The following is a 139,025-nucleotide window of genomic DNA, read 5'->3' as shown; positions in this document are numbered from 1 at the left end:
CCTGCCCAAAATGCTGTGGGCCAGGGGCTAGGGACCCCACTGCTGGTGGCGGCCATAGAGGTCTTGGGGTCAGTGACACACTCCTGTTAGCCAGTTTGAGGGATGGCTGTGGGTAGTTGGCAACTTGGCTGGATCAGGCCCTCGCTGATCGCTGCTCGGAGATGCTGGAGCCTGGTGAGGAGCCCGGCCGGGGGGCAGAGCCACTGCTACTGCACCTGGGTGGCACGGGGACCACCAGGCGATGCTGAGAGCTGGGTGCTTTTGGGGGACACGCTCTCGTCTTTCCCAACGAGAAGGTCTGGGCATGCCCCGTGCCGATGGTCAGCTGGGTCCAGGGGGACCTACTGCACCTCTTGCATGTCTCCCCTGCAAAGCCAGCGTTTGAGGGGTGTCAGGCAAAACCGCAGGTCCCCACCTCCTCCCTCGGGACGTCCCCTGCGAGTAGAGCAGGGTCCCGCCTTAGAGCCTCGTCATCCTCGACACGTGTGCTGTCCTTTCCCTGTCCTGGAGGGGACCAGGGCGGGTGCCAGCTTCCTTCCCTCAGGGCTGGCTACAGGAGGATGATGGTGCATGGCCTTCGGGAGAGGGCAGCGCTGGCAGGCTTTGCGCTGGAGGTGCTCTCGTGGACAACTAGTCCGGATCGCTGGAAGCAGTCAAAGAGTCAAATTGCTGAAAGTCCTGACGTGATAGAACATACAAGACCTGGACCAGCTGTCACACCAGCGCAGAAGCGCCAGTGATTTCCTCTTTGCATAAACCAGTTGGGCTGCCCTGTGGGAGCGCTGGGGAACTCATCCTGCCCCCTCAACTTCAGTGCTTTTGCACATAAGACACGTTTTCTTGCCCTTTTTGCCCACCCGCGTGGCAGGAATGCCAGCGGGGCCGGGGAGGGGGCACCGATCCTTCTGGCTGATGGATCACCCAGCAGCCAGATGAGACCCAGACAAACCAGGCTGACACGCTCCTCCCCAGCACCACCACCTGGATCCTGGCTTTCCCGGTCCCCCCGCCAGCGCCGGCTGTCGTCGCTCGCCAGCTCCAAAGGCCCTCCAGACACATTGATTTATTCGGCCAGAGGAGAAAGGTTAATGGCTGGCGCTACGGAAAGCAGTCGGTGAGCTGTGTGGAGTCAAGGACTGTGCTTTGCAGTTCTACAAGGGCTGGAACAGGCTGGAAAACTCTCTCCTCATTGCTGCAGAAGGTAAGAACATGCCCTGCAAAGGCTCTGCAGGTCTGCCCGTGCCCCTGAAACACAAGGTCCCTGGCAGCAGCTCCAGCATCCCCACTGTGGAGCCATACGTGCTCTGCCTCGCGCCCTGCCGAGCCCTCAGACCACACACGCTAGATGAGAAATGTGGGCTGCCAATATCTGCAAGCAGCAATCGCACCCCGGTACGCGTACGGTGACGCCTCAGCCCGTCACGCCACACATCGCTGCGCTCCAGCAGGATTTGGGGATCAAGCCTAGGCTGGGGATGCGCGTGCCCCACCAAGACCCGATGCCCTGGAAGGGACATTTTCTGGCAAAAGCTGCCTGCAGGCATCCTTAAAGATGCCACTCAGAACGTCAGACCTTGCGCCCACGCCGGGCGCTGGAGCAGAGCCAGGGCCTGCGAGGACAACAGCCAGATGCAGCAGAGGCACTGGCAGGACACCCGTCCGTCCAACAGATGTGGGACAGCCTGTCCCGGGGGAGAACGGGGACCAATTCCTAACAGCCAGGTGCTGGTTTATCCTCCAAAGGGAGAATTTCCTTCAAAAAGCCACGTTAACGTCAGTCCTCGCGATCCACGTACACCTCTCCTCTCTCTCAGCCGCAGAAGGTGGATATTCTCTGACCGCGTGAGCTCTTTGCAGCTGTAATTGCCGGGATAAATATGAGCTGCTCCTTTCTATTAAGGAAAGATTTTAGGACCAAAATTAGCATTATCGCCTCTTATCAAATGCTGATAACGACGTTTCCCAGGTCAGCTTTATTCCATGACGAGACCCTGAGCAGCAGGCGAGCAGCTCCCTGCTGTCACATTTGCAGGCCGGGCCCTGCAGCCCCGGAGCCGTGCAAAGGAACTGAAATTAGCTGGAAAATGACTCTCAAACCAGCCTTGCTAAATTGCCATGAAAATTTAACAAGCCGAGCGCAAAGCCTGTTTGCCCATTTGCTTTTCCCATCATGGCAGAGAGAATGGAAATCAAGCGATATTGTAACAAGCCGGTGGCAATTGATGGGACGAAGCGCTGGGCCGTGCTGGTGCCACCAAAGGGCGGCCCCGGTCGCTCTGCCCGTATGGTCCGAGGGTCACCGCGTGTCGGCGGTTTGTGAGCGGCCGTCAGCGGAACACAAACAAGACTGCAAAATATCCTGCCCCTTTGCGCTGCTACGGGCAGAACCTGACCCTCTTTCAAATATATGGACTTCTGGGCGGCAGCTCCACCTTTAGAGATGGTAAGTGGAAACCCGGGCCTCCATTTTTCTCCCATGCTGAGGGGGCCGACGGGCACGGCTGGCGGGGAGGTCCCGGGCCCTGCTGCCTCGGCATCATCCGCCCACACGCTGAGGGTGTCTTGTGCCGTGACTGGTGAAGGGCTCGCGGCTCCCCAGCCTACCTCAGCGCGCCGACCCCGTTCCCACCACCTCTGCCCCTGGAGAAGGAGACTTGTGGACTTTTGATTTACAGCCCCATGGGGACGGTAGCTCTTTTCCTGATGGCAAACCACCAGGTCGCTGCAGCCGCCCCCCTCCCCCCCAACGTCCTCCACTGCATCTGTAGCCCTCCATCAGACCGAGCTCCTACATCCGAACCCTCCCTGGATCCTCTCCCGTACCAGGCAGCTGTGGCGAGCTGCCCGCAGCCCGTACGGAGGCATCTGCAAAGTGGGCACCGGTTCCACCTGGCATGGAGAGAAGTTCACCAGATACCAACCAGCTCTTGGTTTTTCTTTAACCAAGAGGTTAAAGAAAATGTTGAAGGGCTCCCTGTTTGCCAGGAGGAAAACTCCCGAGAGTTAACCATTAACCGGTACCCGACAGAGAAGGAAAGAAACACTCCGTGAGGCTGGAAGCTATTTGCTTCTGTGTCCACTTGGTGCTGGGGAGATAATAAATCTTTTTTAGCCTGGGCGGACTGCAAGATTACAAGGGAGAGAGGTAGAGCTCTGCAAGGTTGAACACCCAAATGACCCTCAGGAGAAGAGAGAAGGAGGTGGGGAGGGTGGGCAGCCATGTGTCCCCACCCCAACTCTGCCTTCCAGTCCAAGGGACCTCAGGAGACATGCACCTGGGGACAGAACTGTGTCTTGGTCATGGGGACTTTCACAACAGGGGCCCTCATGTCCATGGAGAGGTAGCCCACAGGGTGGGATTCCCTGGCTCTCTGTCCTCCAGGTGGGGGAGCTGAAGAACGTCAGCCAGCAGGATGGAGGCAGAAGAGCTGCTGCAGCAGGTCCCAGGCCCAGTTCAATCACAGAATCACAGAATCTCCTAGATTGGAAAAGACCTGTAAGATCATCTAGTCCAATCCTTAACTTCACACTGACCAGCCCACCACTAAACCATGGCCCTGAGCATTACGTCTACACAACCCTTAAATACCTCCAGGGATGGGCACTCCACCACTGCCCTGGGTAACGCGTTCCAGTGCCTGATGACCCTCTCAGTAAAGAAAGTCTTCCTAATATCCCGTCTAAACTTCCCCTGGCGCAACTTGAAGCCATTTCCCCTTGTTCTATCCCCTGTTACTGCACAGAACAGGTTGACTCCCACCTCTCTGCAACCTCCTTATACATAGTTATAGAGAGCGAGAAGGTCTCCCCTCAGCCTCCTTTTCTCCAGGCTGAACACCCCCAGTTCCCTCAGCTGTTCCTCAGAAGACATGTGCTCCAGACCCCTCACCGCCTTCATTGCCCTTCTGTGGACATGCTCCAGCGCCTCAATGTCCTTCTTGTGGTGAGGGGCCAAACCAGAACACAGTATTCAAGATGCGGCCTCACCAGTGCCCAGTACAGGGGTAAAATCACCTCCCTGGTCCTACTGGCTACACTAGTCCTGATGCAGGCCAGGATGCCGGTGGCCTTCTTGGCCACCTGGGCACTTGCTGGCTCATGTTCAGCCGGCCATCAATCACCACCCCCAGGTCCCTCTGTGCTGAGCAGCTTAAATGGCTCCTGCACGATGTGGTCCGGTCCCTGGTGGACGTTCACATGTGCTGATGTGCATGAAGTGAATTCAGGTGTGTGTGAGTGGGCGTTCGGGGGTACCGGCGCAGGTGTCGCAGTGGGGACAGCTCCGCCAAAGCCCTTGTGCTGAACGGCCGTAGAGAAATAGCCGCTACGATGGGTGACTGAAGGGCAGAGGGTGGCTCTGGGGGCTCACGTGGCTTGGTGACGTGCTCCTCCGGAAACACACACCCCATCTGCTTCAGCCTGGGCAAGGCAACGGCTGTGAAAACCAGGAGACACTCAGATGCCTTGCATAGACCACAGCGTCGTGCTCACAGGGCCTTGAGAAAATGCCGAAAAGAGCCAGTTTGCCCCAAAACACTGCCCGCAGCACCAGATGAGCGGGAATATGTGGTCCTTGGGAAGGAACGGACTTTGCCAGACCCCAGTGGCTAACCCGGGGGTCCATGTAGAGCTGGGGAGGCGCCTGCACTGAGAGGGCTTCAGAGGGGCCGGGGCTGAGCCCAGCACCCTCCCCAGCCGTGCAGCGGGTACCCGGGCTCGCAGCGCCCTGCTGAGCCCAGACCTTCGCTCCTAGCAAACCTACTGCCCGCAAGAACGACCGTCTGATGGCTAACCCCCGGCCAGCGGATCTTACAGCCATCCACCCTCCTCCAGATGATCCTTCCCGCCACGCTTCTCTCTTGCCTCTGCCGTTGCGGTGGGGTGATTTGGCGGGGGAGCTCCCAGGCTGGCCACAAGGACCGACGGGCAGAGATGGCGCAGCCCCGTGTGCCTCGTGCCCTCAGAAAAGCAGCCTGCAGACCCAGCAGACGCCTGGGAACGGGTGGCTGCGGAGCGCCTTTTTCCTCCTCTGGGGATGCCAACCGGGAGCGCTCAGCCCGTCTCCGGACGAGACTCACGGTCGTTCCCTCTCCGCACGCCGACGGGAGCACTGCCCGCGCTGTAATCCGTGCTTAGCTCAGCTCGCCGGGCAGAGAGGAGGGCGCGGGAGCGCGCTGCCACGAATGCAGAGTGGGCTCTCTGGTGACAGCCAGCAGCGTCCACGTGACGCTGATGAATGTGGGGCTGGGACAGGATGCAGCACCCTGGCTCAGCTCCTGCCCTGGATGGAGTCAGGAAAACGATTCAAATGGAAATGTCCTGCTGCTGAATTAAAAAGCTGCTGTGAGAAGGAGTGAGAATAAAGAGGGAGAGACTAAAAAGGAGGAGGAGTGCAGCTGGAGGGATGGGGAAGATGGCGAGCAGGAGGGGTACAGGAGAAGGAAGACGAAGAAGGAGATGCAAAACAGAGGCACAGAGAGAGGGGAGAGGAAAGGACGGCGTATCAAAATGGGGAGAGCTGGAGGTACAGTTACAGAGCTGGTTTTCCTATTCAGCAGCACAGGTCACCAAAACAGCTTCCAGCCTCTGCCGCTGGGCAAAAGACCTCCTCCTCCTCCTCCTCCCATGGCGAGGGGGCAGGAAAGACCCCCCGCCGGCCGCCCTCTCCCCTGCTCCTGCAGCCCCCGGTGCTGGGTGCGCGGAGGCGGCTCTGCCCAGCCTTGATTTATGGGGGAAGTCTCCCCAGGGCGCCTGGCGCAGCGGGGTCCCTCCGGGGTGCCTTGCAGCCCCGAAGGACAGGAGGGACTGCAAGGAGCTGCTCCTCTGCCTGCTGTTTCGGGGCAGCTACATCCCAGCCAGCCTTTGATACATTGCGATGCGGCCCGGGAAAAATCTCTTCGCAGCCCTAATGCCTACCCTCAATCTCTCTAGATGCAAATTAAGCCAATCACCGCACAAAATATCCCTGATAGACCTGAGAATAAATCATCACTAATCTCTTCCTAGTGATTTTTAGCGGTTTGGAAGGCGGTTCTCACATCCCTGCTCAGGCTTCTCCCTGCCAGACCTAGAGAGGTTCAGTTTGCTTTTCCTCTTCTTGCAGCTCATGTTTTTCTAACTCCTAACCAATCTTGTAGGCACCTCCTCTGGACTTTCTCCCGTTTGCTGCCGCCGCCTCCTCCTCCTCACGATGACCAGCCCAAACCTCTGCCTGAAGCTCCCCCCAGGCCGAGCAGAGCAGTGCCGTGGCCGTCCCTGCCTTGCCAGGGCCACCTCGCTGGCGGTGCCCGGCCGGCGCGTGCCTGGCTCACGGCGGCAGGAGGCTGCCAAGCCTGGTCAGCGGTCACCCGCCGAACCTCCTCCCGCAGCAGTACGCAGTACGCCTCTCCAGACGGAGAGTTTCCGCATGGCGTTTGTGCGTCGCAGGTTGCCCGCTTCGTATTTGTCTTTACTGAACTGCCTTTTATCACTTTTGAGTAATTCCCAAGGGATTGAGTTTTATTTTAAATTCTGATCGTGTCCATCAAAACAGTTTGCTATCTGTTATTATTTCAGCGTTTTATAAGCATAACCACTCTTTCATCAACCTGGTGGCTAATGAAAACATTGAACAGTACCTGACCAAGGACAGACCTCACAGGACCTCTCTTAACATCTCTTCCCAGTCTGACAGCATCTGAGCAGTCCCCGCTCCAGTGTTTTTTAACCAGTTGGACATGCGATGTTTCAATTGCACTCCATCACTTAGGTTTCCTGGAGAGCGTGTCCCGTGGGACAGTGCCAAAACCCCATGAAAGTCAAGACACACCGTATCTACGGCTTCTCATTATCAGCTCGGCTACTACATCAGTGATGGAAATTAGATTGGTTCGACATGTTGTATTATTGGCCAATCCTTGTTGTCTGTTCCTTATCACATATTATCCTGGAGATGCTTAACATGTGAGCGTGTGGTAATTTCATTCTGTATTTCAGAATATTTTCATTCAATCAGATAATTTCATTCAGGCATCAAAGTTAGTCTGATTCGTGATTTATCCCTTTGTGATGCTACGTGCTATGTTTTGTCCTGCTCCAGTCTGCAAGGACCTCACCCATGATCTATATCTTTTCTGAGATAATTGCTAATGGGGTCAGAGATTGCTGTGGCTAGTTCCTTACGTACTCCAGGGTAAATTTTATCAGACCTTGTCAATTTGAATATTCCCATGCTATCTTCTTCAACGCCGTTACTCTGTTCTTGTTCATAGCCTCTTGTTGCTGATAGTAATCTGGTCACAGTTAACTCTTCTGTAAATACTTAAAGCATAAAAGATTTAGCCATCTCACATATAATCTGGCCTTTGCTTATCTGTCCCATTGAGTTAAACTAGACTTTCCCGGACATACAGATTTGTTTTCTAGGCTTATATATCTAGGCAGAACTCATTTTCTGCCTTAGTCTGCTTGATTTTGTCACTCCTTATTTGTGTTTTCCTCTATATTCATCTTTATACGCACATCCATGAAGTATTATAATTATAATAAGGGTTATTAAACATTGGAACAGGTTGCCCAGGGAGGTGGTGGATTCGCCATCCCTGGAGGCGTTTAAAAAAAGGGTAGATGTGGTACTTGGGGACACAGTTTAGAAGTGGTTTTGTCAGGGTAGGGTAATGGTTGGACACGATGATCTTAAAGGTCCCTTCCAACCTCAGCGATTCTATGATTCTATAGCAATGCTGCACTATTCCCTTTTCCCAAGTTCCGCCTTCTGTAGTGACGTACGCAGCCTGTGTCGTCCCACCAAGTCCCTGAGATGTTCAGCTCCCAGGGGATGTCCCCAGCTCTCCCGTTTTGTCCCCCTTGCTGCTGGCATTTGTGTCTGCCCAGCTCAGACCTCAGGAGTCTGCCCACACCGTGCTGCCTCCTCCGGCCCTGTGCAGGCTCCGCTGCCCCTTCCCACCCTGCCTGGAAGCTTTTGTCCAGCTTTCTTGTTTCTCTCCTTTGGCTTTTGTCATTAGTCCTTTCAAAAATGAAATAAATCTCTCCTCACTGGACATCGGGCTTCGTGGATGCTCTTTTATTCTTCATCAAGCAGAGTCCACCTCTGGCCAGCCGTGCTGTGAAGGGAACCCAGCCCTCCTTTCTGTGCCCCTTGCACAAACGGATGCGTTTACCCCTTGCTGGGATGTGCCTTGAGCTCAGAGCACCGCCAGACACTAAACCTTCTGGAGTAGCGCATACACTGGAGCAGGGGAGGGAGGGCAGCCGGGAGCGAGCAGCCACGTTATCCTTCCTGCACAAAACTTCCTATACTCAGTTTATCCAGATTTCAGAAAGGAAAATCTCAGATTTTTTCATTAAGTGGAGTAAGGAACAAAACAAAAGTGTCGATTCTGGAAAAAGAAAGCAGGCATGTTTGGGTTTGGTTGTTTTTTTGATGTTTTTTTTTTTTTTTTGATTTGTAGTCAGCAAGTATCACCAAGCCGGAAAGAACTGTCGTAGCCTGATGAGCAGATCCAAAACATTTAATACGGGTCAGTTCAATGGGACGCTTCTGCTTCTCTCTGGTGCTGTGTTGCCTCACTGGTGCTGGGGTTCAGAAGCCAGGCACCCTCAGCTCACCCCTGAAGTCATCTTCTGGACTGCCTCTCCAGGCTCCTCTGGACGGCGCAGAGGGGATGCGCCAGGGGTGCCAGGCAGAGAGCTTCGCTGTGCCCGGGAGGAATGTGGCAACAACTGCCGTGGCAGAGCGGAGAGATGAGTACCCCGGCTCTGCAGGCAGCTCACCAGCCCGGGTGGGTAACACCAAGGTCGGGGATGCCAGAAAGCAGCAGTGCAAATCCTCCCTGGGGAGATGAGCAGGTTGCTCCCGCAGGCCATGCCAGCTGTCGTCAGGGCTTTGCTCAGCCTCAGGGATCGTTATCCCTTTGGATTTGTGCATGGAGCACACGTTGCTCCTGTTGCTGGCAGGACAGGTTTGAAGTGATGTTGTAAGAGTGCTGTGAACTTTAGCTGACAGAGAGGAAGGTAAAGACCCCATCGTACTCCCTGGGTGCCCCAGGACCCCCAGGCTGCTGGTGTTGTTGGGAGACCCACCATGGTGCGGGTATGGGTGGCTGGTCAGTGGCTCAGACTGGTGGGCAGTGCTTTGCCAGCAGGAGGAGGAGGGAACACTGTGGTGAGCCCCTGGCGCAGGTTGCCCAGAGGAGCTGTGGCTGCCCCATCCCTGGAGGTGTTCAAGGCCAGGTTGGACGGGGCTTGGAGCAACCTGGGCTGGGGGGAGGTGTCCCTGCCCAGGGCAGGGGGGGTGGAACTGGATGATCTTCAATGTTCCTTCCAACCTAAACCATTCTATGATTATTGTTCATGGATCTGATCCTGGAGCCCCCGTATCCAATGTGCTGCCCTCAGCCTTCTTGGGTCGCTGGGCAGGACTAGGGAAAGAGGCGGTGTCAGGGAGCGAGTTTACCTTCCTCCAGACCATCCAGGGCTCAGGCAAGTCCTCCCCTTGGCACCGGGATGGGACTTCTCAGTATGGCCCTTCATTTCTCCAAGGCACCAGCAGGAGCTTGTACGGATAAGCAGGCAGGGAAGGCAGAGAGCAGGTAGCATCAAGTGGTGATGTTCTCCAGATGCAGTCGGCAGATCCAGAAACCCTGCCCCTGGCTTACAGCACTCGTCTCTGCCCCGTTCGAAGATACAAGGAGGGCTCATTGAGCCTGAGTCAGTGTCTGGCACCATCCCGGCTCGCCCGACGGAGTGAGAGGCACATCTTTTCCCTGGCTGCATCTCAGGCAGTGCTGGGAATGGGTTCATGCTGTGGCCAAGGTGGGTGACGGGACCACAGGCTGCATTGGTGGCTCTGGGCTGCTGGTGGCCCTGGGAGCTGGTGCAGTGCTATGGGGCGGGTGAGTGGAGGAGACCCTGAGCTGCTCTGTCGCGAGGAGGGTCCAGCTGGCCCCAGGGCTTGAGACTGGGTCACACAGAAAGCAGGGAGCTGAGGAACGGGCTCCGTGCCTGTCTTTTGGAGGGCTGGCGATGTGGGTGGGAGCTCCGGGGCTGTCAGAGTTAGCGCCTGCTCTTTTGCAGGTGGCGATGCCGTTTTGTTTTTTTGACATGATTGCACCGGCATAACAACACTGAAGAGGCTTTTTCTGACAGTGCTTCCTGCTTGTGCTTAAGGCTCTCCACCCCCTCATTGCAGATGGGTTTAGGCTGCACGGAGCTGAGCATATCGCTTGGGAGGAATCCCTGAAAGCGCTGCGCTCTGCCTGCCAGCCCCAACCCTGCAACGCCCCGTCCCTGCAGCGACTGCCCTTGCTGGCCCACGTGGTCTCCGTGATGCCAGCATGAGGGTTTCTACAGGTCCTGTCATCCTTGAGACCCAGAGGAATGACTATATTATTACTCCAACTCATTCAGCTCCCGGTCCTTCCGTCTCTTCTTGCTGCTCCCCGGCAGCACTGCACAGCCCATGTCCCGGTGGTGCCTGGCACTGCCACATCCACATGCTGAGGTGGCTTCGGGTCCTGCTTCACGTGCCTGGCTGTGCTGGAATAACCCAGCACAGAGGAGCTTCTCCAGTGGTTGCCTGTGCCGTCGAGGCACCCTGATGCACCCCAATGCACGTGAGCTCCAGCAACAGGGCGGGGGGGCAGGGGGAAGGCGTTTGGGAGGCCGCAGAGCAGCCTTGCTCTCCCCGTCTGTTTATCAGGCAGACGAGCAAAGGCTGCTCTGCTCGTGGCACCGGCCCAGCAACGCAGCACCGAGAGCTGATCTCCCACGGCCAAACCTTCTGGCACCTGGGCGCAGCGGGGGATGCTGCCCAAATGGAGTGGGATGCATCTCCTGCTGCCCAGTAAATGAATGGGGGGTGGGGATGGGGGGATATGGGGCAGCAGCAAACCCATTCCCACCCTATCACTCATCAGCTGGGCTCCTGCGGGCTGCAAAACGCGGGTCTCGTCCCTCGCTGCTCTCTGGAGGGCTTTGCCGTGTACCATGGATGGCCGATAGCTGTGGAGGCACTGACGGAGGGGGAGCGGGAAGATCTCCCCTGGGGAGCGGGGCCGGGCAGCGGTCCCATCAGGCCCTCGGGAAGGCTGTGCCAGGCGAGTGGTGCCAGAAAGCTGCTCCCTGGTCCAGCCTGGGCTGCACATCCTCAGGTCTTGGCTCTCGAGTTTTGGGAACACTCAAGGCTGGGTGTGCACCTGAGCTGTGCAGCTCCAGCCTGCTTCCCGGCCGAGTGAGTCAGGAGAGGAAGCAATTAGCTCTGCGGTTGGATGTCTGATGAGTCATTCCTTCTGCAGGCTCCTCTCCAGATCCACTGCAGGCAGCTGTGACACCCAGGGCGCAGGGACAGGCGTCAGGGCAGCTGAGACATCCGGAGGGAGGTGGCAATGCAGGCATGGCCAGGGTGGCAGACGTCAGGAGACATGTCAGACCTCCCCGGCTCACCCCTATGCCATCACCCCTCATCCTTCGCCTCCTCACTTTGCCGTCGGCTCCCGGGATGTGGAGGCTGTGTCCCCACACCGACACCGCAGCCCCCTCCCAGCCCGGAGAGCTGCCGTGGGTGGATGTGGCTGCCTGGTCAGGTTGGTGATACATCACCTGCTCCACACCACATCTGGCTCAGCAGGATCTGGAACGGCAGATATGCCACAGCAGAGCCTTGCTGGGGAGCTGTGCCAGCTACTGCGCCAAGAAGTGTCATGAAAACGGGTAAAAACGGCAGAATCTGGCCAAAAGTCTGTCTGCGGCAAAGCTCAAGTGTTCAGCTTGGGTCAAACTTTCTAAAAGGTCACGGCCAAGGGCTCAGTGCCTATAAGAGAGACCAGATTTTTCAGAATGCGCCGCTGCCACCAGGCTGAGACTGCAAAGCCGGTGGCAGCTTACAGCCCCGCAAAGCCCAGCCCGGGGGCCAGCGCCTCTGCCTGCCCGACGGGTCGCTAACCTCCAGGATAATGCTGCCCGGGTACCTTTCAAATAGCAATGCTTCCCCACTTGGCAAAAAAAAAAAAAAAAAAAAAAAAAAAAATCCACGGTAACCAGATTCTGCACGTATCGAAATGCAGTTCGTGAGGAAATGTCAAGAGCATCTGGTGGAGTAAAGCAGTAAATAGTGGGGATTCCATTTAGCGCACAACAAATGACAAAACACCACTGAACTTTTAAGGCTAGGAAAAAAAAACAAAATAAAAACAAACAGAAAGCTATTCCTAGATTGACATGAAATCTCTAAATGGGATGCAGAGTCGGAATTCAGGTTACGTGAGTGCTGGCAAGTCCCTGTTTTCTCCGGTGATGTAGGATTCTGCTTATAGGAACCTGAATCTGCTTTTCTCGTGAGTCCTGTACCCACGCGCTGCTCTCCTTCCTGGCTTCCTCCCAAGTTTACCGGGTTCCTCTTGATTTCTGCTGATTCCTCTCCCACTGCTGCCTCCAGTCGTCACCGGAGCTCCCGGGGTTGATAGAGAAATAACGAATGTGGCATTTGCTTGTGATTTCTGTGGGTTTAATGTTTAAGCGTTTGTTCTTACGTAGTGTCTCTTAGTTCGGGTTGTACTTAGCAGTCGTGGTGATAAGATAAAAAATTCTTTATGTGGGAATTTTCTGGCTTTAGAGAAACCCAAACACTGTCATGACAGACAAGCTGAGAGGAGTGCCGGGTGGCTTGGCTGGGGGCCTCCATGCTCAGTTCCTATTCTGCCTTCCTTCTTTACCATTCTCCAGCATCTCTCTCCTCATTGCCTGTTCTCTTGCTCCTCGTTCTCCTGCTCACCCCTTTCCTCTCTGGTTTTCCGGTTTTCCTGCTTTGGCCTCAGCTGAGAGCTGAGGGCAGAGAAAAAAAGGTAAATATTGGCCTTGTTCTTGAATCAAAGGGTGTTTTTCTAAAACCCTGAGAGCAAACAAAGGTGATTTCCTTAGAAATCTGGATCCTCGCTCCTTGCTCCTTGCTTGGTGGCCACAGCCACCGAGGTCCATCGTGGGCTCCTGCTCCCACCGCTGCAGTGCCTGGGAATCTCGGCGGCAGGGGCCCAGCTCCGCTCCCGCGGGCACCGCGAGGCTGAGGTCCCGCAGCCACCGGCCCTTTCTGGACCGCAGTGACTGGGAACTGCAGGTATTCAGAAACACCATCATGCCGAGGGCCCGCTGCTTCTCCCTCTGCGTGTCCCATTCCCTCCCCCTGGTCCCTTGCCAGGCCCAGGCACTTCTCTCCACGCTTCCTTCTGTGGAAGGAAGAACCACCTCCTCCTTCTCACTGTCTCTTCTTACCCCGGCCCCTGCCGCGGTACGAGTGGAGCCTGCGTTCAGGAAATTAAAGCTTTCCTGAGTCACACAGGTCATGGTATGTGAGGGTAGAGACGTGCAGGAGCCTTTTATGAAGTCCAGGAAAAGCTGGGCTAAATACCTACCGGATCTGAGGAGTGAGGCAGGTTCTGCAAGGTGCGATTGCTCTGGCATGCTCAAGAACCTGTTTGAGATACCCTGACCGGTAAGAACGAGCAAGAAAAGTATTGGGGTGGTGACAGATGAGGAACATGCAAAACCATCTTGCCTTGACATCCCTCATCAGATTTCATGGGAAATACAGTTCTTTCTCCTTTCGGGTTGGACCTCACTCTGCTGTGCCTTGGTGGACCCTCCACCCTCAGCACCAGGCTGAGACGGGAAGAAGATGGAAATTAAGGCAGTGAGACATCTCCATGGGGCTAAGAAAAGCCACAGCTCATGTAGAAACACCAGAGCTCTGCCACCACGATGCTCTGTTACTCATCGGTGCTGAGGGCAGGTGGGGGATGGACGAGGGAAAAGGGGCCGTCAGGAGCCCCAGGCGGTGTCCCACAGCCCCTTCACCGTGCAACGGGGGCTGCAGGCTGTGAGCACCCCCAGTTTCACCAGTGGTTGGGTGGTGCCCAGTTTGGGTCACCAGCCCCATGTGCAGAGTAGGTGCCACCCAGGCAGTGCGAAGCACCTCGTTAGTACTCATTAAGCTGTATCCACCTCCTGTGAGCTGGGGAGACGTTGCTAGCGGGCAGGGAGAGAGGTGAGGGAGTGCCGGTGGTCACACAGTGAGTCAGTCAGGCAGCCCGCGGGCTGCAGGGAGGGTGGCACATCATTGAAGGACTCTGATCTGTGGTCCCTGGTGTGCTGCAGCAGCACGGCGCTGGTAGACGAAATCACCCTGAACATGCCCATGTCCCTGGAGGATGCTCATTAATAGAGACAAGGTGGCCGTAGTCCCTCAGTTTGGCAGCTGGTGGAACCTTGTCATGAGGGTAGCCCACCGTGCAGCCCCTGGAGCCCAAGCTGGTCTCACCACGGCTCACCCTCTCCCTGCCTTGAGTCTGGTTCCAGTTTTCTCCTTCACAGCCCGTGGCAGAAGGAGATTCTGGTTCTATCTACAGGGCTGAATTCCTCACCCTAAGCCGTCAGCTCAATGCAAGAAACTTCCCACGGCCTGGAGTGTCCCGTGCCCCTGGCTAACGGCAAGGACGGAGATGGGCCACGGCCCCACTGATCACCCTGCTCTCTCCATCTGCCCCTCACGAGAGCTTGTGAGAACCTGCGGGGAAGAGCAGCCTGTCACTGTTATTCCTCGCGTGCGGCCCAGCAGATCCTACAAGTCAGAGCAGTGTGTGGTCACAAGATCACAACTGGGATGTCACAACTGGGATCTGGCAGAGGGATCCGGGAGAGGAATCTCAGGATCACCTCACACGTCAGCAGCACAGGCAGGGACAGATCCTGGCTCCTGAGCTCTAGACCGACCGTCTAGACCGTGCCTCGTGTAGTCCATACGCCTGCTGCTCTGCAGAGCATTTCAACGGTGTCACTTAGTCCGTGACCCTTATAGTGTCCTGGTTTGAGTGACACAGGACAATTTTCTCTTCTAATGCCTGGGAAAACCACACTTTTAGAAGACTCTAGTGTCTGAATTTGTGAAAATATGTACTTTCTAGCCAGCTGTGGTGTGTGGGTTTCAAGGTCTCAGTGTTTTCGAGCTCGTCAGGTGTGGGGATGAGGAGGAGCGAGACGCGGGCCCTTGACCCACACTGTCAACAGGATTATTTCATACCATGAATGGCACATTCACTATAAACTAGAAAGTTTGCTGCAGAGTTCTCTCTCTCCCTTGATGGCTGCCACCCTGAGAACTTCGTGCCCTGGTGCCGGAGTCCTGAGCCCTTCCCTTCCTCCTGAAGCCGCAGCGCTCGCCGTGTCCCACATTTGCTGTCCACTGCTGGGGGTGCACAGCTTCCTTCTGAGATAACTGATTGAGTATAATCTTTGCATATTCTGTATTGGTATCAGGATCAATATTGGTTCTTTAGTGCTATTAACATTAATTATCTCCTCTCACTCCATTAAATCTGTTTGTACTTCAGCTCCCGGGTTCCCTTGTTTTTTCCCGATTCCCTTTCCCAGGTGGGGAGTGGTCATCGGATGATGGAATGATTGTCTAAATGACAATAAATTGTTATCATTGTTACAATCCTCAAACCATAACACATAGCTACTACATCACATTTATAATTTTAGGAACGTGGCTGCTCCCTTCCAACCCGTCCCAAAGCCCAGGTGAGAAGCCGCAGCTCAGCCAGTCGCTCGGAGCAACAGGGGTGGGCGCTGCTCCCCGCTTTGCCGTGGTTGGTAAGTTTATAAATGCCCGCAGGGCTGCAGAGTCCTTGGCAGAGAAATACGTGCGCATTTCCCAGAGCCCGTGTTCTTACAGCACGCCGGCGGGGTTCATTCGGCAGCTCCCGCGTCCCAGATGCAATGGGGGTAACCTGCCTGGGAGCCCTTCTGAACTCCACCCCGCAGCCCGAAAGGTACCGCGGGGTGATTTCTTCTCCCCTTCCGCTGCTGGCCAGGGGTTTGCCAGCCCGCCCTGCCCAGAAGTACGCCAACCCATCCTGCCCGTAGGGCTGCATTTCTGCCCACGCCGTAGGGAAACATGTGCCGAGGAGCCCGGGGCTCCTGCGTACCGGACCGTCCTTTTTTTTTTTTTGCAAATCCAGGAGCCTGCCCTGATCCTTCCCAGCCATCACTCGTGACCACAGCGTGCGCCACAATTAGCGCGAGGGAAGAGAGAGCGGCGCAGATGGCGTGAGGAAAACAGCGAAACACACAATCTGGCCGCGGAAAGCTGCTACGAAGCAGAACCCCTGGGAGATCCGAGCAGAGCGGGAAGCGCGGGTCCCTGCCCCAGTCGCGTCTGGGTGGACAAGAGAGGAACAGTCTCTGGTGAGGAGCAGCTGCCCCCAAACCACATTTATTACATTCGCTCTTGGGTCCCCAGCCACCAGGAAGAGTCTGGCTGCGGGAAGATCGTTGTATTATAGCCAAGAGTATTAATGCTGTAGCATCTACTGATTGTAAAACCGAGGCTGTAACGGGGTCTGCGTGGGGCTGGCAGCCACCGACCCGGGGGGTGGCTTAGCCAAACCGCTCCCCCAGTCTGCACATCGGTCTCTCCACCAGTAAAACGAAACAGGAGACATAACTCTGCCTTCCTTTTAAAACACCGACGGAAAAACACCTTGCCTGAGCTGTGTCAACGTTGCACGTTCACGGGCCGTATCCTGAGGGGAAAAAACATACGGCCCTTTCTCTTCCCGGGGCAGTTACCCAGAGGCGGTCTGTTTGCGGCCGGGGAAGGGCAGCCTGGGCGATGGTCACCTCCCCAGCTGGGACACGGGAAGCAGAGCGGCACAACACCCGCTGCCTAAAGCTGCATCCTGCCGAGGGAAGGCAAAATCTGGCAGGAAAATACAGGCGTTACAGGAGCAGACACGGCATTTGGAATACGGCCGTATTTGAGCAGCTCCCAAAACTGTCAGAAAACATGGGAGGAGTTAAATAGAAGACATGAATGAGAGTCCAGAGAAAGAGAGAAAACAGAGGGAGATGCGAGAGAAACTGAGCGCCAGACGTCGGCTGTCAGAGTTGATTCCTTTGCAGTGTGAAACGCAATTGCGTGCCCAAACGGAGAGTGTCAGAAAGGCAGCGAGGTCCAGCGCTGGAGCTGGGGAGCACCAGGCTGAAGGTGTCCTGTTGTTCCCTTGGCACTTCGCCACATTTTTAGTGAGACTCATCATTAACTTATTTTTTTCCATGAATCCCTGCCTCCTTCCATGGATGAGGAGGTCTCCCCTGGTGTCTTCTCCCCTAGAAGAAACCAAGGCGAGGGAGTTGCCCTTTGTGTGAGGGAGCAGCAGGAACGCATGGAGCTCTGCCCTGAGATGGATAACGAGCCAGCATCTGGGTTGGAAGGCAAACTGATGTGGGTGACGTAGTTGTAGGTGTCTGCTACGGACCGCCTGATCAGGAAGCAGAAGATGAGGCCTTCTTCAGGCAACTGGAAGAAGCCTGGTGTTTGCAAGCCATGGTCCTCATGGGAGACATAACCCCTGTGATATCTGCTGGAGGGACAGTGCAGCAGGGCATGAGCAATCTAAGGAGGTTTCTGGAGTGCTCTGGCAACAACTTCCTAACGCCAGTGATCGAGGAGCCAAGGAAGAAAAACACTCTGATGGATCTGATACCAATAAACAAGCAAGCGCTGGTCAGGGATGTGAAGGATGAGGGCAACCTCGGCTGCAGAGAGCACAGCGTGGTGGAGTTCAGAGTCCTGGGAGAAGAGAGCAAAGCAAAAAGCAGGATCCCAAACCTGCGCTCAGGAAAGCAGACTTTGACCTCTTGAGGGATCTGCTTGGAAGACTCCCACAGGATGCAGTCCTGGAGAGAAAAGCTGTCCAGGAAACATGATTCATTTTCAAGGATCAGTTCCTCCAGTCCCCTCTGACAAGCAGGGAATCAGCAAAGGCAACAAGGCGCTTGAACAAAACCCAGGCATAAAGAAGAAATGTCTAAGAGGGGAGGACAATGAAGGAGGAATGCAAAGACACTGTCCAGGTGTGCTGGGATGGGGTCAGGAAAGCCAAAGTCCACCAAGAGTTGAGTGTGGAAAGGGACACGAAGGGCAACAAGAAATGTTTCTACAGGTACATCAGCATAAATGGAGGTGATAAAGGGACTGGAGAGTCTCTCCTATGAGGAAAAGTGGAGAGAGGTGGGGCTGTTCAGCCTGGGTAAGAAAAGGCTCGTGAGGGACCTTATTAATGTATACAAATAACTGAAGTTGGGTGCAAAGAGTCTTCCCAGTGGTGCCCAGTGCCAGGACAAAAGGCCACAGACGCAAACTGAAATACAGAAAACCCTACTTGAACATAAGAAAAATCTGTTTTACTGTGAGGGCGGTTGAACGCAGGAGTAGGTTGCCCAGCGAAGGCTGTAGAGTCTCCACCACTGGAGCTACTCAAAGCCCAACCGGACATGGCCCTGACCAACCTGCTGCCCTTGACCCTGCTTTGAGCAGGGGCTTGAATGAGACACCTCCAGCATTGCCTCCCAACCTTGGCAATTCTGCGGATCTTTGTCGAGCCAAGTAATTTGTTTAACATCACCAGATGCGTAAAGAAAGGGCTGTCGGATCCCCTGCAATGTGGGAAAAGACCGTACCCCTCTGGTGGTGTTTTCAGCTGCAGACTCCGTTCCTTCAGCTCTGCCGATACGCGGCTGCCGTATGCGGGATCCCACCTTCAGCCTCCCCTGGAGAGACGCACGCGCGTCCTGCGACCAGCGCAGCCCACAGCTCAGCCGCGTTGTGAACACGTCGCAGAAGACCGTGCCTTTCCAGCAGGGCTACTCCTGCCGCAGAGGAGCCTCCCTGCGACACGCCGCTCCGCCTGCTTCTCCGCGCACGGGCAAGCGACGGCAGCGTTTCTAAAAGCTTATCGCAAGGTTTTAGGCTGCCGTCAGCTGAGCAACTCTGGAAGCGTTTTCTTTTTCTCTTCCTGCTCCAGGGATTGGATTGAAAACACCCCCAAAACACCCCAGTAAGGTTCATGGGGCGTGGAGGGGGCTCAGCTCAGCTATGTCGTTACATTAAAACAGCAAAAGCGTTGAAGCACATCAGGAGTGCAGCCGGGTGCGCGGAAGGGAGCGGGTTTTGTTGGCGGAAAAGGAGGTGGGCTGAGAAATCGGGACAAGGCGGGAAGGGGGCTCAGGCGCCTCCCTGCGTGGTGAAGAGCGGGGGCTGCCAGGCTGGAGCAGCTCAGCCCCGGGCAACGGCTCCGCGCTTCGGGGAGCAACCCCCAGCCCTCGGCGGGGAGGAGGGCCGACCCACGCTCTGGCTGGCACAGCAACGACAGGGTGGATGGAAGGGACAGAAAACCAACAGCCAAGCCTGCTCAGATGTGCCAGGCCTCCGGGCAGGGAGAAGAGGAAATGTATAGGTAATTAAGGCTTATAAAAGAACATCCAAAAAGCCAGATCCGTCTTAAGTGAGGGCAAAGGGGGTTAACTGCAGTCATTAACTGGAATACTGATGAGAGAACCGGGGAACTTTGGCCTGTTTTGATCTCACTTCTGCTAATACAGGAGTTTTAATCATTCCGTTTAAATGAGATCTGCTTACCCATCACCCCTGAGCACAACGGCAACGTACACCACCAACGGGGCAGCGCTCCAGCAATCTGCTTTAGGCACAGGGAAACTGAGGCACAGCAAGAGGCCGCACACGCTTTGCAATAGTGCTGGTCCAAACACGGGTCGTTCTCCATCCCCTGCGAACGCGCCTGTCTGCGAGGTGGTGGTGCTCAGGGGTTCGGTGGAAGCAGCTCCCTTACGCTTGATTTCTTCCTCCCTCACTGAGGTATTGGCCAGATAATGAAGAGGATGGCATGGTGACTGGAGCAGCCCAGTGACTGCCAGCAGTACCAACTCCGTCGGGGAAGGAGGGCAGGGGGTGCCCATCTCCTCCCACCTCTTTGGGATGGTTAAGACGATCCTTCTCTGCAGAGCCCTGCACCCTGCCACAGTCCCTCCTGCGCAGACGAGGGCCACCACGCTGTAGCTTCTCCCAGCCTAGGATTGAACGAGGGGGAATGGCTTCAAACTGGAAGAGGGGAGATTTAGATTAGACATTAGGAAGAAATTTCACTCTGAGGGGGGTGAGCCCCTGGCGCAGGTTGCCCAGAGAAGCTGTGGGTGCCTCAACCCTGGAGGTGTTCAAGGCCAGGTTGGACGGGGCTTGGAGCAACCTGGGCTGGTGGGAGGTGTCCCTGCCCAGGGCAGGGGGGTGGAACTGGATGGTCTTCAAGGTCCCTTCCAACCCAAACCATTGTATGATTCTATGACTGGGGAGATCCCACACTCTTATTGCCCTGAGCACAATGATTTGGAGACACAAATAAGGCCACTATTCAGCTGTGACACCAGATAGCGAGGAACCAGAACATACATTCATGTTTTTAACATCCTTGCAGAGTTTACTGGGCTGTTGTTCTTCCAGCCGCCTCTCTCCAGAGCAGCGCTGCATGGCTTTGGGGTTGCGCAGCCCCGAGCCTGCACACGTGTCCTGGTTTAACCCCAGCCAGCAACTAGGACCCTGCGGCCACTCTCTCACTCCCCCCGTGGTGGGACGGGGGAGAGAATCAGAAGGGTAAAAGTGAGAAAACTCCTGGGTTGAGATAAAGACAGTTTAATAGGTAGAGCAAAAGCCGCACACACCAGCAAAGCAAAACAAGCAATTCATTCACCACTTCCCATGGGCAGACGGGTGTTCAGCCGTCCCCAGGACAGCAGGGCTCCGTCACGCGTCATGGTGACTTGAGAAGACAAACGCCATCGCTCTGAACATCCCCCTTTCCTTTTTCTTGCCCAGCTTTATATACTGAGCGTGACGTCACATGGCATGGAATATCCCTGTGGTCGGTTGGGGTCAGCTGTCCCGGCTGTGTCCCCTCCCAACTCCTTGTGCCCTCCCAGTCTGCTCGCTGGTGGGGCGGTGTGAGGAGCAGAATGGCCTTGAGACCTCAGCAACAACCAAAACCAGTAGTGTTTTACCAATACTATTTTCATCCCAAATCCACAACATAGCACTACACCAGCTGCTGGTAAGAAAGTGAACTCCATCCCAACTGAAACCATGACAACATGGCAGGGCCTTAACCCCAATTTCAGGCCACCTCCTTGCACCCAGGTGCCCTCACTTGGGTTGGCGCTCAGGTCTCCTCAGCTGGGGAAGAATATTTCTCCAGGTGAGGAAATATTTGCGGCAGCACCCAGGGTCAGCAACCTCCCCCGTGCCATCCCAGACACAGTCCATGTGGAGCTCCCACAGCAGCCTGGGGATTGTGGTGTTGTAGGCCCAGGTGACATTTCGGAAGTTACGGCACCTCCCAGTCCCGGGTGGCTTTCAGTGACATCCTGAGCAAAGTCCTGCGGGCCAGTCCCAGCCAGGGGCACCCCAGCAGCTACCCCCCCATCGGGGCCAGCTGAGCTAAAGGTGAGACTGGTCTCCCAGCACCCCCAGGAGAGCACGTTTCTGTTCACCTGAGCTCAGGCTGAGCCTTCAGCCAGTACTGGCAAACCCACCCACTTGTACAGCCGGATGAGACTGCTGGCAGTGCTTCCAGCTTTCAAGGGTTCCCAAGTCAGGGTCCAGGACCCTCAGAAACAGGAGTTAGTTTGAACTGAGCAGTTTGGGGACTTTTTTACTCCTCATTTCTAAGCCTGCAGTTTTCAATCACCTTGAAAGTTCAAGACCACAAGTGCTGGAGTGGCTTTTTCTAAGGAAAAACTCTCAAGGTGAAGCGGTGTTCTCCATTTCAGCAACACAATCCCGGGGAAAAACAACAGACATCATCAGCTGCAAATGTGGCTCTTGCTTGCCTGGAGTTTCATCTGCGTTCGCAACCAAAGCCACTTCACCCAGCCCCAGTTTTGAGAAGTGATGCGGTGAAAACCCACTTCTCCTGTGCAAGGCCACCAGGAGCTGAGCTGGTGCCACCAAGAGAGGACAGCCGATCAAAGTAGCCAAGCAGGTCAAGTTGGAAGACTAACTCGTTTTGACAGTACCCCATCAATCTAAATAACGGATCACAGTTTGCTTGCTAATTGCCTCCATTAAGGATGATTGTGAACCACTCAGCCAGTTGAAGTGTAGGTTTTGATGTGGAAGACGAGCGTGCCTTGTGCGCAGAAACAGCTCCAATGTCAAAATCAACAACCAACAGCCTGGAATTGATGGATTTTGCATCCTCGGGGCTCTCAAGCTCAGAAGGAAACAGGTACCTCTCTCCACATTGAAGGGAACCCCCCATATGAGAGGTGGACAATTCAGGGCGCACTAAGACATCCCAAGGGCTGTCCATGCTGTAGGGTGAGGCCGGTGGTCCCACGCTGGGGACGGGGACCCTGCAGGGCGCGGGGTGGCAATGCTCCATGAAGGGGCCATGGCAGCTCTGCAAAGCGCACCGCTTACGCTCTGGTTTGAGAGATGTGCTCAGTGCTGTGTGCTGCGAACGCCGTCTGCCTTCTGCTCTAAGCAGGGTGTTGAAGAGGAAGGAAGGACTGAATCGGTTTTCCCTTTTTTGGTTGAATTCTATCCTAAATCAGAAACTGAGTAAAACACTAGAAGACCGGGATGTTCATTTTGCAGTGAAATGGGCTCAATTTTGCAACGTTGAAGGCAGTGCACAAAACCACAGTGAACACAACTGCTCGTTGAGAGGTGGTGTTCATTAAAGGGAACATTAAAGTGTTCATTGAAGTGTTTGAAAGTATTAATTGCTCTTAAAAGCTCAGTGTTGTTCTCACTCCCTCTGCTTTCCCTGGCAATAGGGTTGCCATTCACAGTCGTGTTTGTGCTAATCCTCTAGTAACTGGTCCCAGTAATGCTCATAGCTCAAGAGGAGACCGAAGGCTGGATGCAGGTTTTCCCCATCAACTAATCTGGGATGCCCACAGCTTCCTCTGGAGCACCCAATGATGGCCAATGCCAGCATCGTGTTACTGGGCTCTCCAGAGCCGGAAAACAAATTTGTGCTTAGACATTGGGGAGCTTCGTTAGTGCCCTTCCTCACAGCAAACCCCGCGGCAGTCTGGCCCCCGTGGGGCAGGGAGCCTGGGGAGCCGTGCCCAGTGCTGCTGGCTACGCAGTGCAGGCAGCTGCCTCCTCCTCCTCCCCTGCCTCCACTGGTGCCAGCACCCCCTCAGCTCCCTGGGGAGACGGGGGTTTGTCTGCGTGTCAGCCTGAGACTGACGGATGCGGGCACAGAGGGGCTGGCGTTCCCATTTAGAGTCATAGAATCATAGAATGGTTTGGGTGGAAAGGGACCTTTAAAGGCCACCTGGTCCAACCCCCGGCCATGGGCAGGGACATCTTCACCAGATCAGGTTGCTCAGAGCCCCGTCCAACCCGACCTGGAATGTTTCCAGGGATGAGGCATTCACCACCTTTCTGGGCAACCTGGGCCAGGGGCTCACCACCCTCACAGTACAGAATTTCTTCCTAATGTCTAACCTAAATCTCCCCTTTTCCAGTTTAAAACTGTTCCCCCTCATCCTATGGTTCCCCTCCCTGATCGAGTCCCTCCCCAGCTCTCCTGGAGCCCCTTTAGGCACTGGAAGGGGCTCTAAGGTCTCCCCGGAGCCTTCTCTTCTCCAGGCTGAACCCCCCCACCTCTCCCAGCCTGTCCTCCCCGCAGAGGGGCTCCAGCCCTCCCAGCATCTCCGGGGCCTTCTGCTGTTGGGACCCCCGGAGCTGGAGGCAGCACTGGGGGGGTCGTCTCCCCAGAGCGCAGCAGAGGGGCAGAATCCCCCCCCCTCGCCCTGCTGGCCACGCTGCTGGGGATGCAGCCCGGGGTGCCGGGGGCTTTCTGGGCTGCCGGCGCACATTGTTGAGCTTCTCATCAATGGGCATCCCCCAAGCCTTTCTTGGCAGGGCTCTCTCAATCAGAAAGCGGTCTTCTGCAAAAGGCAGCAGGGTTAAAACAACGCTCCGTTTTCCTGTCCCCAGGCTGCTCTCCAGTACACTCCTGTGCCCCCTGCCTGGGCGTCTGGCAGGCAATTTTCACCACAGATGCATTAACAGGCAGCGAGCTGCTCGCGCTGCACAGCCTCGCCGGCCCCGCGCAGGGAAAACGCGCCTGGGGAAAAACCAGGGTTATCCACCAGCCTTGCCTCCTGCCCAGGAGGGGTGCGATGGGCGCAGGGGCGCAGGGTTTGCTCTGTGCTCCAGGCTCCCTCCTCATCATCCCAGCTCTGGAGGCAGCAGCAGATTAAGAGGGTCCCCACCCCCCGTTTCAACTGGGAAAGCAGCTGGTGTGAACTCACCCCAGTGGGGAAACTGAGGCAGAAGCGAAGTGACTTGCCCAAGGTGAGACAGGCAGTAGGAGATGCCCTGAGCCTCGCATCAGGTTTTGCCCGCTTGCTTTCTTTTTTTTTTTTTTTTTCTTCCTTTCTGGCACAGCTTCCCTGAAACGTGACGTCTGACGCGAAGCATTGGCCACGCTCACTCGGCAGCGGAGCAGGCAGCGCAGGAACGCGCTGCTCTGCCCACTCGGGCACTGCGTTAGCGCTATCGTTCCTGACAGGTGATGGGGGGAAAGAAATCAGTTGGGAGCCCTGGAAAGAAGAAAACACGATAAGCGAATCCTGGTCATTAAGATGTGAGGTTTGCTTCATTTTCCTTCTCTCTCAACCCAGAGGGATTAGCACCAGGCAGATAAGAGACCTGCCAAGGCAATTCCAGCAGCTTTGCTCAGCCTGGCCTCGAGTTAACTTCCAGCCAAGGCGATTTCTGAAAGCGTGGGCATCTCTCCGCAGCACCCTCCAAGAAGAAAAAAAAAAAAAAAGGAGGGTCAGAGAGGAAGCTGCTCTGGAAGCCTTTCTTGCACGAAGAATGGCTTTCCATCAGCAACGCTGCCGGGCCCCGACAGCTGTGTCCCCATCTTACCCGGGAGCGCTGCCAGTGGGGTGATATTTATACAGCTCTTCAAAGCCTGCCGGGCTTTCGCCAAGCACGGAGAAGAGCCCAGCGTGGTCCCTGCCCCGGGCGCCCCGGCTTGCAACGCACCCGCGGGATGGGATGGCCCGGGGCAGCCGTGCTCTCCCGGGGGGTGCAGATGTGGAGATGGAGCAAAACTCAATGCTGAGCACCCAGAACGCATTGTTTGGGCTCTCAGAACGTGCACATTTTGTTCTCAGCTAATAAAAGAGGCTCTTTGCCCAGGGACGCTGCCGTTGCCTCTCTGGGCTCTCATCAGTCATTCTAGCCTGCCTCTGCCATGGCAAGGGGGAAAAATGTTTTACTTTTGGGTGAAAGCCGAGCTCTTCACCAGCCTCCAGGATGTGGAGCTTTAGCAGGGACCAGCAGCACTGTGGGGCTGCAGGGACCGGTGCGAGATGGCCACGTGATCGCCCCGTTGGACCACGGCCACCGGCCACGGTGGGCCAAGAGCCCTTGGGCAGGGCTGTGGCTGGGGGTGTCACACTGACTGGGGGTGAGACCGGTGCTCGCACTAGCCGCGGGTGCACAGGAGCAGACAGGGGAGCCGCGGGCAACTTGCCCTCCTCAGCCCAGCTCTGCTGCTGCTTCTTTTCAAGCCGCAATGGTGAGGCTGTCTCCGCGCAACAGCGCCAAACCGGGAGGCCCCTGGAGGGCGATATTCCCAGGAGGCGATATCCCCATGCACAGGGCAACAGAGGACTGCTGGGGCTTTTGTATTTAAGTTAAATGTGTACCAAAGGCTCCTTTATGGTTTCTTCATCTTACGACTACTGCTTTGAAGAGCAGGAGCATCCACTGGCGACGGCGTGCTGAGCTCCGCCAGGTCGGGAAGGGAAGAGGCAGGAGGGAGGGAGGGGACGCAGGGAACCACGAGCAGGGACAGAGGTGGGGGGAGATCTTGAAGGCAGGAGGCAGAGATGGACGTTGGCTCTGGCCATGTCCGTACCCCTCCATCCCTTCCTCTCTCCAGCTGCGCCGTGAGGATAACACCCGGGCTCAGGGGTCTTGCCAATACCAAAGCAAGGCCAACGATCCTTGATCTCAGCTGCGGAACCACCTTCCTGGGAAATGAAGTGTTAGTCTGAGTGTTCTGAGCCTCTTTTGGGCTTTCTCTGCCCGCTCTCAGAGCTGAAGGCTGCCAGGAGCAAAGTCAGCCTTGAGCACGCTGCTGTGTGCAGAGGTTTGGGCTTTCCTTTCCTTCGTGGGTGTAACGGCATCCATCCGTCCTAGCGTCCTGCAACCCTCAGCAGCTGTATAAGATTTCCAGTGAAGACATTATTCGTATAAATCACAGCTGGGCCCCTCAGAGCAGCCTGAGCAGGGCACCCGAGGCAGGCTCTGCCTGTGTCCCTGGGGCTTCTCGAGAGGCTTCCAGGGATTTCCCTGCTCTCCCTGACCCACGCCTTGGCTGCAAACGAAGGCAAGACTCATTCTCCCTGTTTTACAGGGAAGAAGCCACAGGCCCGTGTTTTAAGTAAGGCCTGAGACTGTTGATGCCTCTAGATCTGGGTACCTGAGCTGAAACTCCCACGGGGAGACTTTCTTTGAGCTGTCTGTGGATGCGGTGAGATGCTCAAGAGGTGCCTGGACCACTGGCTGGGGAGACAGATGCTGCAGCCGCCCCGGGACCCAAGCAGCTCCTCCAGGCACCGAAATGCCTTTGCAAATGTGGTGCCCAGCATTAAGCATGCCGAACCCCAGTGAGCTACCGGTCCTGCGGTCCTGGGTGGCCTCGGCCGTGAGATCACTTGTCCAAATACAGGCAAAACCTCTGACTGCGTGTCTGCCATCACCCCCCGCGCTGTCAGGAGCTGCCACATCAACTCCGCAGTGAATTCCACCCTAGCTGCTTTCATCCTGCTCCGAGACAGACGACTACGTGTCCCGGTTGCCAGTTCTGGGCAGGATCAGCCCAGGAGCTGAGGCTGAGGCTGTCTGGGATGCTCTGAGTCCCTGCGCCGCAAGGCTGGGGCCAGATTTGGGGCTGAGGGGCTCCACACGGAGCTCTGCACTGCACTGGGTGCGCTGGTCTGCACGGGCAGCTCACACTGGGGAGTTATTTTGCTCTGACCCGAACCCCGACATCTCAGGGAAGCCCAGAGACACTTCCCACATCCATTTTACCGCTGCAAGAGCCCGACCTGACTCTCCATCTTAAACGTCCCAGCCCGGAGACTTTACTAGTGAGGAGCCTCTTGATACGAATGAGGACTCTTCTGCCTCTTCAATGGCAGTATTAATTCTTCCCGCTCCATCCCAGGATCTGCTGTGCTTCAGAACTGCCTGTGGCTGCGGGTCACGGGAAAGGCCGGCACTGAGGATCCGCTGGCTTTCATTTACTTTTCCTGCAGAAGGGGAAACACTTCGTCTTCCAGTCAAACCAGGGAATTTTAAACTATGATGGTATTTGCTTTCATTTTTTTTATTCTTTTTCTTTCTTTCTTGACCTGGAGTATGTCCAGAGGAGGCCACGGAGATGACCAGAGGAGCCCCTCTGCTGGGAGGAGAGGCTGGGAGAGGTGGGGGGGTTCAGCCTGGAGAAGAGAAGGCTCCAGGAAGACCTGAGACCCCCTTCCAGTGCCTAAAGGGGCTCCAGGAGAGCTGGGGAGGGACTCTTGATCAGGGAGGGGAGCGATGGGACGAGGGGGAATGGTTTTAAACCAAAAGAGGGGAGATTTAGATTAGATATTAGGAAGACATTTTTCACTGTGAGGGTGGTGAGGCACTGGCCCAGGTTGCCCAGAGAAGCTGTGGCTGCCCCATCCCTGGAGGTGTTTAAGGCCAGGTTGGATGGGACTCTGAGTGACCTGAAAATTGTCCCTGCCCATGGCAGGGGGTTGGACTAAATGATCTTTAAAGGCCTCTTCCAACCCAAACCACCCAGAGAGTCCGAGTGCTGTCCCAACAGGAAACCCTACACCTCACAAATAGCATGTCCCACGCAGCTGACCTGCTCCCACCCAGACACCGGTCGCTGGAGCTGGAGCACCTTCCAGCAGCGTGGCTGGGACGGACGCGTGGCTGCAGTCTCTCCCCCCACCTCTCCCTTGGTGTCAGACACAGCCGGCACACGCCAAGTGGCATTGTACCTGGCCGAAGCGAAGCAGCCACCACAGCCGACATTCCGACCCCGTTCCCAGCAGGGACCGGGCCGTCAGAGGGCCACGCGAAATGCTGCGGGCTGAGGAGAAAGTTCAGGCAGGGAAGAAATCAATAGAGTGTCATTTTAAAAGCGAGTCTCGGTGGGAGAAGCCGCCTGGGGAGGCAGGTGCTGATGGTGGCGGGGTTTGGTTCCACTGGGGGCTGCGACATTCCCGCAGCCTCTGCGGCAGCGCCGGCTCGCAGGGCCGTGCGCCTGAGTGTGTGCGCTCGTCCCACTTGTCCGAAAACAAGGCAGCACGGCAGCTCTTTATGCACGCTGAAAGGTTAGATGGGACGGGACAGCTATTCGCAGCTGAATGTACCCATGCGGCTGAACGCCCAGCGGCAGCAGGTCGTAGGATGGTGGTTTCCTCTCCCTGCCCAGGCAGGAAAAGCTGAATTTCACCTGCGAAGCGGGGTGAATAACTCTGATTTAGGACCTTGAATCAAGGTTTAGCACTGCATGTCTGCAGCACTAAGGGAGAGCACAAAGCAGTGTGCGAAGTGAACCCGTGACATCTGCTCGTCAGAGGGACCTTTGCACAGGACTTGGCGTTGTAGGTGAGATGTTCCCAGAGTTTCAAAGGCCTCTCTGGGTTGGTGGGTGGATGGTGACCTCTCTCCAAGGAGCAGCACAGATCCCCTTCCCTTTCCCTCCTTGTTCTGGGCTCTGTCCGAGGTGAGCAGGGATTGTGATACCAAACACAGCTCTTCACATTCAAGTTCATAAGTCTCATATCTAAGGAGAAACACTCTTTGTCCTGCAGGATGGAACGTAGCTAATGAAAGATTTAATTGTCATGTCTAGGGAGGGAGGGAGAGCGGGAGTTACTCACCTCTCTCTCCCGAAGTCCCCAGGCAGCACCAGGAGCCTGGAGGGAGCTTGGGCTCCCTTTGATATGAGAATCTCACGGCTTAGGAGAGATGAAAAAACAGGGTCAAAGGGGCTGAGGAAAACCAGACAGGCACAGGAAGGGCTGGAGAACCAGTATCATATCTCCTGGATTCTTCTTCAGCATAAGGGAGGCAGCAGTGACGAATGGGCAGAGGCCCAGGGTGCTAGGACGCTTTTCCCCAGAGGCGGGGACCTGCCCTGGCACCCATGGCGTGCTCCTCCAGCCCTCACCGCCCCCGTCCCCACGGCTGCCGCCTTTGGAAACGACGGACATTGGAGAGGACACTTGGTGCACATCTGCCTAGGAGGCCAAGAGCCTTCTTGAAATACCCAAAGGAGGTGGGTTGTCACCCACGGCCGCGGTCTTGTGTCATCCCCAAAGAATTAACACGATGACGTGCAACCTGTGCACAGGAACCCTGTAATCGGGCTCTAAAGCGTGGCAGTTGCCTTCAACACCTGGAGAGCCCACACAAAGGAGAAGCTCGGAGGTTTCCCACTCGAAGCCAGAGGAGAGATATGGGAAGCAGGATCAACATTTTTCAGGAAATCCTGACATTTTGAAATTCCTCCTAAGGCAGACAGGCAAAAGAAGAAAAGTCACATTCATATTTTCATGCCAGAAATAATTTTTGAAGTGTTACATTTCAACAACATTGGTCCATTTCCTTCTGATGCTTTAAAATGTTGCATTACAATATAATTCACAATATAAAATAGGCTCTTGGAATTAAAAAGGCACTTTAAAGGAAGGTGTTTTTTTTTCAAAACCAGAAGTCGCTGCCGTTGACGGTTCATGCAGAAAGTCTGATTTCAGTGAAAAAGCTTCCAGAGAAATGTCTTGGAGGAAAATATTCAGCAGCTCTTGTGTGAGCCGGGTTATCTCAGAGCATCAGGTGGCTCTCGGGGGGCTCTCCTGGTCCCTGAGCAAGAGGTGAGGCGGGATGGGGGCTGCACCTTGCTTTTTGCAGCTGTGGCGTACAAATGTGGGTGAGCAAAGGAGGTTACAGCCGTAACGGGGTGTTGCTGGCTCCGAGGTGCTCGCTGGCACCCGCCAGATGATCCGTCCCATTGGCGCAGCGGCATATCCATCCATCAGCAGCCGACGACTTCACATTGCTTCTCCGGCCATTCATTAATTTTTCCCAATCTCAGTGTTCTTCCAGCAACAGCCATTTCTGTCTCTTTCCAAGGGGGAGCGATGAGGAGAGGCAGCAGCGGAGCTCGTGGGCCGGTCGCAGCAGCAGCAGCAGCGGCGGCAGTGGCGGCAGCGGCAGCAGCAGCAGCGCAGCCCCAGGCAGGACGCGCCAGGCAGAGCGGCAGAGGATGAAGGGTTGGGCGCATATTTGGAGGCTATCAGCATGCACATATAATAAAAGCCAATTAGATGCGTATGACAGATTGTAAACCTCTTGTGTGTTGTTTGAAAAAAAAACAACAAAACAAACGTGTTTTCAGCTTGTCTGCCTTTAGAGAGCTTCTCAATAACACAGTTTTACTCTGGCTGAGAAATTACAGGCATCCCGCCCACACCACACAAAGCCTGACATTTCCGATCACATCATCTTCCTTTTCATTTGGAACAGCGAAAAAAAAAAAAAAAAGAAAACAAACAACAACAAAAAAACCAACCCCCAAAAGCACCTCAACATGACTTATCATTTGCAAGTCGAGACAGATATGGTTTCATCCACAACTGCTGGAGCTGATCAAATGGTATTAAGTCTTATAAATAGCATAGCTGCGTTGCTATTGGAGCACACGTGGGTCGAGAGACTGCCCCGTGCGAGCTGCCGAAGTTGGTGGTACATTCAGCAAACCAGCTCCGGAAAAGACATTATAATTTCTGCCGTGTTGTCATGCAAATAAAGCAGGTTTGATCTTTTTGATCACTCGGCACTGGTGAGGCCCCATCTTGAGTACTGTGTTCTGGTTTGGGCCCATCACCACAAGAAGGACATTGAGGCGCTGGAGCGTGTCCACAGAAGGGCAATGAAGCTGTTGAGGGGTCTGGAGCACACGTCTTGTGAGGGGCGGCTGAGGGAAAAGGAGGCTGAGGGGAGACCTTCTCGCTCACTACAACTATGTGAAAGGAGGTTGCAGAGAGGTGGGGGTCGACTGTTCTGTGCAGTAACAGGGGATAGAACAAGAGGAAATGGCTTCAAGTTGCACCGGGGGACGTTCAGATTGGATATTAGGAAGACTTTCTTTACTGAAAGGGCCATCAGGCATTGGAATGCGTTACCCAGGGCAGTGGTGGAGTGCCCATCCCTGGAGGTATTTAAGGGTTGTGTAGATGTAATGCTCAGGGCCATGGTTTAGTGGTGGGCTGGTCAGTGTGAGGTTAAGGATTGGACTAGATGATCTTACAGGTCTTTTCCAATCTAGGAGATTCTGTGATTTTGTGAGCTCCAACCTGTGGCTGATTGAAAAGCGAGGTCATTTTTTTCCTCGCAGCATGGCAGGGTGCAGGCGGGCACGGGAGGGTGTCGCGGGCTGCGCTCGGAGGTGCGGGCAGCGGCCATGGCCGCGTGGCACCGCGTCAGCTGCTCGGCTTTTGGATGTGTGAGAGAGACTTTGCCGCATTTCCCTGGCACAACCGGAGGGAAACGCGGCCCCGTGGCCGCAGTCTCGGCGGCGCGGGAGACGTGTGGTGCGGCAGCTGCTCCACCTCCCGCTCACCAGTCGATGGCACAAAACGGTGCCTGCGCTCTTCCCGCTTTGGTGAACAGGTGAGGACTCGACATCTTGAAATCCCTTCCAGACCCATTTTTCCTGGATCAGATTTGGATATCTGGTTTCTGTTTGTGCTGAAGACAGGGCTACGCTGGGCCTGAGAGCGGCCCGCGGCAGCACAGCCCCCATAACTGCCACCCCTGGGAAGAAAGGTGCTCAGCATCTTCTCGAAGTGTTGGTGATGCCGGGTGAGGCAGCAGTGCAGGACCACTCGTCCTCTCTACCCCTGCTGCACTAGAAACCACGAAAACACAGGGAAGGACGTTGGTCCAATGTGCACCGGCTCTGATGGATTTTTGGCAGAGGTCAGATTAGGTCCCCAAGCAGAGTGGCATTTTGGAAGACAGCTGACATAGGAAAGGCAGGAAACTGGGTGTTGGGCAAAGAGAAACCTTCCCACCTGCGTTGGCGAGAGCACCTTGCCCAGGAGAGATGCCCCAAGTGGATGGGCACAGTCCATCTTGGCCAGCAGGGCTGGTTTGCGGTGGGATTGAGGGCAGAGGTTCGGGGAGCTCCCGTGGGAGGTGGGAGCAGCACGGGGCAGCAGGCAGACGGTCAGATGTCTCCGCGAGAAGATGCTGAGCGCGAGGAGCCAGCTCCGCCGGCAAACCGAGGGCAGGGAGGGTGAAGTGGTCCTGGCTGTGGGCAGGGGGGAGGCAGCACTGGGGAAGGGAGCACCTCCCTGCCACATCCTCATCCCCACCACCGCCAGCACCCGGAGGAGCGAGAGGACCACAGGCTGCTTCCCGGCAGGGACAATAGCCCCGGGGTGGGGGGGGGGGGGGGAAGCTCCCACCGGCTTTTCTCCCACCAGCGCCGGTGTCGGTGAATGGGCAGGTTTGTTTCTCTTCATTTTACATTCAGCTGCTAATTATTACGCTAAGGGCTGGCGGCTCGCACAGGTCGTTAGAGGAAATACATAAAGAAATGGGGATCGACGGGGTTCAGGCGCGCGCCCCTGGCCTGGCTGTGCGGCAGCGTTAGCGAGGGCTCTGCCGGCCAGACGATGACCGTAGGCGCCAACGCAGGTCAGCGCTGGCCTTTAAAAACATAAAGGAATAGGAAATGTCTATAGCTCCTTGCAACCCCCCCCCCCCCAAAACCACGGCCCAAGAGTGTCTTAAAGGCTTAGAGACAGCAGAAAGGAGAAAAACAGCCTGACACTGTGATCCTTTTCTAAATTTTATGATATTTGAGCCAATTACATTTTTTACTCTTTTTTTCCTGACGTCTGACTCAGAATTTGAGAAAATTTAATGCTGGCATTACCGGCGAAGAAATATGATGTGAAGATAATTTTAGTTTCCAAAGAGCCTGCTTCAAATGGCAGTGATTTTGCTTTCAGCTAGTGCAAAAAGCTGGACTGACACCTTTTGTGGAATAATGCATCTGGGATAACGGCCCCCGCTGCAGGCAGAGGTCTGGCACGCAGCCCTGCCCCGCTGACACCCCGCTCCAGTGCTGTTCAGTGGTTTCCAGGGGGATTACAGACAGGGAGTGGGGCTTTGTCCTGGCTCCCTGCACAGCAAAAGATGTCATTATTCTCCAGGAGAGCCCGTCCGCAGATGGATCTTTGTGTTGTTGCACGCAAATAATCTGCATCCGAAAGCACCCGCCGCTCATAACATTGAATGTAACACTCAAATGACAATTGCACCTGACAAAGCTTAAAAAGAAGAAGAACAAAAAGAGGCCAGAGGGCAGGAGGATGGTTTGTCGTGGAAGCATCCCCGCCTGGCCTCGACTGTCACCTTCCCTCGCCTCTGCCGGCAGCACGGCGTGCCGAGGCCGTCGGCCGAGACCCCCGGAGCCCAGCGGCAGGAGCGACCGTGGGCACCTTGTCCCTGTGCTGTGCCAGCCCCGGCTGCACCCGGCGGGCTGGCGGTGGCTGTCTTCCCTACCCGCCGCGACAGCCGCCTCCTGCCAAGCTCCCCCCAAAGGATTTTAAACATGCAGTTATCTTGTGTCTTCCAACGGAATCGGCCCCCAAAGTGCCTGACTTTGCGTTCAGCGCACAATAAACAAATCCATGTAGGCATGACGCCTCGGGTTTTTTGTCCCGCCTAACAGTGCTCCCTAAGGGGAAATACCCAGTTAACGCCGGCAGCCACTCAGGGGGGACAAGGTGGCAGGAGGGTCGTACTGGTGTTGGCAGGGGAAGCAGCACCCGACGTCCAGCTGCCTCGGGAAAGGCCAACACGGGCCCTCACCATCGGCCGTGCCGGCGATGAAGCGCAGGCGGGTGCGGGCAGAGCTGGGCATGCGTGTCCTGGCTGCCCGAGGAGCGTGCCAGGGCTCGGGTGGGGACACGCACACCGGGTGGCCTCCTGCGGTGCTGCGACACACCGCCGGCACCCACTGCGGTACCCATGGAGGGCGCTGGGCACCCTCTATTTTTTTTCCCCAAATGCTTTGACACACAGCTGCAAAACACTCTCTAAGCGCACGGATCGGCGCCGCAAGCGCCCCCGTCTGCTGCTGGGCGCCCTGGGTGCGGGGAGGGCGGGGGGCAGGGGCAGACGGGGCACTGGTGCCCTGGGGACCCGCCAGGACAGGCTGCTGCCACCCTCCTGGGTATAACCTCTGATCTCTGGGCGCGGGCAGACTGCAGCCCCCCAAGGGAGGAGAAGGATGCTCTCCCCACAAAGCGGTCCCCATGATGTGGGGCACCCTGACCTAAGAAGTTGGAGTATTGCCAATGTTAGCCGTAGTTAACTAGTAATAACTGGAACGACGGTGTTGTTTGAAGTCCCTCTAGCCTTAATTAACTAGTAATGAACAGAACGCTGTGTTGTTCGAAGGCCCTATTTTCTGGACCTTAACATCTGGGATTGATTGCGTATAGGATGAATATATGACAACCTGGCAAGAGGAGAATCCAGTTGGCCAACTTGGCAACAGAACTTACTTTTAAGGTACCCTGAAGTGAACTGTCTTCATTATAATACTAAAAAACACACCCGCAGGTCAAGAAGACACTTGCCCAGCTGAAGACCCTTTCCCCGCACATGCGTGATGATGAAAAGAATGACAGAGCATATATTATAATTATATGTAAATTACTAACCGACTGTTGCAACTGGGAGCGTACTACCTTGTCACTTTTGTGTATAAATGTAGCAAGAAGACCGGCACGGGGTGTGCTTGATTCGTGAAAAATCCAGCGGGCACCCTGGCCTGAATAAACACGATCTCTCTCCTGAGCGTGTGAGATTGGTTCATTGCACGTTGGGGGACGAATCCACTTTCCAGAAAACACCGAGGTGCTGGGAGCAGCCGGGGACCCCGCTCCGGGATGCGGAGTGAGCTGAGCCCCCTGCAGCATCCCCCCCTCCCGCCACAGCCACCCACGGGGCTCCCGCTTCCCTGACCCCCGCGCAGGGCTGCCGGCGGCCGCGACACCCCGTCCCCGCGGCGTCCTGCTGTGCAAGGAGCCCATCGTGCCCAGTGCCAACCCGCCCCCGCAGCAGCGGCCCCTCCGTCAGCTCTGCTCAGCTCTCTGCGGGACCGTGGGGAGCTGGAGGCAGGGACGTGGGGCGGTGGTGCGGAGCTCCTCTCCGGTGCACCCTGCGCACCGCAACAACAGCCCAAAGAACCGCCGGAAAGGTACCGGAGGGCCAGGGCAGGGATGCTACGGCAGCCCCAGGGGTTGCATGGAGCCACAGTATCGATCAAGCTGTCATAACCGTCACCACAGGGTCTGTCTGAACGCTTGGAGCACAGGGCTGCCGGGCCATGCGGTGACGGATGGGGCACGGGGGCACGGGGCCATTCCTAAATGCCATTAGGAAGGCAGAGATTAAGGAAAGGTGAAGGGTGCAATAAAGAAAGGGCCTAAAGCAGCGGAGTTAACCTCATTAATTGGTTGTTATCCCGTATTAAAAATACATCTAGTTGCCAATGAGGGATCTGTCCATAGGAATAGTTGCTGGGATTTACATGCAGTCCCAAAGGACGTGGTGAGATGAGATGCAGCGTCTGTCTCACGCTCATCCAGCAGCCGCCTGAGCACTGGCAGGAGAAGGGGCCGTCCGTCCCGCGGGAACAAAGAGACAGGACTGGGGAGAGCTCCAGTTTTCTGTCTTGAAGCAACCTCCGAGCTAAGGAAAGCTGCTGGGCTACTTCAGCCTCCACCAGCTGGAAGGGCTCCCCCAAACACAGAGCAAACATCCTGCCTCCGGGACGATGAAAGCCCAGAGAAGCCGGAATTAAACCAGTCACAGAGGAAAACGCAAGGAAATTCTGGGCGGGAGGTACAGGTCACAGGGTAGAAACGAGGGCTGCAGAGGGAGAGGGGGGGGGATATTGATCTCTGTATAGATGAAGAATGGTCTGAACTTGCGTGCACAGACCTGTGATTTTACTGGCAGGGCGCAGAGTCCATCCCCCAGGCCGGCCCAGGCCAGTTCCCGCAGCAAACGCCGAAACACAAGTGAACGTGCTGGCAGGACACAGGAGCTTTAACCCTAGAAAGCTCCCGAGCTCTCCCGAGGAACGTTTCTGCTCAGCAGACTTCAAGGGAGAGATGGCCAGGAGACGGCAGGCGGGCGAGGGGAGGCGGCGCGGTGGAGCAGCACAGGTGGGACGTCACTGTCCCCACCGCGTGAGCGTCGTGCAAAGCGCCAGCAGAAGTGTGGGCAGGAGCGACCTGCAGGCGTGTGCCATGCCCAGCGCACCCATCACAGCTCTGCCCCACCAACCTCTGCCCCACCGCTCGCTCGGGACTTCAGACTCTCTGCTCCAGCTTTGTCCCCTTGTCAGCAGCGTCCTGGTGTGCTCAATAAAAAGGTTCATTCGTGCAAAATCCAGTCACGAGTGGTGTCCCCCAGGGATCGGTGCTGGGGCCTGTTCTCTTTAATATCTTTGTCAACGATCTGGATGAGGGGATCGAGTGCACCCTCAGTAAGTTCACAGACGACACTAAACTAGGGGGGCGTGTTGATCTGCTTGAGGGTAGATTGGCTCTGCAGAGGGATCTGGACAGGCTGGACAGATGGGCTGAGGCCAATGGTATGAGGTTCAACAAGGCCAAGTGTCGGGTCCTGCACTTGGGTCACAACAACCCCATGCAGCGCTACAGACTGGGGGCGGAGTGGCTCGAAAGCTGCCTGGCAGAAAAGGACCTGGGGGTGTTGGTGGACAGCCGGCTGAGCATGAGCCAGCAGTGTGCCCAGGCAGCCAAGAAGGCCAACACCATCCTGGCCTGCATCAGGAATAGTGTGGTGAGCCGGACTAGGGAAGTGATCATCCCCCTGTACTCGGCACTGGTGAGGCCTCACCTCGAGTACTGTGTTCAGTTTTGGGCCCCTCACTACAAGAAGGACATTGAGGTGTTGGAGCGTGTCCAGAGAAGGGCTACAAAGCTGGTGAAGGGTCTGGAGGACAAACCTTATGAGGAACGACTGAGGGATCTGGGGTTGTTTAGCCTGGAGAAGAGGAGGCTGAGGGGAGACCTTATCACCCTCTACAACTACCTGAAAGGAGGTTTTAGAGAGATGGGAGCTGACCTCTTCTCCCTGGCGACAAGTGATAGGACAAGAGGAAATGGGTTCAAGTTATGTCAGGGCAGGTTTAGATTGGATATTAGGAAGCATTTTTTCACTGAAAGGGTTATTAAACATTGGAATAAGCTGCCCAGAGAGGTGGTGGATTCACCATCCCTGGAGGTGTTTAAGAAAAGGGTAGATGAGGTGCTTAGGGACATGGTTTAGGAGTGGTGGTGTTTTTATCAGGGTAGGTTAATGGTTGGACTTGATGATCTTAAAGGTCCCTTCCAACCTCACTGATTCTATGATTCTATGATTCTATGAAAATCAAGGACTTAAGGGTTGTGCCTTCCAGAGAGGTGTTTCCCAGAGCAGCCAGCGGGAGACATGCCCCTCTCCTTTGCAGCCATCCCTTCCTGGAAACTCAGCGGAGGAGAAGAGACCGGCCGGTACTCGGCACGGCTCCGCCGCACTGTTGGCCACCCGAGCCCAACGCGTGGAGTCGGTGCTCTGCTCCCCAGTGTATCAGCCCGGCTGCGTTAGCCCAGTCCAGAGTGGAGACCCTTTCACTGTTCCTCGCTTGAAATGAGTCCTTCACTCAAAGCTGTCTCTTTACAGGGTGTAGGGGACGTGGCTTTCCCTGAACCGCGCAGGACAGAGCAGCTCCAGGTGTCTTGGTCTGAGGGATTCAAGCACCAGGCCTGTACTCATTTCCTTCACAGCCCCGTGTGGATGTTGCCATCACTTACAGAATCACGGAATCGCAGAATCACGGAGTTTCAGAGTTGGAAGGGACCTCTAGAGATCATCCAGCCCAACTCCCCTGCTAAAGCAGGATTGCCCGGAGCACATTACTCAGGACTGCATCCAGGCGGGTCTTGAAAACCTCCAGAGAAGGAGACTCCACAACCTCCCTGGGCAGCCTGTGCCAGTGCTCTGTCACCCTCACCATAAAGAAGGTTTTCCGTGTATTTGAACGGAACTTCCCATATTCCAACTTGTGCCCATTACCCCTCGTCCTGTCACTGGGAACCATTGAAAAGAGCCTGGCTCCATCCTCCTTCAACCCACCCTTTAGATACTTCTAAGCCATAATAAGGTCTCCCCTCAGCCTTCTCTTCTCCAGGCTAAAGAGTCCCAGCTCTCTCAGCCTTTCCTCATCAGGGAGATGCTCCAAGCCCTCAATCATCTTTGTTGCCCTTCGCTGGACTCGCTCCAGCAGTTCCCTGTCCCTCTTGAACTGGGGAGCCCAAAACTGGACACAGTACTCCAGTTGTGGCCTCACCAGTGCAGAGTAGAGGGAGAGAATGACCAGAATAACAAGCGGCTTTGGAAGCAATGGGATTTCACAGCATATCTTCTCAGTTTGAGGGAGCTGCCCAACGCCAGCGTGCGTTCCTGCACAGGTCTCCATCCTCGGCCGTGCTGGCACCAACTGCACAATGCCACCTGCACGCAACCACCTTGGGACGACGGGAGCTCGATGGCTGGCACGTGGCTACAACAGCTGGGAGCAAGGGACGGGGCTCGCTGGTGATGGCGCAGATGCTGCAGCCCCATGGGGAAGAGCCAGGGAATAGTCTATATACTGACAACAGGCAAATACCGGCACCCTAAAGAAGGAAAAGTGGTCAAACCCCCACCTGGGTAAAACTTTTGCAGGTTCCTTCAACCCCGAGGGCGGGTGAAAGGTCCCTGGTTAGAGCGGGCAGGGGTTGGGGAGCAAAGGGAGCGTCCCTGGGCCACCATCACAGGTCCTGCGGCCTCGGCAGGCGGGCAGGCAGGCAGGGCAGGCAGGCAGGGCAGGCAGGGCAAGCAGGCAGGGGGGCAGGTAGGGCAGGCAGGGCGGGCAGGCAGGGCAGGCAGGGCTGGCAAACAGAGCAGGCGGGCAGGCAGGCAGGGCAGGCAGGCAGGCGGCGGGCAGACAGGTAGGGCAGGCAGGGCAAGCAGGCAGGGAGGCAGGCAGGGCAGGCAGGGGAGCCCCTCTCGCCCTGGGCAGCAGCTGCAGCCCCTAAACGCCTCAGCCCTTATTTTCTGCTGGGGACAAAAGCCATCAACAAAGTCCTAATTAAAAAACAACCATGAAGCAAAAAGCACAGCTAATTGCTTTTTGACTGCAGAACAAAAGCCGCTCCTCTGCCTAATTACACTGTGAAAATGAGAAGAATTTAAACAGGAATTATAAGTAATCACACAAGCAAAGAAATGGGAGTGAATGCCTATGGAAACCTGAATGCGCGCCTGAGCACAAAGACGTGGGCAACAGCTATAAGAGGGGGATGACAAGGAAAGTATTTAAGACTTATTATATCGAGCTAATCGGCTGCTCCTCAAGTACCCTCCTCCTCAGGCACCTCCTGCATCCTGGTGAATTGAAGCTCCACAATACTCCAGAGAAGTCCTACGGGTCAAAATCATGGGCTGTCTCTGGCAGGCGGCGGGGGAAACGCATTGCTAAGCAGCAGAATGAGACGCTCGCCCACCGAGGCCAGCGAGCCTCTGGCGCAGTCCCCGCTCAGGGCAAAACACGCTTCTCCCACCTCCTCTCTGTCTGATCCACAGGTGGCACGCTCCGCAAGGCGAGAGACCACGCAAGGTCTCTTGAGAGCGGAGCTTCCCCGCGGATGGGTGCTACAGGCTCTCTGTGGGGTGGGCAAAGGTCGGGTTCTTGTCCAGGCAAAGGGTCCCCAGGGATGGAGAGCCCGGAGGAGAACCCGAGCCCCGCAGGTCACCTTGGCCCAAGCCCAGAGCTACTTGGTGGCCCATGTGAAGAGATCGGTGGTGAGCCTGGAGAACCACCGGGGAACAGAGAAAAAACAGTTTGTTCCAAGAATAATCGGCGGGGGAGAAAGGAGGTGGGGAAACAGAAGGAGGAAAGAAGGTTATGTTGAAAATCTCGGGGTCTGCATTGGAAGAGCGAGCCCCATGCTCCTGAGGGCTGCACGGAGATGATGGTCAGGAAAGATGGAAACAGCCAAACTCCTTACCCAGAAGGTAGTTAACCTGCAGAGCTCCCTGTGCCAGGAGGTCCTTGCATCAAGTACGGGGTGTCAGGCCACAGGAAAGGGGCATGGCACCCGGCAGTAAAGGGTGCCTCCTCTCCAAGGAGTGGTCCAAGACCTGACCCAACCCCACCTGATGAGACAACTCACTGTCACCCCAAGGCCCTGGACTCCACTTGGACAGCCGGGTACCGGGACAACAGTGACACAGAGGAGACATTTGGGCAAGAGGTGACACAGAGGAGACGCATGGGCGAGAGGTAGTGTTTCCTGGTGGTCAAAGCACAGGACCGTGACTCAGCCCGTGGCACAGGCAGGCAGGAGCCTTAGCACAAGCCGCTCTGGTCTGGTAACCTCTTCCATCGCACCCGTGGATGCAGCCCCCACTGCCCTGGAGGGGCAGGCAGAGCCCACTCGAGGAGCTGGGTGCAGGAAGGGCTCGTGGTGCTGTGTAGCCATGAGCTGTGCTACTGGGAACCTGCCCTTTGGGCTAAATCCCCCACTCGGGTCCAAACCAGCCCCAGATGCAGCGTTGGCCACAACATTTAAGCCTGATGACTCCCACTTGCAGTAAAGGACAGGAGAGCGTGCTCTCTCTGAAATGCCGAGTGCCGCATGTGAATCAATAGTTCATTTCTTTCTCTTATCAGAGGAGATGGGGGGAGGGGAGGGAGGGAGCGGGGAGGGAGAGACCATCAACATGAGGAAATCAAAGAAAATGGAAATGACATGGCAACAAGCTGATGTCTGGGTTAGCTCCATGATATCAGCTGGAGGTCACTCGCTCTTCAGGCTTCATGAAGAGTGCCGAGGGACGGCCACATCACTATCAAATGAATTTGATAGTGATGGTGAATTTGATAGCGGTGCTGGGAGATGCGAAAGCCAAAAGCCTTTTGCCACCTGGTTTTGTAAGCACAGCTTTGTGTTCCAGTTAACCAAAGGGTTAAGCTCTGGTTTGGCCCCATGTTGAAGACGCAACCTGAGGCCGCCAACCCGGCACGGCCAGACTCTGCCCGGGAGCCAAGGCACAGCCCTGGCATTCTGCACCCAGCTGAGAGGTGGCTGGAGCTTGTGCCCAGCACCACACGTGTGGCTCTCGGGCATGGCCAGTAGTTATGGGGGGACCAGATCCTGTTTCAAGTCAAATCCAGCCGGCCCCTGCAGAGCTGGTGGCATTGGGAGGGCCAAACTCAGGCAACAACGTGGCACAGGGCTGGGGACTAAACTGCCTAGATGCTGACCCCCTGGGACCATGGGGTTGCTCTGGGTGCCTGGCATAGAGATGCATCCTGGTGCAGGACAGTACATACCGTACCCACGCCATGCCATACCATGCCATACCCCACCCGTTCCGTAGCTCCAGCACTGAAGTCCCACAGAGAGCCCAGACCTGTGGCTGCAGCGCTGCCAAAGCGCACTTTGCTCCAGGGCAGGCAGCAATGATCTCACCTTTCATAGACAAAACCCCACAGGTTTCTAAAAGAAAGTAATCGCTTGAAAATGTCCCAGTCCCCAGAAATAGCGAGGGGGGAAACCGTTACCCTGCGATTAACGATTTTTCAGTGGTAACATCACAAGATCTGGGATAATGGCATTACCCAACCGTGAAGTCCCTGTTTTGCAACGTGCTGGCAAGCACAGCCAGTGTGCACCAGTGGATGCCCTTCCAAGGTTGCTGTGTCCATCAGGCGGTCAGGGAGGTCCCTGTGCATGCTGCTGCACCCCGACCCCGTACCGGTCGGTGACTCTGTGGCAGGGCTAAAAGACCCATCCAGCGCCACTGCTGGAGGGCCCAGCCATTGAGCCTGTCCCATCAGCAGGCATGGTTAGCTCCTGTAGAAAAGCCCATTAAGTTTTTAACTTCAATAAGTCCTGACCACTAATTGCCCAGTTAGCCAGTCCCATAAGCTATAAACTCCTTTGTGCGTGTTACAGCCGTCACCACCGGCCCTCTGTGCCATGACCATCACCTGTATCATCTGTAAACACAAAATTACTCTGCCATTCTGTAGGAAGGTCCTGCTTCCCTTGGCTCCACAAAGACCCAATTCCACTTCAGGGCAGCGATGTCCTGCAGAGGGGACAGGGGAGCACGCAGGAGGCTGGCATCTCCAGCGGAGGGACCCTGGGTCAGAACCTGGGAGCATCCACTCTCACTTTGCATCCCACTGAGTCTCGCAGGTGCCATCTCATAGGAAATTACTTAAATGTTCAGCTACCTTGCATCAGTGGCTGCTTTTGAAACTCCTGGTCTACCTTGCTCTGCCCAGACACCTCTGAGGTGGCCAAAGGCAAGTAAGATTTGAGAGGAATCATGTCTGAACCATCTGTCTTCCCCAAAATCACACGCTGTGCTGTATTTGCCCTCAGTCCTCAGCAGAAGGCAGGTGCTCTGTACAATGGCCTGGAGAAGGATCACCAAGATAAGCACATGAAGTAATTGAGCTCCAGCCCACACCTCCCCTTGATCCCCCGGGCTTGATGTGTGCTCTGGACTCAAGAGAATCACGCACTGGGTTATCAGGTGAAAGATGCTGGAGAGTAGGAGGGGTGCCCATGAGAAACAGTATATATTTTTTTCTTGAAAAGGCTTTTTCTACAGAGGAAAGCAATATATCCAGGTAAAAAAAAAAAAAAAAAAAAAAAAAAAAAGTCGTGAGGATAACAGCAAAGCAGCCATCCAGGCTGTGGTCATCACTCTCTGAGTCCCTGTAACACTCTGGATCCAACTCAGCACCTTGTGTGGTGGATCCCTGTTAGCTGCAGCAATCTGATAGGGGAGATGGCTGATGGAGAGGCATCACCTTCCTTGCTGCTTTGGCGTGGCATCTCTGCCGGGATGCCCTTCAACAAGAGCTGACAGCCAGAGAGCTCCGCTGGCTTCTCGCTCCTGTGAGACCGTCCATCCACAGAGAGCCCACCCTTGGCAAGACCTCAGCCAGCTCCTCCCACACAAGCCCCGGCACGGCCCGCAGATGTGCAGCAGGAGGCTGAGGAGCATCAACCCGGTCCAGCTGTGGGCAACCACAGCCCTGTCTCCTGGGCAGAAGGGGCAGAAGGGACCCAGCAGAGCCAGACTCGCCGAGGCCAGCAAGGGAAGTCAGGAGCAGGACTGCAGGGGGAGTCCGGGGGGCAGTGGGAGCGGGAGGTGTGGGCTGGGAGAGGGAGGATGGGGCAGCTCTGGGTTCGTGATTAAGACCCGTCAGTCCTAATCTGCCCCTCTTTCTTCCTCCTGCCCAAAAAGCTGGGGTTTGGGTTTGCCTCGGGAAGGAGCAATGCTACTTCTCATCTTTCTTGCCAATGTTCTTCTGCCTCAGCAAACCAGCACTGGCTTGCGTAAGAGACCTCAGGGATATCTGCAACAGGCAAAGAAAGGCATCTGAGCGTGCAGGAGGTGTGGTTGGTAACAGCATACGCTCAGGCAGGCAGGCAGGGGATGCAGGAAGGGAGCTGCTGCGAAGAAAGAGCGAGCACTACAGTCCCAGAGCTGTGATGGCACTTTTAGGTCCTTTGCCCCAGAGAAAAGACCGAAGAACAAGGGATGGTGTTCTCCTTTCCAGCCTGTGCTTAAGCAGACTGCCTCTGAGAGGGGAACAGGACCACAGGGGGCTGTCATAGCCGTGAGACCGCAGGGTCTGTCTGACACCTGACAGGACCTTTTGTCCACAGCTCATGGTGCTTAGGGTCCAGAGCCAGAAGGGAACCGTCAGTATCAGCATCTCCTTCCTCCTCCCTTCCCTAAGCCACCCCTGACACTGAACCTCCCACGTGCTCCAGGCAGCACCGTGGCTGCTGGGTTAGAGGCACCTTCCCAGAAAGAAGAACCCTGTAGCATTGGTGCTCACCATAAACGCATCTGCAGCTATGGCTGTGGGACTTCAGAAAAACACCTATCTGACCTGCCTGCTTCATTAAACAGCTAGCTTTAAATCTTTGCCATGTTTCAGTTGACTCTGGTACAGAAAGCCTGGAAGAAGCTCTGGGTACGGCTTCAGATCTGGGGGTGGCGGAGTGGGAGTATTTCGTGGTTAAAGACTGGTTATATTGGTTATCAGATGTTTATAGGTTCCAGCACTCAGGTCACCGGGGATGAGTCTAAGTTTCATGGGTGTAGGCCTCTTGTCTGGCCTTATTCCAGCCGAACCAGCAGGAATCCTGGACACTTTGGCATCAGGTTGGCCCAGGGCTCTTACCAGGGAGATGCTGAGCGATACTGGGAGCTTTGGAAACCAGACCTGCAATCCTTCTGTGCCTGGTTCTGCATTTGTACCAAGACGCCTGCCTAGCTCTCGTTTGCTTTGTCTCCTTCCACGGTGACACTCTGGTGCTGGGACCAAGCCGTGACAGCAAACTGGGCTGAGACCTTGGGCTTGTGCGTTTCAAAAAAAAGTTGACAACTAGATAACACCTTGTGCTGGAGACTGCTGCACAGGTAAATCCTCTTCCCTGGCCAGGTACAAAGATAAAGACAGAAATGTAGTGCAGAAAACAAGAAGGACTTCTCCTTGAGCAGTAGCTGCATAATAGGAGCGTGGACACCTTAGAGGTCAGAGCATCCCCCCTTCTTCACTGACAAAGCACAAATATATCTAGGTCGGCCTTCGTGGCTGCTCGTTCAACCTGTTCTTCAGACCCCACGGGGCCCTTTGGCTGGCTGAGATAGAAAAGCTCTTTGGAACCTGCTGTAACGCCCGAGGGTTATGGGCCGGGCGCCGGAGGTTGGGGCCATTCCGCGGCCGCCCCTTATGATTTAGCAAACAGCAGGGAGGGTGGCGCGGGCGGGCGGAGGCAGTTTGCTCTCGCGTGTGGGATCGCTGACTTTCAGGGCTACAAAACCAGAACCCGCGGCCAGAATAAGGCAAAAAGACTGGTGGATCACTCACCTGGATAAAGTCAGGTGTGATCCCACAGCAGAGGCGAAGGGAAGATTTCATTCCTGCTTATCTTCCAAACGCTCTGCCCTTTCTGCACATACCGGCCTAGCTTTAAAGTCACCACGCTTTTAAGGGGAGCTGTGGCAGTTGCGGAGCCAGAAATCCCGCAGTAACAACCACCTGAACTCACTGGAAGAGATGACGGCCCTCGCACGAGGCCACGCAGCCCCTCGCTCTGCCCAATTTTGTCCTCACCCTCCTCTGCTCGTGGAATCCCCCTTACGCCATCCCACACGGTGTCGGTGGCAGCACACGCCGGAGCCGTCACAATGCGCTGCGCTGCGGTTTACTCTGTTTGCATGTGCCTCTCAGCATTATAGATTTGGCCTTTGTCTTTGTTATTTGTGTCTCCAATTCTTCCCCGACTAAGTACATTAGTTGCTATGGCAACAATTATTTCATTGCTATGAGTAATCTTCACGACAGCCACAAAAGCAGCAAAAAGTCAGTTCATATGCTGCACCTTCTACTTAATTCAGTTAGTTGCTAATTAGCTCTTCCCTTCAAAGCGATCAAAACCTCTGCCACCAATAATCTGTATGGAAAAATAAAGAGTTTTGACTGGCTGCTTTGATCATTTCGTGCTAACTTTGCGTGAATCAGAGAAACGGGGAGATGCTGGAGCACTAACCACCGCCCCGTCCCTCAGTGCAGGAGGAGCAGAGGGCATCAGCTGGATGTAGGGAGCACCCAGCAACTCGCAGCGTCACTGCCCGAATCCCTGAGCAAAGCAGAGAGGCCCAGCAGAGTCCCAGCGTTACGGAGCTGCCAAAGTCATTGCACCGGGGATGGGAGGGTGCAGCATCCCAGCGCAGTGGTATGGCAACTCCATGGGGGACATGTCGCTTGGGAACCCACCAGAGTTCACTTAGCAAGCCTGGAAACCCTCCTCTTTTGTGCCAGGCAGGAAGTCAAAACATCGCTTCTTGGCGAAAAATGGGTCCTCATGTGATGAGAGAGAAAGGAGTGTGTAGCAGGGCCCCCATGAGCACCTCGCTGCTGGGCATCACAACCAGCAGTTACCATCTGCAACAACAGCTCCGGCTCTGCTGGACCAGACTCTGCTCTATCCCGTGTCAGATATGTCCTATGCCTCAGCAACCCCTGGGCAGTTGGTCTTCAAAAAAAATAACCATTGTCTGCAATATACCAAAGTTTATCCATGGCTTTACAGAATCCCAGACTGGTCAGCGTTGGAAGGGCCCTCTGGAGCTCCCCCAGTCCCACCCCCTGCCAGAGCAGGGGCACCTCCAGCAGTGGCACAGGACGGCGTCCAGGTGGGTTTGGAATGTCTCCAGAGTGGGAGACTCCCCCCCTCTCTGGGCAGCTGTGCCAGTGCTCTGCCACCCTCACAGGAAAGAAGTCCCTCCTCAGGTTGAGATGGAACTTTCTGTGTTCATGTTTGTGCCCGTTCCCTCTTGTCCTATCACTGGGCACCACTGAAAAAAGACTTCCCATCCCACTGGCACCCTGCCTTTGGGTATTTCTAAGCATTGGTAGGATCCCCCCTCAGTCTTCTTTTCTCTAGACTAAAAAGCCCCAAGTCCCTCAGCCTTTCCTCATAAGAAAGATGCTCCAGTCCCTTCATCATCTCTATAGCCCTTTACCAGACCCTCTCCAGCAGTTCCCTGTCCTTCTTGAACTGGGGAGCCCAGAACTGGACACAAATTTACATTAATAAGATGATTAAACTTCCAAATGAGGCTCTCACAAGATGTCTGGTGGCACTCCTGAAGCCGGCCCCACAGCCACCGAGTGCCACCTGGCTGCTCCTGGCTTTGCCCACACCTTGCATGGGGCTGCAGGCCTGATGGGCCAAATGGTTGACCTGCCCTTGGCTACAGCGAGCTCGGTGGAAACAGTATAGAATCATAGAATGGTTTAGGTCGGAAGGGACCTTGAACATTATGTAGTTCCAATCCCCCTGCCCTGGGCAGGGACACCTCCCACCAGCCCAGGTTGCTCCAAGCCCCGTCCAACCTGGCCTTGAACACCTCCAGGGATGGGGCAGCCGCAGCTTCTCTGGGCAACCTGCGCCAGGGGCTCACCACCCTCACAGTGAAAAATTTCTTCCTAATATCTCATCTAAATCTCCCCTCTTCCAGTTTGAAGCCATTCCCCCTCATCCTATCGCTACATGCCCTCATCAAAAGTCCTTCCCCAGCTCTCCTGTAGCCCCTTTAGGGACCGGAAGGCTGCAATAAGGTCTCCCTGCAGCCTTCTCTTCTCCAGGCTGAACAGCCCCAACTCTCTCAGCCTGTCCTCCCAGCAGAGGTGCTCCAGCCCTCGGATCATCTTCGTGGCCCTCCTCTGGACCCGCTCCAACAGCTCCATGTCCTTCTTATGTTGGGGGCTCCAGAGCTGGATGCAGTACTCCAGGTGGGGTCTCACCAGAGCATAGTAGAGGGGCGGAATCACCTCCCTTGACCTGCTGGCCACACTTCTCATGCAGCCCAGGATACAGTTGGCCTTCGGGGCTGTGAAATACTTCAGTACTTTGAATCAAGTCCTAATCAGATTTATGGAAGCAGGTTTAGACAGGTCCCGGGGTGGGCCTCAAAGTGGAGTCTGAGCGGGACATATCCTCGTGCCCCTGCCCGATGAGAAGTGGCTCATCTGAGGATGCTCCCAGATGATAGCTTCGCTGTCTTCTCAAGTTCTGCTGAATGTCAGAGCAGAGACGTCTGACGAGCACTGCTGGATCTCTGGTAAGAGCAGATTATACAGACCCCGGCTAATATTAGCAACCAGACAAGCTCTTTGGTGTGGAAAGGAAGAGGCAAAAAGCAGACTGGAAAAATTAACCTGATCCCAAATCACTCCCAAAGAAGTTGACGTCTCCAGTGATCCATCCACAAGGATAAACACAGGGAAATCCCCCGGACTGCGATCAGCCATGGAGAGACTGGATCTGCAGGCTACAGCAGCGAGGACTGAACGTGTCAATGGGATGGGACAGACCGAGCTGTTGGTTTATTTCTCTTCTTTGTCTCTACACAGGGAAAATTTACCGCAGCTCAAATAACAACACAGCAATTAATTCTTCCGGCTTTCTCTAGTTGGCAGTCACCGCGGCAGGGAATTGATACTGACATTTCTGAAGGTTAGGAGCAGTGCTACGGGAGGAGAGGGCTCATGTTTGCCAGCTGACTGTCAGGTTTCTCCTACTTAGCTTGCACAGCAAACATCGTTTTGTTCTGTGCTTGTATAGCAGCGGGGACTACAAAGTCCCACCCCATGCCTGGTCTTCCAGCATGCTGCCGGCATCCAGGGAACCCGGAGGGAGTGCAGACAAGATCTGCAAGTGTGAATTCTTTTGCAGCAGTGCCTATCTCAAAGCGGTCCAGTCCTGCAATGTGGGCTGCTGCTGGGAGGAAGCCCGACTAGCCAGGAGCGGCACACATTTTGGCCGCTGCTGGCCCAGTTCCCTTGCGCTTGCAGGAGGACTCGGAGGAGGAGGCTGAATGCTTGCAAATGGGGCAGTGTCAGGTCAAACAATCTATTTTCCACCCCCTCCCAGCAACTCCAGCATTATTAGAAGGTGCTGATGTCTCCGGATTGATAAACAAGAGCAGAGGAGCTGCAAAGGAAGGTCACCGGTAATCACATGCGAGACGGGCTGATTGCTTTTTCATACCGCCGAGTGATGCGTTTTGCTTGTGAAGTATCACCTTCTGGGCTGAACTTTACCCTTATGGACACCTCAGGGATAACTCATCCCAGAGAGGGCACGTGAGACGCGGGGTCTGGGCCAGTTTCTGACTTGCCTTCCCACAGCTCTCCCTGGGCAGGCGTGGGAGCGCAGGGCTGAACGCAGCCGCTCCAGCACCATTACTGCCTAAACAAAATCAGCTTTTCTTTCCCGCAGTCCCTACGGACAGCTTAATTTGTCTTCAGCTCTAACGCCATCCCGTCCCACCCTGCGCACTCGCCTTTTCTCCTCACGTCCCTGGATCTGCCTGGCTGCACCCAGCCTGTTTCACGCAGGGGCTGCATTAAGGTCTGGCCTAGAGCAGCTTTAAGTGCATCCTGGAAGGTCGGACTTGGTGTAAGGACTTGAAGGCTCAGATTCAGCTGGCCAAGTTGCACCTAAAATCTCTTATTAGCTGCTCAAGGCTTCATTCCCAAGGACCACTACGCAGAGGTGGAAAACGAGCTGTTTAAGAAGCTTTCAGAAGTGGCTGGTGGGTGAATTCCCTGATAAAGATAACGTTTTTTTAAAAAGATTGTGTCTGCCCCTGGTAATTGGGCCTCTCCTGGGGCTCTCGTGGTGGTCACCAGTGCGATGCCCCAATTGAGAGGACTGCGGGATATCTTGCCCAGCTTATGACAGCTCCCTGTCAGAGCAGGATCGGGCGCTGGAGGCAGTGGGAAAACCCCCGCACACCCACACCACCACAGATACAACAAGTGGTGAGGTCGCCGTAGTGATGGCGAGAGCCTTTCGAGGTCCTCCGTGCCGTCTCGTGGAAAATCTCAGCTCCACACCTGGGTTCAGCCACAGCCCTGAGGAGCCCAGGCAGACTCTCTGCGCCGCTGTGCGCGGGCACCACCGCGGTGCCAGGAGTGTAGCCAGCTCCAACGCCTTCACACCACGTGGCAAATGCTACGGGCACGGTTGATAACCCAGTTCTGATTTTTTCTGGAGCAATGGATGCATTTTAGGTTTTACTGAAATGAGAAAAAAAAATAAATAAAAAAAAAGATTTAGCTTACTAAATGACTGATAAACAATCTTCTAGCTAGGTTTGTACTCAGTGAAAGCTAAACCATGCTTATAAACAGCCTTGTCAGCCAGCCAGCAAGTCGTGGGAAAAGGGTAAAATTAAGCCATGAATGAAAATCTATTTTGATATGAAAATCTCTAACACCTTCAAAATGGAAATAAACTGAAAAAACATCAACTCAGTAAAATCTGGGGAGAGGCAAATTAATGAACTATTCTTACAGAGGTTACCCTTTCTTGAAAAATCCACGAACACGCCGATCTCCTGCTCTGTGTCATTTAAAAGATACAAAAAGGTTCTAATTTCAGTAGTACCTTCCATCCCAGGCTCTGTAAGCACAACACAAAGGACTGCCCGATTGTGCGAGCAGATACCTGCACCAGAGTCACTCTTCCGTTTAGTAACGCGAGGCATTGAATATCTCTCTCACACAGACACGGCAGAGCCCAGAGAGGTTTTGCTGGATTTACCAGGTTAATTCTGAAGTCTGATCACGTAAAGCTGTGGCAGAGAAAAATAAACTCAAGACATCTTAATTCAAAGCCCAAAGACACAACCTTCATGGAAAGCACTTTGCACTGCTGAGAATAAATCTCTACCTCTGCTCATGTATAAAGATCTAAGAATAAATTATTTGATAATGTTTATCCTTGCAACACGTGTGAAAGTCTTCTATCATTCATTAGATGTTTGGCTTTCGGGATAAGCAGATGAGCACCGGCTGCTGGTCTCTTGACTCGACAGAAATGCTCTGAGGTCCTACCAGAGTGAATGAATTGCTTTTTCCCTCCCTGGACAGCAAAGGGCCATTGCCTAAAAGCTATTGCCGAGTCCAGCGCCGCTCCCATGTGCCAGGATGCCTCTGTTTTCCCACCAGCCCTGTCCCGGAGGGACATCCACCACCATCGCATTTCCTACCTGCTCTTCCCCAACACCTTTGCTCTGCCCACCAGATCTCCTGGAACTGGGGCTCCTCTGTACTTCTCCAGAGCCTCTGACAGCAGGCTCCCATGCTCCTGCTTGGCTCCATCATGGTGCTCCAGCTGAAAAATCCCTGCCAGCATCCCAAGGAGAGCCTCCCACCCACCAGGCCAGCACAGCTTGGCAGACCAAAGGGCATGTGCTCAACATCCACATGCCACCAGTTCCATGAAAGCTGCACTAGCAGGTCAGGCGTTCTGCTGCCAAGCCTTAATCCTCTGCTTCCTTCCAGAAACATCTTTATTCATGCTCCCTTTGTTGCAAACCCCGCTCCTTCCCTGTGGTTTGGAAGGACTCTGACAGGTTGCTTCTCTTAGGGAGATCATCTCTTTGAATTTCCAGCTGGGTTTAGGTTTTATTAATACTGTTGAGAGTGGGATTTTTAATGCTAAATAAGTTTCAGCCTGAGCCAAGGAGGCCAAGTATCATAGGCAGCATAGAGAAGGATTCACAGGAAGGACTCACAGAAGTTTAAGAGGTTTCTTTTCTAAAAAATGAGCTGTGATTAATCTCCTTAATGCAAAGAGCATTTTCTGTGACGTCAGTTTAATGAGTCAACATTTCTGCCACAGTGCTGCGGAGTCCCTCCACTCATTCAGCTCCTGAAGTCCAGAGAATTTCTGCTTTTTATTCCGAATAAAAAATGCTGAACCCCAGGGGGAAGGAGAAGAGCTAGAGAAAGGGATAAAAGCCCCCCAGGGTGGCACGCAAAGGGACTCAGCAAACCGGACTTGAGGTTTTGGAGCTCCATCCCCACCCACCTCCAAACCTATGCCTACACCAGGCTCTTCCCACCCCTCACCCCGAGATCCCTCCACGCCGGCGGCCGGCATCCTTATCTCTGCTGCGTACGAGGAGAGAGCAGGGCACGAGCCCTTCCACGGGGCCGCGGTGCTGCCCGCCTCTCAAGGCCGGGGACACGGGGACTGCCTGCGGGGACAGGCAGGGCTGGGTGTGGGCAGACCCTGCCTGCACGGCGGTGGCCAGGCAGTGATAGTCACCCTGGCCACCGATGTGGCAGGCGGCACCGTCAGCGTCGGGGATGGGCACGGCAGTGCTTATCGGGGCGTCCCAGAGGGCTCCTTGCGCTGCGCCTCCGAAGAGCCGTCCCGCGGTGACAAATTTCAGCCAGGCCTGACGCGAACGGAGAGCAGATGGACAGAGGCTGGGAAGCAGATGGAGAGAAGGAAATTTGGACATAACTTGGAAGCCCCAAAGTGTCTCGTTAGGAAAACACATATCACGGGCAGCTGTCTGAGTTGCAGACCAGCCTGCAGCCAGCCATGAATGCAACGGTGGAAAGGAGAGGATGCAAGAGGAGGCAAAGCACCGCTACCACTCATGGGCAAGTCACCACCCGCTCCAGTCACCAGTGGGGTCGAAGGACAGCCAGAGCTCCTGAGAGATACCACACACCTTGTCTCAAGCTCGCTGCCTGCCCAAGTGCGGACAGAGATGGCAGCTGTTCACAGCTCTTGAAGGCGTCCAGCCCACACCACTCCAAGCAAATAAGGCCAGGGAAGGGTAGGACCTCTGTCAGCCTCTGAAAGAGCCTGCCTTGACCTCAGGCAGCAGCAGAGCACTCCTACTCCTGGGGGTTTCCTTCACCTCATGCTCTCGGCCAGAAACCCTTGCGCTGGCAGACGCCAGGGTGGTGCCTTGTCCGCGCACTGCCTGTGGCACGGGAGCCGTAAGCATTGCACATCTCGGTGCTACGCCTGGAGCAGGTCAGCATCACAAGCTCCTGGGTGGCTTGGCAGGCTTCTTCTCATCTCCTCCGTCCCCTCCTCTCCTTCGCTGCCTTCGTTCTTTCCCTGCCACCCCCATGCCAGCCCCACGGCTGCCTGTGGGCAGCAGGGCTGGCTCCAGCCCCATGGCCAGCAGATGAGTCCCCCAGGGTCCTGCCACTCCATGGTCATAGAATCACAAAATAGTTTGGGTTGGGAGGGATCTTTAAAGGCCACCTAATCCAACACCCCTGCAGTGAGCAGGGACATGTTCAACCAGACCAGGTTGCTCCAAGCCCCGTCCAAACCTCACCTTGAACACTTCCAGGGATGGGGCATCTACCACCCCTCTGGGCAACCTGGGCCAGGGTCTTATCACCCTCACAGTAAAGAATTTCTTCCTAATATCTAATCTAAATCTGCCCTCTTTCAGTGTAAAACCGTTCCCCTTCATCCCATGGCTCCCCTCCCTGATCAACAGTCCCTCCCCAGCCCTCCTTGGAGCCCCTTTAGGCACTGGAAGGGGCTCTAAGGTCTCCCCAGAACCTTCTCTTCTCCAGGCTGAACCCCACCACCTCTCCCAGCCTCTCCTCCCCGCAGAGGGGCTCCAGCCCTCCCAGCATCTCCGGGGCCTCCTCTGGCCCCGCTCCAACAGGTCCATGTCCTTCTGCTGTTGGGACCCCCAGAGCTGGAGGCAGTATTCCAGGTGGGGTGTCACCAGAGCAGAGCAGAGGGTCCTCAGCCCTGCGGCTGCCACAGCTCAGGATGCTGAAATGAGGGCAGGAGCTGCCTGCCAGAGAGCAGGATGGGAAAATGGGGGAAGTGGGAGTGAGTTTGCTGTCTGTATATTGGTTTCTACACTCCTCTGCTGGGCAGGCGGCACAATTGCTAAATAATGTGGCAGAGAACTGCAGCAGCGAGCAGGAACGAGGGCTGGCAGGAAAAAAAAAAAAAACAAAAAAAACCCACAACAGGTTTTTAAAATGAAACTGCCAGTGAAAACAAAATAATTTCATCAAAATTTGCCAGCGTGGTGGAAGACCTGCACCAGCCCTATGGCCAGCCAAACGGGAGTCTGTGCTAACGCCCCCCAGCCCTGTTTTGCCTGCGGGAGACAGGATCAAATCAGATTTTCATCAGGAGAATCACTGAAAGAAAATAAGCTGGGAACCCTTGCCCTGCTCTTCTAGATATCCGGGTATCTAGAAGAGTCGGATAGAAGGCGCATAGCCCTCGACAGCTGTGTCCCCTCCCAGCTCCTTGTTTCCCCCCAGCCCCTCGCTGGAGAGGCGGTGTGAGGAGCAGGAAAGGCCTCGACTCTGTGTAAGCGCTGTTCAGCAGTAACTAAAACATCCCTGTGTTATCAACACTGTGTCCAGCACAAATCCAAAACATAGCCCCACACCAGCTACTATGGAGGAAATTAACTCTATCCCAGCAAAAACCAGCACAACATGTTATTAACCCAGCAGCCTGCCAGCTGTATCTAGGCACTTCATATATCAATTGATTTTATATAAATATACATAGGATGAGCTGACATGACAGGCCTTTACATACAGTTCCCAAATTGAATGATACAAGAAATTTGGGTTCAGAGTGCGATTAATGTTTCGTCTGGGCAAAGAATGGATGGCGTTCCTCCTGTGACCTTCCTCAGGGGCAGGCAGGACCTCCACCTGGAGTGGAGAGGGAATTTTTGCTGGAGTCTGTGACCGTGTAGGAGGTGCAATAGTCCGCATAGCATCAGCCAGTGCTACTGAGGAGAAGAACAAACGCTTTCACAGCCCAAGGATATCCATTTCTCCCTGTATGTGTAAGTCCCAGCTGTATAAACACCCATTCAGACCCATGCTGGGTGCCCCTGCGCAGATGGAGGGTCCATGGGGGAATGAAACCCATTTGCAGAAGAGACAGCAAGAGACCGAAAGCCTCTAAAGCCCACGTGCATCTGTGCTCGGCTGCTGTCCTGAACTGGGCGCTTCAAAGGCTGTGCTCAGAGTGATCCCACAAGGCATATAAGGGTATTCACTCACATATTGCAAAGAAAAAAAAAAAAAAAAAAAAGGCAGTAGAAAAAAGTCACATCCTAGCCACTAACACACAGAAACAGTCATGGTCAGTTCAGCAGTTCTCTACATATGTGTCAGGAGGTCCCATTTCGGTCCAAAGCCCAGATCGATGCTGGTGAGTCAGCGGCTGGGCTGAGCTAGCGTGGTGGCTCTGAAGGAGCTGCTGAGGCACGGCAGATGAATGAGCTGCTTGAACAACAGCTCCTGGGAGCTCTTAGCATCTCCCGTGCCTCAGCTCACTTACAGACATTTTTTAGATTGTGCCGCGGCTGGATGACAATAGCCCCTGGAGCTCTCATGTTTTAACAGGTTGGTACAGCTGGAGGACTAAAAATCCGTAGGAAATCCTTCATTTAAAGCACACTGATTTACAGTGGCCTGTCTCTGAGACAGCACTTCTTTGTCAGTTTGCTTTCTTCCTCCCATCCTACGGAAACGAACTTTATCTCCTGCAATGTTCCTTGACCCTGAATTTTGGGGAAGAGGAGCCATGTGTGAGAAGAAGGGGCCCTTGTAGGCAGGGCCTGCCAGACAGCCACGGGGAGACCTCACACCCTCTGGTCTCCCTAAACCACCGTTCCCCACAAACAAAATGAACACGTGGGTACGGCCGCAGCGAAATACCCGGTGATGATGGGTATGATCACAGCAGCAAAATACCCAGTGATCAGAGTACCCAGCTACACCTGCCAAAGACCTGAACGAAATTTGCTCATGTTTTGGATGTGAATCCAGACTTGCCTTCCAGTGTCAGTGCCTATGGGATGCACACGAAGGAGCTGCGGGAAAACGTGAGAAGACCAGCCAGCCTGCCCATTTTGCCTCTTGAGCAGCACCCGGCTTTCAGAACTGGGTTCTCCATCAGCGAGACGTGACGAGGATGAGGTGATGGGAGAGGGGAGTGTAACAGAAACAGTCAGACACTTGACAGCAGCACCCCGAGACACCAGTCTTGCACCAAACAGCTGGTGCATAATAAATTCATGATATGCATATTTTATACTGTTTTCATGAGAGACTCACATATGGCCATACCCGCTGCTGGCAAGACTGGAGAAAGAACATGAATTTCACACCGAGGGTTCCTCTGACAACAGATTATAAGAAATAATCACTAGCCAAATATTAGCCCTCAACAAGACAGACAAATTACATGTGATACTTTTTATTGGACTAACAATAAAAGACCCGTAAAAGGTTACCAGAGCTCTGCTTCATATCTCAGAGATTATGATTAATTACAGACTTCAAGCCTTTGAACCGAGAGATTAGAGCCTTTCGCCCTTAGGAGGAGAAAAGATGAATTGTAATTTCTTCTTATGACGCTCCTCCCACCTTCCGCGGTGGAAGTGGTACGAAAAGACTGTAATACTTGTCTTCCTCCATTTCCCTCTTTGTCTTAAGTGCCCAGGAAAAAGCACCAATGGTTTGAACTACAGAGCTGCGATTCCCAGTTCTGCAGCGCCAGTTGATTTGGCAGATAAGGTCGTAAAACTAATGCATTTGTTTATCCTGGGTCCCCAGGGGTCAGGAACACACGTCCCTCTGTGTCTGATTCAGAGGCTGAGCCTGCTGCTGCGTGCGCTCATGTACGTCAGGAATAGGACTGTTAGGTCAAGGGCATAAAAATAATACGACATAACAGAGACAGGTCAGGGAAATGGCCTGGGACCACTGACCCAGAAGGATGGAGAAGATAATTGGTTCTTATGTGCATCTCCTTTGAGCAACATCCACCAGCCTGCCTGGACTGTGTAAGAGGTGAGGTTCATCTCTGGTCACTATGTCACCGTTTTACAGCCACTTCTTGCCTTCCAGGGTTACCAACAGAACATACGAGAAGGCATAAGACAGCACAGGGCTAGGACCACTACAGCAAAGGCTGATCAGGTACGTCCCTAAATGGCCTTGGAACAGGGGCAGTGTTTATCACTCTCTTTCTAGGCACCAGGCTGGTCCTAAGCCAGCCATCAAGCCCCCAGGGCGGGAGAAGGCTAGAGGAGGAAGAAACAATGTGAAAAATAGATAACTGATTATGAGGGACAAACGGTGAAAAAAGGGCAGGGGTGCGAGAATCAAGGATTTGAAAATGGCTTGAGGGGGCACTGGAGGGGACACGGAGCATGGCACCCAGTGAGGAAGGCACCTCAATGAACCTTTATCCCTGCTCAAGTACAGGAACAGAAAAACAAAACAAAGCTGCAAGATCCTACCGTGAATCCTCCCTCACTTTCCATGTGGCCTCAGCAGAGAGATATCTCTGTTGCCACCTGCCACGAGCTTTGAGATGTCCTCCGAGAGAGGGCCATCAGATAATGGGGGCCCTTGGAAGGCTGCAAGACACACCAGCCAGCGCTGGTGTATCAGTATCCCATGGAACATGGGACTTCACATCCTATACGGTCACATCCTCTTATACTTCTAAAAAGCATATGAGGCGCAGGCGCCAATACTTCTTTGGAGCAGCAGGCGCTGTGCGTGTGGAGATACCCGCACGGCTCCTCTGTCACTGGATGTGCTCAACACACGAACGATAGAGAACTGTTCTGCCCGTGTGCTTTACTGGTCCTGAACTGGGGAGGACCCCATTGCCTTGGGTCCAGGCGGCTCTGCTCCCCTCAGCAGCAGGATGTGTTGCTGCCAGTTAACAAGCCACAGCAAGCCGAGACAGAATCAGGCCACTGTCTCTCCTTTCCCTTCCTGGGCACTCCCTTGACCCAGCAAATCCATTCCTAGTGCCATTTGTCCCTTTCCCAACCCCCCTCTGTCCGGCGCTGCTTTGTTGCTTACTCCTTTCGGGATTTTCTCCAACCTCATGTTGTTTTGGCAGCGGGTTTGTCTGATTGTCTGATTACAGGAGGACCAACTCACCCGTGTGCTTTTTGTTTGCTACTGTTTGACATCCCAGCGCTCAGGATAAGTAGGTCCCAAGCTCAGTTCTCGGCATGTATAAGAACAGGCCAGCAAGTGCGGGGACTGTCTGTGCTCATTCACTCTCCGTGCGGCCCTTTGCTGAACAGGCTGTTTTTCATCCATTTCTAGGGCATTGTGCGGGGATATTCTCCCAAGAAAAGGCAGCGATATAAACACCAGCTGAGGTCTCAGAGCTCTGAGAAAGCACAGACAGCGATTTTGTCATGAAGAATTTATTTTTCCTTGTTGGAAGGGGGAAAGGAATTCCTTATACTAAGAGGCAGAGACATTGAAATGAGCGTCATCACCTACAAGAGAGCAGCTTTTACGGGCTGTGAGGGAAGTACAGGAGTGCAGATCTTTCAGGAAAGGCAGTTATTTAAGGCTCTGATCCTGAAGAGCATCCACTGTCAGGGAAGCCCTTAAGAACAGGCTTAGCTTTCCTTCTTATCCTTGAACTTCAGTACAGGCTTACACACTGTCTTCAACCGAGCACAGGATGTTTTAGCAAGAACTATCTAATTGGGTTGTTTCCAGCAAGTCTTAGCCTGCAGCTCTCCTACTCCATACATGCCAGCACAGACAATTTCAGATGAATGCTCATACCCAGGGTTTTTAAAACTTGGGCCAGTGAATCATTATCTTCTTATGAGAACAGGAGTGGAAAATAACAGAATATAGCTGTAGCGGGGAGAGGATGTTTATGATCAGACATTATAACCTGCAGTTATCTCAAAGAATCATGGAATCATAGAATGGTTTAGGTTGGAAGGGACCTTGAAGATTATTTAGTTCCAACCCCCTGCCATAGGCAGGGACACCTCCCCCCAGCCCAGGTTGCTCCAAGCCCCGGCCAACCTGGCCTTGAACACCTCCAGGGATGGGGCAGCCACAGTTTCTCTGGGCAACCTGAGCCAGGGGCTCACCGCCCTCACAGTGAAACCTTTCTTCCTGATATCTGATCTAAATTTTGCCATTCCCCCTCATCCTATCACTACATGCCCTTATCAAAAGTCCCTCCACAGCTCTCCTGTAGGCCCCTTTTAGGTAATGGAAGGCCACAATAAGGTCTCCCCGGAGCCTTCTCTTCTCCAGGCTGAACCCCCCCAACTCTCTCAGCCTGTCCTCACAGCAGAGGGGCTCCAGCCCTCGCAGCATCTCCAAGGCCTCCTCTGGACCTGCTGACCTAAACAAGTGGATTTTTTTTTATACTGTAAGGTTTTGGTAGGAGAAGTCATCCTTTAGTTCTGTGTATACAACACTCAATGGAAGAGAAAGAGGTCACTCACTGTTGTACTACACAAATCGAGCTTTTATTAAATGTGAAAAAAAAAAAAAAAAAGACTCCAGAACTCCAGAGATCTCCCCCGCTTCTTTAATCCAAACTCAGCAGTTGGTTTGTTACAGATTAATTCAGGGCAAAATTGAAGGCAACTGTGGTGTCTTTGGTGGGTTGTGTTACTGATATTGATGATCCCAGTACAGAAGCACTAGGTGAACGTGAGCTGCTTTTCGTGCAGCTGGGAAAAAGCCAGGAGTAAGAATAAATGTGGCCTTTTCATCTTAAATATTTTAATTTTATAGTACACAATATAAACACATTCTAAGTATTAGTATATAATATATACATTTGTGTCTATAATATATCTCAAATATAAAAATCATAGCATACACTAGGAAGTAGTGTTACAAGGCCCAGTAGACTGAAACAGCAGTTTTACTAACATACTAGGAGGATTTTTCTAATTCAGAACACATGAAAGGGAAACCAGGTCACCAAAATTGGTAACTTTGGGTTGGTTTTAGGGATTGCTCCCACATAACCCTGCCTTGAAAGCAGTGCCACAGAGAGAGCTCCCTGAGCTCCCCGGCCTGTGAGGAGCGCTCGGACCCCAAGGCTGTCCCCTGACTGACCGTGGGTGATGGCACACGGCCTGCAGACACGCTGCCAGGCTGCCGCCTTCCCTGTCAGAGCCCGCTCCCGCAGACCTAAGTGAAGCGGGCCCGGTCGGAGCCGACTGACAAAGCCTAACCGCCACCCGGCGGGCTGCGGCCAAGGGGCCACCCCGGGCCTGTAACCACGGGGGAGCTGGCGATGAGGCGGTCCCCGGGACAGCCCCGCAGGCCCACAGCACCCGCAGGCCCACAGCCCCCGCCATTGCGCATGCGCGGCCCGCCAGCGCCCAACGCGTACGCGCGCACGCGCCCCCGCGCATGCGCCTAGCTACCCTGCCCGCCTCTTCCCCGCCCGCTGGCCGGAGCGTGATGACGTTACCACAGCGTCCCGCTTCCCCTGCCGGCCTTGCGCCGTAACGTCCGCCGCCGGCCCCGCCCCCCGCTATAAAAGCGGCGGCGGGCGGCGGGCGCCATTGTGCTGCGGAGCAGGCCGCGGCTGTGGCAGCGTGCGGGCCTGGCAGCGCCGCTCCCCTCTGGCCGCCTCTCTCTCTCTCTTTTTCTTTTTCTCTTTCTTTCTCTCTCCCCCTTTCTCTTTCTTCTCCTCTCCCTCCCCCTTCCCCTCCCTCCGTCGCGGACATGCCGCGCGTCTACATCGGCCGCCTGAGCTACCACGTCCGGGAGAAGGACATCCAGCGCTTCTTCAGCGGCTATGGCCGCCTGCTCGAGGTCGACCTCAAAAACGGGTGAGCGCCGCCCCGCGGCCTGAGGGCCGGCACCCCCCGCCGGACGCCCCGCGCCCCTCCGCCTGCCCCCAACTTCCCCCGCCGTTGCCGGGCCCGGGCGGGCCGCGCCCGCCGCCCCCCTCCCTTCCCTCCCCCATGTTGTCGGCCGCTGCCGCGTGGCGCCCGGCTCAAGATGGCGGCGGCGCGGGGGGGAGCGGGGGCGCTGCGGCGGGGACGGCGCCCATTGTCCCGGCGCGGCTGAACGGCGGCCTTTCTTCTTTCCCCTCCGCCCCTTCCCGCTTCCAGTTACGGCTTCGTGGAGTTCGAGGACTCCCGAGACGCCGACGATGCCGTTTACGAGCTGAACGGCAAGGATCTGTGCGGGGAGCGGGTGATCGTGGAGCACGCCCGCGGCCCCCGCCGCGACAGGGACGGGTACAGCTACAGTAGTCGCAGTGAGTACGGGCCCGTCTTCCTGCGGGGTTACCGGGCTGCTGCGGGCGAGGGGCAGGAGGCGAGGGGAGGCGGCAAGTCGTGATGGAGGGGGACGGGACCGAGTCCCCTGGGGCTCTGGGGGGCGGGTTGGGGGGGAATGCGGGGGTGTCGCTGTCCCTGGGAGCGGGGGATGCCTGGTGCATCGCTGGGAGCGGGCTGTCTGCTGCCTTGGTGCTGCAGGCCTTTTTCCTGGTACCGGCGTTGCGCTCGGATATCCCCTGAGAAACTTAGGAGGGGCAAATACGCGAAGCAATTCTGGCCGCAAAATTGTGGCCTTCTAGAAGGGGTTTCTTGTTAATTAGAAGCGGTATGCTCTGCTAATTTAAGGGCTCCGGTGTTCTTGGGAGCATTTCGATGAAACAGTGATGTTGCATCACTGATGTTAATGAATAAATAAATACCGTTGCATAATTGGGGTAGAAGCACTCAGCTGTGAACTTTCATGTGAATGTTTCAGTTGAATATATAGAAGGGGTGGGGGGAGGTTTTCAAGCAGGAATCTGTTGTACTGAGTGGGGGATAAATATTTCTATGTTCAGCTCACTCGTATAGCTTCTTGAGCTGAGCTGTATAGAACTTAAGTGGCCTGGTACTGTAATAAAAAGTACTAAGGTTCATCTTTTAGTATTCTCTAGAAGCTTGGTGTTTGGGGGGGTGGGTATCTGTCTTTTTGAAAAGAATCAAATGTATGTTGTTTAAAATTGTTGCATGTTCAATTCAAACTTTTTAACAAGTCCTTGATGTTTCAATTTAAAAGTGACCAGTGGGGCTGAGGCTGTGTCCACTGAGGCTAAGATGACTGCCTTTCCTGATTGGCCATGGCTTTTCCATACATTGTGTGACCCTTGCCCTATGACCCTTTGGCTGACCTTACCGGAAGCCATGACGACAGCAGCCTTTTGCCATTAGACGCAGGGTGATGGTGAGGATTCCAAGGGTTAGACAAAACTGGTTAAACTGAACTAGGTGACTGTTACCTTGCGTGTTTTGTGGCCAAACCACCACCAAAAACCTCATACTGTGATGTAAGTACTTAGTGTAACTAGTAAACGTTTTTGTAAAATGTAGAAATGCATGTAATCAGTTAAGTTTTATATTTTACAATGTTCTGTAAAATAAAACTTAGCAAGGTGAATCTAATAAGGAGCAGTCACTCTCTAACAGATCTTAGGAGCACAGACTTGTAGGATTTTAGTCTGTTTGATTTGCCATTAATATAGATTATGGCAAAATTGCAAAGTTTATTGGAGGCTTAGAGAAATAAAGTCCTACTCCAGTAAATATAACTGTTTAACTAACTTTTTCAGAACATTTAGTTTTCTTCATGCTAGGAGACCGTCTAACTTTATTTCTTTGTACAATAAAGGTGGGGGTGGTGGCGGCTATAGCAGTCGGAGACAATCTGGAAGAGATAAATACGGACCGCCTGTTCGTACAGAGTACAGACTGATTGTTGAAAACCTTTCCAGTCGCTGTAGTTGGCAGGATTTGAAAGTATGTATTAATGTTCTACCACAGAGCCTGTTGTGACTAGCGGGAAGCAACGACTTCCGTTAATATCAATGTTCATTTTGATTTAGGTAGAAGTAATTGAGAAGTATTTGTGCATGAATGTTTACACGCAATTAATGCTACTTGCGTTTGCTCAGACTTGTCTTAAGCGAATGTTCTTGCAGAGCGTAAGCCTGTGGAATGGTTATGTTATTCTTCATCTACTCCCTCAAGGATTTCATGAGGCAAGCTGGTGAGGTAACCTATGCAGATGCTCACAAAGAGCGTACGAATGAAGGAGTGATTGAGTTCCGATCTTACTCGGACATGAAGCGTGCCCTGGACAAACTGGATGGCACAGAGATAAACGGCAGGAAGATCAGGCTGGTTGAAGACAAGCCACGGTCGAGCCACAGGCGATCTTACTCTGGCAGCCGGTCAAGGTAACTCTCAGGACGTGCCGGTCTCTGCGTCAAGACTACTTAGACTAAGAATGGGTGTAGGTAGCCCTGCCTGCAATGCTTACCTTCAGTTGGTATTTTAGGAATAGGAGGGTGCTTGAGAATGTGGAGGACATTCTTTTATGTCATACAGTAAAACCAGGTTTGAGAGTTTTTCACATGTGAGACATCCGATGTAATTCATTGACAGTACATCAAATCTAGGTGGGTTAATGGTACATCTTGATGTGGCCATACTTGTTTTTGAGAACTTCTTTAGCAGCTTTTCTCTGTTAGACAGCATAGCAGGGCACACCAGGCAAAGAATAAGGGACAAACTACACTTCATATGTTTCTAGGTCACGGTCTAGAAGACGGTCTAGAAGCAGAAGTCGTAGAAGTAGGAGCAGCCGCAGCAGGTCCCGTAGTGTCTCCAAAAGCCGCTCGCGGTAAGTGATACATTGTTTTCTGTTAGTCCAGGAGTTGCTACTTACTAATTGATAGATATTTACAGGTGCTGTAAGTACACTTCAGCTCATGTGGAATAAAACTCTGTCTCTTTTTGAAAGATCTAAATCCAGGTCACGAAGCAAAGACCGCTCACGTTCCAGATCTAAAAGCCGGAAGTCTAGATCAAAGAGCAAATCGAAACCCAAGTCTGACAGGGGTTCACGCTCGCACAGCAGATCCAAGGAGAAGTCGGAGAAGTCTCGGTCCAGATCCAGGTCCAGGTCTCGATCTCCCAAAGAAAATGGTAAAGGAGATGCTAAGTCTAAGTCCAGGTCACGGAGCAGGTCTCGTTCCAATTCTCCACAGCAGCAGCCATCTGCCAAGGCTCGTTCAGAGTCGCCACCCAAAAGAGCTGCATCGAGGTCCCGCTCCAGATCTCGTTCAAAATCTCGCTCACGATCAAGATCTAGTTCAAGAGATTAAGACTAGAACTCTCCTCTTACATTGCACACTATTACGGAACATTTTCCTACTTGTCAGGCCATTAGTGTTATGTTAGTACTTCAGAAGTTGGTTTTTTCTCTTGCAGGAGTGAATGGCCTAAGAACTAAGGCATGAGGGTTTAATTTGTATCCCAAATTTGAAAATACGAGATTGGGATGGTGGTACAAAGCAGGAAAAGTCCCCTTTTTGTAGAAATTCAGCTAAAAGTTTGATTTTATAGCATTTCCGCAGGAGTAACTTAACTACTCTTAAGTACAAAGTGGTTTTTATATTAAAAATAAACTGAATATAAACAGGCTTAAATCTGGGCTTTTTTGAAAGTATAACTTTTTTTTTTCCTTTTTTTTTTTTTTTTTTTTCATGGTTTTAGAACTATGGGTATCATTAGCTTCATAGGTTACAGCTTGCTACCAAAGGCAGGATTGCCTTGCTGGGCAGGTCAGATAATTCTCTGGTTTCTCTTAATTTGTGGAAGCAGGCTGCAAACTATATAAACCGGTAACAATACTAGGAAGATTTTTAGACCAGCAATAAACTCAAGTTGGAGCATTTGTGTTGTATCTTAACTTGCCAAAAGAACATTCCCCCCCATACTGTGACTGTATTAAAGGTAATAAAGGTACTCTGGAACCTGTATTATACAGTATTGCTGAAAAATCCTACGTTTCAAACTTGAAAGAATGAAAGCTTTCTGACTTTTTTTTTTTTTTTTTGCTTGAATATCAAGTGTCACTCTGTTGTCAGACACTAATGTGTCTCTTGGATGTGGTCCAAGTCACTAGTATGTTGTATGGTTTGTCAGCCTCTAAATACCTATTGGATATGAAAACTAGGTAAATAAAACTTGTCTTCCCTCCCTTTTGACTCATTTATGTTAACATTTTGCTTCAGACTAGGAGAACTATAATCCTATCGTGTGTAAGTCTGACCTTTATTGGAAATGTAATCTCTTTGAGCTAGAGTTCTAGTCTTAACAAAGGCTTTGCTAAACCACAGTTGCCAATTCACTTAAATTGTGGAATAGGACTCATCCCAAAAATTCCCCTTTATAGCTAAATTGATTTTTTGTAACATGCAATAGCAAACATTAGAACTGCCTTGTACTCTTTATACAATGTGTAGTTTGACTTGTATAAAATTAAATTGGTGACTCAGACTCTTGTGTTTATTGCGGTGTAATGGGGATTGGGTTTCTGCCTTTCACGCTGGGGAAATCGCAATTTATCCTACATACTTATCTTGTCTTTTGCTGGAATAACCTCTTTGTTTTAGTAAGGGACTTGGGAGCTCTTGAAATGCACTTGAGACCAGCTAGCCAACCAAGCACCACTTGTCCCAGTCCATTGTCCTCTCTTCAGGCATGACTGGAGGTGGAAGCAGCACCTCTTAGAACTTAACGTGTGTTCAGGTGCATTGGGTCAGGCACAAGGAGGGCATCAAGTGCATCTTCAAATGCGACTTCGTGTCAACGCTTCTTTCCTGGAATTCTTTTATGATCTAAACTTTTCTCTTGAAAATTAACATTTGGTTTCTTGCTGTTTCCTGATCATATGTAGCTTGAGCGTTTGCCTGTTGCATGCAAGTAGCCGTGCTCATACAAGAAGGGATCCCAGGAGATGTGAAGCTGGTTTTGCCTGATAAGCTCACATTCCTAACGGAACCTGAGTGGAAGTGATTACATGGCTTGGGTAGCCGTAAGATCAGGTTACTGTTGCTTTTGGTTTGTACAATTTTCCATGCTGTTTCTCTGCTGAGTGTGGAAAAGCAGCTGTATTTGAGCCACCAAGCCAGGCTTCCCCATGATTGTATAACTGGAGTCTTACAGATATTTCCGGTATGACTAAATCCACCCTTCTCCAGAGTGTGCTTAGTACTAAAATTTTACTCTCCTCATCTGGAATGAGGTGAGGCCCATGTTTAGTTAGTTTGTATTAAGTCATTTTTTTATTTTTTTTTTAAATGAAGCTGTTTTAGTTAAGGTGTATTTTAGTATAACGACTAGAACCATTATATACTGTAGGTCTGATCACTGCAGGCGATACCTTCTCTGCGTTGGATTGCAAATGGCAGGGGGGAGTATTGGGCACTTCCCCCACAAGTCAGACTCTGCAACAATAGTTTAATGCAGTTTTACAGCCCTAAGCTCCGCTTCTGGAAATAATCGCTTCTCTCAAACTTGAGACAAAAGCATTAATGTCCCCTCGATTTTCTTGGTGCTGATCATGGAGTAGGTCAGTTTGTGGAGAACTGCTCCTCTTTGATGAGCCTCCAGGGGGCTTCAGTGAGATATGTCACACTTCTCAAAACAAGAATTGAGCTCGCAGCTCAGTCGATTAAAAGGTATATATGCATATTTTCAGTAACTCTGTGTGTCTTTGGGGTAATAAAACAACGTGTTAACAATGACTATTTTGCACACGCTTGTAGATACTTGTAACGGCTGGTTTCTATAACCGATTTCCAGTACCAGTGTGAGAATGTCTTGGCCTTACAGTAGCCATTAGCACGCCAGTCTTGGTTAATGACGCATAGTGATGGTTTTCACCTACTATATTCTTCACTTTCTGACATGAGGTTGTTATGACAATGGTTATGTTTGAAGTCATCTTTATCCCTGAATTAACTTACAGGGAGGGCCTAGATTGGATTTAACCAGCTTGCCTGTAACTCCTTTAAATATGGAAGATTTCTTTTTGTGTTGCTGCTGCCACATGCGATGTCTCCCTTGGCTGCTCTGCAAAAGGGAAACGCCCCTTTACTGTGCAAATGAAGCAGGAATTCCTTGGCACGGCTTGCATCCTTCTGGATTTGTTTCCTCTGGAAAGCTAGTAGGATTGCAGTAGTGCCAGATACTGAGCCAGTGCAGTGAAGTGCAAGGCTTGCGATAACTTTAAAGAACCCACCAACAAAAGCCAAACGTTGTAATCCCTCTGCCTCTGTCAGCGCTTTTTTTGTAGGAGTGGAAGACTCTCGGTCTGGTGCGTATCTGTGATCACAAGTGGGATTATTTCCGAGATCTGTTGTAGGTGTTAGAAAAGCGTGGTTTGGATATGTGTCTTAAACTTCACAGAATAGTAAAAGATGGCAGAGGACTTGCATGCGTGCTGCGCTTTGCGGCTGTTGCATGTGCTCTGCATTGGCCTGCAGCAGTAGCAATAGTCGATGGCAAAACCATCTGGCGTTGTTCGTATCTCAGTTTTTGACCTAAGGGTGGAGCCATCTTTTCAAGGATGTGCTTTAGTATTAGGCCTCTGGACTCTTTTTTTTTTTTTTTTTTTTTCCTGTATTTGGTATAAACAATATAAATTTGTTCTTAAAAAGACAAAAGTGAAACATGCCTTCTCGTCAACTGTGGAGTGCAGGATTAATTTAAAATGTCAGTGTCCTATAGCGAAGAAGAAATCAACACAACCATTAAAAAAATAGTGAAACTTAGAATCTTAGGCTGCGTTTGGAGTCTGTTCAGAGCTTTTTCCTATATTTAAAAAAAAGCATCACTCCGTCACTCCCTGTATTTTGTTGTTCGACATAAATGCAAGTTCCGTCCTTAAATCCATGATTTGCGTGGTGTAAAATACCTGCTCTGAAGTTAGATGTGTGTCTCACTTAAACCCTGGCAGACAGTCGGAAAGTGTTTGTCCCTCGCGTAGGTGGTGAGTCAAAGTGCTCTTCGCGAAGCCACCTGTAGCCTTGGAAGCGAATCGAACTCTTCCGTGCGCCATTTCCCTTGGACAGCAGTGACGCTGGCTATCACACACAAATGGGGAAATCTGGAATGAAACAAAGTTCATTTTGGCTCAGAGTTTCTTGAGTGACCCATCACTTAAGTGTTTTGAACTCAGTCTCTGTGACTGCCCGTGTCAGGAGGTCATAAAAGAGAATTCTCTTTCCCACCTCAAAAAGGTGTTTTCTTCCATACTTTGGCTTCTAGCTCGGTGCTTTGATGGAGGACAAATCCCTAATGCACCTGGTCTGGTGAGGAAGCAAGCTGCAAAATGTGATTATTCCTGACCTGGGTGACTGACTCCAGTCCTGAAGCCTGACATGGGTCGTGCTTTAGGGTTTGGGGACTGCGGGGACCACCTAGCTGGCAATGAAGGCCATTTGGTTGTCCGCAAAGCCGGCGAAGGGGGCAGCTGAAGAGAGATGTTACCTCTTCGTTGATGCCGAGGCCTGGAAAGGCTTACCTTAGCCACAACGCGGGATTTTCAGCAGCTGATGTTACTATTCCAGTCCCCGCAAGTGGTTCTGCTTCAGCGAGTCCTTGTGCTGCCAGTGTGCTTTAACAGGCAGCCGTACAGGCCTGTTTCATGCCAAGCCGTCAGAAATCGTTGCTTAAAAAAGAGCAGGAGGTGGACTAAGAACACGAGGATTTAAAATGTGCTGTCACAAGACGTACCCTTTGAAACGGCCGTTGCCATGACCTGACTAAGAGAAAAGGGGTACAATGTGTTGGCTTGCTGTAAGCAAGAGCACAACTTTCGTGTTTGATGTATACCAAAATAAGTACCTCACCTAAAAATACTGCCGTGCGTACAGTGAAACTGTAATGGCTGCAATAGGTGACACTCCTTTTTCCTGCTACATTTCTACCTCTCAATGCTGCAGTTTTAGAGTCCGTTTACAATTGGGAGATTACTCTGTCCCGAACAAGACTGTAGCCGTCTGTGCGTGAGCGATGGGGAGGGGCATTTAAAACAGGATTGTTGGATTTATTATTCACATGTGGAATAACTCGAACTGTTTCCAGTTCCTGCTCACGTCTCGTTCAGGCCAGCGTTGTAACATTCACTGAGCATCCACTGAGTAATCACGTAAGTCAAAGAACAAAAGCTGGGAAAGCAGGAATTCGGCTCAGGAGCCTGGAAATCCTGGAAATTTAGCTGAGCTGACGTTTGGTGTGTCCTTGAGAGATGATGCAAAATGCTGTGATCATTTGAAAGACGCATAGTTCTAATGTTGTTGATCAGAAGGTGAAGTTCCTGCGACATAATTAGCAGATCTTTGCTGTGTTTCGCGTGCGCTTTGTGATGTCTGTTTAATGTGAACAGGAATGCATTACCTGAAAAGGTGAGAAGCAAAACGTACAGGAACATTGCTTTGTGTAGTGGCAGCTATTAACGTTTCAGGAATTTTAACTACCTGTTCGTGGGATCTGTTAACGTGATCAGCCCTTTCCCCCCATGTCGGGTTTTATGGTTAGGTGGGAAGAATCAAATAGCAGAACGTGGGCTCTTAACTCTCACAGCTTCTTCATGTGTTGTTATTTTTGCTAAATGTGTATGTAGATGTCAGAGGGGAAGTTTCAGTTGTTTCGTAATCCAATAAAAAATTGAAATAAACTGCTCTGAAGTGGCTCATAAACTTCTACCCTTTTAGCTACATCTGTCAATAACGTGTCTAAGTAGGCTGGATGAACATAGGTGCGCTCCTATATAAGAAAGAGCAGATCACAGGAGTTGGTGTGACCTCTACCACTGAAAAAGTAGTGGCAGTAGGAAGATGTCTGCAGGTAATGCATGCTTTGGGATGTACCTTGCAACAATTCATACTAATACTCGTTTTGGATGTGATTCTGGGTGATTCTCCAACTCAGGGGCTACATCCTCTCCCTCTGGTTCACCGAAAGTGACTTCTGCAGGGTGCTCTAATTTAGAATAGGTCAAATATTCATTTTTAAAACTTAGCAATTTTACTCATTTTCAAAGCAAAAGCTTAAGCCTTGCTCCAACATTTTGCCTTTGGGGAAGAACTGAGCACAGTGATTTCAGTCCAAAATACTGCAAATAGAGGAGGGAGAGCTCTGTGGGTGATGCCAGGGTTGGAGGCGACTGGAAGACGCTGCCTGTGCGCTCTTGTGGATGGAGTCGTGGGCAGAATTACCTGGGCAAATTTATTACCAGTGTGTGCAGCTCCCGGAACAGGATTATCCTGGAAATGTGAACAAGAAAAGTTAGTGCCATTAAGTCAGTAGGTGTAAAATGGATCACATCTCATCTGCTTGCTGTAATCACGAGGTGCAGGTGCACCCGGTCGAAGAGGAAGGTTTCTCCTAGAAAGGGGTAAAGTGCAAAAAGCTCTCTCCTGCGCAGCGTTTGTGTTCCTTGTTCTGCTCAGTGTCGGCGTCCTGGCTTAGCACCAACAGGAGAGGAAAATAATACAGCCAACAGTCTCTCGCGATGCCAGTGGCGCGACAGTGATGCTGTACAATTAACTGGGGGGCGATGGCAGGGTGCGACAACCGCCCTGGGGTGGCATCCCCTGTTCTGCTGAGCACTCTGGTACGGGCACACCGCTCAGCCTGGAGGAAGTGCCAACAGTAACTGGGGAGACAGGAGAAAACATTTTGGAAGAACCTCTCCATTTACCTTGTGTGGGTCTATTTGCTGACAATTAAAAATCGTTGCTCTGTGAGCTAAAAGTGTAATCCACCATTTGCCATAATTTAGGCGCCCCCTATGTACGTTTGACAAACCAGAGCAGAATTGTTTTGTAGTTCCCCATAATCAAAAGCCTGAAACTGTGGCGCAGAATTGCAGTGATTTGCCCAGTGGGAATAAAACCTATGGATGCCCATTTATACTCAAAACTTACTCCTCTTGCTTCCTGTTTTTAAGGTCTCCATCAGGCTTTTGGGTCAAATGCGCACAGGACGTGAGCGTGGGTGAGGACGGGAGCAGCAAGCACAGCCCCCCGCAGATGCTGCCGTGCTGTGAACAGCAGAATGTGTGGGGAGGGATGCCGGCCCAACACGTCCCACAGCACCTCTTGTTAAGCACAGCCCTGCCGCAGCCTGCACTAGTTGGGTCTGGTGGTATTAATGGCCCAGCCAAGTCTGATAAGCCACGTCAGAATAAATGAAATAAAAACATTACTAAGAGCTAAGTTTAAACAAGCAAAAGTTCATAGAATCACAGAATATCTCACGTTGGAAGGGACCCATAAGGATAATCAAGTCCAACTCCCTGCTCCTCGCAGGACTATCTGAAACTAAACCATACGACTAAGAGCATCGTCCTGATGCTCCTTGAACTCTGACAGGTTTGGGGCCGCTCTCTGGGGAGCCTGTTCCAGGCACCCACCACCCTCTCAGAGAAGAACCTTTTCCTCATGTCCAATCTGAGCTTCCCCTGACGCAGCTTCATTCCATTGCCTCCTGTCCCGTCGCTGGTCACCAGAGAGGAGATGAGCACTGCCCCTCCGCTGCCCCCCTTGAGGAAGGTGCAGACTGCCATGAGGGCGCCCCTCAGCCTTCTCTTCTCCAAGCTTGCCTATGGCAAGCGTAGCCAGGAACAGGGAAACGGTAAGAGAAGGGGAATGCTGTGTTGCCCTTCAAGTGACAGTTTCACTCTGCTCCTGAATTGAATTTATTTGAAGCTCCACTGCAGCATAAAAGAATTTATATGGGAAGACCTTTTTCCATACTGTGGCGCTGAAGGTTTATTTGAAAAGGGGGAAGAAGCTGTAGCAGCAAAGGAAATACCTGTTAGTGACTTCCCGATTTTCAGGATCTAATTGCTTCATCAGAGTCTCTGACTTCAACTTTTTTTCACTGTTAAAAGTGTTGGAGTACAAAACACAAGGTGATAAAAAAATGGCAGATGCTTACAGTAGAAACACAGCGCTTGTTCCCACGTTCCTTCCACTCCCACCTTCTGCAGGTCAGTGGGACAGATGATGTATAAGTGCCTAAAAGACACACTTCTTGTGTGGCCATCAAACACCAAGGGGTGGGCAGGTAGGCTGCCCTGGCTTTTGTGCAAGAGCAAGTCCTGCGTTTCCTCCAGAGAAAGAGTTCAAGTGGTCCTTTCGCTTCCCAGCGATCCTGGGGATGTTGTGTTCTCGCTCTCCCATTATTCTTCGAGCCTGCGGTATGAGTGATGATGAGGAGGAGAGGCTTCTCCATCTTCACCGGGGCAGCCCATGCCTCTCCCGCTCGGAGGAGGCCCAGGGAGCTGGTTTGGGATTTCAGGGAGGTGGTTTGGGCTCCGGGGTGCCGTTTTGGGGCTGCTGAGGAGAGGAGGACACATTGCCATCAGTGTTGCAGTCCGACCGCTCTCCAGCGGGGTTAGGTTAACACTGGTGACTTTAGAGAAAAAGCAGCTTCTGGCTTTCAAGCCCCCTCTCCCGTCCCTGTCCCCATCCCACCTAACCCAAGAGAGGAAAAAAAAAGTGGAAAACGGTGTTTCGGCCACCCGGCAGCCCCGGTGCGGAGGGGGGACGCTGGCACCCCCCAGCTCAGGGTGCCCGGTGCCACCCGGGGCTCCCCAGCGCGGTGGGGATAAAACGGGCCGGAGGAGCGGGGTGGGGGGCGGCCCCGGGGGTGGTGGTACACCGGCTCCGCTGCGTTGCCATGGCGACCCCCCCCCATCCCCATCCCCGCCAGGCAGCTCCCCGAAATCCTGCGGCGGGATTACACACCGCCACTGCGGCGTGGAGGCACACACGGGTTGCCATGGCGACGGCGCTCATTAAGTGCATGCATTTTCACCCTGCCCAATTACCGCCCGCCCCCCCCCCCCCCCCCTCCGTATCCCCCCCCCTCAGTCCCCACTTCCCCCTCGTACCGCCCGGCCCAGCGCCCCTCCCGCCCCGGTGCGGCCCCTACTCCCAGCCCCGCCAGCGCCGGGCCGGGCCGGGGCCGGGCCGTGCGGGCTCTGCCGCCGCCGCCGCGGCCCAGCCCTACGGCGGGCTCTGCGCAGCGCAGGCCGGGCCCGCTGCGGCTCAGAGCAGCGCCCTGGCCGGGCCCCAGCCGGCGGGCCCCGCCGCGGAGGTAAGGAGCGCGGCCGGGCACTGCCCGCCCCGCGGGGGGAGCCGCTTCCCCCCCGCCTTTGGGGCGAGGCCCGGGCCGGGCGAAGGGGGCCGCGGCCTGGCCGGGGATGGGATGGGATGGGATGGGCGCTCCGCGCCGCCCCCTGCAGCCGGGGCGGCCCCGGGCCCGGCGGGGGAGGGACGCTCCGCCATTGCCGCCTTTTATCCAAAGCCACCCCGGGCTGGCGGGGACGGGGGACGAGGGGGCAGGGCCGGCGGCGCCGCGGCCCGGCCCGGCCCGGGGAGGGGAGGGGGCGGCGGGGAGCAGAGCGGGCCGGGCCGGGCCGGGGGCTGCCCCCCCTGCGCCCCGCCGCGGGGGACGGTTTAGGTCTGTCAGGTTGATGTGCGGCAAAGTATTTTTTTCCTCAAGGCAAGCCGCTACGCCCAAAGGTGGAGGATATCTTACCAAAAAAATGAAAAAAAAAAAAAAAAAAAAAAGGTGTAAGTGCATATCTTCTTTGGATAAGTTCTGTACTGGTGTGGCTGTGGGTCCCACTGGGCGGACTGGTCCCCGCTGGGTGTGTGTGGCACGAGGCGCTGCCCAGGCCTGACCCAGCGGTGTCCAGCAGAGACACGGAATGGAGCTCTTCTCCCCTGTCTTTCCTGAGGGATCCTTTCTGGGACACACAGAGGTTGGAGGCCTCTTCCAGGGTGGACACTTGACCATGTTCCTTGTGGTGTTTCTCAACGTGAGTGTGTGCTCATCACGTGAGTGTGTGCTGTCCTGGAACCGCTGCAGTCCTTGCAAGGGTCCTGTAGCATGGAGGGCTGCAGTCCAGCCTGGCGGGACATGGGACATGCAGCCCAGGCTACCGAGAGGTTGCTCCACATGGTCTAGGACAGGTTCTGGATTTATTTCTTCGTTAGAAGATAAAAGACTGGGCATTTTGAAGTATTTCGGGATCGTGTATCGATCCTCTTTGGACGTTTCCGCCTGCTTATAAGTGTAACTTTTACTTGTGGAAAAATCTGTGTTATGCCCTAACTCTGTGCGGGGCTGGTGCTGCAGCAGGGCTGGCGCTCTCAGCAGGCAGTGGCTTACGGGAGCAGAGCGGGAGGTGGGGTGTGGGTGTCCCCTTTGTGCCTCTCTCAGCAGTGGCAGGGGGTCTGCGCCCAGTCGGAGCTGCCCAGGCTTCAGGCTGTCTTCTGGCCTTGGCATTGAGCTTGGATGGTGTCACCTTGAGCCATTTGGGGTGGCACATGGTAACCGCTTGTTCGCCCCACCTGTGGGTCTGAGCAGATCCACAGGCCCAAGACGTAGTCCCGGTGGCAGTGACGCTCCTGGGGAGGGCAGGTAACACCCAGCCCAAGTGTCTCTGCCTTGATAGCTGTGTTTGAACCTAAAGCTGAAGGTAGCTTGCTGCACTCTTGCCCTTCTCCCTCCGATCTCTCTCTTCACAGAATCTATTCACTATTTTGAAATGTACAACAAGAACAGCCTCTTACTGCACAAAAGGATGTTTCATCCTGGTTTGTGATGTTGATAAATACCGCAGTCCATTCCAAACCTCACCACACACTGCAACAGAACCTAGGAGGGCTTTGTGGCCCCTGGTTTATTCCAGAGGGTTTAAAGCACAGTCAGATTTGGAAGGGGTGTGTGTGTTTGCCTTTTCTGCTGGGCACCTGCATGTGCAAAGGGTGTGACTGACTCTGCTCATCTGTGTATATGGAATAAATACTTTCTGCTGTGCCGTTAGCCTGCCCTGGGCAATGCCAGAAGACAGGGGAAGATCCAAGAGAGCAGCTCCCAGCCCACCATGTCTCTGCAGTGCTCTGGTGTACCTCTTGCAGTTTTAGCATGATCCCAGCTGGTGCTTCTTCTTAAAGGCTCGATTTTGCCACTGGAGGTAATTAATAACCTATACATCAGCTGTTGATAAAGATGGGGAAGTTCTCTGTTATGGCTAATGAAATACCTGAAAAAAATAATTCACAGAATCACAGGCTGGTGGAGGTTGGAGGCACCTGCAGAGGTCACCTTGCCCAGCCCCCTGCTCCATCAGGGCCACCCAGAGCAGCTGCCCAGCACTCTGTCTAGGCGGCTTTTGAGTATCTTCATGGATGGAGACTCCACCAACTCCCTGAGCACCCCGTGCCAGTTCTTGGTCACCCTCACAGTGGAAAAGCATTTCCTGATGTTGAGAGGGACCCTCCTGTGTGTCAGTTTGCCTCTCCGGTCCTGTCCCTGGGCACCACTGGGAAGAGCCTGGCTCCGTCCTCTCCACACCCTCCCTCCAGCTATTGATGAGATCCCCCTGAGCCTGCTCTGCTCCAGGCTGACCCGTCCCAGCTCTCTCAGCCTGGAGCAGAGCAGAGATGCTCCAGTCCCTTCATCACCTTCATGGCCCTTCGCTGGACTCTCTCCAGTATGTCCCTGTCTCTCTGTACTGGGGAGCGCAGCACTGGACCCAGCACTCCAGGGGTGACCTCATCGGTGCTGAGCAGAGGGGAAGAACCCCTCCCTCCCCCTGCTGTGACACTCCTCCTAAGGCATCCCAGGACACCGTTTGCTGCCTTTGCTGGCTTATGGTCGACCTGGTGTCCACCAGGACACTCAGGGCCTCTTCTGTCAAGCTTTAGCTTTCCAGCTGGGTGGCCCCCAGCATATCCCAGGGCAGATTTCAGGAATATTTAAAAACCTGAGAAGCCACAAAGCCAATAAACACGTTAATATTGTTTGAAATACAGTTATTTGAAGCCAATTTTGTGGTGAAAAGAAACACATATTTTGACCAGACTGTGCTTTCTAAAGTGCTGACGGAGCTGTACAATGTCTCTGTGCTGGGAACTTATTTTCTCCGTGCTCCTCTGTGGCCTGTTGCATGCGGCATATCCCTCCTCTTTCCAAACATCAGATCATTCCCTGGCTGTGCTGTGGTTTTGCGAGAGGGCGGGTGTGAGACTGTGGCAGAGTTGGAGGCTCATTTGCATAGGAACCGTAGAAATGCTGGCTTTCCAAGCCCCTGTGCCACTGGTCCAAAGCTCTGGTGTGCCAACACCCAGCGATTCTTGTTTGATGAGCTAGAAACTTTGCGAGCGGCCGAACCAGTGAAGCCTCGTTGCCTTAAAACGTGTGTTTTGGGGCCAGTTTCCTCTGCTCCTGTGAATATGTGTGCACATATCAGCTGTCCCTGGCCACAATGTGGTGCTCAAGAGATCCAGCCTGCGCTCCAGGATGATGCCCTCCCCTGCCAGGTGAGGGGCAATGCAGAGACCGCGTTCTCTGTGCAGATACTTGGTTTTCCAAACTTGAAGGTTTTACTCTGATAGAGACCACTGTTACAGAGACATCTAATCTTGCTGTCAAAACTGGTTGAAATAGGCTGGCGGGGTCTGACTGCAGACAGATGGCCATATGCACCCACACATGGAGAACATGATTGCAAGAACTGCTTTACTGGAGCAAAGCAGGCCACGAAAGAGAGTGCCCCTGGATGAAAGTTGTCTTGAAAATTTCCTCCTTCCAGCCAGCATGTCGTGGTGGTCTCTGGAGGGACCACAGTGTACGTGTGGCTGGGGTTTCCTAGGGTGGCTTTTCTCCTTTCTGGCTTCTCCAGAGTGGGACCCCGAGTGGGCTGTCCCTCGGAGGAGTGGGTGTACAGAGTTTTAGGTCCCTGTAGATGTAAAGGAAAGACTGAATGGCAGGCTTGTTGGGGAGTAGGGCTGACCTACACCCTCTGGAAGACATATGGAATTACACTCAATACCAGGAAAAATGGAGAACTCAGAGCCTCACTGATAAGTCCAAAATAGCTTTCACCTCTACAATTGCTTGTCATTTTAAAATCTAGATGGTGGGATTTTTGAAAGCTGCTAAGTATTGGCCTAATTATGGTCCTGTCGGGGCGGGCAGAGGTTTATCAGATGGCACTGGGGCCAAAAGCTTTTTAAGATCCCAACTAAATAAAAAATTTAGAAGATAAATAAACTTTTTGTTCATCATCTAGAGCAGTCACCAGAAAGGGATCGTGTTAGTTTGTTTTGCTAGTTATGCTAATTTGCAGGAAGTATGGTTTCCATCCTGGGAGGTTTTCAAGACCAGACTGGATAAAGCCCTGAGAAACCTGGTCTGATCCCATAGCTGACCCTGCTGTGAGCAGGAGGTTGGACTAGAGACCTCCTGAGGTTCTAATAATCCAGCCTGAATTATCCTGTAATCCTTAATGGGTCATACTAGAGCTTGCAGGAGACCTCTTAAAGTGATCTCTGGGGTGGTGGTACCTGCCCGGGATCTGGCTCCATATGCTGAAGCAACCAGACTTGTCTCAGCCATGGGCATCCTCTCCCTGACATCTGTCAGAGGCCGTTGTTAAAGGGGATGTGTGTCGGTGTCTTTCTCCTGATGTGACAGGGCAGATCATAGCTGTGGCTGTGCTCCTTTACAGAGATGCTTGTTCTCTCCTTTTCCTCAGATGCTGCTCCTCACCTGAGATATTTCAGAGCAGGTTGGGCTTCCAGGGGGGTTTCTGCCAGGATTTTGAAAACTCTGAGCTGCAAACAATGTCTCCCATCCCGATTCTCACCCCTCTGGGTTGGGGATGGAGCTCTGCAGCCCGGGTGTTGTGTCATGGCCACACCTGTCCCACCAGCAAGGCTCCAGAGCATTGAGAAGCAGTGGTCCAGAGCAGTGCTCTGGGGCTTGGGTCTGTTTGTGCGGGGGTTATCTTGGAAATCCTGAGTTAAAAGTTTAACAATGGTTGATGTGAGCAGTGTTGGTGGTAAATTGCTGTCTAACACTATGGAAGCCCTTGACAAGAGGTGGGAGAACCCTGGGAGTCGCTGGGTTTCAGCTGTGGCAATGGTGTGCTTGCAAGTTCACACCAGCAATGTTCTTGCTGCTCACGTGTGGCCTTGGAATAGCTTTGGGCCCATCTCCCCCCATGGATCTTAAAAGGAGAAAAATGTGGCTTGAGATGTCTGTAAGCATAAGGTTTTGTGGTGTCCAGGACCTCAGAGTCTGCTCCCCTGTGGAAAGGAGTAGGACACATGCTGGGGGAGTTGTTTGCAGAATTTGTTCTCCGTATATGCTCAGTGGTCAGGAGTTGGGGCAAGGTGTAACGGGAAGGTTACCACCAAGAAAGAGGTTGCTCTGGCCAGAGGTGCCAGGGGAAGCACAGACACTGCTGCTGTGGAGCAGATAAGAAGAAAAGGAGTGACAGTTTGTTGTAGGGCCAGGCTGTGGGCTGGATGGGCTCCTCTGCCTCCCTCAAGCTCCTTGGAGGGCTCCTGACCTTCTGAGCTGGACTGCCCAGCTGTGGTGTGGTGGGGGGAACATGCCCTTTGCTGCAGCGAGGCCTTTCCCAGGAGGTTGTTAGAGGAGAGATTGTGTGGAGGTTGAGTTCTAAATCTCAGTTGTTTAGTTCTTCAAGTTTAAGGAATAGCACCGCAACCCATAATCCAAATTCCCACGACAATTCTGTTTACCCTGAACACATAAGGCACGGGAGAACCAGTCTCAACGGCATCACCTGGCAGCCCCGCAAGGCTTTGGAGAGTGTTTGACGCGTGATAATTACTGCTGGTTGTTTCCTGTGCAATTATTTGCTACTGTGTTCACATCATAGACTGCTGTACGGAGATGAGTTTGAGCATCACCCAGCTTTGACACTGGATCTAGTTATTTCTCTTCCTTTCTAGGCACTTCCAGTCCCAAGTTCTGTTTAAACAAAACCAAAAGCCAATAGTTCACACAAAATGAGGAGTTGTCCTTGAAACATTTGACCCAAGTGATGACTCAAAAAAAAAAATCAGATTTAAGTGCCTGAGAAAGCAGATAGGTTCCTAGGTGGAAGCACCAAGACAGGTTGGCTGCCCAATTCGTTTTGGCTTTCAGTTGGAGTCTGATGTCCAGCTGTGTTATGCAGTTCCTTCAGTTCTCCTGACACTTAACGGCCTTTCTGACGTTGCACCTGGAGGGCCTTAAAGGTCCATACTATTTGTCAGTTGAACATCAGGTATTTTTGATCACAAACCTGACAGCACTGTAAGAGAGAGGAGGAAGTAGATCTTCCCCTAAAGTGAGCGCACCATCCCACTTTCTACCCTCTGGTTGTAACATCTTGATCTTAATGTCTCAGGTTTTAAAAGTCCAGATTTTACCCTTTGTAGCCAAATTCGTATTTAACCATGCTTCACTGAAATGGTCATCCTGTTTTCCACATGGCTGTCTTCTCTTTCAAATTCAGGTATGCATCAAAAGCAATCAAGACATGACCGTAGTCCCCTACTTAGCCCCATAGCAGCCCCACCTCTTTCCTGACACCAAGTGCTTTGAAGAGGGTGTGGGAAACAGGGCAGGTCCCAAATCCTTCCCCAGCCTCCAGCAGTCTCTGGGACACTTGGACCATCATTTTCAGTAGGCATAGAGAGATCCGCCTTCCCTGAGCGCATCCGATGGTACTGCGGGTTTTCTGCTTAGCTCTGTGTTTTTCACTAGGGCAGGAGCAGCACCGAGAGCCCTCGCTCTCCGAGGCACCCCGGGCACTGGGAGGCAACTCTGTTCTTCCCTCTGGCATGCGGGCAGGCCCCGGTCTGGGGACATCCTGGTGTAGGCACCATCCTGCCTGCTGGGGCAGGGACAGGGAACCGAGGAAGGCAACTGGCAGAGCCACTGTGGCCAGGTCCAGCTAGGAGCTCAGGTCACCAGGCAAGGTCTGAGATCAAGCCAGGACACCAGCCAGCAGGTCAGGTCCCGCTGCTGCCAGACAGCAGCTGGAGACCAGCGCTGCTGCGGTGTGGCATAGACAGGCTGAAGGTGGCCTGACATGGAGTTCCTGGGCCCATGGGTGGGGATCCCAGAGGAAGCTGGTCAGGGCCAGTAAGGCCCAGTAATGCCCTCGGGTGGCCCTGACAACCTTGCCTAGTCCTTGAAATTCATGGCGAAATGGGTTGAACGTCACCAGTCCTGTGAGAAACTCAGCTGCATGTTCCCCACCACCTCCGCCCCAGTTAACTCCTGTCCATTGTGAAATTCTCTCTTACAGCCAGGTAGAAGATCAAGGGTGACTTCAGGGACCTCTGTCTTCTCCAGGGTAGGATTTGCCAACCCTCAGTCAGTCTGCGTCAGAGTGGTGTAGGCCCCAGTGGGAGCCAGGAGCAACCTTTTGGTGGACCTGCTAGGCTTGGACCACCTTATGGTGGTGCTAGGTAAGAAAAATCCCTTGGCATTTGCAGACTCTGAGCTGGGATCTCACAACAGGGGCTTTACTAGGTCATGTTGGTACCAGCTGTGACCTTCATGCTGTTCTCTGTTGGGTTCAGTGGACCTTTAATATGTCTTACAGGGGTTTCTGCTGGGAGATGGTGGAAAGGGAGGGATCATCCTCCACAGTCTCTTTCTCATTCCTTTGTCGTGTTCGTACTTTTACCCAACTCAATTTCTTCCTTGCTGTCTTTCAGTATCTCGCTCTGTGTCCAGGCAAGGTGATGGACACCAGAGCAGAGATGGAGGTTGTGAGAAGCACGAAGGGGAATGCCGCTGGGGAGGTCAGCGTCCATGTGGTCACCACCGAGAGCACTGTGCAGAGCACCCACCTGCCAACGACTGCCTTCATTATACCAGGTATGTGGGACTGTCCTCCCCAGCGTTCTCCCCCACCACTGATTCCTCACACTCCTTGTATATCTGTGCTCCTCCCAAACCTTGGGAGGCAAAGCTGTTCTGCTGTTGCCATCTTAGAGGTTCTCTGTGTTTATCCCACATCACTTGGATGATTTGTGGCCAATCAAAACCTCCCTGTGCCAGTGCAGCACAGTGTTGCTGGGTGCCTGCTCTGCAGGGCATGTGGGCTCCTGGGTTGCTGCATTGTCGTAGAATCGTAGAATATCTCAAGTTGGAAGGGACCCATAATGATCATCGAGTCCAAGTCCTGGCTCCCCGCAGGACTGTCTAAAACCAAACCTAACTAAAACTAAACTGACTAAGAGCCATCATCCTGATGCTCCTTGAACTCTGACAGGTTTGGGGCCGCTCTCTGGGGATCCTGTTCCAGGCACCCACCACCCTCTCAGAGAAGAACCTTTTCCTCATGTCCAATCTGAGCTTCCCTGACGCAGCTTCTTTCCATTGCCTCCTGTCCCGTCGCTGGTCACCAGAGAGAGGAGATGAGCACTGCCCCTCCGCTGCCCCCCTTGAGGAAGGTGCAGACTGCCATGAGGGCACCCCTCAGCCTTCTCTTCTCCAAGCTGAACACCCCAAGTGACCTCAGCTGCTCCTCCTAAGTCTCTGCCCTCAAGATCTTTTGCTATCTGGGTCGCCCTCCCCTGGAAACACTCCAGTAGTTTGATGTCCTTCTTCTATTGAGGTGCCCAAACTGCACACGGTGCTTGAGGTGGAGCCACACCAGTGCAGTGCAGAGTGGGACAGTCACCTCCCTCAACCGGCTCACGATGCTGTGCCTGATGCACCCACCCCAGGGCACGGCTGGCCCTTTGGCTGCCAGGGCACACAGTTGTCTCCTATTCAACTTGCCATCAACCCAAACCCACAGATCTCTTTCCGTGGGGCTGCCCTCCAGCCTCTCATCCCCTGGTTTGTACATATAACCAGGCTTACCCCATCCCAGGTGCAGAATCCATCACTTGCTCTTGTGACATTTCATACAGTTGGTGATTGCCCAGCTCTCTAGCCTATCCAGATCTCTCTGTAAGGCCTCTCTACCCTTGAAGGAGTCCACAGCTCCTCCCAATTTAGTATCATCGGCAAACTTACTTAATGGACATTTGACTTCTGCATCCAGATCATTTATAAAAGCGTTAAAGAGCGCTGGCCCTAAAGTTGAGCCCTGGGGAACCCCACTGGTGACTGGCCACCAGCCTGATGTGACCCCATTTACTGTAGGTCTTTGAGCCCAACCAGTTGTTCAGCCAGTTGTTCACCCAACATGCTATGGACTCGTCTAGCTGTACACCGGACGTTTTGTCCAGAAGGGTGCTGCGAGAGACAGTATCAAAAGCTTTGCTAAAATCCAAAAAGCCCACATCCACTGGCTTCCTTTGGTGAACCCAATGGGTGACCTTTTCATAAAAGGAACTAAAAGTTAGGTAAGCAGGATTTCCCCTCATTAACCTGTCTTGGCTATGGCCAGTGACTCATTGTCTCTCAAGTGTTTTTCAGTAATTCCCAGAATAACCTTCTCCATAATTTTACCAGGCACTGAAGTGAGACTGACAGGCCTGTAATTACCGAGGTCGTCCTTCTTACTGTTCTTGAAAATCGGGACAACAATTTTTAGGCCAGCTGACCAGTGTCTTTCAGGAGGTGTGTGAGCAAAACATGGGGGTGTGTTAGGTGAGATCACGGGTGTTCTTTAGAAGAAAATCTCTCATTTTTTCATCCTCCCTGTGCCTCAGTTCTCACTGCAGAGAGGCCCTGGGCTGCACCGTGTGTTCCTTTGAAATGAGACTGAACTGGAAGGTGCAGTCCAGGAGCTCACCAGCACAATCCTGCCACATCACAGGAACAATCTGAGGTTAGGCTGAAGTAGGAACCCTTGAATGTGGATAGCGTTGGTGCTGCTGCCCAGCACAAGCCATTGTTGGCTGCAGCTCTTGGGTCATGCTGCCTGCTTGTGGGTGCTTTAGCCCACAGCACTGAGCCCTCGGCTGGGAGACTGTCCTTTCTGTCACTTTGTGCTGCCTTTGAGCCTTGTTTCCATCAGTTAAGTGTTCTGTGTATGCCTCTCGCTGTTTGTTTCCTTTCTTCCCTTCTCAAGCAAATGCCACTACCATCAACCTTCCCACGAGCACCTTAGAAATTCAGCGATTCCCCCGGGAACCACAGAGAAGCACAGGGGCCGAGAGGCCAGAGAGGGGAGCAGGGAGCGAGCCCATCACAGCTACTGTCATTCCCCAGATCAGCGGGGTGCAGACCTGCAGCACAGTCCGTGTGCTGGAGTGGAAGGATGGGGTGGCTACTTTGCCTGGGAGTAACCTGCGGGTAAGTGTAGCCCTGGGCCACCGTGTTTGCCCCCCTCCCCATCGCTTCCCGAAGCCACTTGCCCTTGTGAGTGGTAGTCCCCCAGCCTGTGGCAGGCAGGGACCACCAGCATGTGATGTGGCCCCTGGCAGTACCCGCACCCCAGCTGGAGGATCCCTTGGCTGTCCTGGCTCTGTGAGGCTCTTCTTGTGCCCCATTCCTATGTCCCTCCTTTCTTGTGAGCTTAGCAGAGAGAGCACGCACATGGTGCCTGGGGGGCTGCAGCAGGTCTGCCCTGCAGAGGGAGGCAGAGGGATGCTACATGCTGTGCAGGGCATCTTTCCTTTCCAAGCTGTGCCGTGGAGTTGGCTCTCACCAAACTCCTGCACTCACCCTGGAATCAGTGGCCTTGCGCTTATCAGACAGCAGGTGCCTTTAGGTGTACCCCTCGGTACATTAAATAGCTTGCACAAAATGCACTTATTTCTCAGCTGCTACTCAGCCTCAGGGCACCACATCCTCCAGCCATCACCCTGCCCCTTGTGCTGCCGGCCGGTGCCGGTCTCACCCCGGTGCAGGCAGTGGCTCAGCGGCCAGCACAGACTGCAGGCAGGGGCGGCAGGACAGGTGACTTTGGTCCAGTGCTCGCCTCTGTCATCAGAAGAGCTGTCCTCTTGTTGGACACACTAATGACCAAGCCGTGTCCCTCTCATTCTCAGAGCTCACGTGTACCCACTAGCTATCAAGTTACATTTCTATCCTCCTTGTTAACTATTTTTCCCTTGTTTTTTCATTCAATGGCATAGTTTCGAATAAATGAGTATGGGACGCTGAAGGTGGTGAGTGCTGATAAGATGCCTCCAGTGGAAGCTATAAAGGAGGATCACACAGAGAAAGATGGGGACTCGGAGGTGGCGCCCACCAGCAGGGACAATCCTACTGTGGCTCAGGGTAAGGGCATCATTGTGGCACTCCTGGGGTGGGTACCATCATCCAGCAGGCGCTGTCTGGCATAGGCCCTGAGTGAAGCAAATGTCTCCTGCTTCCTGCTCTCCTTCCTTTGCTGCACCTTGTGCCTCACTGCTCCTCTTCTCTCTGACTCAGATGTGCCAGAGCAGACCAAGCTGCCAGTGGCAGAAAGCATGTGCCACTGTGATACCTGTGGCCGGAGACACGTGTCAGACAGAGCCCGGGAAGGCAGGGGCTTCTGCAGCGAGCACTGTCACCAGCAGTTCAAAGAAAGGTAAAGGAAGGGGAGCCTGCTCCATGCAGAGCCGTACCCATCCATCTGTCTGCCCTCCCTCCCTCCCCTGGTCCACACGCTCCAGCAAGGGATGCAAGTGCATCTGTCTCTGGCAGGTGCTGGGGACCCCCCTTCTTTCCCTCTTTCCTGTAGGCAGAGTGCCCTGACTACAGTGGCGGAGGGGATGAAGAGTTGCCCCAGGGGACAGCAGGAAGCACAGGAGCCAGATTTTCTCCTGCCCAATTTGTGGCCTCATAAACACGTATCTTCTGGAGCAGGGCTGCAGCAGGAGGTTGCTGCCAGTGGGTGCTTCCAGGCTGAGCAGCAGTGGGAGGCGTGGGTCATGAGGGCATTTCCAGCCCCTCTGCTTACTAATGTGTGACTCCTGGGACTTGTTTTCCGGCATCTGTGTGACTCTGATGCTATGAAACTAGTTCGCTTTTGATTCATCTCTGGGTTCAGGTTTCTGACACCCAAGTGTGTGAAGGTGGTTCTGGTCTGTACCCCGGTTCTAATCTCTTGCCAACTTGTGCACTAAGAGGAATGCATACGTTAGTCAGGAGGTATGGGGGCATGTGTGAGTAAGAAATGAGGTGGCAGTGATTCTCCAGCAGCCACTCCCTTACTGACACTCCAGCCATTGCCACGTGCTGCAGTGGTTTACTCTCCCTTCCTCTGTGCAGGTCTGTCATTGTGGAAAACTCTGCCAGCACCACCAATGCCACCGAAATCCTCAAGCCGGTGAAGAAACGAAAGAGGAAGGACTACCAGAGCCCTTCGGAGGAAGAATCTGAATCTGAGCAAATGGTAGGAAGAGGGCAGGAATGGCATGTGTGCGCACGTGCCAATGTCAAGGGTGGGCCATGGGCCACCCCTGTATGCACTGCGGATGTGCGCAGGTCTCATCGGTGCTTTTCAGTGCTATGTCAGCTCCATGTCGAAGGGGTAACCTGCTGGCTGTTAACACAACAGGTTAATACAACAAAAAGACTTGAATATGTGGAGCATCAGGGCTTCTAGACACTTGGCTTGCTGTTTGGCATGCTGAGCGCCTCGCATTCGGCAGTGCTAGACAAGACCTGATCGGGCTGGAGGTGTTGTCCCAAATCTGGGTTCTTTACCCGGTGTGCAAGCCAATAACACACAGAGCAGAGGTATTCCCAAGTTTATTCCATTAATGCGCAGAAATGGGGTGCTCATCCCAAAACAGGAGCACACCTTAGTTTTAAAAATCTCCACTTTTGTACACTGATTATTACATATTCAAACAAATAATACATATTCATTTTTTTTCTCTTTAATGATTGGTCGAGATTTCTTCGCTTCCCATGTAAATTAGTGTGCAGACTCTGTCGTCTTCTTCCATTGTTCTCTTTTGAGTAAGTGGTGTCATTTGGGTAGGTGGTCAATGAGTCGGTGGTTGCGATCTCCTCCTACTGAAATTCCCTTTTACCTACTTCTCCTCTGATCTTGGCAGTTCCGAGTGTTTTTCTCGGTTTGCTGACCAGGCCTACAGTTCATCACTCTCTTGGCAGGAATACCCTGCTTATCAACAATGCTACTTTGGCTGGTGGTTAGTTCCTTAATTGAATCGTAGATAAATCATGTGTAGTTACTATTTCTCTATTTTAATATTAGGTAAATAATTAAATAGGATTGGGACAGTACAGAGGGCGTGAGCAGCAGCAGGTTTCCTTGGTTGCTTCAATTACATTTTACATCTCATTTTCCTAGTTTATGTCAATTTTACCACAACATAGGTTTCTAGCGTTCTCAACTGCTCTCTTGAGTCTGGGCCACCAAAGTAAGTGTCGAAGTAGAGTGTCTGTCTGCTTGATGTGTGTCCTGGAGAAGGGAGAGAGACTTTAACAAGGCAAGGAAGCTCTGCTTACCAGCCCTGACTGCAGCAGATCCACTCCAGGTGTGATTGCTACCACTTAGCACCAAAATCCCCCTTTGGGCTCCCATCATCAGATCCACTTGGCTGCCTATTTCTGGCCCAAGCATCAGTCAAATCATGGATATTGTGGAGGCATAGTGTGGTCCTTGGCACCAGTGTGAGGGTGGCATAAACCTCTGTGCAGATCTCCAACATGATGGGTTTCTGTTTTGTCTGTTCTCATGTTTAGGAGGAAAAGCAGGAAGAGAGGAAAAACTTGGCAGGAGACACTGCCATCAGCAATCCAGAGACTGATGCATGGAACGGGAGCCAGCACGGTACGGAGGGGCCGGGCGGGCGGTGGGGTGAGTGCTCCTGCCACGGCTGTGGGGTCCTGCTGCAGTGCTGCAGGGCTGGGCCAGCCTTTTGGTGCTCCAGCAGAGTCAAACACCTAGTGCAATGCGGTGGTACATGTTCCTGAAGGCTTGTAAGCTCCTCTGCTTGCTTGATCCTGCTCTCTCTCTGTCTCTTTCCATTTCTCTCCTTTCCTCTCTTTCTCTCCATGGGATGGGCGCACCCTTACAGATATGGCTGTATCTTCTTCAGGCATTCAGCCATACTGTACAGTGCTTTCTGGTCCCTCCCCTTGGAAGCTGATTTTATTAGTTGCTCGTGGATACCGTGTTTTCTCCAAGAGGCACTATCCTGAGCAATAACGTGTCTCTGCGCCATGTCTGGCTTTGCCCTCCCTTTGGATGGTCTTACAGGGAGCTTCCCTCTTGGTTGGGAGCTTGCAAGATTGGGAGCTGCTCCTGTAGGTCTGTTGCCACTAAAGGCAGCTGATTTGGGGTTGTCTCATCTTTTGGGGATCTATTCCTGGACCTTATCAGAGGAGATCTCAAATGCAGAGCTGTCGACACAGAGGGAAAGGATACAAGCTGAGAGATGCAGTGTTTGCTTGTTTGGTTGTTTTTTTTTTCCCCTGCAGTGCGATGGGGGCAAGGGGGAAGGAAAACTTGGGAAAATACTGAAAATAAACATTTATGGGAAACCGTTCGTCTTTGAATAGTGAAAGGTCATACTCAAAGTAATTTTAAAATTAAACTGTTCCAGCTTCATACTCCTCTCCGTAGCCAAATGTAGGGACAGTAGCAGGGGCCAGATGTTAACCCCTGATGTTACACTGAGTTAACCATTATTAAAAAGGGATTTCATACTCGCTTGCCAGGTCCTTTTCTCTACAGTCTGAGCCCTGAGCATGTAACCTTCCCTGCTGCATACAAGTAAGCAGTGCTGAGCTTTGTTATTTCAGCATTTTATTTCCTCTTATTTTAGAAGTACATCAGCAAACAAAATACACAGCTGGATGCTTCTCCAGGTGTATTTGTCATTCTACAGAAGTGCAGAGCTTGTCCTTATGGATTTCTGAAACATGCCTGCTGCTTTTTTCTATGTCCTAAAGAATAATAAATGGGTTCATCACTCTTAAGTATTAGCGAAGCATCTAGGTTAGTAACCTTGCTTACTGAAGCTCAGCTTTAATTTCTTCTGCAAGTTCCTAATTTTTCCATCTCCGCTTCCCCCAAGACCAAGGGAGGAAGGAGTTAGTCTGTTTTTCCCCGCATTTCTGGCCTGCCCTACCCAAGGCTGTCTGCCATGACTGACCTGTAGCTGTGAATTACCCAGTGCTGGACTAGGCACAGCACTCCTGGAGTCCCTTCGGGTGCCACAAAGCATGGAGAGAAAGTGGCTGGAGAGCAAGAGACTTGGGTTGTGTCTCGTGTGCCTCAGGCAAGACCTTTGTGGCCTTCCCAAAGGGGCTGAAGGCATGAAGGATCACCTCCCTGCCTATAAAGAGACAATGCGATCTTCTTTTGTGAATACCATGAGGGCAAATGCATCATCTCTAGGTCATCTGGGTGGCCCTGGTGTCCCAAGAGGGGGCTGAGGTGGTAGTCTTGGAGCAGAGGATAGCAGAGCTGGTGCCTCTGGAGCAGTGGTGGGAGATGAGCCCACTGCTGGTTGGACTGGCTGGGAGCCCCTTGCAGCTGGGAGTGATTCCCAAACCTCTGGATGGATCCTGCTGGCTGTCCTAAATCCATCAGTGCTGTGGCCTTTTCAGATATGCTGGCTGGAGGAGGACTGGTTGCAGAGGTGTCCTGATGCTTTGCACAGGACGGCTTGTCCCTCAGGCTCCTTGGGGGCTTTATGAGAGCATTGTACAGCGATGGAGGACATTTGGGTCATGGGGACCTGTGTGAGAGGGGGCCTCTTGGCTCTGTCCTTCCTCAGACAGCCGGCCAGGTTTGCTGGAGAATGGGCTCTGGTAGGATGGTGCTGAGCTTTGCAGGGATGCAGGACGGTGCGTAAGAGCGGGACGCAGGCTCAGCGGGACCCATGCACTCGCCTGCCCTCCGCACTGCCCCGAGGCAGGCAGGGATGGAGGCGGGAGCGGACCCTCAGCAGCACCTCTTGTGTGTGCGTTTGTGCTGCGCTCAGGTGCCAGTGAGGAGAAGAAAGAAGGCTGGTCTTGGGCGTCCTACTTGGAGGAGCAGAAAGCTGTCGCTGCCCCTTTAGATCTCTTCCAGGATGTGAGTTGGGATTTTCCTGTCTTTTTCCCTCTTTCATCTTCTCTTTTCTTTCCCTTTTTTTTCCCACCCCTCCTCCTTCTCCTCTCTTCCTTGCTTCCCTATTTTGCGGGGCTCTGAGCGATAAGCAAGCTCCCATCTTCACGAGGAGGTGACGAGTCAGCCTCCAATTTTGATTTGCCCCGAGTCCCACTCCCCAGTGGGGTGCTGTCCCCCATCCCAAGCACCCCACGTTTGCCTAGGACACCCCTGTGGGTCTGGCAGGGTGGTGGAGCCTTTCCAGCCCTTCCTCATAGCCAGGTGCGGGCTCTCCTGAGGCCACGCTGCTGCACTGCACCCCTGCTCCCAGGCCTCTGATTGCCAGAGTGCAAGAGGAGCCAGGCCCATGTCCCGCTCTCCCCGGCTGCGGCTGTTAGCCCAGGGACACCCTGCCCTGCCGGTAGCAAGAGACGCAAACCCACAAGGAGGCGGAAGACTGTGTTTTTCTATGGGAAAGAGTTAAAATTTGGATGACAACGTAACCTGTGGCCCACAGTCTCCTGGTCCCAGCAGCTCCCGTTGCCTGATGGTTGCTCCTTGGGATGGTTCTGGACCCAATTACCTGTGTTGTTTTTTACATTGTAGTTTAATTTTTGTTTCTAGTACCAAGTAGCTTCCCAGCACAAGAATGGCTTTAAAGTGGGGATGAAGCTGGAGGGGATCGATCCGCAGCACCCATCTATGTACTTTATCCTGACAGTGGCGGAGGTAAGGCACCTCCGGTTCCCATGTTCCCTGGTTCCTCCTCGCGTCTGCGTAGCGGGAGGCTCTGTGGGAGGGGAGGTGCTGCCAGCTGGCCCGTGGAGGGGACAGGCTTTGGGCACTCGCCTGCATGTCACTGCCTGAGATGAGCTGGCGCTCCAGCACATCGATCAAGCAAATGGGGAGTTTTCTTCCAGTTCGTAGGGGCAGGAGACAGTGCTGCGGAGCAGCTGTCATGCCCCAGCCTAGTTGGTCTGTCCCTCACCCTGACACAGCAGAGCCATGGGGGGGAGACTGGGGTGATGGCAACAGCTTCTTATATTTGAGCTGATGCCCCTTAGATACATCTGAGCCCTTGAGATGGAGGGTGTGGAAGCATCCCATTGCTCCTCCTTGTGTCTGTGGAGGCCCTCTGTCTGTGGGGCTCTCTGAACCAGCCTTGCCTCGCAGTGCTCCCCAGGGAGCCAGGGAGATCAGCCGTACAACGGTGGCTGCTGTTCTTGCTGCTGGAGAGATTTCACCAAGGTAGCATGGCATTTAGCCAAAATCCCCACGCCAGCATCTCCCTTGGGTGCAGAAAAGGGAATCCTTGTACTTGCTGGACCCAGCAAGGTGCCCCACCACGGCATCCCACACACCAGCCTGAACCTCCCGTCTTAGGGCTGGCTCGTGGTGGCCTTGCACTTACTGTGTTCCGTGTTAGACATCTTTTGGGACTGGCATGTGCCTCCTGATTTTGGCACTGACCTATGACTGACCCTTGGCTTCCCTAAGTGCTACAACTGCGTGTGGGAGGGGAGGTGCTGAGGTCCCTCAGCCAGGGACAGCAGGAGGTTTCCATGGTCCTTTCCTTTCCTGCCTCCCTGCTGGTAGGTGTGCGGTTACCGGATGCGCCTCCACTTTGATGGCTACTCTGAGTGCCATGATTTCTGGCTGAATGCGGACTCCCCCGATATCCACCCCGCTGGCTGGTTTGAAGAGACGGGGCACAAACTCCAGCCACCAAAAGGTAAGGGGTTAGTGAGTCCCAGTTGGTGGGTGCTGTTGAAGGAGGGGGACAAGTAGTGGGTCCCCAAACGTAGAGCTGGAGATGGGTACTGGGTGGTTCCATGGGGCCCAGAAGGGGATGCTGCTGTGCTGAAGGGGTTTGTGCAGGACAACCTGTCCAGCACCCATCACGCTAACGAGCTCTGCTCACTCCCATTTTGGGGCAAAGCCCTGTCACCCTGGGTGTCCCCATGCCAGGCTCGAGCCAGCAGCTGTTCCCCAGGGCGGGTGGGATTGATGCTCTCTGGGAAGGAGCTGAGCTCTGGATTTCCACTCCACTAGCCCTCCTTCAAAATCAGCCATTGGGCCTGAGCCACGGGCTTTGGGTTTCCCAGGGCTGCTGTAGAACCTGTCTGCCCACGCAGGACACGCCTGGCAGGGTGAGGGCTGGTTGGGGGTGGCCAGGTTCAGCCTTATGACCTCCTGGCTGCTCTCTGTGAACTCGCTGCTCTCATTTCTCCTCCTGAGGGGTTGTAGGTTATAAGGAAGAAGAATTCAGCTGGACAAACTACCTGAAGATAACAAAGGCTCAGGCAGCTCCTAAGCACCTCTTCATGATCCGAAACACTGTGAGTAGCAGCTTCTCCTTCCTGCCAAAGCCTGCAGGTTCATAGAATCATAGAATCGTTTTGGTTGGAAGAGACTTTTAAAATTGTAGAATCTTGGAATCATTATGGCTGGAAAAGACCTTTAAGATCATCAAGTCCAACTGTTAACTAACTCTTCTAGACCCACTTCTAAACCGTGTCCCTGAGCACCGTATCTAGACGGCTTTTAAATACATCCAATGATGGCAATTTAACCACTTCCCTGAGCAGCCTGTGCCAGTCTTTGACAACCCTTTCACTGTAGAAGTTTTTCCCAATGTCTAACCTAAACCTCCCCTGGCACAACTTGATGCCGTTTCCTCTTGTCTTATCGTTTGTAACTTGTGAGAAGAGACCAACGCCCACCTCTCTATAACCTCCTTTCAGGTAGTTGTAGAGAACAACAAGGTCTCCCCCCAGCCTCCTTTTCTTCAGACTAAATAACCGCAGGTCCCTCAGCCGCTCCTTGTGCTCCAGACCTCTCACCAGCTTCATTGCCCTTCTCTGGACCCTCTCCAGCACCTCAACCCCCTTCTTGTACTGCGGCACCCAAAATTGAATACAGTACTCAAGGTGTGACCTTACCAGTGTGGAGTACATTGGGACGATCGCTTCTCCAGTCCTGCCGGCTACCCTATTCCTGATACAGGCCAGGATGCCATTGGCCTTCATGGCCACCTGGGCACACTGCTGGCTCATATTCAGCCAACTGTCCACCAACACCCCCAGGTCCTTTTCTGCCTAGTGGCTTTGCAGGCACTCTTCCCGAAGCCTGTAGCGTCCACAGGGTTGGTGTGGCCCAAGTGCAGGACCCGGCACTTGGCCTTGTTGAACCTCACACCATTGGCCGCAGCCCATCGATCCAGCCTGTCCAGATCCCTCTGTAACGCTGTCCTACCCTCAAGCAGGTCAACACTCCCACCCAACTTCATGTTGTCTGCAAACTTACTGAGGGTGCACTCAATCCCCTCGTCCAGGTCGTTGATAAAGATATTAAAGAGAACCGGCCCCAGCACTGAGCCCTGGGGGACACCACTTGTGACTGGCCGCCAACTGGATTTCACTCCATTTGCCACAACTCTTTTGGCCCGGCCATCTATCCAGTTCTTTACCCAGTGAAGCATACACCCATCCAAGCCATGAGCAGCCAGTTTCAGGTGTGACTTCTTCTCTGCAGCAGAGCAGAATGCCTGTGCCAGTGCTGAGCTTTTTTCTGTCCGCCCCACACTTCTCAAGTCGCAGTGCAGAGTGTACTGCTGGCATTACTTAATGAGATGTGGCCTGCTTTGGTGCTGAGGATCTGCAGCTTGGATACTTGTTTGGTGTGCCCAGAAATTGAGGTTATTCAGGTTCATAGTTTCATCCAGGTCAGTCTCATGAACAGCTAAATCTATTGCAAAAGTACTGGTGAGGAGAAGCAACCGCTACTCTCAACAATTATTTTGCCAAAACTCCTCACTTAATGTTTCTTAAGTATAAGTCTTTTGTTTTTGTTTTGTGTCTTCATTGTTTCTGCCTCTGCCTCTCTGGCAGCTTGGGTACAGAAAGTGGGAATATAGAGTGCAAAGTGCTCATGGTTTCTTTGTCAGCTGCAGAGGAAACAACCTACTGATAAACCAGCCTCTCCGAGTTATTGTGTCTAATCCCTCCTGTTCATTGCTGCAACGATCCCACTAGTGGGTGTGATGCAGTGTTTTGCAGATTTGGAGCCAAGAAATAAAGGCAAGGTAGGATGAAGGGCCCCATCCCAGCTCCTCCTGCCCAGCATAGGGCACTGGTTGCTGCTACTACTGGAGTAGTGTGACCGCAACAAGTGTTTTGTGACAAAATCTGAATCAGTGTAAGTTGGAGGCTGTTTTCCTCTTGGAGGTCACTGCTTATAGAAGATCCTGAGGGTCTGAAGATTTCTTTTCCTCTTTCTTTGTGTGGCCAAGCTGAGTTACTTACCCTCTGCCTCTCTCCTTGCATGCACAGCAGGACACTGCCCTTCTGGGATCCAGAGTGGTCCTGGGCTTGCCTGGAGGCCAGGGAGGATGTGGTTTTGGGAGGGTTTGGGCAGGTGCCTCCTTGCAGCAGGCAAAGGAAGTGGTGAGGAGGGCGCTGGGACTGTGGCTCTGAAAGAAATCTGCTCCTCTCTCCCCCCAGCATGAGGCTTCCCCGGGCTTCGAGGTGGGCATGAAGCTCGAAGCTGTGGACCGCATGAACCCTTCCCTGATCTGTGTTGCCACAGTGACTGACGTGGTGGACAATCGCTTTTTGGTGCACTTTGACAACTGGGATGATACTTATGACTACTGGTAAGTGCACAGGGGCTCCCGGGGTGCTAGTGCTGGGGAGACACCCTACCACTGCTTCAGCAAGAGTGAGAGCATGCTCAGGAAAGCGTGGGACAATCCCAGCATGCTGCTGCAGACAGGCCACCAGTGGTCCAGTGAGGTAGAGTCTCACCTCCATGTGCTGGGGGGCAAGCCTTTACTCCCGGGACATTGCCACGGCCCTGCAGTTAACATGGGGCAAAGACAGATGTGATTGCATGCTGTGGGCTTGCCCTGAAACCCACGTGGGAGACAGGGCCACCTGCGATGCAGAGTCTGAAGGCCTGATTTTAGAAGGAGCTCCTGGGTCTGTAGGCAGGGGGTTGTGGCTGGGGTGGGGAAATGTCCCAGGTGAGGTTGGTTAAGGCCAATTAAAATGGCCATTTAACACAACCAGGGTCCTGAGAGCAACTCTGTTTTCTGGCTGGAGCCCTCTGACCTTCTCTTGCTTCTCACCCTGAGGAGCTGTGGGGCTGCAGCAGTTTCTGTCTCTGGCTGCTCTGTCCCAGGGCAGACCTGTGAAGCAGTAGCACCTGAGTGGGCTATGACCTTCTGGAAGCCATGACCAGGACATGAGCCCCCCGCCCCCCTCCAATTGCTCAGGTGTCACCCCTCTGAGCTGTGAAAGGCACAGCCTGTCTCCCCGCTTGCAGCAAAGCATTGCTGTTCCCTGGGCAGCTCTACAGCAGAACTTGCACCCAGGGCATGTTTGTGTCCTGCCCTGCTGAGCTGGGGTGACCCCGCTCTAGCCCTTGCCTTGCTACGGCCCATGGTTCCTGGTGTCATTCAGGGACAAGGATGCTGTAGAAGACCTCAGCTTCTGCAGGGGCTTTTGCTCTGGGCCCTCGTGGCCCATACTGTCTGGCGGTGATGAACCGGGTCTCAGCCCTCTGTAAGAGTTTGGGTGTGTTTTCCAGGTGTGACCCCAGCAGTCCATACATCCACCCAGTTGGATGGTGTCAGGAGCACGGCAAACCCCTCACACCTCCTCAAGGTGAGTCAGTGGCTCGGGAGCACAGCCTTCACTGGTGGATCCCCTTGGGGACAGGCTTCCCAGGGTGACATGGGGATTCAGGGGTTGCAAACCACACAGCCCTTGCTTGTCTGCAGGCCCAGGCGGTTTCCTTCATCAAGGTCACAGCAGGTCACAGCCAGGGAGGTGGCACACTGCTACTGAGGCTCCTGTACATGTGTTCAGGTGCAGCATGGTTGTGTTGGGCCAAGTGGAGACACGAGGGGGACCCAAGCTGTCTGTGCAGACCCAGATGTTTCTGCTTCCTTGTACCCTGGATTTCATGGTCTGTGAGAAAACAGTAGCACTTACTGATGTCTCTCAGGTTCTCGTGTGCCTGGCACAGGCTTGGTTGGTCCTTCAAGGCAGTAGGACGTTCTAGTGTACTTGCTGTCTTCCTGCAGGCATGTTTCACCTTCTGCATCTTCCCCCTTCTAGATTATCCTGACCCTGACAACTTCACCTGGGAAAAGTACTTAAAGGAAACTGGAGCATCTGCTGTCCCAGGTTGGGCCTTTAAAGTGGTGAGTGCCACATCATCTGCTCCACTGCGCCTGGGCAGGAATTCAGGATTTTTCCATTGGCAGGTCTTTGCTTTTACAAAAAGTCAAGTGATGTTCAGCATACTCCTGCTGCAGGCCTGGGGTTTGGATCTACACTCAAGGTTCAGAAGTCACGGCTATCCTGAGCAAATAGTTCAAAACTAGGAAAAATGGAAAGTATGACCATCCCTTCAGCTAGACAGGAGCTGGGTGATGGGAACTTGTTTAGGCTTACTTGATAGTTGTTGTCTCCAGCTGCAACAACAGCAGCTGTGTCAAGCCAAGTGTGGCTGCAATATAGAGCCCCAAAATACGTCCCTTGGACACCTTCTTCCTTTGGGCACAGCTTTCCCATCTTGTTAAAACACAGCTCAGATCCGGGAGGCCTGTCCCCACTCTCTCCTGTGAACTGGGGTAGCTCTTACCTGGACAGGCTGGGGCTGGGAGCTGGGCTTGAGGAGCACATGCTGCAGGGAAAGCTGCTGAGGGGCGCGGGAGCCCGAAGCACGGCCCTGCTCCCCACTGACCTGGGTTCTTCCTGGCCCCAGCGCCCACCCCATGGCTTCCTGGTCAACATGAAGCTGGAGGCAGTGGACAGGAGGACTCCTTCCTTCATCCGAGTGGCCAGTGTGGAGGACGTGGAAGACCACAGGATAAAGGTGAGTGCTGGAGTCTCGGTGCCGAGCCTGTGCCCAGGCACTGTGCTGGCTTGCTCCTGCCCTTCCCAACTCTGCCAGTTGCAGAAGCAAAGTGTGTGGACATCTGTAGAAGCGCACTGTGTGGAGGATGGCAGGTCCCAGTGCCAGGTCCCAGGAGTGGAGCAGAGCCCTGAAGTTTGAAGGATGACCTCTCTACTTGTCTCCCTAGATCCATTTTGATGGCTGGAGCCACGTCTATGATTTCTGGATTGATGCGGATCATCCGGACATCCACCCCATAGGCTGGTGCTCAAAAACTGGACACCCACTGCAGCCTCCTCTCAGTAAGTCCTGCACTTGGGTCAGTCCCTCATACCAGGGCTAAAGCGTGCCTGATCGCCACCGCCACCTGCCCATGCGCAGAAATGGGAGGGCAGGTGCTGTCTGAGGATGGGCAGGGATGAAGGGTTTTTCCATGGAGTTGTCAGTTGTTAGAGTCCTCCCTGTTTGTCACAGGCAGGGACTCTAGAGCCCTGCCTCTGCCTGGGGCTACAGCCATGACAGTCTCTCTCCTGTTTCTCCTCCTGGTCTAGGGCCAAAGGAACCAGCCTCCTCTGCCCATGGGGGCTGCCCAACCCTGGGCTGCAAGAGCATCCCTCACACCAAGAGCTCCAAGTACAGCTTTCACCACAGGTGAGCTCCCCAGCGCAGCTCAGGGGGGCACAGCTGCCCTGCCGGCCCTTCCTCCGCTCCTCCGTACCCGCCATCCCCACCAGCTGCCAGCCCTTCCCTGCGCCCACCCCACGCCTGGCCCTGCCCCCTGCTTAGGAGCAGCCCTCGCTCTCCCCAGGCCAGGCCCCAAGGTGGTCCAGAGCCCATGGCTAGTGTAACTCCTGTGAGCTCCTACTCTGTGCCTGTCCTGCGGCACCCAGAGCCCCTGGGGGTGCCCTACGTGCCCATGTACCTGTGGGGATGTATGGGTTACACAGGGGACAGTGCCTCTAAGATGCTGTTCACTGATACCGGCTGCAAGAACGATGTTCCTCCCGCCCTTCATGGATGACTGTCACTGTGAGGTTGTGAGCTGTGAAGTCCCGAGAAGGACAAGTGCATCTCTCCCAGCTGTCAGTCGCTTGCATGACCTTTTCCAGGGGAAACCGGGCACGATGGAGTGCCAACCCCAGCACGGCAGGCTGGTGTCAAGAGGAGTGAGTATAGTGCAGCATCTGTGAGGATGGGGAAGGCAGGTCTGGCTCCTAGGGGTTTCTCTACTGGCCACGCTTGTGACACTTGCTTCCTCCTCAGTCTGAGGCTAGTCTGGATGTCTGTGGGGGCAAGGAAGGGAAGATGGAGACTCTGTGAACCCAAATGACCTGCTTGATCTGCACTGTGGTGACGTGCACAGGCTCGCTGTGATGGCAGCAGAGGCGGTGGGATGGGTGTTTGTAGAAATAGTGTGGCCAACAGCACTAGGGAAGTGATTGCACCTCCGTACTAGTGAGGCCCCACCTCGAGTACTGTGTTCAGTGCCCTCACCCTGGAGTTTGTTCAGCACATCTTTACTCTGCTTTCCATGGCCAGGGCTACAGCTTCCCTTGCTTCAGGTTGGAAGGGTGGCCCTGGTGGATCGCCCCCCCACGCTGCTCTGAGCCGGGTCCAACGCTTGCCTCCCCTCTGTTCTCTAGGAAGTGCCCCACGCCGGGTTGTGACGGGTCAGGACACGTGACTGGGAGATTCACGGCCCATTACTGCCTCTCAGGGTGCCCGCTGGCAGAGAAGAACCAGGGCAGGCTTAAGGCAGACTTGTCTGACACCGAGGCCTCAACTCGCAAGAGGAACCTGATTGGCTTCCCTCAGCGAAAGAAATCTCGGCACCATGGGAGGTAGGGGTGAGCCCGGTGAGCCCCATGCAGCAGTGCAGGGCCCCTGTGCCGTGACTGCCATCCCTGGGAGGGATGGCCAAGCTGGAGAGGCTCCTTGACTGCGGGGGGAGCATGGTTGCTGGCAGCTGGCATGTGTCCTTCCAGCTCTGTTGGGCACCTCTCTTGGTTTTTCTTCCCATGTTTATATCTTTAGCCGTCAACCCTTTGGGTCAGGGTCTGAGAGGTAATCCTTGCTCCCACTGCCAAGGCATTGCTGCTCTGTGCTGTGTGGAGGAGGGCTCTCGGGCCAGTCCCAACCCAGTTGGAAATCAGTCTTCCTGTCTCTTTAGAGGGCGACCTCCAAAGTACCGGAAGATCCAGCAGGAAGACTTCCAGAGTAAGTGCCGTCCTCTGCCGTGGTGTCATCACAGGGGCGAGGCTCAAGGAGCTGGGGTGGTGGCTGTTGGAGGCAGGTCTCCCTTGGCTCACTCAGTCAGACCTCACACAGGTGAGCACCAGTGAGGAGCTTGTGGTCGACTACCAAGGTTGACCATCTGACAAGGAATGTCCCTGCCTCTTACCAGAGCTCTGCTAGGTCCCTCGCCGTGTCTCTTGGTTTATGTCTGTAAATCCTTGAGTGCTTTAGGGCAGGAAATTAGGATCCCCAATCTTTGGCAGTGCATTTTCCCTGGTGCTTTTTCCTCTTCAGACAGGGATGCTCTACCTTCATCCTGTGGCTGCTGTGCCCCAAAACACGAGTGTGGCTGTGAAGTCCCAAGTTATTCCTGCAGTGCAGAAACTGATGCTGAACAGTTTGCTTGGCATTTAATTCTGATGACTGACATAAGGCGATGACCAACATTTATTCCAGCCAGTATCCATTTTACCATGGGCGGTCCTGCTGCCTACCCCAGTGCTGGGGGTGAATGATGAGAATCTCATCTTGGGAGCCATCCTTGACTCCTTGGAGCAGAGAGAAAGGGAAAAAGCTTTGTTAAAAACGTGAAATGAACTGAATGATAGGGGATGGCATTCTGGTGTGAAATTTGACATTGAAATCTAATTCAGTATGGAAAATGAACAACTGAAGGTGATGAGAACAAGGCAAAGCCAAGCCTGTCTCTAAACTTCCCCCGCCATCCCCAATCCCACAAAACTGAAAACTTGGATACACTGCTATCCTATTAATTCAAGGGACAACCACAAGCTCTTGATACCTGGACCCATGAGACCATCTGCTGCCAGCCCTGGGCCCTCCCCTGAACAGGACCCTCCCCAAGGCTTGTAGGATGGGATGGGATGTTCTCGTCCTTCTATCTTGTATTGCATCTTGCATTTCTATTGCCAGCTATTTCTTCAGACAATATGCACCAGTCGCTCTTCATGTCTGCCCTGTCTGCCCACCCCGACCGTTCCCTGTCGCTCTGCTGGGAGCAGCACTGCAAACTCCTGCCAGGGGTGGCAGGCATCACGGCAACTACAGTGGCCAAGTGGACCATTGATGAGGTAAGATGGTTTTGAAGACTGTTTGCTGGCTCCTAACCCACTGGCATGGCTGGGGACGCTCTTCCTGGCTGTGCAGCACCATGGTACACGTGCCAGGCATGGAGGTGCTTCAGTGGCCACTTCCCTGGGCTAGTGAGAAGGCTAGTAAGACAGCTGCCAGACATGAGCCCTGATGGCAGCTGCTGGGAAGCACGTGCAGAACTACCAGGTTCTTGCTCGGCTTGAATGTGACACTAGCTCAGGGTAGGCAGGTGGAGGCAAATGGCAATCACTTCATTTAGCATGGTACAGTTTTCCAAAGAAATCAGTTTCATCTTTGCCAAGCTAAAAAATTAAAACATAGTCTTGGCAGATAAGAAATCACTTCACTGTTTCTCTAAAAAAGAAATCTTTACCTCAAATTCTTCATCGTCACCTTTGTTCACATTCTTGGGCATCTGCAATGGCCCCTCTTAAGTCCTGGGTAGCTGGAATCTGGCACCAGCCCCAGCAGTCAGCCCAGCCTGATTTCCCCAGTACCTTCCTGTGTGCCCCCCTCCTGCCCCAGCCCCTCAGTGGGAATCATCTGGCTGTGCTGGAGACGGCTTGTTGGAGATGAAGCTGCTGTAGCATTTGCTGCTCTGGGGCTGGAGGAGGCCAGCGCCTGTGCCCTGGTCCAAGGGCAATCTCTAGGCATGGGAGGGTGCTGCAACCACAGCCTTTGCCCGGACAGCCACGTGTTACCTTACAGGGTGCAAAATGCCTCTGTGGAAGTGAGGATGTGGGCTCATGGCGGGTCTCCAGCCAGAAACATTGCTTCTGTCTTGACGTTTCTCTCTGTTTATTCCAAGGTCTTTAGCTTTGTTCAGACTCTGACGGGTTGCGAGGACCAAGCCAAGCTCTTCAAGGATGAGGTGAGAAGGGCTGGAGGATGAGTGCAGGTGGCCAAGGACAGGGCAGGGAGGAAGTGGCCAGTGGCCTTCCTGCAACAGATTGCTGCTGAATGCTGAGAGCATGTCCAGCACCTGGCCGTGATCCCACCCTGCAGCCCTGGGGGCAGCAGCCCCACTGTGTTTGAGCGTGCTGCTGTCTGCCTGTGCAGATACGGTGGCGGGATGCTGTGCTTGATGCCCCAAGGAGCTGTGCTGCCCTGTTCTCCCAGCGTGGCTGAGGGAGGGAGGGCCCTTCTGTGGAGGCTAGGATGGGGGAGCGGCAGGAGGATGGCACTGCAGCCGTAATAGCACCATCAGCTCCTGAGGGAAGCTGCTTACTCCTCATCCATTCATCCTTCCCCGCCTGCATCCTCTCACCAGCACAGCAGTTGGGTGGCATTGCCATCTCGGCCAGGTTCGTTGCTTTTAGACCCCTCTGGGGACATACATGCAGAGGCTGCTTCCCGGCATGCGCAGTGCACCCAGGGCGGGCCAATCCTGGGCACACTGGGTACAGCAAGTGTCCCAGCCTGTTAGTAAACGGCCCCTGTGCTTTAAGGGCACTCAGACACGTGAAGCTGAGCTGGGGGCAGCCTCCACGCGTGCCGGGACCTGGAGCAGGGAATGGACGGGTGTTTGCCCGGAGCAGGTTTCCTGCTGGCTGTGTGCTGTGCCCATTGCGCTCTGGCACAGAAGCCCGGGCCGGCTGCAGGGTGAGCTCCTGGGGCGGCCGCGGGAAGGGCCTTTCCCCTCTCCGCCCTGTTCTTGGGCACATGAGCTCCCAGCTCTGCCTTATCTGGGACAGCCTGGGAGTGCTGTGGGTGGCCCCTGCCTGGGATCGTCTGCGGCACCTGGCTGAGGGTGAGTGTGACTGTGCACGTCCCCAGGTTGTGCCTGTGCTGGCTGTCCTTAGGAAGCCACAGCCTGGGTTTTCGGTGAGTGCCTTTGTCCCTACTCTCCTCTCCAGATGATCGATGGCGAGGCATTCCTCTTGCTGACGCAGGCTGACATCGTCAAGATTATGAGTGTCAAGCTGGGCCCAGCACTCAAGATCTACAATGCCATCCTCATGTTCAAGAATGCTGACGACACCTTAAAGTGACTTTTCTTGGCCCGATCAGGACCCTCCCTCAGCACCGGTGCTGCCAAACTGTCTGGTCAGGACAGAGATTCCCCCCTGACTGACCGCAGCTTATCATGTCCTGCTCATGTCCCCTCAGATGCCGCACCTCCTCTCTCCCTCCAGTCTATCTCCCATCCTCTCCCCTCCACACTGCCCTTCTCCTGCACCGCTGGGTACAGGCTGACCCCAAGCCTCAGGGGCGGTTGCAGGGACCGAGGGTTGATGTGGGACTAGCCTGTCTTAGCGGGACAGCTGCCCCCCCCCGTGTCCTGCTGTGACTGCACTGATTCGTGGGGGGGTGTTGAGGGATGGGGGAGCAGTGTAGCAGCTGGGGGCTGACACCACTACTCGAGTTGCCCAGACGAGGGAAGGGACTGACTGCCTGCGTATGTGCTTGCGCACGTGTAAAGGCTGATCTTGGCTTTGCTCAGCAGCTGAGAGATTTCCCCCACCCCCACCCCTTGATGTGTTCCTCTGGGGGGCCTCGTGTTAACATCGTTTCCAGGGGATGCTCTCAAGGAGCTTCTGCTCACTTTGCCTTTTTCTCTGAATTCCTTTGACTTTGCCTTTTAAGGCCAGATGATGACTTTGCTTTGCCCCGTCACCATACTGGGAACCGGTGGTCCACCTCTTGCCCCTTCCAGGGACCAATGTGTCCTGGCTGCTGCTTGCCCACGGCCGGCATTTGCGCTTTATTCCTCTTTACCTTAATGCAACATCCCCAGGGCCCCGTGGCACCGGGGCTGGGTGGGTGCAGAACAAGCTCCATTCCCTCTTGCGCTTCAGGCTGTCTTGGCCAGTATGTCTCTGGGAGAAAGGGTGCTTGGTGAACTTGTTTCCTTTGCAGCAATTAAAAAATCTTCTGCAAAAGAGAGTTGGACCCTCTTTGGTCCACGTATTAGGAGCAAGGCCCTTTTTAGAGCAGAGACAGCTGCCAAGGACAAGAAGCATCCGTTTCTCCGTAGGCAGATTCACAGCTCGCTTATGAAAGCATTCCTGAGTCGACTGACTCGATCCTGCCAAGCCACCTTCTCCCCCTTTTTTGCCCTCGCGAGGCCCCCGGGTTTTGCTGCCTGAAGAGTGGGATCTTCTGCTGTCCCTGGAATCCTTACCTGCAGAGCTAAAAGAAATTCAGCAGTTAACTGGGGTTTTCCTCTGTCCTTTTGGTAACATAGCACCCTTCCAACAAGGGTGCAGGCGCCTTGGGAATGTTCCTGTAACACTGTCCCTTGTGATGGGGGAGAGGCCGAGTTGGCTCGGACTCCAGAGCCAGAAAAGCCAACATGCCCGGGGGGTCCTGGCAGAGTCCCAGGCAGCTTCTGATCGTCCCTGTGTGCCCTGGTGGCACCCGCACTGCTCTCGCCGTGGTCCTGCCGCTTGCTGTGGGTGCCGGTGGAGCAGTGGTGTGGCAGTGTGGTGCTGGAGGGTGGCCACCTGCCCCAAGGGCTCTCCACAGTCCGCAGTGATGGCACCCGAGTCCCGTGTCTACTTTCTTTCCCATTCCCAAGAATGACATATCAGTAGCAAAACAATTTTTTCCCCCCTTTCCCAGTGCCCACAGACAGGGATGAAGGGATCGTAGCAAAGCGCACCAGCAATGTGTCTTGGAGCAGCACTGCCTTGGGAGCCACTGTCACACCTGGGTCAATCTGTTCGAGGCTTCCCATGGAAATGTAGCATTTTGACTCTTTCTTATTGAGTATTTGGGGTCACATTTGACCTGCTCTTGAAACTCTGCTGCTTGCTCTTCATGCAGGACTTGCAATTAATCCATGTATTTGTTTTGTCAATGCTTGGGTTTGATTTAGGCAGCTCTCCCTCTCCTGTCCTTTTTTGTTCTCTTCCATCTCTTCAAGCACCGCGGTGTGGCCAGCTGTGGAGAGAGGGGAGGGGGTAGGAACAGCCGTGTCTCACAGTCACTCTCCAAGTCACCCTTGATCTGCAGTAAATGGTCCTGAAGTTGGTCTCTTCAGTTGATGGGGAGTCTCTTTCTGGGCCACTGTGTGCCAGGGGAGAAGAGGAGGAGCCCTGGGACCTTCAGCTGGGAGACTCTGTGCGAACGGTGCTGAGACCTCTCCAGGTGTGGTCTGGAACAGAACGGCTCTTGATACCCTTGCACAGGATGTGGTTATTGAGCGTGTAAGGAAACATCTTACAAAAGCATCCTATTCTCATCTGCTCCGTTCTCTCGTGCTAAATCATTCCTCCTGTTGGGGAAGGGACTGAGCGCTGTCCGAGGGGCTGCTACCCAGGTGTCAGCTCTGAAAGTAGCGTGAAGAATGGAGAGCCTTGTCTCCCACAGGGCTGCCCTGGAGAGCAGAGGTGGTGGTGAGCTCAGAAGATCCCAGCTGAAGGGGAAGAGGAGCCATGGCTGTCCCCCAGGACTGGCTACAACCAACACCATCAGCTCCTGCTCTGCTGTTGGGTGCAGTCGAGCCATGCTGTGCCTGGGCACCACAAAATGGGTGGAGGGACCTGTGCCGGCCGTGGGCAGCAGCAGGAAGCTGTCCCCATGGGGTACTGCCTTACCTGGGCTCTTTCGACCTCCCTCTGAGAGAACAGACACAAACTGGACAGGACTGACAAGGTGCTCCCCCTTGGCTGGGGGGTCTGGCTGGATGCCGGGTCTCTGCTGGGTCCGAGCTCTGCGCAGGGAGCAGCCGGCAGGAGAACCAGCCCCACTGGAAGGGTGATGGGAGATGTGAGAGGCTCTGCCGCACACACTCACCGGCTTCTTGAGCATCTGTCCATCAGCCCCTCAGGCTGACTCGGCAGTTTGGGTACAAAGCCTCTGGATTCATCTGGGTGAGAGAGTTACAGGGTTTGTAGGTGGTCAAGGGCTATTTACTGTTAAAACTTATAACCTTCTTCTTGTTTTCCTTTAAAACCAAACCAAACCCAAAGCATTGTGTGTGTATGTGTGGATGGGTGTCTGTGGAAGTACCACGACACCGTTTCCTCTGCTGTTGGTGTGTCGCTGTTTTAATGTGCTGGTCTGTTGTGGCTGTGGAGGCGGCAGGCCCTGGTCCCAGGGTCTCGGGCGATGTGTCCTTTGTGAGCAGAAGTTGTCTCTGGTCCCGGCAGGGAAACCAGGAGAAGGAAAGTTGCTGCCTCCCTGGCCTTGGCAGGTCCTCCATCTCCCCAGAGCATTGATTGGGAGTCCCCCCTCAGGGAGCATCAAGGGCAGCTGTGACCAAGGCAGAAGCACCAAAGTTTTTCATCCTTCCCCTGTTGCCTGACCAAACTCCTCATGGGGATGTCCACTGCCACATCACTAAGAAGCCGGAGAGGAAAATGGGGCTGTGTCTGGCCCGCAGGTTCCTCTCTGGTGTCTTTCTGAGAGATGTGACTGCAGCCAAAATTTCCAAGTCAATGAAGAATTTTTCAAGTCAAGTGTTTTTTTGAGTGGAGGCCCCCGAGCCTGTGCTCCTGTCGTTCCTGCCCTTGCTGCTCCGGATGGTGCTGGCAGGGCTTAGCTGGAGCTGTGGGAGATGTCCCACCACACGCTCCAGCCTCAGGCACAGGGTGTCTTGTGGGGCGGCTGGTCCGCAGGTGACTCCGGGTGCATGGGAGCAGGTGGAGCCTCTCAGGAAGGTGTTTCTCCTTCCTCATGGAAATGGGCAGCATCGTGACGGTGTGAAGCCAAGGTCTCCATTTCTGTGAGAGCAGCCAGCCTGAAGCTCAGTGAGGAGGGCGGCTGTGCCCCCCTCGCCAGAGCGCGGCTGCCGGCCTCGGCCTTCCTCCGGTGATTTCCGTGTCGATCACAAGCACTTTTAGAAAAGAAAGAGACCCTCCAAATAGTCCAGGAGGGTTGAGGGCTTGGGGCAGCCGCCTCCTGCAGAGGCAGTTCTGGGGATGTGAGTGCAATGAGGGGTGTTGGGGAAGAGGTGGGAGCATCAGGGGGATGTGACTCAGCCACTTCTGCTCCCCTGTTCCCCACTCCGTACCCTGCGGGGGGGGACCCCTCGGTGCAGAGGAGGGGGAAAGACCTGGGGGGCTGCAGCCTGGCTCCCTTCCTCCCATCCACCCCTTCCCTCTGGGGCCTGAGGCTCGCTCCGCCTCGGAGGGAGGAAAGGGTGTGTTGGGGGGGAGCGTATTTTGGAAGGAGCGTTATGATAACTAAAGCTTTTTTGCACTTTCATTCATTTTGCACTCGTTCTTAGTTTTTCTTTTTTCCGCGTTTTTAATATTCACACCTCCTCTTTGTGTTTTCATAAGAAAAATACTTTTGTTGTAGCCAGTGAAGCTATTCTGGAACTTTGTGTCCCGAGTATACAGAGGTTTAAAGGTCCTACATATATAAATTTATATCTGCGTGAAAGTAAATTTATATATATAGGTCATGGTGTGATGTGTTTCGTCAGTGTTTTAAAATAATAAACGAATGTGAGCAATGGAAGCCTGTGCACTGGAGACTGGTTACTCAGCCCTGCCACCCCCGGGTACCGGCGCCTGGCCCTGCTGGGGACACAAGGACACGGACACACGGACATTGGGGGACAGGGGTGGGGGGTGGGCTGCCCCGCCCCCGGGCCACACCCCATCCCAAAAGCCCCACCCCAGAGCAATGCCGGAGGCAGCCGGGTGGGAATGGATGGTTTATTTATGGAGGTGAATCCCAGTGCTCCCTTACTGGTCCCAGTCACGGGGAAGCTCTGTGTGCGGGCACCGGGCTGACCCCTCCAGCTGCGGTGGTGGGGGTGGGGACTGTGCCCCATCCTAGCGGGGTCCCGTCCTGTGCCGATGGCTGCACATGGCCTCGGTCACGATCAGCCCCAGCAGGACCAGGACCCCGGCCCCCAGGGCCAGGCGCACAATGTTGGTCCAGGTGTAATCTGGAAGGGACAGGAAGGGACAGTCACTGAAGGCCCCCGGGGCAAACAGACACCATGGCAACGGGACACGCTGGGGAGCTCCTGGGCTAACGAGGGAGAAAGGGAAGTTCAAAGGGAGCACCAAGGCCTCCTGCCACCTCTGTCTCCCACATCCCCACTCCCTGGGGACACCCCCTACCCACCTGTCACCCCACCCAGTGGCACCAAAGACGGGGAGGAGGACAGAAACATGGAGCTGGCCCTCACCTGCCACTGCCAGCCAGACGGCACTGCTGGGCTGCGATGAGATGTACAACTGTCCCTGGGGCTGGTAGGTGTCCCCTGACCCTTGCCCCCCAACTGTGTCTATAGGGTCTACTAAGTCATCTGTAGGGTCTCTGAGGAGTTGGGGAGGCTCAAACACATCTGAAGGAAGCTGTATTCCTCTGCTTGGACCCCAATTACAGCTGCTTTCTTCCCCCACTTCCTCTTGTCTAGTTCCCCCAGGATGTGGCAGATGCCAGGGAGGAAAAGAAGAGTAGGATGTGGCTGGGGGGATGTCTCACCTCTCACCGCCAAATCCAGGGTCTTGCTGACAGCAGACCACTCAAACAAAGCATCCCTGGTGAAGCACTGGCAGCTGTAGCGGCCCTCATTGCCTTTATGCACACGGGAGAGGATGTAATCTTGTTCACCTGAGAGAAACGGAAAGCCTTGGACCTGGCCCTCCAGGTAGAGGAAACAGCCAGCCTTGGGGTGTCCGATGGTGCAACGGAAAACCACATCTGCTCCTGCATCCACCTCGTGGCCAGGCAGGACAGAGAGGACAGGTTCGGGGAGATGGAACTCTGCAGGGAGAGGAGAAGGCATGAGAAGGCGAGCAGGGCTTTGACACAGTGCCGGCAGCCTCTGGGATCTCCATAACCCCACCACCTGGCTCAGGTAGAGGTGAAGATGGTCCTCACCTCTCCAAGCCAGGGAAGAGGGCAAAACCCCTGTCCATCGTGTGGATGGGGAAGCCAAGTGGCTACGTGCATCCCGGTCTGCCCATGTGGCATCTGACCCCACGCGAAGGGGTAACAGCACGTCCCTCACCTTCCACCTGGATTTCCAGGGTTTCACTGCGAGCCAGCACAGCATCTCCATTCTGGTAATGGCAGCTATAGGCACCTGCGTCTTTTTGAGTGGCATTAGAGATGGAGAACTCGGCCCTGCTGCCACGCAACTCCAGGGTACGGACCTGCTGGCCATTCTGGTACAGCACAAAATTCCCATTGTCACAGCGGCAACTGCAGCAGATGGTGGTGGAACCTCCAGGTGGGACCACCCCAGGTGGCTTCAGGAAGATGGAGATAGTGGGGGCACCTGCACAGGGAGAGAGACACTGCCAGATGCTGCCTCTGCGGTGAGCCCAGAGCTGGCTCCACGCCCTACCTCCACACAAGGGCGAGTTTCATTCTGTGGGGCCAGGGAAGAGCCCTGGGAGATGGATGGGGGCCCAGAGATGTGTCCAAACTCACCGTCTACCTCCTCGTCATACTCACTTGGTGTAGCCTTGCTCTGTGCCACCAGCCAAGCACCTGCAAGAGAAACAGCCATGTAACATTTCTGTGGAGTCTCCAGACGCCTCATGCCCCCGCTCTGGGAGCCCACACAGCCTCTGGCACTCACCGAAGGCTAGCACGTGGGTCACGGGCAGGATCATGTCCCTCTTGGTTCCCTCTGTCCTCGCTTCAAGCAGGGCTTCTTCAGAGGAAGGCGTTGGCCGGAGGCACTGAACAGCTGGGTGGCTTCTCGTGGGTCCTGATACGCCTTCGTTGCCACAAGCCCTTCTGTCCCACGGCCTGGGGGTCTGCAGACACAATCGCAGAGCTGGGATGGTTGTACTGGAACCAGAACACCCCAGTGAGCTGCCCAGGGCTGGGCACCCTTGACGACCTGGTCTTAGGATCCTGTGGACATTAGGAGAGAAGCTATCGAGGACTTCGGTTTCTCTTTCTTGTCTCTGGTCACTTGATGGGGAAATGGCTTCCTCTTGGCCCTTGCGAAACAGGGTGAAGTTCTGCAATCAGGGCGGGGAGAAGGGACAGCGCAAGACTCTTCCTGAATCTCCGTAAGAAAACTGCAACAAGTGGTGTCATAAACCAGCTGTTTTAATAAGACAGAATAAAAAGTGGACCATAGATAGCAAGTAAATCTCATATCCCTTTGGAGGCAGGACATCCCACCACCCTGCCGCACCCATTGATTTTCCCACGGCGCGCTGCGCAAATCCCATCTGTGGAGATGTGTCCAGCATCTGCAGGGGTGTAAGATTTACCTCTTTTTTTTTTTTTTTTTTTTTTTTATTCTAAGCCACTAAAGCAGGTGTTTTATTACTCCATTTCTTGTCAGGCCTTTCTCACCCAGGTCCAGGAAGACCTCTGCACCATGTCATGCCCCCTCATCTCACCCAGAAACCTTCATGGTGCCCCCGCCACAGTGCAGAGCGGGTGGTGGAGGAGGAAAGGACACTGAGTCCAGCCCCAGGCTGTGTCCAGGCTGCGCTCTTCCCCACAGCCTCGAGGCAGGTTTGGCAGCTCCACAGAGTAGAATAGGAGGGAAGGAACTTGGTGTCCCTTTTGGCCTCCTCAGCGGCTGTTTCATCCCAGCTGGCCTACAGTGTCTTGCACTGGAGGAGGGACAGCAATACCTTCTACCTGTAGGTCTGGATCCACTCCACTGGGCTGGCCCCATTCCTCCTCCATCCAGGCCTCCTCAGTCCTATGCTTGAGCAACAGCAAGGTGCTTACTCCACATAACTGCTCACTTCCACCACACCTGGAGCCGTTGCTGAGCAGTTACACCTTCACCTGCCATGGTTGCCTATGCTCCTTGTGCCTGCAGATGAGATTTTTATCACATAAGGTAACAATCACCAGTACTAGGGGCCGTTGGACTCCCAGTGGGACAGCTGGCTCCATCCTTCTGGTGCAGCAGCAGGCATGTGGCCCACTGTCCACCTGGCTGGCCAGTGGGTCCTGGCAGTGCTGAGGGGGGCCATCTCCCCCCCAGCACAGGAGGAACATCACATCCCAGCTCTGGCATGTGTAGCAGATGCTCACGGCTGTCCCCAGTCCCACCACAGCTCTGAGGCTCACAGGCGTGAAGAGCTTGGAAGGGTGTGAATCTCCATGGAGAGGGAGTGAAGCCATGAAGCACTGACCCTCACACCATTGCGGTCAGGAGCAGGGTGACAGAAGGAAGAAGGCTTTCCTGAAGAGGTGTCCCACTATGTGTCCTACAGGTGTTCTTGACTTCACACAGAATCATAAAATCATCTAGGTTGGGACCTAGACTTAAAAGGGACCTTTAGGATCATGGAGTCCAACCACTAACCTAACTTTGCCAAAACCACCACTAAACCATGTCCCTCAGCACCACGTCTACCCATCTTTTAAATACCTCCAGGGATGGTGATTCCACCACTTCCCTGGGCAGCCTGTTCCAATGCTTTCCATTAGAAATGGTCTTCATGTCTTTGTGGTCCTCATGCAGTCTATGTGGTCTGTAGTCCATGTACCCTCAATGTGGTGTCCTTGTGGTTCCCATGTGGTCTATGCAGCCAATGGGATTTCCTGTGGGTCTCCACTTAGTCTGTAACAGTCCATGCGGCCTAAATTGGACTCGTGATCTGTACAGTGCAAGTGATCTCTATGTGGTCGCCTTTTGATACAGCCCCTTCATCCAGGACAGTTCAGATGAATCTGAAGGCCAGTGATAGGCAGGAAACCAGAAACTACCCCCCTGGCGTCCCTGTCCCTCCCAGCCTTGTCCTTAGCACTGATGTCCCCCTGTAACCTCTCCCCAAGGAATCTGCGGATGGTCACTGGCGTGCTGCCCTGCCTGAGCAGCCAGCACCCTGTTGTGAGATGGCAGAGGGATGGATGGATGGATGGACGGACGGGTGGATGGATGGATGGATGGATGGATGGATGGATGGATGGATGGAGAGGGTCTGTGAGACCCTGGTCTGAGATAATTGCCCTCCACAAATGTACGTCCTGGTCCCACATCATCCTGGACGCAAATCTGGCTCTCATGTGTTGCCCCAGATACGTTTTGGTCCCTCCCCACCCTTGACACGTGTATCATCTCTCATTCCCTACATGGACACATGCCTTGTCCTACCTCACCCCAGAAACCCCTATGGATGGCCATAGGTCCAGCTCTGTGCCCAGTTGAGGCCACAACATGGATCCTTGCTGGCCCCATACCTCACCAGGCCCTCTGTCCCTGGCTGCCTCTGGGCTCAGGGACTCTGCAGGACAGGGATGGCCTGTGTTCTTCGTTCCCCAGTGCCTATGTCCCTGGAGATGCCTTTCTCAGTGTCCTCCAGGTCCTCATATCCTCCCATTCCCTCTGTCCCCACACAGTTCTTGTGATGGGGGATGTCCTCCCCCCTATGGGGACATGCCACATAGGAGCTACCAGGTCCAACAGGCAGGGACACAGGGACATCCCTCTAAGAGGTGACCTTTTTGAAGGAGTCAGGTGGGCTTACGGTCACCCAGAGTCTCCTTTTGACCAGGGGCATGGGGACCTGGAAGGGACCTGCTAAGCCTTCCCTCTCATCAATCCCACCACAGCCCTTCAACCCATGGCCATGTCCCCCTCGCTCCACGGCAATCCTACCCCACAGACATGTCCCGAAGTCCCACCCTTACCCCATAGCTGTGTCCCACATGTACCCACCACCCCATATACATGCTCCACATCCTCACTACCCCATTTCCATGTCTCCATGTCCTCCCCATTCCACTGAGATGTCCTCCATGCCCCTCCCCCCATATAGCCAAATCCCAGTGGCTCCCTGATCCACAGCAGTTCCACCCCACAGCTATGTCTCCATGTCCGCACATGCCACAGTGATGTGCCCCTGCTCATGGTGATCCCACCCCATGGCTATGTCCCATGTAACACCATCACCCCATAGCTGTATACCCATGGCTCCCGTCCCATTGCTGTGGCCCCATGGCCACCTGCACCATAGCCATAGCCCACAGAATGACAGAATGACAGAATGACAGAATGACAGAGAATGGTGGGGGTTGGAAGGGCTCTCTGGAGCTCCCCCAGTCCCACCCCCTGCCAGAGCAGAGGCACCTACAGCAGTGGCACAGGATACGTCCAGGTGGGTTTGGAATGTGTCCAGAGTGGGAGACTCCCCCACCTCTCTGGGCAGCCTGTGCTTCAAAGGGAAGAAGTCCCTCCTCATGTTGAGATGGAACTTCCTGTGTTCCAGTTTGTGCCCGTTACCTCCATATCTTGTTCTGTCACTGGGCACCACTGGAAACAGACTGTTCCCATCCCCCTAGCATCCTGCCTTTGGGTATTGATAAGTACTGATAAGATCCCCTCTCGGTCGTCTTTCCCACGGCCCTTGCCACTTCTGCCAAACCCCATCGGACCCCATCCCGCTGCCGTGGTCTCACGGACCCTCCCCCGCTGCTATTTTGGGGTTAAAAATAGCTGAGAGGCGGGTGCAAGCGGGAAACGAAACTGAGCGCTGCGGGAGGGCGGAGCCATGGGCTGTTAGAAGGGACTGCGACCCCCGGGAGCGACACAGAGCAGCGTATCAGAGGGGACCGAGGTGTCCGGGTAGCGGTTCTGGACAGCGCATCGGAGGGGACCGTGGTGTCGCCCCTGCAAGCATTCGTCATGACCCTCAAGCAGCCGAACGTGTGAGTGGGGCTGGGGTGGGGACACTGGGGTGTTACTGGGGGTTTATGGAGGATGGCTGGAGTGTTCCTGGGTCACTGGGGGCTGGCGGTGGGCTCAGGGGTTAGTGGGGAGACCTGAAGGGTCACTGAGGGAGGTGGGGATTAGGGGGGGCTCAAGGCTTGCGGGGTGCAGGGGGAATGGAGAGGTATGGGGAAGTTTTGGGGTTGCTGGAGGATCCCAAGAAGGGATGGGGGCTTTGGGGGGGTTGGGGGGTGGTGTCCTTGGAGGTCGTGGTTTCAGTGCGCCCCAGGAGGAGAGAGGGTTCTTGACCCTCACAAGGAGGAGGACATCCTGGGGGATCTGAGGAGGACATGGGGGTCCTGCTTACCCATGGGGGTCAGCACCCCCACCCCCCCCGCCCCAACCCTTCTCTCTGCTTTGCAGGGAAGCCTTCTGCCAGCAGGCTCCCATCTTCCTTGACTACCTGCACAACATCCTGCAGAAGTACCCCGACGGGGGGCAGATCCTCAAGGTGAGACCCCCCAGGGAACCCCACCATCGGGGCTCTCTTGCCCAGCTGGGCAGACAGACCACAGGGCAGCTGAGGTGGGTGGTGGTCCTTGCCCAGCACCGGTCCCTCAACCTTGCTGGCCAGCTGGGAGAGCGGGTTGGTGGTTTTCTCTGGGGGCTGGGGGGGACCCCAGTGTCCAGGCACTGATCCCCGAATCCAGGAGCTGGTGCAGAACGCGGACGATGCTGGCGCTAATGAGGTCGTGTTTGTGTCCGACGAGCGGGAATTCGACATCACCGGAGGAGGACTGGAGGGCACCCAGGGTGAGAGGCGCTACGGGCACTAGGAGAGACTGGGCGAAGAGCAGGGGTGGCACTGGCAGGTACTGGGAGGGATTGGGGGATACTGGTGAAGAATTGAAGAGGGATCAGAGTGGACCAGGGAAACTGGAACCAATGAAGTGTTCTGTGATGTGTTGGGGGCACTGATGGTACTGGGAGGACTCAGTGGTACTGGGGGCACTGAGGGCGGTTTTGTGGGACTGGAGGGGGGACTGAGATTGTGGGGACACTGAGTGTGGGTCGCAATCCCCCCTACATGTCCCAAGTCTCCCCCAACCCCCCAGGCCCAGCCCTCCTGGCCTACAATGACGCCCTGATGTCCCCACGGGACTGGACGGGGCTCATGCGCCCAGGGGTGTCGCACAAGCGGCAGGACCCCAGCACAGTGGGACGCTTCGGCCTGGGCTTCACCTCTGTCTACCACCTCACCGGTAAGTGGCACCGGGGGCCCTCAACGGGAATTCAGCTGGGGACAGGGGTTGTACTGGAGGCACTGAACTACAGGTGCTGGGGAGAACTGGGGGGAGGGGGAGAGGCAAAATGGAGCGCTGTGTCTGAAGGGAGGAAGAGTGGAGCACCAGAAGGCCGGGGGAAGGGTGGGTGGCAATGGAGGGCAGGGCTGCAGGGGTAAACTGAGGGAGGACTGATGAATTGGGATTCAGCTTGGGACCACAGGAGGCACTGCGGGGTTGAACTTGAGGGTAGTGGGCGGGCACGTGGCCCACTGATGGGTTCGGATAATCTGGGTAGGCAGTGGTGTCCATGCCATTGCTGTAACCTCATGGTTCCCATGTCCCCAGACCTGCCAGGTGTGCTGAGCCCCCCATCCTTGGGGGTGCTGGACCCCGAATGCCGGGTGCTGACAGGTGCCGGTGCCCGCTGGGACATCTCTGCAGCCCAAGACCTTCCTGGCCTTTTCGAGCCCTTCTGGGCTGGGCTGGAAGCTGTGGGACAGCACCGTGGCTCTGCCCAGGGCACCCTCTTCCGCTTCCCTCTCCGCCGGCAACCCTCGGGAATCGCTGCAGGGGTCTCCAATCCTGAGCGCCTCTGTAGCCTCCTCCAGACCTTCCTCACCGAGGCCCCTCTTGCCCTCCTCTTCCTCCGCCACGTCCGCCGTGTGGCCCTGCACCGCGTGGCCCCTGATGGGGTCCAGACCCTCATGGGGACCCTTGTGGCATCCCCTCAGCCCCTCCCTGTCCCAGGGCCATCAGGGGATGAGGGGCTGAGTCTGGCATGGTGCATGGTGGCCCTGCACGGGGATGGGGTGGGGGACGGAAGCGAGTGGCTGGTGGCCACGGGCAGGGCCACGGAAGGGCCGGCTGTGGCGCTGGGCGCAGGGCTGGGGTGCTGCCCTGAGCTGAGCCTGGCGCACCCTCTCCGTGGGCCCTGCCGAGGCCGGCTGTGCTGCTTCCTACCCCTGCCAGCCACAGACGAGATGGCCACGGGGCTGCCCGTCCACGCCAGCGCCCCCTTCTCCCTCTCCGATGACCGCCGCCACCTCCGCTGGCCTGAGGAGGGCAAGGAGGGCGAGAAAGATGCCTGCTGGAACGCCCTGCTGCTCCTTGACCTCCTGCCGCGTGTCTACAGCTACATGGCTGCTGTGGCCATGGCTCTGCCTGGGGCAGACCCCTACAGCATCTGGCCAGACCCCGAGTGCATGCCGAGCTCTGGCCGCATCTGCAGTCTGGTGACCCACGTCTGCCAGGAGCTGGCAGCTGCCTGCACCCTGGTGCCAGCCACGGAGGGGGCCACAGGGCGGCTGCGGGCCCCTGAGGCTGTGCTGCTGCCGGAGGTGGCAGGGGACATGGCAGCACGGCGGGTGGTCCAGACCTTACTGGTGGCAGCCGGGGAGCCAGTGGCTGAGGTCCCAGCCCATGTCCGGAGGGCGCTGGCCTTGGGGATGGCGGAGGGCATGCGGGAGGCCACGGCCAGCCATGTGCGGGAGGTACTGCGGCGCCATGGAGCTGCAGACCTCCCAGCTGCCGACCGGCTCTCCCTGCTGCGCTACGTGGCCGGGGATGGGTGCCATGCTGAGCTGCGGGGTCTTCCCCTCCTGCCTCGTGCTGATGGGACCTTCGTGGCCTTTGGGACTGCATCAGCTGTTGTCTACGTGGACACGTCTGACTGTCCCAGGTGAGTCTGTGGCCCCAGGCAGCCCCATTTCCCTGTGGGAGTGGGCAGGTGAGCCGGTTGCCCAGGGCGCAGCTCCTGCTCTTGAGCTGAAAGGGGGGCCAGGGTCGAACCTGGACATTTGGGCACCTCACTGCCCTCCTCCTCTCTCCTGGTCTCACCAAGTGGGATGTCCAGGAAGCTGCCTGCCCCCCATTACCCCTCTAGTCCTCCAGCACCTCTGTTTGTTCCCACAGGGAGCTCCTGCCTGGCCTGGCTGGGTCTTTCCTGCCCTCAGACCTGGAGCCAGGCTTGGACAGCCTCCTGCGAGGCATTGCCAAGGCGGGTAAGAGATGGGAGGTCCCTGGGCCACCTTTGGGTCCCCTGATCTCCCTCTAAAGCCCAACACCCCTCAGGACTCTTGTACACCCTTGGGGCTCCTCTGCAGCCCCAATGTCCCCTTGTACCACGCTGATACTCCCTGTACACACCTGGTGTCCCTGGTCCCTGTCTGACTCCCCTCACTGGGTTCCCTTCATCCAGTCAACAGTCCTGTAGATCCCAAGTTTCACTGTCTCTCTCTGGTCTGGGGTACGTTGTCTGAGCCCAGGGCCACCTCTCCTATCCTGCATATCCTGTGTCTCTGGGGACTCCCATCCTTGCTGTTCTTCCCATGTTCCCCCGTCCCCTCTGTGCTCCCTCGGATCCTGGGTCTCCCTGTGTTCCCCATCTGAGGACCTCTGTGCCTCCCAGTACTTGTCCCCCTAGCACCTCTTTCCCTCTCACATCTCCTCTATCCCCACCAATCTGGGGTTCCCCTGTTCCTCCCATTTAGGGTATCCACTGTCCCTCCAGAGCCTGGGTCCTCCCATCCCCAGTATGGGGGGTGCTCCCATCCCCTGCATATCTCAGGTTCTTTCCCCCACATCCTGGGTCCCTCTGCCAGGTCCCAGGTTCCACATACTCCTCGTTCAGCCTCTGCCTCCCACACACAGGTCTCTTCCCCAACCTGGTTCTGCTGGACCCAGCCATGACTGCCCAGACCCTACGCTTGGCTCTGCCCCCGACCTGGACATCCCAGTCTTCAACCCCACTGACCTGGTACCCGGCCGAAGGCCCACCCCAGCCCCCAGCCTCCTGGTTTCCAGCCCTGTGGCAATTCCTGGCCCACCATGTCGAAGACCTGAGCCCTTTGGAAGGGCTTCCTCTCATCCCCCTGTCACCACTGGATGCGCCCAGCACCCGCCTGGCTCCACTGAAACCCCAGTCCAGTCTTATCTTCCAGGCATGGGAGGACCAGTGCCTGCCACCTGCTGTGGCTTCTGTTCTGGAGGTCCTGGGTTGCCCAGTGGTGCCGCCAGGCATGTGGCACCGCTGTCTGTCCCGCTATGTCCTGCCCCCATCACCCCTCAATGCCTTGAGGGCCCTGGGCAGGCAGGAGGCGGCAGTTGTGTCCTCCCGCCTGGCCATGCTGCCTGCTGAGGATATGGACACCCTCCGGCTCTACCTGGCAGACATCCCATCCCTGACAGAGCAGGACAAGGCCACACTGGCTGCTCTGCCCCTCTTCATCCCACTGCCCTGCTTGGCCACCCCGCAGCCCACGGAGCTGGTACCGGCCGGTGACACCCCAGCGCTGGAGCCACAGCTGGAACTGCCCAGAGATGTGGTGCTGCCGAAGGCCATGTTGCTGTGCCGGGATGAAGCTGACCGGCGGCTCCTGGAGAGGCTCCAGAGGTCCCTCATCAGTGCAGCCCACGTGGCACTGGAGGCCATCAGAGCCGTGGCCTGTGGCGCCTATGCAGGGCGGGCAGCGGAGACACAGGCTCTTCTGCTCTGGGTGCTGCAGAACGGAGACATCCTCTTTGCACAGAGCCCCCTGCTCCAGCAGGCCTGCAGCATGCTGGCCTTCCTGGAGACCCCCAATGGCCCCAGGTGCCCACGGGACCTCTACGACCCCTGCGAGAGCACCTTGCAGGCACTGCTGGGCCCTGAGCGCTTTCCTCCTGCCGCCTTCCACAGTCCGCCTGTCCTCCGTGCCTTGAGAGCCCTGGGCTTGCGGCACGGCGAGGGGTGCCTGTTGCCTTCGGACATCCTAGAGGCTGCCGCAAGCGTGAGTCAGGGTGACGCAGCAGCTCTGGACAGGGCTCAGGCACTGATTGAGGTCTGCAACTGCCCCAAGACACTGGCTGGCTTCAGCGCTGCAGAGCTCAGGCAGCTCCAGGCCCTTCCATGGGTGCCTCGTTCCAAGTGCACTGGAAAGCCCAGGCAGTCCTTCCTGCCCCCCAAGGAGCTACGGTCCACCCAGTACCAGCCCCTAGTGGGGCTTGCCATGCACCTCACTGACGCCTTTGTGCCAGAGGCAGAGAAGAAATTGGGACTGAGCCAGACTCCACCACCAGAAAGAGTGTGGGAGCAGCTGAGAGAGCTGGCAGGGTGCAGGGACATGGCTGAGGTAGGTCCCACACTCCAACCCGTCTACTGGCACATGCAGAAAAACTTAAAGACCTTTGGGGCTGCCCCAGATGATGCTGTGGTGTGGACCGGGACTGGGTTTGTCCTACCACGTGATGCTGTGCTGGGCTATCCTGAGGAGCTGGAGCTGGGGATGCTGGTGCCCCAGGTGCCCCCTGACTTTCTGCCCTACAGCTGCCTCTTCAGGGCCTGGGGAGTGGAGGAGAGGGTGAGTGAGGAGAGGGCGGTTGCAGCCCTGCGCTGCCTGGGGCAGGACATAGATGCACGCAGCTCCAGAGCTGGCACTGCAGCAGAGTTACAGGTGGCTGTAGCTGTCCTGGAGTGGCTTAAGAGCCGGGGGCACCAGGGCGAGGGCACGGTGCCAGTTCCTGTGAGGATCCCGGAGGGCTCGGGATTTGCCCTCCGCCCGGCTGCCTCTACTGTGTACCTGGACATGGAGCCGGAGGCAGAGGAGGATGTTCAGGAGGTGGTGCACGAGGCAGTGCCATCCAGCACAGCCATATTCTTCGGCGCGGAGCTGCTCAGCACACGCGTGCTGGGGCTGGAGCCATTCACGCCCTGTGGCCCCTCGGAGCCCATCACCTTACGGCTTCGCAACATCCTCCAGGAGTATGGCGAGGAGGGCGACCTTTTCACAGAGATTGTCCAGAATGCAGAGGATGCTGGAGCTACAGTGTGCCGCTTCCTTCTGGACCTCCGATGCTGCAGAAAGGCCACCTCTGGGCTGCTAGACCCCGGCATGGCTGCCTGCCATGGCCCAGCCCTCTGGGCCTACAACAATGCCTTGTTCACGGAGGATGACCTCTGTAACATCACACGGGTTGGGGCTGCTACAAAGGAGGGCCAGGCAGGCCGGATTGGGCGCTTTGGGCTGGGCTTCAGCTCTGTCTACCGTGTCACAGACGTGCCAGCAGTGCTGAGTGGGGAGACGCTGCTCATCTTTGATCCCAATGGCACCCACCTGAGCAAGCACATACCCAGGGCTGGCAGCCCTGGCATCCGCCTGGACTTCTCCCGCCAACCACGCATCCTCCGTGCCTTTGCTGAACAGTTCTGGCCTTACCATGGTATCTTTGGGTGCCGCCTGCCTGAGCCAGCACCCTTTCCAGGGAGCCTTTTCCGCCTGCCTTTCCGCACTGAAGAGGAAGCTGTGACATCACAGATTTGCTCAGAGGCCTTTGGTACAGAGCGCATCCAGTCCCTTGGCACGAGCTTCCTTGGCTCTAACCGGCTCCAGTTGCTCTTCCTGCGGAGGGTAAAGGAGATGTCCCTGGAGATGCTGCCAGACATGGCCACCTCTTCAGAGGATACCATGCCTCTGGCCATGCTGCGGCGAAAGGAGATCCGAGACTTGGGAACCCCTGGAGACCCTCTGAGCTGGGCAGCCATCAAGCAGCTCACAGCCTGCGAGGAGACATCCAAGACCACGTGGCACTACCTAGTTTTGGTGTGTCAGGATGATGGGGAGTTGCTGGAACTGTTTCACCGGCACACACAGGCAGGGTTCCATCCTCTGCCTCCCGTGGCTGGTGTGGCCCTCCCCCTTGCCCTTACTGCAGATGGCAAGTGGGTGCCACATCTGGATGCTGAGGAGGGACAAGTCTTCTACCACCTTCCCATGCCAATTGTCTCAGGGCTGCCAATCCATGTGCATGGGGCCTTCAGCATCCTCTCAAACCGCAAGGGGCTGTGGGACACGGCGGAGCGGGGTGAGTGGAACAGGGCGCTGCTCCGCAATGCTGTGCCGGTTGCCTGGCTCCGGGCACTGGACCACCTCCGCACCATGCACGAGGCAGGTGAGTTGGAGAGCTATGAATATCATGTCTTCTGGCCGGACATTAACACTGCCCGTTACCCCTTTACGGAGGCTGTGAATGGTTTCTACCGGGCTGTGGCAGCCAGGAATGGCCCCAGGCTCTTTTCTGATGGCTGCTCGTGGTGCTCACTGCAGGAAGCCCGCTTCCTGCACCAGGCTGTGATCAGACACCCCACACTGGGTGCCGTGGCAAAGCGTGCCTTTGCCGCCATCCTGCCCTATCCCCTGTTAGCTGTGTCCTTGCCAGAGCAGGTGCGGAGGGGCCTCGGGAAGGCAGTGGATGCTGGCACCTATGACTGGTCCCGCTTTTACTGCGAGCTTGTGCTTCCCAACTTGAAAGACCTCTCTGTGGTTGACCGGGACGCACTGCTTCTCCATGCGTTGGATATGTCATGTGATGATGTGAACAAAGCGCTGCAGACAGTGCCCTGCATTCCTGCCACCCCTCATGGCCACCTACAACTCATCAATTGCCTGGTGCATCCCAGAGGCCGCACTGCCTCTTTATATGACCCTAAGGATGGGCGCTTCCCCACCGGGGATGCCTTCCTTTCCCCAGAAAGACTAAGCCAACTGGAGAGGCTGGGCATGGTTAAGGACACAATGGCCCTGCCAGAGCTGCTGGAGCGGGCAAAGACAGTGCAACTTCTCTGGACCAAGGACCGTGCCCAGTGCTGCCGGAGGGCTGCCTGCATCCTTGAGCTGCTTCAGGATGCAGTGGAGAAGAGGGTGAACAACACCATGCAGGCAGCTTTCCAGACCGTGCCCTTCCTCCCTGGTACGTTGCCCACTGGTGAACATGTGCTGTTGCCAGCTGCCCAGATCTACCATCACCTTGATGCCCCACTAGTGGGACTCATCCACCCTATTTTGGCTCCCAAAATGCTGGGAAAAAACTTCACCCTCCCCAGGGAGGTTGTATCCTTCTTGGGGCTGGACCGGCAGATACCAGCATCTACAGTCCTTGAGCAGCTGCAGGGACTGATCCGTAGCTCCAATGCTCTCCCTTTGGAGAACCTGCAGGACAGCACCCAGAGCTGCTACACAACTCTGAACAATCTGCTCCAGAGAGATCGCTCCATCAGGGATGAGGTGGCTTCTGCAGTGGCCCAAGGGGAGCCCTTCATCTTGGTGGGCTCCCGCTTTATGCCAGTTATGGCTGTGGCTAAGACGTTGTCATTTGAGGCTGGCCCATATCTTCACCAGCTCCCAGAGCAGTACCGGCCCTACAGACAACTATGGGAGTGTGTGGGGCTGCGCCACACATTCACCTGGGATGATTATGCCCAAGCGCTCTGCAGCTTGGCGAAGATGCATGCCGGAGCACCGCTGCCTGCCGCAGAGCTGGCTCTGGCCTTGCGGCTGGTGTCTTGTGGCTTGATGGCAGATGACAAAGAGCCAAATGCCTACCAGACCCAGCAACTCTTTCTACCTGACCAGGACGGCATTTTGCGTCCACGGGACAAGCTCCACTTCAATGATACGGCATGGATGCCAATGGACAGAGATGTCCTGCTGTGCCATGAAAAGCTGTCCCGAGTCACAGCCCTGCGCTGTGGGGTGCCTACCACACGTCACCGGGCAGTGGAGAAGATCCAACTCCCCACTGCAGATCTTAGCTTCTGGGCGCAGCCATTTGGTGCCCATGAAGACCTGCCTACACGTCTGAAGAACATCTTAGCTGAGTACCCAGCATCTGCTCGTGATATGGTGACAGAGTTGCTCCAGAATGCAGACGACGCTGGTGCGCGGCTTGTGCACTTTGTGTGGGACCGACGGCAGCACCCAGTGTGTACCACTTTCAGCGAGAATTGGAACAACCTGCAGGGCCCTGCCCTCTGCATCTACAGTGACAGCCCCTTCCAGCAGCAGGACATTGAAGGCATTCAGCATCTGGGGGAGGGTGGCAAGCAAGGCCGGCAGGATGTCACAGGCAAATATGGCCTTGGCTTCAGCACTGTCTTCCACTTTACTGACTGCCCGGCCTTCCTTACTGGAGACAGTGCCCTGTGCGTCTTTGATCCCCATAAATACTACGTGCCCACAGCCACAACTGAGAGTCCTGGTGGGATGTTTGCTGTCAACCCTGAATTCAAGAGGAACTTTCCAGACATTTATGGCACCTTCCTACCCTCCCTCTTCAAGCTGAACCAGGGTGTCCTTTTCCGTCTGCCCCTCCGCACTGCAACTGGGGCTGCCATCTCCAAGGTGTCTGACATGGTCGTGCGGGACCAAGACATCAAGGACATAGAGACAGTACTGGCCGAGAGCGGTGAGGACTTGGTGCTCTTCCTCCGGCACCTCCGCACCGTGGTCTTCTCTGAGATCTCCCCAGATGGGAAGCAGCTGTTGGAGAAGCTGCGGGTGGCCACAGAGCTGACAGATGGTGATGCAGCGCTAAGACAGGATTTTCAAACGAGATTGAGCCAAGCCACAGGTGAGAACAGCACCGCTTCTGTCTCTTATATCATGACAATCAAAAACAGCAAGGCCAGGGACAGCACCATGTGGAGGGTGATCTCCCAAATTGGGGTTCAGGAGGGGGCTGAGGAGTCTCCGGTGCGTGGGCGGCTGCCTTATGGGGCTGTAGCTGGCTGCCTGAAGCCATTGGGCTTAGGCAAAGTCATGGGCAAAGCTTTCTGCACCCTTCCACTGCCGCTGATCACAGGGCTGCCTGTACATATCAACGCCAACTTCTCTGTGGATGCAGCCAGACGCAATCTCCGCCAGGACCAAGGCAGCACAGAGGCAGCCTGGAATTGCTTCTTGCTCCGGCGCTTAGTGGTTCCACTATACTGTACCTTTCTCACCAAGCAGTGGAAAGCCCTGGGGCCTGAAAGGCTCCAGTTCAAGTGCCTGAAGGACTGCCAGCAGCACCTGGCCTTTCACTACCTTCAGTTCTTCCCTGCTGTGACAAAGGGTGCCGTGACACCTACCTTTCAGGACATGGTGAGGCATGTCTATAGGCACCTCAGTCATGCACGCCTGCCCCTGGTGCCCGTGTACCACATGAAGCCCCCTGGCAGCATGGTGACAATAACCTGGGCATCTCCAGGTGGAGGGGATGTGCTAACAGAGCCATACTTCCTCATGGTGAAGCCTGAGTCAGATCTCCAGGAGGCGCTGCAGTGCCTGAATATGAACCTGGTGCCAGCATTTGCCAACCTGCAGGACATCTATGAGGAGTTCCTTGCAGCCCAGGTGGATGCTGTAGCCTTTCAGCCAGCCTCTCTCCGGCGCTTCCTCAAGGCCCTGGCACTCCCCGTGCCTTGCATGCTGTCTGAGACACCCCTGGGGACCCCAAAGAGCTGCTCTGTCCTGCTGAAACAGTGCCTGCAGCCCACAGATGTGGCCAATGAAGAACTGGAAGGCCTGCCCTTGCTGGTCACACAAGATGGCTACCTGAATGCCTTCAGCATCCACCACCCAGTCTTTGACAACTCCTTTGCCCACCTCTTCCCCCGCCACTGCAAACGCTTTGCCCACAAGTTAATTTCTAATTTGTCCCACCCTTCCTTTGTGAAGAAGCTTAGCCTCCTGGAGGCCGAACCCCTCATCCAGGAGGCACTGGGTCAGCTGAACTGGAACAAAGAGGGGGAGAAGTGGCTCACGGACCTGTGGAAGTTCTTCAGCATTGTGGTCTGCACAGACGCCAAGACCAAAGACGATATGGAGCAGAATATTAAGTCATTCATGGATCATCTCCAGCATATGGCAGTGCTGCCTGTTCAGGATGGTAAGACAGGCTCAAAGTCCCGACTGCCACTATCTTTCCTCCCCAAAGTTCTTTTCCAGTGTGAGACAGATGTGGAAAAGGTGCTGCACAAACTGGGCATCCCTGTGCTCCAGCAGTCCCTGCTACCTTTTGTCTTTGCCATCCGCTGTCTGAAGAAAAATTCACTGCAGGCCACAGAGCCCAGGGCTGTGCTGGCCCAACTGGCGAACACCAGAGATGTTCTCCACTGGAAGGACTTAAAAGAGCGGGATGTGACTTGCCTGCTGCACTTTGTGCAGGGAAAACTGGATTCATTGGCAGTGGATCAGCTCCGGCTCCTGCCTCTCTTCCAGAAGTATGGTGGGGGCTACGTAGCTGTGGCACCCTACCAGAAGGTGCTGCTGCTCAGCAGCTGTTGCCCAGAACTGCCCCAGGGTGCACAAGCCCTGTACAGCCTGGAGGAGGGCATGTTGCTGCTCACAGCAGACAGGATCCACCAGGACCTGGCCAAGGATTTGAAGTGGAAGCTCACAGATGAACGGCAGCTCTTCAAGACTGTGGTGCTGCCCCGGCTGTCTCAGCTCACAGCACGAGAGCGTAAGGAAGCTCTGTGCTTGTTCTTTGCCCTGCAAACCACCCGTGACAATAACTTCACGGAACATGCTGTGGCAGCTTTTAAGACTGTGGCCTTTATACATGACGCCAAGGGTGAGCTGCGCCCGGCCTCCTACTTCTACAAGGACACGCTCTCCTTCCGTACTCTGAAGCTCCAACACCGCTTTGTGCCCGAGTCTTTCTTTGTGGAGCTACATTACGACCAAAAAGCTGCTACGGACTTCCTGCTTGAGACAGGTGTCCGCACCAGCCTCTCAGTGGAGGATTTTGTGGCACTGGCCATGGAGATAGAGCATGAAGCCACTCAGGCTAGGTGCCACACTGAAGATCTGCTGGCGCGACAGCAGGAGATGCTGCACGCCCTCTTGGCTGGCACACCTCCCTTGTCCAAGGATTTCCTGAGGAAAATTGCCTCAATCCACTTCCTGCCTCCACTGGACATCCCCCAAAACTTGATGAAACTCCACCCCCCTTTTGCAGCCTGCACTAAACCCTTGGCCCTGAATGGCAGTGTTTACCACTGCCAAGAAGATGTGGCTGAGCTCCTGTGGACAACAGCCACCATCCTGCCGAAGTCCTTGGCACTCAGTGAGAACATGCTGAAGGCCGTAGGAGTCCTTGTAGAAATACCCACCGCCCTGGTGGTGGCAAACCTGGAGAAGGTGGGCAGAGCAGCCTGCCAGACGCAACAGCAGGTGAACACACGAGCCAGAGTGCTCCAGAAGGTGTACAACTTCTTGCAGGCCCATCTGAAGGAGGTGGATGCAGGGCGCCTCGTTGAGCTGCCTGTGGTGCTCACCAAGTCAGGGAAAATGACGATGCCACGGCAAGTGGTGATATCACTCCCGGATGAGGCTGACTTTTACCCCTATCTCCTCAAGCTTGACCCCAGCATAGCTGTCTATGGAGACCTCCTGCAACACCTTGGGGTGGTCCTGCATCCCACACTGACTCACTACAGCTATGTCCTGGCCCAAATCCACCAGGAGAGCCTTGTCAGTGGGACCCTCAATACTATCCAGAAGAAGACAGCCCTTCTGGCTACACGGTATTTCTTCCAGCTGCTGCGGGATGCACCGGAGCCCCCTGATCTCTCCACTGTGGCTAAACTGTACTTGCTGAGCACTGCTGACCGCCTAGAGCCATCCCACAGGCTGTACTTCAATGACTGCGTGTCCTCAAGTACCTCTAGGGCCTTGGAGAAGACCTTTGTGTTTATGGCTGAACTGCCAGGGACAGGGTGTAATGCCTGGTGGCTGCTGCAAAGACTACCACAGCATCTGCGGCCGCAGGCACTCTCACAGGTGACAAAGCAGCAGCTGGAGGAGGGCAGTCTGCGACCGTGTTGCTATGGTTCTCGCTGCCCTGGGCAGAGGCATCTGCAGACCCTCCTGGTCTCACCCTGGTTTAGGATGGGGCTGGAGGCCCTGCTCCAGTGGCAGAGCCACAGCTCTGTGACGACAATGGATGGGGTTGGTGGCTTTGCAGGGGAGAAGCTGAAAGTGCAGTGCTGCGAGAACATCTGCACTGTGCTGGTCCACTGTGGTGCAAAGGTGGAGGGCAGTTCCCAGTCACGGGTCATCCATGCGTGCCTGGCTGGTGGCGCTCAGCGACTCCTCTACATCCGGCATGCAGATACAGTGCTGAACCGGCACCGGCTGAGGATCCTGGAGACGCTAGCGCAGGAGATCAATATCATGCTGGGTGGACAGCTGGAGGCACCTGCCTTGTCAGTGCTGCGTGAAATGCTGGTCTGCCAGGAGCCACGGGACGTGGGTTTTGTTCTGGAGGAGAATGATGTGCCACTGGTAGGTGCTGCACCAGAGCCAGAGGAGGTCATGGCACCAGAGCTGGAGCCAGAGCTGAAGAAGAGGCTGCAGGAGGAGGCTGTGGCAAAGGGCAAGCCATGGAAGGATTGGCTCAGCCTGATGCCAGAGGTGAACAGCGCTGTGGATCACAGCAAGGCAACCTTGGGGCAGCTGTGTGCTGTCAAGAGGCCAAAGGTGTTGCGGGACCTCTACCCCCAGCACAACCCTGAGAGGGCTGCCCAGCACCACTACCAGGGACAGGAAGGCCATGGCTCCTGGTTGTGCAATGAGGAGGCCACAACCCTGACTCCATCCATTTCAGAGGCCCAGCGGTGGCTGCAGCAGGCCAAGAGTGACCTGCAGGCAGCCCACAATGACATCAGGCGCTGCTGTCCCAACTGGGTCCTCTTCAAGGTGCACCAGGCCCTGGAGAAGGCTCTGGTGGCTGCCGTACTTTGCCATGATGAGGCCTTTGAGGCCCCAAGGGAGCTGGTGGGGTTGGCCCAATGGCTGGAGGTGGTGGAGCCAAAGCTGAGAGGCTTGGCAGAGAAGGTGGAGTGGTTGCATGGCTGTGGCATGGTTGGAGAGGCCACACAGTATCCGAGCTACCACCCCTTCCCCATCATCCCCAGTGAGGCCTTCCACAGTGTGGATGAGGAGGAGGTACTGAAGCAGGTGCAAGGTGTGTTGGGGATGCTGCAGGACCATGTGGGCAGAATGTGAGTATGTCCCCTCAGAGAAGGCACTGGCAGCTGAGCCACGGGACTACCATGGACCCACCAGAGATGCACCACGGACCTGTCGTGGACTCACCAAGGACTTGCCATAGACCTGCCACAGGTGATTTTAAACTGTCCAGCCCTGCAGCAGGGCTGGACAAAGGTAAGAGGGGTTTGGGGCCAAGTAGGGGACCTAGGCCACTGAAAATCATGGGGTAGCATGTGCCATTGGCATGCCTTGAGAGCAGAGGAAATAAAGTTGCGGTGCTGGTAGACCCTTCACTAACAGTGTGCTCAAGGGACACGGAGAGGTCATGGGTGACTCGGGGTGTGTGGAGGCAATGAAGGGATTTAGAGGACTGTGGTGGGTTGACCTTAGCAAGCCACCAGGTGCCCACCAACCCACTCTATCAACTCCCCCACTTTGACAGGACAGGGGGAGAAAATATGATGAAAATCTCATGAGTCATGATAAGGACAGGGAAATCACTCACTGATTACCGTCACAGACAAAACAGACCTGACTTGGGGAAATTAATTTATTGCCAATTAAACAGAGTAGGATAATGAGAAATAAGAACAAACCTAAAAAGACCCTCCCCCCACCCCTTCCTTCTTCCCAGGCTCCACTTCGCTCCCGATTCTTCTACCTGCTCCCCTGAGCAGCGTAGGGGGCTGGGGAATGTGGGTTGGGGTCAGTTCATAACACTTGGTCTCTGCCACTCCTTCCTCCTCAGGCTGTTCCCCGCCTCCAGCGTGGGGTCCCTCCCATCGGACACAGTCCTGCACTAACTGCCCCAATGTGGGTCATTCCCACGAGCAGCCACGTGGTTCTTTGTTGCCAGCTGAGGCCAAACCATGACAGTGCGCACTGCATGCATGTCTTTGCACAGTTGGGCTTCATGGTGGGTGAATGCAGAGCATGGGGTGTAGGTGGGGAGGCTGGAAGGGATGGAGCCTATTCCCCAAAAGAGCTCTCCCATCTGTAAACAATGGTCCCAATGGCACCTTCGGACAATAGGTTTTGTGAGTAAGTGGAGGAAGCCAGGCTCTGCTTCCTGCAAACCGTCTGACTTGTCTCCTTGGGGCGCTGACGGCCTGCCTTCCCCATGGGATGCTGCGTGGCAGGACGGCAAAGGCCCAGCCTGAACGTCTTCTCTACCTCCAGCTTGAGCGTGGTCAGGTACTGCCTGTACTCGTTGAACTCCTTCAGCGTGCAAACCACCTATGGAGAGACGAGGGCAGAAATGCCCCAAGCACTGTCAAGCCGGCTACGCAGACTACACAGACCGCCTTCCACAAAACTGCCCGAACCCAGAGGGAGGGGAGCGGCTCCTCTGCACACACCCCCTCTGTGCTCACGGAACCCCGCTCCACTCACAGGGAACCGCTTTTATCAGCCCCATGACATCCAAACCTACCTGGCCATCACTGGTGACGAGGCCCTGTCTCTTCAGCCTCTGGAGGTTGTCTTTGCGGTTGTGATACAACCGCAGATACGGGTCATGCAGGCTGTTGTACTCTGTGCGCAGTAGGCGAGAGTAGGGATCTCCCAGGTTAAAATAGCCCCAGGGCCGGTGAAGCTGTAAGAGAGATGTTCCACAATATGAACGGGGCAGGAGAGAGCAGCAGGGACAAACGCACTTTCCAGCTCCTCGCACACAGGGTGGCATTCCAAACCTGACAGCTATAGACTAATTCCTGGCTTACTTCCCACCCAGAGGAACGATTTCGCCACTTCAGAGACTCTCCAAAGGAGAAGAATCCCTCTGCCTACATCTTCCCGTCTGGTGGCAACCCCCCGTTGATCTAGGAATACAAAGGGCTGTTTACTACGGCGGCGAGAGAGTTGCGCCTGCTGCTGCACCTCTAAGGAGCTCAGCTAATACAGCCATGTCTCCTCTGGCAATCCACTCTTACCCCAAAACGGGATTGTGCTCCCCACAGGTGCCTAGCTTTCCTTGTGCAAAGGTAAAGATACTCTCAAGACCTGACACCAACACTCTTCTCCATCCAGCTCGGGCCAGCCCGCAGCACTGCTGTGGGCAAGTCTTCCTTTCTCTCGCAACACCGAGCCAGGAGCTCCCCTCGACTCGCCAACCCTGTCCGACTGAAGGGCTGCAGCTCCCGCTGTACAGCAGGGGGCCACAAAGACTTCTCTGAATGACGGGCACCCCGTAAAAGAGGAGAGCTTTTCTACCCATTTCCACCTCCCTTACCTTCTCCCCCAGCTTTGCTCTGCAGAAGACAGGCTTGGAGCTGGGCGCCACAGGGATCTTGACCCCAAGTGGGAGGTTCAGCAGCTCAGGGTCCATCATCCCAGTAGCTCCTTCTCCCAGGTGCTGTCTTCTGTGCCCGAGCTAGGAAGACAGACACACTCAGGCGCTGGCTCCACAAGCCTCCTGCATGGCAGCTGCAAAAGAAGCACGTCCCGCCGCCCCAGAGCAACCCCCGTGTCCCAGGCTCCCGGGAGGAGCCCTCTCCATTGGCCCACTTCTCACCTCTCTCCTCTTGCCCTGTGCTCGCAGCAGTGCTTCTCTGCCTTTTGGACGACAGCAGTGAGGCGGTGCTCTATGGCTCCTTCCAAGAACTCTCACTGAGCTGCGACCCTGCGCTGGCACCTCTCGCTCCAGAGGCACCCGGCTCTGGTCGCCCCTGCCGGTCTCCCAGCCAGCGGCTATATAGAGCGATCACGCATTGTCACATTGCCCCATTGTGACATCGCTGTCTTTCTGCACCGTCGTACTGCCGTATCACTGCATTGCCGTGCTGCCACCCAGCTAACGTCCACCGGCCGGTGGGGGGGGCTGCCTGGAGGCCCGTTTGGACAGGCCTGTGTGCCACCCGCTCCTTCTGGCCCGGCCTTGAGAGGTCATCTCCACAGCCCTTTCCCACCACAACTCTTTGTGATTCTGTGAAGCAAAGCAGGCATCCTTGCCAACCGGGAAGAAATGCTGGGAGCTGCCACACCAAAGATGCTTGGTTTCCGCTCAGGGTTACCCCCTTTTCCTTCTTAGACCTCTCCCCTCTTTGGCTCTTGGTGTTTTCTGGTGCTGACATGACGGTGTCTGAGGGGCTGGCTCCTCACAGCGGCAGCCAAGCTGCTCCGGAGTATATCTAGCTGCACGCAAGAAGTGGTAGTTCCATGGGGCTCACTGGGTCCAGCTGGGGGAGGCCCTGGGCAGAGCTGTATAGCGAATTCCTTTACCTTTTCCCCCAACTTTGTCCTGCTGAAGACAGGCTTGGAGCTGGGAAGCACAAGGACCTTGACCTTGAATGGGGTGAAAGCATGTATAATTTTACGGTGTCATCATCCATCTGCTTGTTTCTTGATCTAAACATCCCTGTGGCCAGTCTTGCTACAGTCATTTATCTATGATACCCGATAATGAGAGGGTTTCACAGAGGAGGTGGAGGTGCTGGGATGCTGGTGTGATCTTGGTAGTCCAGGGGTTTCCCTTGTTCTTCAGGGTGGTGGCTGTCCTCCTTGCAATGAGCTGAGTCCTTTCGTCATCTTGCTTAACCATGAATATGCAGTATACAATGTAAACTGTGTGTATCTTAAGAAAGTTCATATAATTTCATACTATAAAGACTAATTTGTACCATAGTTAGGGAATGAGGTTTTTCCTAACAGTCCCTCCTTTTCTTTTGACTGCCAGGGTCACACCACACTATTCATTAGTTTAGTAGTTGATTTCGTAAAGTAATACAACACTGTAAACACACATACATAATCATGAAGTAAAATAAGGTAGTGAATACAGCTCTCTACATCCTCCTGAGGAGGGGACACAGAGAGGGAGATGCTGTGCTCTTCTTCCTGGGATCCAGTGGCAGGACACATGGGAACGGTCCAAAACTGCGCCAGCGGAGGCTCAGACCGGCCATTAGGAAGCATTTCCTTACCAAGAGGGCGGTCAGACACTGGAACAGGCTTCCTAGAGAGGTGGTTGATGTCCCAAACCTGTCAGCTTAAGAGGCATTTGGATAATGCCTTTAATACCATGCTTAAACTTTTGGCTATCCCTGAAGTGGTCAGGCTGCTGGACTAGATGATTGTTGTAAGTCCCTTCCAACTGAAAATATTCTAGTCTAGTCTAACTGTGTGCAAAAAGCACTACAAGTGCCCCAAAGAGATGCAGTGTGATGGCGAATGGGATGGTCTGACAAGGTAGCAGTGGTGGGGCAGAAGGAGGATTGCTGCAGCAAGGCAGGGAGGAGAAATGGCAGCCTGAGCTCTCCTCAGGCAAAAAACAAGAGGCCTGGCATCAGCAGCGCTGAGGAGAGTGGGGGAGCTGTGCTGACTTAGCCGGATATTGCGGTTATATAGAGCTTCAGTTACACCAGTTTCCAAAACCTGCATCTTATACAGAGCTAGTACATCAGTTTGGCTAACAGTTACACAGTCTGAATCTGTTTTACACTATTAGCTTTTATAGTTTATATAAAAATACTTGTGTTTGATTAGAACAATACATAAGGCATAAAATCATAACATTGCAATTAAGCTTTTCTTATTATGTATGCAATTTTAATGTTTAACCTTAGCTTGAGATAACCTACGTCCAGATGGTTCTTCAGCAACTGGTTGGATCAGCAAATTATCTTCTGTCACTTATTACACAGGGTTCCGCCGGCTGAGGAGCAGCGGTGCTCAGGGGGTGAGATGCCGCAGCCAGCTGGCTGGGTTGGGTGAGCGCAGCAGGACCAGGCCTGTGCCCCGACAGGGCCCTCTCCAGGACGGCCTGTCTCCTCAGGAGAGGGCCTGGCCAGAAGCTTCTGACATTCGGCTCTATTCCTCTGAAGACGCCTGAACCAAAGCCTAAACCAGCCCCAGGCAAACAACAGGCAGCTCCTCCTGCCCAGGGCTGTGGCGGCCTGAAATCGACCCCCAGCCCTTGCCAGGCCCCAGCCCACCGTGGCAGTGCATGGGGCTTTCTCCTGAGGAGAAGCGGGTGGGAGATGGGTAGGGGGCAGCTGGGGCTGGGGGCGACAGGGACAGGGAGAGGGACATGGAGGCCGCTCTCTCCTGTCCACAGGCCAGGAGAAGGTAGCGTGGCCTACCTTCCCTCCCACAGCAGGCTCGCGGCGTTGGAGCAGGCGTGCTCTGGTGGGGACAGACCAGGTGCCTTTGCTGTCCCCAGGCCTTCTTGTGGTTCTTACGGTCATGCACAGCCCCAGCCCTGGAGACAACCTTTCACAAACCATGGAATCACAGAATCATGGAATTTTCAGAGTTGGAAGGCACCTCTGGAGATCATCTAGCCCAACTCCCCTGCTAAAGCAGGATTGCCCAGAGCACGTTACTCAGGACTGCATCCAGGCGGGTCTTGAAAATCTCCAGAGAAAACCTCCCTGGGCAGCCTGTGCCAGTGCTCTGTCACCCGCACCGTAAAGAAGTGTTTCCGTGTATTTGAACGGAACTTCCAACTTGTTCCAACTTGTGCCCATTGCCTCTCGTCCTGTCACTGGGAACCATTGAAAAGAGCCTGGCTCCATCCTCCTTCAACCCACCCTTTAGATACTTCTAAGCCATAATAAGGTCTCCCCTCAGCCTTCTCTTCCCCAGGCTAAAGAGTCCCAGCTCTCTCAGCCTTTCCTCATCAGGGAGATGCTCCAAGCCCTCAATCATCTTTGTTGCCCTTTGCTGGACTTGCTCCAGCAGTTCCCTGTCCCTCTTGAACTGGGGAGCCCAGAACTGGACACAGTACTCCAGTTGTGGCCTCACCAGTGCAGAGCAGAGGGGGAGAATGACCTCCCTCGACCTACTGGCCACACTCTTCCCGATGCAGCGCAGGATTTCATTGGCCTTTCTGGCAAAAAGGGCACATTGTGTACATCAAATGGTGGACTCCAGATATGGCTGCAGGTGCCTGGGGCTTGACCAGCATCACCTGGAAGGGGAAAAGGGAAAAAAGCTGACCACGGGGACTGGTTACTGGTTCGTCTGGGTACCGCTTGCCCCTCACATGCCCCTGAGCCAAATGCCATTTCTGTAGAGGCACTCTGCATCTCTCCGTGTCCCCTTTTGGTCGGGGCTGCGTGTCTGTGCAGTGGAGGTTCAGCACCCATCTCTTGAGCGGTTTGCATGGGGCACGCCGTGGGTCCATCTCCTGCACCAGCTCTGCTGCCCATAGGTGGCCCCTGAGAGCTCTCATTCCAGGATGGCTACAAGACAATGCCGAGGCTGTTTCTTATCACCCAGGGAAATTACACTCCCGTGCAGGCAGTCCTCCTGTCTCTGGCATCCCTACTTCCAGCCACTTAATGCCTTCTTGCAGCGGGGCCTTCCTGCCCTCTGGGCCAGATCATTCCTTGGTGGCAAATTACCACTGCTAAGTAGGTAAAATTCCAATTTCCCCTTCACCCTCAACTGTTTGGCTTGTCTCCTTGGGGCGCTGACGGCCTGCCTTCCCCACGGGATGCTGCGTGGCAGGACGGCAAAGGCCCAGCCTGCGGCACAGCAGGGTAGTGAGTCCCCATTGGAGAGGGGGTTGCTCCCACCGCTCCCCTTTGCCTGAGCCCTGGCACCAGCTGCTCGCACCTGCTCACCTGCTCCCCTGCACGATTCTGGGCCTACACGATACACTGACCTCCCCGCTCGGGACGGAGGAGACCCAAACAATGCGTGGCAGAGCAGTCCCCAAGGAGAGGCGCCACTGTCCATCCCCGGAGGGGCGAGAACAAGGTTTCGTGCAGCGCTTCTTCGCCAAAGGAGAAAGAGCCCTGGAAAAAGGATCTCAACACAAGACCGCCAAAACCCAGGCTTAACACGGCTGGACCAGCCCCTCCGACAGCCCAGCCGCAAAGCTTTCTACATGAGGGAAAATCTGGGTCTTAGCCTGACCGAGGCTGTAGGAGGGAGGAAGATGAGGGAAAATATTGCAGGGAAATTGCCCAGACACAGTATGGCCAGGTTGAATGAAGGCAGGCACAAGCAGCCCCTCGGGAGAAAACTCTTTATTGCAAGCACGAGGCTGTGAGCTCTGTGTTTGCTGCCCAGCGGCTCTACTCCTCTCTTGCCACAGACTTCCTCAGGACATGGTCCACAAGCCTTCCCACTAACGCCCACGTTTCTAACGCGGCTGCTGGGCCTCGCCTCAGAGAGCCTTCACACGCACTGATCTGCGCCGTGCTCCCGTCTGGGCAGGGGGCTTTGGACCCGCTGGAGGGACGGGCTGGCGGGAGAACTGTGTGCCCACGGAGCGGAGGGTGCCCTTGGCAGGAAAGCTCTCCTTTCCGGGTTGTGGTGTTGGCCTTTCGGCGACACGCTTTCTGAAATTCAGTTCAGGGGCCAGTGCAGGCCCAGGTTGAGAGACCCCCTTTAAAACAGAGTCAACAATCCTCCGTGCCATGGTCCTTATATCCACAGAGCTGGGTAAGGCTGTCTCGGAGTCAGCATCGCTAGTGACGGTCACGGGCAGCTTGTCACATTCCTGCCCCAGCTCAGGCTGGGAGTAGGTTTGGCCTTCCTCCAAAGCTGCTTTCACTCTTCTGCATCGCCCCGATTGCACACCGACCTTTCTGCTCTTGGGTGGAGGTGGGCAAGTTGGTCTTCGAGGCTGCAGCAGCCGCTGGGCCAGGCAAGAAGTGTCGATTGATCTCGACGGTTTGGGGGCATCCTTCAACTTGGCCACCTGTTGCTGAAGCCTTTCCTGAAAAGGAGACACCAGGTTGTGGCTCACTGTTGCCTGCCCAAGAGCTCACACCCCTGCGTGATGAGGCGTCCCCGGGCACAGGACAGCGCTCTGCTTCAGCCGTGCAACGAGGGCAGAAGACAAAGGCTTCCCTTGGGAGTCCGAGTGGCTCCACATGACCTTCCGGCCCGTGCCCACGCCGCACCCTGCGCTAGCTCAGCTCTGAGAAGGGTAGTCCTTGCCCTGCCACACCGCCCGGCCACCAGCACAGCCCTCGCCTCTTCTGCACTCACCACCTCCCCGAAAAACAGCAAGGAAAGCCCCAGCCCTCTGCACCAGGCCGTCAACACTCCGCTTTGCCTACCTCTTCTCGCCTGAACGTCTTCTCTACCTCCAGCTTGAGCGTGGTCAGGTACTGCCTGTACTCGTTGAACTCCTTCAGCGTGCAAACCACCTATGGAGAGACGAGGGCAGAAATGCCCCGAGCACTGTCAAGCCGGCTACGCAGACTACACAGACCGCCTTCCACAAAACTGCCCGAACCCAGAGGGAGGGGAGCGGCTCCTCTGCACACACCCCCTCTGTGCTCACGGAACCCCGCTCCACTCACAGGGAACCGCTTTTATCAGCCCCATGACATCCAAACCTACCTGGCCATCACTGGTGACGAGGCCCTGTCTCTTCAGCCTCTGGAGGTTGTCTTTGCGGTTGTGATACAACCGCAGATACGGGTCATGCAGGCTGTTGTACTCTGTGCGCAGTAGGCGAGAGTAGGGATCTCCCAGGTTAAAATAGCCCCAGGGCCGGTGAAGCTGTAAGAGAGATGTTCCACAATATGAACGGGGCAGGAGAGAGCAGCAGGGACAAACGCACTTTCCAGCTCCTCGCACACGGGGTGGCATTCCAAACCTGACAGCTATAGACTAATTCCTGGCTTACTTCCCACCCAGAGGAATGATCTCGCCACTTCAGAGACTCTCCAAAGGAGAAGAATCCCTCTGCCTACATCTTCCCGTCTGGTGGCAACCCCCCGTTGATCTAGGAATACAAAGGGCTGTTTACTACGGCGGCGAGAGAGTTGCGCCTGCTGCTGCACCTCTAAGGAGCTCAGCTAATACAGCCATGTCTCCTCTGGCAATCCACTCTTACCCCAAAACGGGATTGTGCTCCCCACAGGTGCCTAGCTTTCCTTGTGCAAAGGTAAAGATACTCTCAAGACCTGACACCAACACTCTTCTCCATCCAGCTCGGGCCAGCCCGCAGCACTGCTGTGGGCAAGTCTTCCTTTCTCTCGCAACACCGAGCCAGGAGCTCCCCTCGACTCGCCAACCCTGTCCGACTGAAGGGCTGCAGCTCCCGCTGTACAGCAGGGGGCCACAAAGACTTCTCTGAATGACGGGCACCCCGTAAAAGAGGAGAGCTTTTCTACCCATTTCCACCTCCCTTACCTTCTCCCCCAGCTTTGCTCTGCAGAAGACAGGCTTGGAGCTGGGCGCCACAGGGATCTTGACCCCAAGTGGGAGGTTCAGCAGCTCAGGGTCCATCATCCCAGTAGCTCCTTCTCCCAGGTGCTGTCTTCTGTGCCCGAGCTAGGAAGACAGACACACTCAGGCGCTGGCTCCATAAGCCTCCTGCATGGCAGCTGCAAAAGAAGCACGTCCCGCCGCCCCAGAGCAACCCCCGTGTCCCAGGCTCCCGGGAGGAGCCCTCTCCATTGGCCCACTTCTCACCTCTCTCCTCTTGCCCTGTGCTCGCAGCAGTGCTTCTCTGCCTTTTGGACGACAGCAGTGAGGCGGTGCTCTATGGCTCCTTCCAAGAACTCTCACTGAGCTGCGACCCTGCGCTGGCACCTCTCGCTCCAGAGGCACCCGGCTCTGGTCGCCCCTGCCGGTCTCCCAGCCAGCGGCTATATAGAGCAATCACGCATTGTCACATTGCCCATTGTGACATCGCTGTCTTTCTGCACCGTCGTACTGCCGTATCACTGCATTGCCGTGCTGCCACCCAGCTAACGTCCACCGGCCGGTGGGGGGGGGCTGCCTGGAGGCCCGTTTGGACAGGCCTGTGTGCCACCCGCTCCTTCTGGCCCGGCCTTGAGAGGTCATCTCCACAGCCCTTTCCCACCACAACTCTTTGTGATTCTGTGAAGCAAAGCAGGCATCCTTGCCAACCGGGAAGAAATGCTGGGAGCTGCCACACCAAAGATGCTTGGTTTCCGCTCAGGGTTACCCCCTTTTCCTTCTTAGACCTCTCCCCTCTTTGGCTCTTGGTGTTTTCTGGTGCTCACATGACGGTGTCTGAGGGGCTGGCTCCTCACAGCGGCAGCCAAGCTGCTCCGGAGTATATCTAGCTGCATGCAAGAAGTGGTAGTTCCATGGGGCTCACTGGGTCCAGCTGGGGGAGGCCCTGGGCAGAGCTGTATAGCGAATCCCTTTACCTTTTCCCCCAACTTTGTCCTGCTGAAGACAGGCTTGGAGCTGGGAAGCACAAGGACCTTGACCTTGAATGGGGTGAAAGCATGTATAATTTTACGGTGTCATCATCCATCTGCTTGTTTCTTGATCTAAACATCCCTGTGGCCAGTCTTGCTACAGTCATTTATCTATGATACCCGATAATGAGAGGGTTTCACAGAGGAGGTGGAGGTGCTGGGATGCTGGTGTGATCTTGGTAGTCCAGGGGTTTCCCTTGTTCTTCAGGGTGGTGGCTGTCCTCCTTGCAATGAGCTGAGTCCTTTCGTCATCTTGCTTAACCATGAATATGCAGTATACAATGTAAACTGTGTGTATCTTAAGAAAGTTCATATAATTTCATACTATAAAGACTAATTTGTACCATAGTTAGGGAATGAGGTTTTTCCTAACAGTCCCTCCTTTTCTTTTGACTGCCAGGGTCACACCACACTATTCATTAGTTTAGTAGTTGATTTCGTAAAGTAATACAACACTGTAAACACACATACATAATCATGAAGTAAAATAAGGTAGTGAATACAGCTCTCTACATCCTCCTGAGGAGGGGACACAGAGAGGGAGATGCTGTGCTCTTCTTCCTGGGATCCAGTGGCAGGACACATGGGAACGGTCCAAAACTGCGCCAGCGGAGGCTCAGACCGGCCATTAGGAAGCATTTCCTTACCAAGAGGGCGGTCAGACACTGGAACAGGCTTCCTAGAGAGGTGGTTGATGTCCCAAACCTGTCAGCTTAAGAGGCATTTGGATAATGCCTTTAATACCATGCTTAAACTTTTGGCTATCCCTGAAGTGGTCAGGCTGCTGGACTAGATGATTGTTGTAAGTCCCTTCCAACTGAAAATATTCTAGTCTAGTCTAACTGTGTGCAAAAAGCACTACAAGTGCCCCAAAGAGATGCAGTGTGATGGCGAATGGGGTGGTCTGACAAGGTAGCAGTGGTGGGGCAGAAGGAGGATTGCTGCAGCAAGGCAGGGAGGAGAAATGGCAGCCTGAGCTCTCCTCAGGCAAAAAACAAGAGGCCTGGCATCAGCAGCGCTGAGGAGAGTGGGGGAGCTGTGCTGACTTAGCCGGATATTGCGGTTATATAGAGCTTCAGTTACACCAGTTTCCAAAACCTGCATCTTATACAGAGCTAGTACATCAGTTTGGCTAACAGTTACACAGTCTGAATCTGTTTTACACTATTAGCTTTTATAGTTTATATAAAAATACTTGTGTTTGATTAGAACAATACATAAGGCATAAAATCATAACATTGCAATTAAGCTTTTCTTATTATGTATGCAATTTTAATGTTTAACCTTAGCTTGAGATAACCTACGTCCAGATGGTTCTTCAGCAACTGGTTGGATCAGCAAATTATCTTCTGTCACTTATTACACAGGGTTCCGCCGGCTGAGGAGCAGCGGTGCTCAGGGGGTGAGATGCCGCAGCCAGCTGGCTGGGTTGGGTGAGCGCAGCAGGACCAGGCCTGTGCCCCGACAGGGCCCTCTCCAGGACGGCCTGTCTCCTCAGGAGAGGGCCTGGCCAGAAGCTTCTGACATTCGGCTCTATTCCTCTGAAGACGCCTGAACCAAAGCCTAAACCAGCCCCAGGCAAACAACAGGCAGCTCCTCCTGCCCAGGGCTGTGGCGGCCTGAAATCGACCCCCAGCCCTTGCCAGGCCCCAGCCCACCGTGGCAGTGCATGGGGCTTTCTCCTGAGGAGAAGCGGGTGGGAGATGGGTAGGGGGCAGCTGGGGCTGGGGGCGACAGGGACAGGGAGAGGGACATGGAGGCCGCTCTCTCCTGTCCACAGGCCAGGAGAAGGTAGCGTGGCCTACCTTCCCTCCCACAGCAGGCTCGCGGCGTTGGAGCAGGCGTGCTCTGGTGGGGACAGACCAGGTGCCTTTGCTGTCCCCAGGCCTTCTTGTGGTTCTTACGGTCATGCACAGCCCCAGCCCTGGAGACAACCTTTCACAAACCATGGAATCACAGAATCATGGAATTTTCAGAGTTGGAAGGCACCTCTGGAGATCATCTAGCCCAACTCCCCTGCTAAAGCAGGATTGCCCAGAGCACGTTACTCAGGACTGCATCCAGGCGGGTCTTGAAAATCTCCAGAGAAAACCTCCCTGGGCAGCCTGTGCCAGTGCTCTGTCACCCGCACCGTAAAGAAGTGTTTCCGTGTATTTGAACGGAACTTCCAACTTGTTCCAACTTGTGCCCATTGCCTCTCGTCCTGTCACTGGGAACCATTGAAAAGAGCCTGGCTCCATCCTCCTTCAACCCACCCTTTAGATACTTCTAAGCCATAATAAGGTCTCCCCTCAGCCTTCTCTTCCCCAGGCTAAAGAGTCCCAGCTCTCTCAGCCTTTCCTCATAAGGGAGATGCTCCAAGCCCTCAATCATCTTTGTTGCCCTTTGCTGGACTTGCTCCAGCAGTTCCCTGTCCCTCTTGAACTGGGGAGCCCAGAACTGGACACAGTACTCCAGTTGTGGCCTCACCAGTGCAGAGCAGAGGGGGAGAATGACCTCCCTCGACCTACTGGCCACACTCTTCCCGATGCAGCCCAGGATTTCATTGGCCTTTCTGGCAAAAAGGGCACATTGTGTACATCAAATGGTGGACTCCAGATATGGCTGCAGGTGCCTGGGGCTTGACCAGCATCACCTGGAAGGGGAAAAGGGAAAAAAGCTCACCACGGGGACTGGTTACTGGTTCGTCTGGGTACCGCTTGCCCCTCACATGCCCCTGAGCCAAATGCCATTTCTGTAGAGGCACTCTGCATCTCTCCGTGTCCCCTTTTGGTCGGGGCTGCGTGTCTGTGCAGTGGAGGTTCAGCACCCATCTCTTGAGCGGTTTGCATGGGGCACGCCGTGGGTCCATCTCCTGCACCAGCTCTGCTGCCCATAGGTGGCCCCTGAGAGCTCTCATTCCAGGATGGCTACAAGACAATGCCGAGGCTGTTTCTTATCACCCAGGGAAATTACACTCCCGTGCAGGCAGTCCTCCTGTCTCTGGCATCCCTACTTCCAGCCACTTAATGCCTTCTTGCAGCGGGGCCTTCCTGCCCTCTGGGCCAGATCATTCCTTGGTGGCAAATTACCACTGCTAAGTAGGTAAAATTCCAATTTCCCCTTCACCCTCAACTGTTTGGCTTGTCTCCTTGGGGCGCTGACGGCCTGCCTTCCCCACGGGATGCTGCGTGGCAGGACGGCAAAGGCCCAGCCTGCGGCACAGCAGGGTAGTGAGTCCCCATTGGAGAGGGGGTTGCTCCCACCGCTCCCCTTTGCCTGAGCCCTGGCACCAGCTGCTCGCACCTGCTCACCTGCTCCCCTGCACGATTCTGGGCCTACACGATACACTGACCTCCCCGCTCGGGACGGAGGAGACCCAAACAATGCGTGGCAGAGCAGTCCCCAAGGAGAGGCGCCACTGTCCATCCCCGGAGGGGCGAGAACAAGGTTTCGTGCAGCGCTTCTTCGCCAAAGGAGAAAGAGCCCTGGAAAAAGGATCTCAACACAAGACCGCCAAAACCCAGGCTTAACACGGCTGGACCAGCCCCTCCGACAGCCCAGCCGCAAAGCTTTCTACATGAGGGAAAATCTGGGTCTTAGCCTGACCGAGGCTGTAGGAGGGAGGAAGATGAGGGAAAATATTGCAGGGAAATTGCCCAGACACAGTACGGCCAGGTTGAATGAAGGCAGGCACAAGCAGCCCCTCGGGAGAAAACTCTTTATTGCAAGCACGAGGCTGTGAGCTCTGTGTTTGCTGCCCAGCGGCTCTACTCCTCTCTTGCCACAGACTTCCTCAGGACATGGTCCACAAGCCTTCCCACTAACGCCCACGTTTCTAACGCGGGCTGCTGGGCCTCGCCTCAGAGAGCCTTCACACGCACTGATCTGCGCCGTGCTCCCGTCTGGGCAGGGGGCTTTGGACCCGCTGGAGGGACGGGCTGGCGGGAGAACTGTGTGCCCACGGAGCGGAGGGTGCCCTTGGCAGGAAAGCTCTCCTTTCCGGGTTGTGGTGTTGGCCTTTCGGCGACACGCTTTCTGAAATTCAGTTCAGGGGCCAGTGCAGGCCCAGGTTGAGAGACCCCCTTTAAAACAGAGTC

General features: G+C 54.7%; 5 protein-coding genes across 7 annotated transcripts; 3 read left to right on the top strand and 2 right to left on the bottom strand.

Moving 5' to 3' along the window:
- Nucleotides 1-59,832: 59,832 nt before the first annotated feature.
- Nucleotides 59,833-64,621, top strand: SRSF6 (serine and arginine rich splicing factor 6). Its single transcript, XM_082491149.1, has 6 exons — nucleotides 59,833-60,106; nucleotides 60,392-60,540; nucleotides 61,947-62,074; nucleotides 62,306-62,514; nucleotides 62,871-62,960; nucleotides 63,081-64,621. The coding sequence occupies exons 1-6, from the start codon at nucleotides 60,000-60,002 to the stop codon at nucleotides 63,442-63,444; spliced, it is 1,047 nt and encodes a 348-aa protein (XP_082347275.1). The 5' UTR covers nucleotides 59,833-59,999; the 3' UTR covers nucleotides 63,445-64,621.
- Nucleotides 64,622-79,704: 15,083 nt separating this feature from the next.
- L3MBTL1 (L3MBTL histone methyl-lysine binding protein 1) lies at nucleotides 79,705-100,185 on the top strand (the record flags this gene model as incomplete). Its single annotated transcript, XM_082491011.1, has 21 exons — nucleotides 79,705-79,840; nucleotides 81,993-82,216; nucleotides 83,002-83,146; nucleotides 83,300-83,438; nucleotides 84,122-84,245; nucleotides 85,568-85,677; nucleotides 87,824-87,908; nucleotides 88,548-88,652; nucleotides 89,520-89,655; nucleotides 90,162-90,262; nucleotides 92,426-92,577; nucleotides 93,513-93,589; nucleotides 94,046-94,131; nucleotides 94,698-94,808; nucleotides 95,017-95,131; nucleotides 95,381-95,480; nucleotides 96,473-96,670; nucleotides 97,000-97,046; nucleotides 97,998-98,155; nucleotides 98,986-99,048; nucleotides 100,034-100,185. 21 exons carry the CDS (start codon nucleotides 79,705-79,707, stop codon nucleotides 100,166-100,168), a joined length of 2,547 nt encoding a protein of 848 aa, XP_082347137.1. The 3' UTR covers nucleotides 100,169-100,185.
- Nucleotides 100,186-104,585: 4,400 nt separating this feature from the next.
- Nucleotides 104,586-106,996, bottom strand: LOC309678227 (osteoclast-associated immunoglobulin-like receptor). 3 transcript variants are annotated; one of them, XM_082491208.1, is made up of 6 exons: nucleotides 106,942-106,996; nucleotides 106,675-106,855; nucleotides 106,548-106,583; nucleotides 106,099-106,368; nucleotides 105,570-105,851; nucleotides 104,586-105,024 (listed from the first exon to the last, which is right to left on the bottom strand). In XM_082491208.1, exons 2-6 carry the CDS (start codon nucleotides 106,706-106,708, stop codon nucleotides 104,909-104,911), a joined length of 738 nt encoding a protein of 245 aa, XP_082347334.1. In that variant the 5' UTR covers nucleotides 106,709-106,855; nucleotides 106,942-106,996; the 3' UTR covers nucleotides 104,586-104,908. The 3 variants fall into 3 exon arrangements, with proteins under 3 accessions (XP_082347334.1, XP_082347335.1, XP_082347336.1); XM_082491209.1 differs by having other exon boundaries at nucleotides 105,699-105,851; XM_082491210.1 differs by having other exon boundaries at nucleotides 105,570-105,698.
- A 3,684-nt stretch (nucleotides 106,997-110,680) lies between these two features.
- On the top strand, nucleotides 110,681-125,081 carry LOC309678205 (sacsin-like). Its single transcript, XM_082491179.1, has 7 exons — nucleotides 110,681-110,726; nucleotides 111,151-111,238; nucleotides 111,438-111,540; nucleotides 111,843-111,989; nucleotides 112,359-113,691; nucleotides 113,925-114,013; nucleotides 114,663-125,081. The coding sequence occupies exons 1-7, from the start codon at nucleotides 110,704-110,706 to the stop codon at nucleotides 124,817-124,819; spliced, it is 11,940 nt and encodes a 3,979-aa protein (XP_082347305.1). The 5' UTR covers nucleotides 110,681-110,703; the 3' UTR covers nucleotides 124,820-125,081.
- Nucleotides 125,082-131,918: 6,837 nt separating this feature from the next.
- FSIP2 (fibrous sheath interacting protein 2) lies at nucleotides 131,919-133,210 on the bottom strand (the record flags this gene model as incomplete). The annotated part of the gene is made up of 3 exons (XM_082491362.1): nucleotides 131,919-132,473; nucleotides 132,820-132,909; nucleotides 133,106-133,210. Coding segments are annotated over 3 exons (750 nt in total), but the record flags the coding sequence as incomplete, so codon positions are not given.
- Nucleotides 133,211-139,025: the final 5,815 nt, after the last annotated feature.

This window comes from Vanellus vanellus (assembly GCF_965231255.1).
Source record: "Vanellus vanellus genome assembly, chromosome: 15".
NCBI classification, from domain to species: Eukaryota; Metazoa; Chordata; class Aves; order Charadriiformes; family Charadriidae; genus Vanellus; species Vanellus vanellus.
The sequence above is the reverse complement of the archived record's forward strand: the minus strand, read 5'-3'. Positions and strand labels throughout refer to the sequence as shown.

What these genes read in the sequence shown, in the direction of transcription:
- SRSF6 (XM_082491149.1), top strand. Translation starts at nt 60,000, where the DNA reads ATGCCGCGCGTCTACATCGGCCGCCTGAGCTACCACGTCCGGGAGAAG. An exon ending in GTACAGCTACAGTAGTCGCA is followed by an intron (nt 60,541 to 61,946) that starts GTGAGTACGGGC and finishes TGTACAATAAAG; the next exon opens with GTGGGGGTGGTGGCGGCTAT. An exon ending in GTAGTTGGCAGGATTTGAAA is followed by an intron (nt 62,075 to 62,305) that starts GTATGTATTAAT and finishes TACTCCCTCAAG; the next exon opens with GATTTCATGAGGCAAGCTGG.
- LOC309678227 (XM_082491208.1), bottom strand. Translation starts at nt 106,708, where the DNA reads ATGATCCTGCCCGTGACCCACGTGCTAGCCTTCG. An exon ending in ACAGAGCAAGGCTACACCAA is followed by an intron (nt 106,369 to 106,547) that starts GTGAGTATGACG and finishes CTCCCTGTGCAG; the next exon opens with GTGCCCCCACTATCTCCATC. An exon ending in CCTGGATTTGGCGGTGAGAG is followed by an intron (nt 105,025 to 105,569) that starts GTGAGACATCCC and finishes TGTCCCTTCCAG; the next exon opens with ATTACACCTGGACCAACATT.
- LOC309678205 (XM_082491179.1), top strand. Translation starts at nt 110,704, where the DNA reads ATGACCCTCAAGCAGCCGAACGT. An exon ending in ACCCTCAAGCAGCCGAACGT is followed by an intron (nt 110,727 to 111,150) that starts GTGAGTGGGGCT and finishes TCTGCTTTGCAG; the next exon opens with GGAAGCCTTCTGCCAGCAGG. An exon ending in AGGACTGGAGGGCACCCAGG is followed by an intron (nt 111,541 to 111,842) that starts GTGAGAGGCGCT and finishes CCAACCCCCCAG; the next exon opens with GCCCAGCCCTCCTGGCCTAC.